Raw genomic sequence first — 143,437 nt, forward strand, 5'->3', positions numbered from 1 at the left:
TCCGTACCCACTGTATTGATCAGAAGTGACATTAAAGACATTTCTCCATCAAAGAAATGCTGTTAATGTTAACTCTCTACCACGGTTTTCACTAAAATATTAAGCAGTACAACTGTTTTCAACTTTGATAATTATAAGAAATCTGCATATTAGAATGATTTCTGAAGGAACATGTGAAAATGAAAACTAAATGACCTTATTTTAAATTGTAATAACATCTCAGGATCCAGAATTTAAATAAAAACATATGTATTGCTAGAAAATGAATCCTCCAAAGTATTATAGCTAATTCAATATCTAAGTTAAATATAAGGTGTAATATTTGTGTTGGCCTTTTCTGAAGACGAAGTGGCTTCTTTTACTGATGTTTGCTTTTAATTGGCCACTGAATAAAGAGAAGCAGGATTATTGAGTGTTGTTTTCTCTTTCTCTGCAGTGGCAGGTTGGCTAACAAAGGCTGGCGTGTCCACTCCAGGGATCAACCTTCATCTGCAGTATTTCCCACCGACTCGAGAGATTAGAAGAACTCTTTGTGCTTTCTTTCTTACTTTGAAGTGTACACTAGCCAGGGGAGTTTGCATAGAGACAGCCAAGCTCTTGCACAAAGCTCCCAATCCTCCAGGTCTTCTGATTGGCCAGAGTGCAATCAGGCCACGCCCCTTTAAATGCCAAGATGCGCTAGCTAGTGGGTTCCTGGGATAGTGTTTTTTAGCAATTCACGTATTATTATTTTTTCACAACTTATTCAGTTTATGTTCACGCATCATTTTCACACTCGCAGCTTTTGTACCAATGTGCTTTCTATAGTTGACATTGTTTACGAGATCTGAATGTCATTTTAATACACATTTATACGACCGAAAAGCATGTTTTATATTGGATTCGGGGTCATTTAATCCACATTTAGCCAGTTATATTTATACATCAGTTACCATTGTGTTTTGCTTTGTAGGCTCAGTGCATTTGGGAAGTGGGAAACGTGTGATTTATTTAAGAGTGAAGTTAAACATGTGAATGGAGGATAGCACTTTCACTGCCTGTTGATTGTACGAACCAAGTAGAATGTGCATCACTATCTGATCGCACGCCTCAGTGTCTCACTCTCTCTGAAGGACTTTGGTTAACTTAACTTATCTTATTTAAACTCAGCATCCGTATTTGTGGGCCATGCAACAGTGACTGAATGGCTATGGCTTGTCTGTTGTGTAGGAGCCTGAGCTGTTGTGGTTGGTGAGGAATATATAACATCTATAGGAACTCTAAGTGAATTCTTCATGTTGCCTTTGATGCTTTTCTTTTTAAGAAACAGTTTTACATTATGCTAATGAGTTATTACCTCTTGCTACAGCAACCACAGTCTGTGTTTGTGACGGGGGAAATCCATGGGCACCAAATAATCAACCGAAATATCTTCCCAGGTTTCTTTGGGCTAGGATCCATTTCTAAATCTAAAACTTTTCACACAATGAGCTCAACATCTAAACCGTGGAGCATTTATCGCTGCTGTGGAAATTGTTTTCTCACAAACACACACACAAAAAAACACACAAACAATAGTTAACTCTTTCCCTGCCAGCATTAGAAGCCCAGGGCCCAAAATTTGGTGCTATACCGCTGTGAATATCTGAAGATGTTTTATGTCAAAAGCCTCTGCTTTTAAAAACAACAACCCCATTTTATTCTAGCGTCATCCATTTTTTTTTATCATCACTTAAATATGGGTATGTTTCATAATGAAAGCAACATTTTGAACAAAACGCTGAGACAATCAAGACTATATCCAGATGAGATTCAGGCCCTGTTTACACGTACATGGTTATTTTGAAAAACGGAGACATTCGTTTACACGCCAACAAAGAATTTGCGTCTTTCTGAAACTGAAAACGAGTCTTTCTAAAAACTCCGGCCAGAGTGGAGATTTAAAACAATCTTCGTTTGCACGTTTGTATGTAAACTGAGACAACGTTACACTACAGTATGCGCCAGAACTCGCACCTACATCTAAACTATTGAACACTGTATAATGCTACATGTTACCACAGGTCATTGTTTTATGAGTGACCAAGTGTGTTGGGTGAAAGCCTTTGTGGAAAACTCAGTTGATTTGAGACATTTATGAAGTGTGGTATTTGGAAGTTTGAGTGCATCTTGAATGTGAAATGAACTGCTGTGCCGAGCTGAAAGCTGGTAAAGAGAATTGTGTGAAGAGTTTTGAAAAAGTGATCTAACTATTGAGAAATGTGTCCTAGCACACACACACAGACAGGCAGAGTATTGCAATGCTTATGTTTACCAGTAGAGGGCAATGGTGCACTTTCGGATCATGAACTGCTTAAATAAAGATTGTGTGTATGACTAAACAAACTTTTTTTTTACTCTTTGCTGCAAAAGGGAAAAACCTCTTGTACTCAAACTTCTTGCGCTGCTACTATACTGCAAATAACACTCAGGGCTCTGCTCACTTTATTACTTCAAACCTTGATTTAACTAAAGTGCTGCAGATAGGTTAGTTGCAAAATTCTTGCAATTTTCACGGCTGGAAAATAAGTATTTGAACGCCCTGCTATTTTGCAAGTTCTCCCACTTAGAAATCATGGAGGGGTCTGAAATTGTCTTTGTAGGTGCATGTCCACTGTGAGAGACATACAGAGCCGAACAGCCCTGTACACTCACTACGCAAGCTGCGTAGGGCCCCGCAATTTACTCAAGGCCCCGCCTCCCCCTCGGGTCAAAGCGCGTCAATCAATGTTAAACACTTATGATACAATTAAGCGGAATTATCCTTCTGGTCATGAAAATAGGGGAAAAAACACCATGAGAGTGAATTGCAGGAACAGCAATCAGGTAAACTTGTGTTCTCTCCTCTCCAAGTTTGATGTCAGCAAATAACAGTAGCCTATAGTTGATGTGCATCTCTTCTGTTGTCTTGCTAAGCTGGACAGGCAAGCTGTGCATCTCTTGGTCTGTCTAGCTAGCTAATGGCATTTTTTTTTTTTTTTTGATAAACGGCAACAGTGTTTGTTTACTGCAGCTCGGAAAAGTTCCGCGTCTTGCATGAACATGCGTTCATATGCGCGTGCACGAAACGAAACGTGTATTTCCCAGCAGAAATATCTGTGTGGATACCAGACCGACAGAACAATATATGGGCATGATGGTCCTCCTCCCTTATCATAAGTGCACATAGGCTACATACTTTTAAAACAAGACAGTGATTATAGTCTTAGTCAATGTTTAGTTAAAACTCTAAACTACTGCACAAATTATGCAAGATGGAAAGCAATGTATTTACAATTTGACATTGATTGACTATTGATTTATAGGCTATATTGAATTTAAAATGTTGATATTAATTAGCTGGACATACTGGTCAATATGGATGCACATCCCTCAGTAAAGAATAACAATAAATCAAATATTGCTTTAACATGCATAATATTAAACACAGTAGCATCCTATGGCAAGACATTTTAGCTTTTATTTATTCACAATTTATGCATTTTTAATGTCAATAAATAAATGTTCACTGTTTACATTGTGAATTCTTGATATAAGGTATGACATTTTTACTAGTAACAATGTCTTTTTGATATCAGGGATTAGATGTTCACTTGTACAAAAGTGAATTCTTGATATCAACAATGTCATCACTCACAGAGATTCTTGATATCTGAATCACTAGTTTGTTAAACATTACAAGAGCCAAGCCATACTATAAATAGTATTTTATATTTGAAAATGTATAAAAGGAAATCTAGGGGAGCCAGTTTGAATGGGTCTGATGCTGCTTATAAATTATTTTATCTATAATTTGCAGGTGCTATGGTTAAGTTTGTAGAGGAGGAGATGCTGGATCATCTGCCAGTACTAGCACAGACCCAGATGATCCACATCCAGCCTCAGCCAGTACTAGCACAGACCCAGATGATCCACATCCAGCCTCAGCCAGTACTAGCACAGACCCAGATGATCCACATCCAGCCTCAGCCAGTACTAGCACAGAACCAGATGATCCACATCCAGCCTCAGCCAGTACTAGCACAGACCCAGATGATCCACATCCAGCCTCAGCCAGTACTAGCACAGACCCAGATGATCCACATCCAGCCTCAGCCAGTACTAGCACAGACCCAGATGATCCACATCCAGCCTCAGCCAGTACTAGCACAGACCCAGATGATCCACATCCAGCCTCAGCCAGTACTAGCACAGACCCAGATGATCCACATCCAGCCTCAGCCAGTACTAGCACAGAACCAGATGATCCACATCCAGCCTCAGCCAGTACTAGCACAGACCCAGATGATCCACATCCAGCCTCAGCCAGTACTAGCACAGACCCAGTACAGCCAGATTCACCAACAGTAAAGCAGTCTTCTTCAGCAAGTACTATTTTAAGATTATATAGAAAATACTCTTTAATAAATATTGTTTGTTTGAACCTCATTCTTTGACTGTTTTGTTCAAAGGAGGGAGGATTGTATTGGGAGCACTAAGGTGCCAGGTGTAACTGCATGGCAATGGCAAATGGTTTAAATGGCTCACGGGTCAGGTAGGAGGGCGCCTTAGCAGAATTTTGCTTAGGGCCCCAGGGAGTTGAGGATCGGCTCTGGAGACATAATCTAAATTAAAAAAATCCAGAAATCACAATGTATGATTTTTTAAAACCATTTATTTGTATGATACAGCTGCAAATAAGTATTTGAACACCTGAGAAAATCAATGTTAATATTTGGTACAGTAGCCTTTGTTTGCAATTCCAGAGGTCAAACATTTCCTGTAGTTTTTCAGCAGGTTTGCACACACTGCAGGAGGGATTTTGGCCCACTCCTCCACACAGATCTTCTCTAGATCAGTCAGATTTCTGGCCTGTCGCTGAGAAACACAGAGTTTGAGCTCCCTCTAAAGATTCTCTATTGGATTTAGGTCTGGAGACTGGCTAGGCCACGCCAGAGCCTTGATATGCTTCTTACAGAGGGTCATTGTCATGTTGGAAGACCCAGCTTCGACCCATCTTCAATGCTCTTACTGAGGGAAGGCAATACATGGCACTTGTCATCCTCTCCTTAATACAGTGCAGTCGCCCTGTCCCGTGTGCAGAAAAACACCCCCAAAGCATGATGGTACCACCCCCCATACTTCATATTAGGGATGGTGTTCTTGGGATGGTACTCATAATCTTCTAATCATTCTTCTTCCTCCAAACACGTTTAGTGGAATTATGACCAAAAAGTTCTATTTTGGTCTCATCTGACCACATGACTTTCTCCCATGACTTCTCTGGATCATCCAAATGGTCACTGGCAAACTTAAGACGGGCCTGGACATGTGCTGGTTTATGCAGGGGAACCTTCCGTGCCATGCATGATTTCAAACCATGACGTCTTATTGTATTACCAACAGGAACCTTGGAAACGGTGGTCCCAGCTCTTTTCAGGCCATTGACCAGCTCCTCCCGTGTACTTCGAGGCTGATTTTTCACCTTTCTTAGGATCATTAGGACCAAACGAGGTGAGCTCTTGCATGGATCCCCAGTCCGAGGGAGATTGACAGTCATGTTTAGCTTCTTGCATTTTCTAATGATTGCTCCAACAGTGGACCTTTTTTCACCAAGCTACTTGGCAATTTCCCCGTAGCCCTTTCCAGCCTTGTGGAGGTATACAATTTTGTCTCAAGTGTCTTTGGACAGCTCTTTGGTCTTGGCCATGTTAGTAGTTGGATTCTTACTGATTGTATGGGGTGGACAGGTGTCTTTATGCAGCTATTGTCCTCAAACAGGTGCATCTAATTTAGGATAATAAATGAAGTGGAGGTGGACATTTTAAAGGCAGACTAACAGATATATTAGGGTAAGAATTCTAGCTGATAGACAGGTGTTCAAATACGTATTTGCAGCTGTATCATACAAATAAATAGTTTAAATAGCATATAATGCGATTTCTGTATTTATTTTTTTAGATTATGTCTCTCACAGTGGACATGCTCCTACGATGACAATTTCAGACCCCTCCATGATTTCTAAGTGGGAGAACTTGCAAAATAGCAGGGCGTTCAAATACTTATTTTCCTCACTGTGTGTGTGTATATATATATATATATATATATATATATATATATATATATATATATATATATAATATATAATATATATATATATATATATATATATATATATATATATATATATATATATATATATGAAGGATCATGTGACACTGAAATAAATAGCACATGCAACAATCGCTGCAATAAAAGTATATATTTACTAAATTAGAAGTAATTGGAAATATATCTTTATGCAAAAAAAGAAATGCGTCCACTTATGACCAAAATCTTTGTTTGTATATGATATAGTTTATATACATTTCCCCAAATTTCTAATTAAAGAGTTAGTTCACCTAAAAATGAAAATCATCCCATGACTTACTCCCCCTCGAGTCATCCTAGGAGTATATGACTTTCTTCTTACAGATGAACACAATCAGTTATATTAAAAATGTCCTGGTTAATTCAAGCTTTATAATGGTAGTGAATGACAGCCCAAAAAAGTGCATCCATCCATTATAAAAGTGCTCCACAAGGCTCCAGTGGTCAATAAAGGCCCTCTGAAGCGAATCGATGTGTTTGTGTAAGAAAAATATCCATATTTAAAACATTATAAAGTTAAATATCTAGCCTTCGGTGGACCATCCTCCCTATTCACCTTGTGCAGAAAGTATATATTATAATGGATGAATGCACTTTTTTGGTCTTGAAATTTTGGGCTGCCATTTACTGCCATTATAAAGACTGAAGGGTATTTTTAATATAACTCTGATTGTGTTCATCTGACAGAAGAATCTCATATGCACATAGGATGACTCGAGGGGGAGTAAATCATGGGCAGTGTTGCCACATTTACTTTGAAAAAGTAATCTGATTACTGATTACTCCTTTAAAAAGTAACTTAGTTATTTTACAGATTACTTGATTTTAAAAGTAACTAAGTAAGATTACAAGCTACTTCATTAGTTACATTCAGCAGTTGCCGACAACACCCCCGCCGCCTCAACATAGAAATGATGACCGTTTTTGCCAACACTCACTTTATTGGCAGTGCATTTTTAACAGTAACGTCAACAATGTATCTGATGACATTTTAAGTTGAAATTAAAAAATATTTCCTGAAGAAATACTCTTCTCGAGACGCAAGAAGAAAGCAAAAATATATTGTTTTATTTTTTACTAAGGAAAATGACTAAAATAGTAACTCAGTGACTTGGATAAATTACTCTAATCTGATTCCTGGTTTGGAAATAGTAACGCGTTAGATTACTCATTCCTGGAAAAAAGTAGTCAGATTAGAGTAACGTGTTACGTGTTACGTGCATCACTGATCATGGGCTAATTTTCATTTTTGGGTAAACTAACCCTTTAATTCCCATAAATTCCTGTTGAATTTCCAGATTGGAATGTATGAGGTTTTTTTTGTTCTGCTGAACACAAAAGAAGATATTTTGAAGAATGTTTGTAACCAAGCAGATAAAGCAACCATTGACTTCCCTATAGTAGGGGGGAAATACTATGGTAGTCAATGGTTGCTTTATCTGCTTTTGTGTCCCTTTAAGTTCCCATGGAAAGTTTCTGAAATTCTTCCAGCCATTAATGCTTTGAATCGGCTGTTCCACCTCATGGCAACGGTGATTGACTGGATTACACTCAACTCATGTGTGAGTTTCCTCCTCTTTGCCGACTTCAGAGGTTTAATGTGATGTGTGTTCTTCTGCCTTTCCAGTCCAGCTAATCTCCTCGTCCAGAACTGTCTGTCGCTGGACGGTCCAGTGAGAAAACACCATTTCAAAGTCTCAGTCAAAAGAACAACAGCTCGACCTCAACCTGATCGTGACTTTATGGCTTTATATTTAGCCACATGATTGGCTGATTAGATTCCATTTTCCAAAAGAGCAAAGCCATCAAATACAATAAATGCCAGAACATATATATCATGACATTAAAAGATGCTAATAAAAAAAAATCATTAATATTGTTAGCGAAGCACTAAAAGACATACCAGTGTAGGAGAGAATATTTGAATTCATCCAGCGATTTTATGTCATGATTGAATGTATATGGTTATTACACAAAAGAAAAGAAAATGGTATATAAAACAACCTTGCTTCTGTATTCCAGTTCCCTTTAGTTATTCATTGCCAAACACGCTGACGTACACTGCCAGTGGACGTTCTCATGAGCTGTGCTTCAAAGCTACATGAGAAGTCATCGTATCATTAGTGCGTCACTTCTCCTTCACTTCTTGCTTTTGTAGTGGGCCGCCACCACCAGGTAGCTGTCGGGCGCGAGGTCTTTGATGTTTGGAGATTTGCCCGAGATGGGCGAGATCTTGCCCTCCACGCGAGAGATCTGGAGCATGCGGCACGGGTCGTGCTTCAGCAGGTAGCTCTCGAACGTCTCCCAGCCTCCGCCCACTCGCACCATCACGTGCTTATTGTGCAGCATCTGGGGAGACACAGAAACAGACTTTAGAGATCAAGATTCTGGAAGTTTGGAAGCCTCGCACAATCAACAATCATGGATATGAGTCCCTTTAAAGGTGCACTATGTAGTATTTTTGCAGTAAAATATCCAAAAACTACTAAGCCAGTGTTATATATTTTGTTCAGTTGAGCTCTTAAAATATCCCAAATGATTCCAACTATTTATAAATTCAGATTTAAAAACAGATTCAGAGATGATCAAACGCAGATCACACACAAGTCCATCAACACTCCTAATGCTTGCACATGTAGCTCGTCCTGGGTCCACATGTCATTCAGTAACATTAGGCAGTTTTGATTCATATGCTGTTTATTGACGATGATCACGTTATTTTTCATATGCATATGATTACATGTGATCACTCGTTTCACTGCGTCTTCCTCGCGTGTGTTTTGAGCAGGAGATTCAGTACTCTCATTCAGAAGATGCGCAATAGCGCCCCCTAGCAACCGACAGTGAAAACACGGAAACTCGGAAAATTCTGTCATTGGCCTGGAAGCGTTTTCTCACAAATAACGGAAATTTCCGTGTTTGGCAGGGAAAGAGTTAACAATCGCTCCAGCGGCCGTGCTCAGCTCCACAACACTCGGTCCTGCTCTGCTTCACACTACAGTAACGTTTATAACCGCATCCATGAACATGATTTCTTCCCGAGTCCTATCCCGATTCTTTCCACTGGCTGTGAGGTGAAGACCACACGTCTCAAGACGCTGTGCTCAAACCTGGTGTCATCAAACTACCTTTGTTTTGAATAGGCGACCTTTTGCGGATGGAAAAGTTGCATATTCCAGCTTTAATATTAGTCATTTCACTCGTCGGCCATCTTGGACTGGGGAGACATCAAATTCTCCAAAACTGGAAAAGCCTCTAGAGGACTCTTGCATTCATTCTAGGGCTGCCACTAACACTTGATAATCGATCTTTTTTTTTTTATTAATCTGATGAAAAAAAAAAAAGTTCAGTGTATATTTTTGTGTTCATTATTTTAAACAATATTACTCCATATCCTACCCAAAAACATTCAACACTCAATCAAATTCATTGTCGATTATTTTCATTGTTATAATAATCGATTATTTGTCGCACCCTTAATTCAGACTTCTCTTTTAGATGAACTACTATCTGGTGAAGCAAGAGTCTGAAGATTACCTGAGCTAATTCAAGTGTTCTCGTTTATAGATAAGCTATTTAATTTTCAAACACACTGGGTTAATGCTCTATTTTTATGTCACAAATAAGTTGGCCCAGTCCGTTAGCTTCTGACGCTAAAGGCCAAAGTGTACTTCACTTTTTACCAGTCCGCGAGGGTCAGCGTACAGTGCACATGGCGTGAATTTCGTCTTTAGAAGAGTACATGCACCGCTGGATTTTTGTAACCGCGAGTCCTTGTTCACACAGGTTGCACATTTGCATTTCCTTTTTTTTTTTTAACTAGAGGCATATCTTAACTTTAAGGTTACTTTTGTCATACACAAAGGTACTGCTTGCACGTGTGCTGTGAAACTGGCGTAAGCATGCCAGAACATGACGGCCTTCACACTTGCAATGCACTGGCCAAGCATTCGCATGTGAAAGATTTGGGCCTAACTTGGCATTCATGAAAGATCATTTGAAGAAAAAAGTCTCACCTCCAGTGGTATAATCACACCCTTTTATTGGCTATCTGCCACCTGCGGTTCTCATTCCCTCTAGAGGTGTGTGAGATGCCGGTTTTATTTTCCTGTGAAGTGTGTTTTCCGCTGTCGACATTCCCCAGAGGTCTACATTTGGGAGTCCACTGCCTTGTCACAACATCTATTATTACCTCAAGTTATCCGATCAATAATTATTAATTTATTCAGGAAATATGCCTTATTTCTAAGGCTGCTCTAATGGACCACCATTAGACCGCTGCTCATCTGATAGCAAAAGCTGACTGAAAACCATCAGATTTGAATGGCTAACTTTTATATTTTTATTTGGTATCAACTGTTTCATGAGCATCTGCCATTGAATTAGGCCTAAAATCCAACCAAGGTCGCTTGTCGTCAGATAGTCTCATGCTATTTTTGATACTGTAAGGGCTGATAGTCACGTTTGGCTACTGGAGACTTTTATAATTTGATTAAATCCTTGATGAAAACCCTCACAAATCTGATTGGAAAATATAGTAAGATATTCAAAGGGACGGTAAGGAAGCTTCCGTAACATTGCTGAATAATGACATTCATCAGCTAATGAAAAAAAGAGACTATGCATTGAAAAAAATCTCTGCTTTCCAAAACAAATACTGACTTTCTGGGGCGGCAGTGGCTCAGTGGTTCAAGTAGGTTGTCTACAAAACGAAAGGTTGGTGGTTCGATCCCCGGTTCCACCTGACCAAGTGTCACTTGGCAAGACACCTAACCCCAGCTACTCCCGACGAGCTGGATGGCGCCTTACATGGCAGACATCGCCGTCGGTGTATGAATGGGTGAATGTGAGGCAAAATGTAAAGCGCTTTGGATGGCCATAGGGTCTGTTAAAACGCTATATAAATGCAGTCCATTTACCATTTATTCTCCTTTCTCATCTTTCAAGGATTGAAAAATGCAGTAGTCAGAGAACTGCGTAAGGCAAAGACAGCTTATTTAATGCAATTGATTGAGGAATCGGACGGAAATAGTGCATCCCTTTGGAAGCACCTTAATAGCCTTACTAGACTGAAGCCTAATCAACAAAAAACAATGTGGTTTCCCACTGAAGCTAAGCAGGGCTGAGCCTGGTCAGTACCTGGATGGGAGACCAACTGGGAAAACCAGGTAGCTGCTGGTGGAGGTGTTAGTGAGGCCAGCAGGGGGTGCTCACCCTGTGGTCTGTGTGGGTCCTAACACCCCAGTATAGTGATGGGGACACTATACTGTCAAAAAGAGCACCGACTTTCAGATGAGACGTTAAACCGAGGTCCTGACTCTCTGTGGTCGTTAAAAATCCCAGAATGTCTTTCGGAAAAAGAGTAGGGGTGTAACCCCGGCATCCTGGCCAAATTTGCCCATTGGCCCCTGTCCATCATGGCCTCCTAATAATCCCCCTCTCCTGATTGGCTTCATCACTCGGTCTCCTCGCCACCAATCAGCTGGTGTGTGGTGGGCGTTCTGGCGCAATATGGCTGCCGTCGCATCATCCAGGTGGATGCTGCACATTGGTGGTGGTTGAGGAGATTCCCCCCTTCCATGTAAAGCGCTTTGAGTGCCTTGAAAAGCGCTATATAAATTGAACGCATTATTATTATTATTATTATTATAAATATTGCAAATGCATTTAATCATTTCTTTATTCAGTCTGTGGAGGAGCTTGCTGAGACTTTTGAACCAGCAACCCTATCACAGATCATATTAAAGAGGTTGGTGAGGATAAAGTTAATACAATTATTTATAAATTAAATAAATCTAAGGCAAAGAATATATTTGGGTTGGACACTGATTTTATTAAAACTTATTGCTCTGCCGTGATTAAACCAATAACTCATCTTGTAAATCTTTCCATCAGAGTAGGCAAATTCCCACAAAGTTGGAAACAAGCCATCATTACATCAATTTACAAAGCGGGCGTAAGGAATCAAGCAAACCATTATAGGCCAATCTCAATACTGCCGGCTTTATCGAAAATTATAGAGAAAATTATTATAGAACAGTTAATAGAACATCTTGAAAGTAATAAACTTATCAATTCTAAGCATTTTGGGTTTAGAGTAGGGTATTCTACAGAAATGGCTAATTGCTACCTTACCGAGAACATTAAGAGTAAGCTGGACAAGGGTTATGTTGTGGGAGCTGTGTTTATTGACCTAAAAAGGCCTTTGACACTGTGGACCACACCATACTCTTGAATAAACTTGCCAGCTTCAACTTCCCTGAACATGCTATTGGTTGGTTTGCATCATATCTGGACCATAGGCAACAACGGGTTAAAATTAACAACGAACATCATTACAACATCATTACAATGCACAATGGCTATTCCACAGGGCTCCATTTTAGTCAGTTTGAACTATTTGCGAATGAATGGAATGTGAGGAATGCTTCAGTACACATAGAACAACCTAAAAAAAAAAGTTAAAACTTTATCAAACAATGGTTTTATAATAACTGCATGTGATCTGAAAGCATACTGAAGAGAAAAACTCAAGAACGGACTTTAAGACCCAGTGGAACAGCTCATCCGCTCCATATAGAGCTATGAGGCCACAACGAATGTGAAGAATGTCGTTAATTTATGTTAATTAATGATCAAATCTAGTCACTTAAAGGGTAAATAAAAAAATTATAATAAGTGACCCTGGAACACAAAACCAGGAATTTAGATTATATAATGTATAAGCTTTCCATTGATGTACAGTTTGTTAGGAGAGGACAATATTTGGTCGAGATACAACAAATTAAAAATCTGGAATCTGAGGGTGAAAAAAAAAACCCTGAAATATTGAGAAAATCACTTTTAAAGTTGTCCAAATTAAGTCCTTAGAAATGCGTGTGACTAATAATAATAGATTTTTTAAATATATATTTACGGTAAGATTTAAAAAAAAAATATCTTCATGGAACATGATCTTAATATCCTAATGATTTATGATATAAAAATATTTTTTTAAATATATTTAAATACTTTTGTCCCATACAATGTATTGTTGGATATTGCCACAAATATACCTGCGAGATGCAGGAGTGGTTTTGTGCTCCAGGGTCACATAAAAACTATAATTTTAGTGTTTCAGGTCATTTTGGATGAAGGTTAAATTTTAATATGAGCCAGAAATGTCTTTGTGAGATTCTTTCTTCTACTTAGTCGAATCTTTGGTGTGAATTTACTATTACAATTTGTTTTTAAAGCGCAGTACATCATTAATACATGCTAATGTCTTCTATTTCACCAACCAATAACAATCAATCTGAGCCGGATTTTCTCAAAGTTTCCCCCCTCAACACACACACCCCCCAACCCCCATCACATAATAACAGTCACAGTCCCAATAAAAAGCATCAATTCTGCTGTGATTCATCCCTCTATCCCAGCGGCCTTGAACACACACAGCTAAAGAAGCTTTCACAAAGGGCGAGAGACGACAAAACGCCACTCTGATAATGCACTGTATCCCTCCCCATGGGATAAAGAGCCGAACAAGACACAGGGTAATGATTTGAACAATAAACAACAACAGAGAAATCTCATAATGTGAGCCGCAGCTCATGTGAACCCTGCAGGGAAATCATATTAAAGATTCATAAAGCTCTTAGCAGGCTGATGGAGGGACGTTCACAGGTCAGCCCCTCCAGATGGGCATCCGTGTGGCCCTCGGGTGCTGGAGCCACAAATATTACCAATCAGACTCTACAAGTCACCACATGACCTACACACACACACACACACACACACACACACACAGTAGTTGAGGTCTGCGATGTTGAAGGTTACCTCAGAAACGTCCCTTAATGGGAACACACACACTCAGTTTCTTTCAGGAGCAGCACAGTTCAACAGGCTAAAAGAGAAACACACACTGGAGCAAATGGTGTATTTAAATGTCTAGTAACTCAAGGCTAAACCATCTGAGGAGTATTTCGACAGGAAAGGTCTTTCTGGAAGACAAACACAAAAGGAACGTGTCCTTGAGACGTATTCACAGGATTCGCTCATTTCACTGGGAAACCAACACGCAGAGGATCGGGGGTTTGTGTTTTTTGGCCTTGGTTGCTCGGCAACATATTTCAAGGCAGTTTCTTTGGAAAATACAGAAAAGGATTTTAATATGTTTAATACAAGAAATAAGATGGATGTGGTTTTTATTTTATTTTACAAAGATCCGATTAGCCTACATTTATCTCTAGTAAACAGGAAAACGCTTTAGAGTTAAAGGGTTAGTTCACTCAAAAATAAAAATTATCCTTTAATCAACTCAAGTCATCTTAGGTGTATATGACACTCTTCTTTCAGCCGAATACAATCATATTAAAAAAGTCCAGCCTCTTCCAGGCTTAGGGGTGTCCCCGACTAAGGATTTATACATTCGAATCAGAATTTTCGAATCTCTCTATGGTCGACCGATAGTCGAATCATCTACGTGTGTAAACCATAGACTGGAAAAAAAAGTAAACGGTAGGCTATAAACGGGTTGGGAAGGGCAGGACACTAGTCAGCAGGACGCTAAGACTATTTTTATTTTAATTTATGCCGACAAAGCACACATGCCGCAGGTTTTAATAAAGTGATCAACAACTCTCATAACATTTAAAGGCCACGATCGAAACAGAACATTACACAAATATATAAAAAAGCATTTTGATAAATAAACCTAAAAAAATACCTGCCTAGAGAGGAAAAGAACACTTTGAGTGCGTTTATATGCACGTTCTTAAGCCGCTTGTGCCTAAAGGGGGTCGCACACCGGACTGAAGCTCAGCGCAGTGTCTCAGGATCTCACACCAGGCAGACGTGAACATTATACGCTCCGCGCGCGAGCTCAATTTTGAATCACTGCACAATGAGTGTATCTTGGGTGAAATCAGTACATTCACGATTTGAGGGAAATATACATTTAATCGCCGCGGACAGGCGTCGAATGCCGCCGTCGGTGTATATGTGGCGCGGCGCATCTGGTGCGACGCTCAGTGCCCTTAAAGGGTGATCGCTCAGCCCCGCGACACGTCATTATAGCACTAATATTGAGCACACCCATATTGCCAAAATGGAATGATCCTCGTTTCATAACACCTGCGAAGATTCGACCGTGAGATCAGTGGTTGAATCCGGTCCTGCATATCGATGCATCGAATCTTCGACTATTAGGGGTCACCCCTTAAAAGGGAGTGAATGGCTGTGTCTGTTTTGAAGCCTAAAAAAGTACATCTATCATCATAAAAGAGCATCTATCCATCATAAAAGAGCATCTATCATCATAAAAGAGCATCTATCATCATAAAAGAGCATCTAACCATCATAAAAGAGCATCTATCATCATAAAAGAGCATCTATCCATCATAAAAGAGCATCTATCATCATAAAAGAGCATCTGTCCATCATAAAAGAGCATCTATCATCATAAAAGAGCATCTATCCATCATAAAAGAGCATCTGTCATCATAAAAGAGCATCTGTCCATCATAAAAGAGCATCTATCATCATAAAAGAGCATCTATCATCATAAAAGAGCATCTATCATCATAAAAGAGCATCTGTCCATCATAAAAGAGCATCTATCATCATAAAAGAGCATCTATCATCATAAAAGAGCATCTGTCATCATAAAAGAGCATCTGTCCATCATAAAAGAGCATCTGACCATCATAAAAGAGCATCTATCATCATAAAAGAGCATCTATCATCATAAAAGAGCATCTGTCATCATAAAAGAGCATCTGTCCATCATAAAAGAGCATCTGTCCATCATAAAAGAGCATCTATCATCATAAAAGAGCATCTGTCCATCATAAAAGAGCATCTATCATCATAAAAGAGCATCTGTCATCATAAAAGAGCATCTATCATCATAAAAGAGCATCTGTCCATCATAAAAGAGCATCTGTCCATCATAAAAGAGCATCTATCATCATAAAAGAGCATCTGTCCATCATAAAAGAGCATCTGTCCATCATAAAAGAGCATCTGTCCATCATAAAAGAGCATCTGTCCATCATAAAAGAGCATCTGTCCATCATAAAAGAGCATCTGTCCATCATAAAAGAGCATCTGTCCATCATAAAAGAGCATCTATCATCATAAAAGAGCATCTATCATCATAAAAGAGCATCTCTCATCATAAAAGAGCATCTGTCCATCATAAAAGAGCATCTATCATCATAAAAGAGCATCTATCATCATAAAAGAGCATCTGTCCATCATAAAAGAGCATCTATCATCATAAAAGAGCATCTGTCCATCATAAAAGAGCATCTGTCCATCATAAAAGAGCATCTGTCCATCATAAAAGAGCATCTGTCCATCATAAAAGAGCATCTGTCCATCATAAAAGAGCATCTATCATCATAAAAGAGCATCTATCATCATAAAAGAGCATCTATCATCATAAAAGAGCATCTCTCATCATAAAAGAGCATCTGTCCATCATAAAAGAGCATCTATCATCATAAAAGAGCATCTATCATCATAAAAGAGCATCTGTCCATCATAAAAGAGCATCTATCATCATAAAAGAGCATCTATCATCATAAAAGAGCATCTCTCATCATAAAAGAGCATCTGTCATCATAAAAGAGCATCTATCATCATAAAAGAGCATCTGTCATCATAAAAGAGCATCTCTCATCATAAAAGAGCATCTGTCATCATAAAAGAGCATCTCTCATCATAAAAGAGCATCTGTCATCATAAAAGAGCATCTGTCATCATAAAAGAGCATCTATCATCATAAAAGAGCATCTGTCATCATAAAAGAGCATCTATCATCATAAAAGAGCATCTATCATCATAAAAGAGCATCTGTCCATCATAAAAGAGCATCTATCATCATAAAAGAGCATCTATCATCATAAAAGAGCATCTCTCATCATAAAAGAGCATCTGTCCATCATAAAAGAGCATCTATCATCATAAAAGAGCATCTATCATCATAAAAGAGCATCTGTCCATCATAAAAGAGCATCTATCATCATAAAAGAGCATCTCTCATCATAAAAGAGCATCTGTCCATCATAAAAGAGCATCTATCATCATAAAAGAGCATCTATCCATCATAAAAGAGCATCTATCCATCATAAAAGAGCATCTATCATCATAAAAGAGCATCTATCATCATAAAAGAGCATCTATCCATCATAAAAGAGCATCTGTCATCATAAAAGAGCATCTATCCATCATAAAAGAGCATCTATCATCATAAAAGAGCATCTATCATCATAAAAGAGCATCTATCCATCATAAAAGAGCATCTGTCATCATAAAAGAGCATCTATCCATCATAAAAGAGCATCTATCATCATAAAAGAGCATCTGTCATCATAAAAGAGCATCTATCATCATAAAAGAGCATCTCTCATCATAAAAGAGCATCTCTCATCATAAAAGAGCATCTGTCCATCATAAAAGAGCATCTATCATCATAAAAGAGCATCTATCATCATAAAAGAGCATCTGTCCATCATAAAAGAGCATCTCTCATCATAAAAGAGCATCTATCATCATAAAAGAGCATCTCTCATCATAAAAGAGCATCTCTCATCATAAAAGAGCATCTCTCATCATAAAAGAGCATCTGTCCATCATAAAAGAGCATCTATCATCATAAAAGAGCATCTATCATCATAAAAGAGCATCTATCATCATAAAAGAGCATCTCTCATCATAAAAGAGCATCTGTCATCATAAAAGAGCATCTATCATCATAAAAGAGCATCTCTCATCATAAAAGAGCATCTGTCATCATAAAAGAGCATCTGTCATCATAAAAGAGCATCTGTCATCATAAAAGAGCATCTGTCATCATAAAAGAGCATCTATCATCATAAAAGAGCATCTCTCATCATAAAAGAGCATCTGTCCATCATAAAAGAGCATCTATCATCATAAAAGAGCATCTGTCCATCATAAAAGAGCATCTATCATCATAAAAGAGCATCTGTCCATCATAAAAGAGCATCTATCATCATAAAAGAGCATCTATCATCATAAAAGAGCATCTGTCCATCATAAAAGAGCATCTATCATCATAAAAGAGCATCTGTCCATCATAAAAGAGCATCTGTCCATCATAAAAGAGCATCTATCCATTATAAAAGAGCATCTGTCCATCATAAAAGAGCATCTGTCCATCATAAAAGAGCATCTATCATCATAAAAGAGCATCTGTCCATCATAAAAGAGCATCTATCCATTATAAAAGAGCATTAAACATTATTTTTTAATATTATCATGAACTGTATAAACATGAATATCAGTGTCTCTTGAATTGTCATGGACACCACAGCCAGTAATTCACAAAACACGTTGTGGTATTTTTAACCTTGTGTAGTTTTCTTCATGGATGAGGGTGTCATGCAACTCGCCTATGTTGACATCTGCCTAATTTGATTTTAAAAGTCTGTTTAATTTTCCCTCCAGACTGTAATAAACATGCGGAGTCTTTTAGTATACCATTTCTTTGTTCTGTGTGCCTAGACCATAGACCGTAAAAAAATCATCATCCGTTTCCGCTTGGCAGATTTGAAGCTTTCAGGCGGCCTGCACGGCGCGGACATCTTGGGACCGAGTCTGCGCAGTAGAGCGCAGCAAGTAGAGCAGGAAGTACAGTCGTGATATCAAAAGCCCGCCCACACTCTCGCAGATGCAGAACAATTAATTATGTTGCTGTGAAATAAACAGTTATGGAAATGTAGAAATTAAAGCTAAAGCTCCAATCTGCTCCCCAAAAAAAAGTCCGTTAGTGCCTCAGTGACAACTTCACTCAGAGAAGACGTCGATCTCAGCTGTCAATCATGACGTCACACCCCCCGTTTTTATAGCATCAGATAACTAACTCAAACTAAACTTATTTTAAAAACGAACACTTGAAATGAAATAATTGTGATGATAACTGCCTTCAGTGACATAAACTAACTTTGAGGAAAAAAATATTTGAAGTGTAATTTTATTATTTAGTTTGCCTCGCGTCCATTAGAAATCACAGAGGGGCGGCTATACTGGGAGCGGTCACCGGGGGGCGATCGAGGCGCGAAAGCTTCAGTAAATGAGAGGGAGACTGCAGGCTTGGTCTAGACGAGACTGACATCACAGGAGCAGTTGTTAAAGTCTGTCTGCAGGGGGCGGCAGTGATGCAGTCTGCTTCAGTTCACAGGGACAGCTCTGACTGATGACGGGATCCTCCACAGGAAACTCAATCAATATCAGCTGCAGTGGTTTAGCTTGATGAGTTTTAAATGAAAGCTGTGCACTCGCATATGGAGCTAGAAATATGACTAAATGATCTGAATTTGAATTGTATAAATCTGAATTATTGACAAGTGTAATCTAAAAAAATTGAATATTATGTTGCATTTTACATCGTTCTGAATTTGAATTTTTTAAAAATGTTGAATATAAAACCTTTGAAATTGAACACATCTGAAATGTTTTTATGTCGAAATTGTTTAGACATGTATTTTCCAACAGCAGATATTTTGTTCTGAATTAATCGATTGGAAATATTCAGTTTTTGAAAATACAGATTCAAGATTTCAGATGAAGAAGAAATTCAGATCATCAAATTCAATATTCTAAAATTCAGATCATCAAATTCAATATTCTAAAATTCAGATCATCAAATTCAATGTTCTAAAATTCAGATCATCAAATTCAATGTTCTAAAATTCAGATCATCAAATTCAATATTCTAAAATTCAGATCATCAAATTCAATATTCTAAAATTCAGATCATCAAATTCAATATTCTAAAATTCAGATCGCAGAAATTCAGATCTTACAGAAAGTAGGCCAGAGGTCATCAGGGAAGAGTAAAGGATGTCAGAAAAATCCAACGGAGCACCATCTGATCATTTCATTTCCTATTTGTAATGGAATAAAGAGAAAAGATCAAAACACCCCTTTATACTTTTTTGTTTATTTTAGATAAATGCACAGAAAAAGAGATTTCGGCTAGATTTCTCATTTTTCGTGCGTGATTTACAAATCGCTGATTAGTGAAGAAAATCTAAGCGTTTGACGTCATCTGTCGTTCTCCAGGGTTGAATCCAAAATCGCCCCCATAAACCCTCACTATTCCCTACTTTAGTCCACTAATACAGTTAACTCGAAGGAGTGAATGAATGTAGATGAATGAGTTTTCTTTTGGGGGTGGGGGGTGAAGTTGTTAACAATAATAATGGGAAATGCTCTAATGATGCGTGACCTATTTTTAACAGTCTATGGACTTGACATTCACAGATCACTGTAGCCCTCAGTTCAAGCAAAAGGCAGAGCTCACAACATGAACCAATCACCTCCGCTTTACAGCACGAGAGAAATCATGAATGAACACACAGGGCTGACTGTAAGGGCTCCACATTATCTTTGTCTGGGACAAATCAAAGAGGGTTTTACTTTCCCGACAGGACAAATAAAACATTAAAATAACCAGATAATAATTTATTTATTATTATATTCAATGTAAACAGCGACTGATAATGGAGTGTATCTCTGGTAACAAAGTCGCGTTGAGGCTGGCGCTGCCTGTCTCTTTGTGAGACATTCGTGGAGAAATCAAAACAAGTGAGCAGCAATCTAAACGATTTCAAATACATTGCAATCGTGAATTGTGTGGCATAATTCATTATTAGGTACTTACATTTTAGACTCAAAAAACTTATTTTGTTCTATTTCAACTATGATTTCACTGACGAATATAGTTCCAAAGGAACAACACTCAGCGCGGTGTTTTGAACTGAATGAATCAGCGTTTTGAATGAATCATTTGAATGAACGACTCAATGACTCACTCATTAAGACGATCACTTGCTGCCACCTATTGGCGGTTTAGTTTCATGTTTAAAAGTATCATTGCATTTTTTTATTTGTATATTCAAACATTTAGAACATCAATCTCATAACATTATTCATTGCTGTTTTATTTTTGCAGTTTAAATTAATTAATTTGATTGGTAAAAGCCCTAGTGTCTTACTAATATAACTGCATTTATTAATCAAATGTAAGAATTGAACATGAAATGCATACATTTAATAAGATTTAAAAAATGGCCTTTATAAAATGACATAACGCCCTGGGGTAAATATCACAATTATGCAGATTTAAGCAGGCCTATGTAAAAGCTGATAGAACACTGATGAGAATATTATTTCAAAATCAATATATGTATACCACCAAAAATCCCCCCAATACACTGTACAGTACATAAAATTTACTCTGTACTCTACCTGATAGGCCGGATTTTGAAACTTGTTTGCAGGTATGTATTTGAGGGTATAGGGGACGATTTCAGATTCAGCCCAGGACTGTTCAACAAAATAGTAGTCTTATGGCAGTAGAAGACTACCGCTTCTTAAACTGTACTGGGCAGGTCCTAGATCAGGCAACTTTTCTGTGCAACTTAATGTGTTTCACAAAAAAAAATGTTTATCTGATATATAAAATATTAATCAGTACCCAACCTTATTTAATTGTGCGGTAAACCCAACCCGATCACACGAAAAATGAGAAATCTAGCCGAAATCTCTTTTTCTGTGCATTTATCTAAAATAAACAAAAAAGTATAAAGGGGTGTTTTGATCTTTTCTCTTTATTCCATTACAAATAGGAAATGAAATGATCAGATGGTGCTCCGTTGGATTTTTCTGACATCCTTTACTCTTCCCTGATGACCTCTGGCCTACTTTCTGTAAGATCTGAATTTCTGCGATCTGAATTTTAGAATATTGAATTTGATGATCTGAATTTTAGAATATTGAATTTGATGATCTGAATTTTAGAATATTGAATTTGATGATCTGAATTTTAGAACATTGAATTTGATGATCTGAATTTTAGAATATTGAATTTGATTATCTGAATTTTAGAACATTGAATTTGATGATCTGAATTTTAGAATATTGAATTTGATTATCTGAATTTTAGAATATTGAATTTGATGATCTGAATTTCTTCTTCATCTGAAATCTTGAATCTGTATTTTCAAAAACTGAATATTTCAGGTCGATTAATTCAGAACAAAATATCTGCTGTTTGAAAATACATGTCTAAACAATTTCGACATAAAAACATTTCAGATGTGTTCAATTTCTAATGCTCTATATTCAACATTTAAAAAAATTCAAATTCAGAACGATGTAAAATGCAACATAATATTCAGTTTTGTTAGATTACACTTGTCAATAATTCAGATTTATACAATTCAAATTCAGATCATTTTGTCATATTTCTAGCTCCATACATCTAAACCTGAAAAAGGAATCGCATTAGTTGTGTAATTATGAGATCTAGACAGCTAGAGGAGAGTTAATCCAATCAAATCACTGAGTTCATGGAGAGAGAGAGAGAGAGAGAGAGAGAGAGAGAGAGAGAGAGAGAGAGAGAGAGAGAGAGAGAGAGAGAGAGAGAGAGAGAGAGAGAGAGAGAGAGAGAGAGAGAGAGACGCTAATAAAATTATTTTACTTGAGACATGGTGTAGTTTAGACTGCAAATCCTGCACCCCTTCAAACTACAGAGAGCTATGTGTCCCCTCAATCAAACAGCCTAACGTTAAAGACTCGGCAGGTTTGTTTGGCTCAAAGACCATCTGTGGCATTATATTCAGCCGTTAAAAAAGGGAAAATGCTTATTTGGCTAAACCTTCAGAAAGGGATTTTGTGTTTAGATGAGGACCTGTATCCCCCATATGAGTCTCCTCATTATGATGATGACATCTTCTCAACCCTACAGTCTGAGGTCATTTCCTTCCAGTCTCTCGGATCAGTTCTGTTAATGGGGGATCTGAACACTAGAACGGCAGAGGAACTGGACTTCATCAGCTCAGATGTCACAGCAGCGCCGAGCGAACCCACAGAGTAACATCAGAACATCATTTTAAACACACTTAAATGTATCTAATATGATCAACAGAGCTGCTTTACCATATAATCATGACCGGAAGAGCGGATCAGTGCGGGCGCCGTCGACTGTGTCCCGTCCCGTCATAATAAAAGTCCCTGTGTTCGCGAGCCGTGTGTTTGTGTAACAATCGCTCCAGCGGCCGTGTTTAGCTCCACCAAGGTTATTATAGTTTTGCTTTTTGAAATTAGTTTATATTTCAGTATCGTTTTCAATTTTGCTACAAATTTCAGTTTAGTTTTAGTTAGTTTTACAAATGGTTTTGCTAGTTTTAGTTTAGTTTTTATTTTGCAAATACATTTCTATTTAGTTTTTATTTATTTAGTTTCAGTTTTAGTAATTATAGTTTAGCAGAGTTACCATAATAAAGTGTAGAGACCAAATCAAGGGTTTTAATTTCAGCAAAGTTTAATGTTTGCACTGATTAGAGTTTAATCTTACTTCCTTAAGTGAAATAACTTGATAAACGAGCATTACTGTTTAAACCCAGGACGGTCTTACAAAACATGCATAAAGTTGGGTCTTCACCTTTGAGCAAAAAAGCTTGAGTCAAACTATGACCTATACAAACAACGATCTGGAGATTAAAAATGAAATAAATTATATTTTGATATTAAAAAAATTATATTTGATATTTTTGACATAGGCTAATACTCAGAGGATCTATCTTAAAGAACAAAATAAATGCAACGTAAAATATAAAAGTAAAAATTATGAATTCCAGACAAACTCATTCATAACAAAGATGAAATATTGTTAAACAATTAAAAGCTTATTTTAATTTCTTCAGTAGTACAATGTAGGCTAGCAGTGTAAGACCACAGCTAAAGTCATCTGAATACAGCCAAAACACACTGTTGTGTGTGTTGTGTGTTGTGTGTGTGTGTGTGTGTGTGTGTTGTGCTATAATTGTAAAGGGGACCAATGTCCTCACTTATCTAGTAAAATATTATAATAACTGACTAGTAAGGACATTTGACTGGTCCACTAGTTAAAAAGGCTTATAAATCGGCCAAAACATGTTTTTATTTAAATCTATGGTTTTGCACGTTCTTGGGATGGGTAGGTTTAGGGATAGGGATTGGGTTAGGGGATATAAAATATCATTAACCTGATATAAAATCATTGGAAGTCCATGCAATGTCCTCACTTATATAGCGAAACAAACGTGTGTGTGTGTGTCCTGGTATTCCCTACTTTGTGGGGAAATGTCTCCACACAGATAATAATATTATTAGTAGTAAATGATTATGATAACACCTTTGAGCCTGTCAATATTATGCAAACATGAAATCTCAAACGGACAGTAGGCTAGTACTTGCTACTAGTTGCTGACTTTTGTGCCTGCGTCTCTCGTCGCGTAAGAAACGGCTTCTAAAACAGTGAGCTTAAGTTAAAAGAAGTTCAACGTGCATCTCATTACCTTGTGTTATTTCCCCTTTCACTGCCACGGACGCATTGATTCTTTGTGAACTGCCGTTTAGGACTAGCGATGTGTTGCCTGTCTGCACGCGTCCGTCACAGGACAGCGGTTAATCTCCTCAGATCACTTCACGCGCAGTAGCGCAATATACAGACACTCCCTCAACCGCCACAGTCAGATTTTCCACCACATTAAAGAGAGCTTATTAATAACGAAAACGAATATTTATTTTTGCTAATTATTATTTTATTTCAGTTAGTTTTTTAGTAAGAGTAGTTAGTTTCGTTTAGTTTTAGTTTTTTATTTATTCAGATTTTTTAATTTTATTTCAGTTTACTAAAATGTTTTTTGACCAATAGTTTTAGTCTTAGTTTCAGTTTTCGTTTACGAAAATAACCTTGAGCTCCACAACACTCGGTCCTGCTCTGCTTCACTACAGTAACATTAATAACCGCATTCATGAACATGATTTCTGCCCGAGTCCTATTTTCCACCGGCTGTGAGGTGAAGACCACATGTCCCAAGATACTGCGCTCACACTTGGTGTCATCAAACTACGCCTTTGTTTAGAATAGGCGCCCCCTAGTGGACGGAAAGTTGCATAGTGCACCTTTAACCAACAAGAAAGGTTTACTAAAACACGGCAGTTACGACAACAAAATTAAACAGGTCCTGCAGCTCTGCAAAAGCCTTTATAGCCTAGGCAGCAGCACAGTAGATTACGCTCTCACAGATTTAGATCAGAATAAAATCAATTATTTCACAGTGATGCCACAGCTATCTAGCCTAGAAATCTGGACGCACCCTAGCGGCGGCAAATCTAATCTGCTGCGAGTGTCGTCTAGCAACTCTCAATACCCTTCTGAGCTGTAAACGCCAAACTCTGGACGGGCCAATCACATCGTGTATAGAGTCGGTGGGCGGGGCCATAATGACGATGGCTGAGTTGCGTTTGCGTGCTTCTAGTAAACACAGAAACTGACGAACGGCATTCTTTTGAATCAGCTTTGACCGCGACTCTGGAAGACTTGGAGTTAAGCTTTTCTCTGAGAAAAGAACGGCACTGAAGTCATTCTTAAAAAGGGAAGATGTGTTCTGAGTTTTGCCGACTGGATACGGCGAATGTTTAATCTATCAATGAGCACCGCTTCACCTTCGTTGCTCTGGTTGGTTGTAGCGCTATCCTATCGCGTGCAGAGGGAGTTTGAAAGACAGCCGTTTATCCGCCCCTCGGATTGAGCTGTCAATGGTGAGTTTCCAGACCAAACATCTCAGTCTGAACAGGGCAGTGAAGCTTCTACCACCTTCAGATCAGAAGGTTAAACTGTATCCACTCCCCCCCAAATATGTATGGAGTAAAGAGAGTCCTGCCCTGTATGAAGCCGTGCTCGACAGCACTCGTGTTCAGAACATGATAGACTCATTTCTATTGACCAAATTTAGTGAAGAGGAGAAAACCACCAATCTAGCAACTGAACAGCTAACTGAAATCTTTTCTACATTGGCCAATTTGGGAATTATGGAACAATTTAGACAATTCCAAAAAAGCCAGACAGCTTCCCATTAATGACCCAAAAATCTGGAATGAAAATTTTGAAAATCTCTATTCACAAAATAAACCGACCCTCACCCAAAAACATCTAACCTCCCAATAACATCACCAGGAGCGCACTATAAGACCAGCTAAACCATTTAGACCAGCCCATAGCATTACATGAACTGACAGACAAGAGGAAATCCCTAAAAAACAGAAAATCCTGCGGCGTAGATGGAATATCAGATGAGATGCTGAAACACAGCAGCTCCAAACTGAACGATGCTATTCTAAAATTAATCAATCTCACTTTAAAATCAGGACACTTTCCTGAGATATGGAAAGAAATTTTTGGTTACTCCAGTTTTTAAACAAGGCGAGAAGTACGACCCAAATCATTACAGTGAGCAGTAACCTGGGAAACCTGTTCAGCTCCATTATTAATGACAGGTTAGTGCAGTTCATTCAAGAACACACGATTTTAAAGACCTGTCAAATTGGATTTATGCCCAATCAGAGAACCTCAAACCACATCTACACACTCCACACACTAATCCAAAAACATGTTCATCAAAAAAACAAGGGAAAATATTCGGCTGCTTCATTGACTTAAAAGAGATACTTCACCGCTTTTTCATATTAATCTCTCGTCTCAGTGCGTGCTCTTAATCGCTCTGATGCGCGGTGATGATCTGATAGCATTTAGCTTAGCCCACTAAGCCCAGTTCATTTACTATGGTACCAAACAGATATCAAGTTAGAAGCTACCAAACACCTCCACGTTTTCCCTATTTAAATACGAATAGTTGAACGATTAAGTATGGTGACATAAAATAAAACGTGGCGCTTTTCTAAGCGGATTAAAAAGGAGAACTATAATGTATGGCGCAATAGCACTTCTGAGAGTACTTTGGCTTGGCGCAGTAAAAAGTCCCGGCTGAAAAATCCTCCCTCATAGTACACTTCTGAGCTGTAAACGCCAAACTCTGGTCAGGCCAATCACATCGTGTATAGAGTTGGTGGGCGGGGCTTAACATAATGACAGCCGAGTTGCGTTTGCGTGCTTCTAGTAAACACAGAAACTGGCGAACGGCGGTCTTTTGAATCAGCTCTGACCGCGACTCTGGAAGACTTGGAGTTAAGCTTTTCTCTGAGAAAAGAACAAAGAACGGCACTGAAGTCATTCTTAAAAAGGGAAGATGTGTTCGGAGTTTAGCCGACCGGATACGGCGAATGTTTAATCTATCAACGAGCTCTGCTTCACCTTCGTTGCTTTGGTTGGTTGTAGCGCTATCCTATCGCGTGCAGATGGAGTTTGAAAGACAACCGTTTATCCGCCCCTCAGATTGAGCTGTCAATGGTGAGTTTCCAGACCAAACATCTTGATGTGGGTCTGGCTTGTCAGGCTAGGTTTCCACCACTGATTAAAAAAATTTACACGATAATACAGTCTCATGACAAAAACTTCTTGCATGCTCTTATCCATCTTTCTCTTCTTGACTAGAACAAAACCATACGGATAGGGGCAGATCTATCGGGTGGCATGGGGTGGTAACTGCCACCCTAAGAATTGCCACCCCATCTGCTGGCTGATTTTAAGTTAGACATTTAAAATCTCTTGATGTTTTTGATAAAGTGTCTTGATTTGGTGATATAGATATTTTTTGTTTTTTTTTCAAGGGTCATCAACTGAGAAATAATATTTTCCTTGAGCTTTTGACATAAGGGATCATCATATTATAAGAATATCCTGTAGGTTTCAGAACTGAAAACTTCCTTGTTGGTCCAAAAACAGCTTTTATTGTAACCAAGCCCAAAGATTGACTCGTTGTGGAATGTGCTATTGGTGAAAGACCGCTTCTGCAGAAGATAATCAACGCCTACTTCGGAGGTCTCCAAACTCAGTCCTGGAGGGCCGCTGTCCTGCAGACTTTAGCTCCAACACCACATAAACACACCTGAGCCAGCTAATCAGTGTCTTATGAGGCCCTTGTAAGACACTGATTAGCTTATTCTGGTGAGTTTGGAGACCTGGGGCCTACTTCATCATCGCATCTTTGGCTCCGCCTACTGGTGTGTTAGTGAGATGATGAGGACAGAAGAGATACAGGATCACTGGACTAAAAATAACATTACCAAAAGGACCCTAATGCTAGGAATGTGCTTATTTATATTCAACAACATGTCTTGTATTCGGGGGATTTCACTGTGGATTCTTTGGTAAATCAGTCACAATTTCGGTGTCTGCAAACAGACTTTTACGATATGGACTCGACAGAAAAGCCACAACATGTGAGTAACTGTGTCCATTCTAACGCCTGATCTGAGACCAGCGATTTCTGATATAACTCATATACAGTCAGATGTTCTTTGTCTGTGTGTCAGTAAAACAATCCAGCGAATACATTTTCAACTTCACATTGTTTTCTCTTAGTAGCATGAAATAATGTACTAAAAGTTTCCGAGAGAGTTCCACATGTAATACCTATTTCATATGCAAAGATCTCAGCCAATCACAGTAGTGGGCGTTTCTCACAAAGCCCAACTTTGTATGTGTTTATGTGTTTGAGTCTACAAACACATAAACTATTATGAGTTTTTAATAGTGCAATAACATTCATTTCTTGATCTGCGCTGTTCACTCTCTTGACTTGATATTTGAAGAGCACGCTTGCGTGTGTGTGTGTCTGTGTGTGTGTGTGTGTGTGCGTGTGTGTGTGTGTGTGCGCGCACGGTTCGCACTTACAGTCTTGTTCAAAATAATAGCAGTACAATGTGACTAACCAGAATAATCAAGGTTTTTAGTATATTTTTTATTGCTACGTGGCAAACAAGTTACCAGTAGGTTCAGTAGATTCTCAGAAAACAAACAAGACCCAGCATTCATGATATGCACGCTCTTAAGGCTGTGCAATTGGGCAATTAGTTGAATTAGTTGAAAGGGGTGTGTTCAAAAAAATAGCAGTGTGGCATTCAATCACTGAGGTCATCAATTTTGTGAAGAAACAGGTGTGAATCAGGTGGCCCCTATTTAAGGATGAAGCCAACACTTGTTGAACATGCATTTGAAAGCTGAGGAAAATGGGTCGATCAAGACATTGTTCAGAAGAACAGCGTACTTTGATTAAAAAGTTGATTAGAGAGGGGAAAACCTATAAAGAGGTGCAAAAAATGATAGGCTGTTCAGCTAAAATGATCTCCAATGCCTTAAAATGGAGAGCAAAACCAGAGAGACGTGGAAGAAAACGGAAGACAACCATCAAAATGGATAGAAGAATAACCAGAATGGCAAAGGCTCAGCCAATGATCACCTCCAGGATGATCAAAGACAGTCTGGAGTTACCTGTAAGTACTGTGACAGTTAGAAGACGTCTGTGTGAAGCTAATCTATTTTCAAGAATCCCCCGCAAAGTCCCTCTGTTAAAAAAAAGGCATGTGCAGAAGAGGTTACAATTTGCCAAAGAACACATCAACTGGCCTAAAGACAAATGGAGGAACATTTTGTGGACTGATGAGAGTAAAATTGTTCTGTTTGGGTCCAAGGGCCACAGGCAGTTTGTGAGACGACCCCCAAACTCTGAATTCAAGCCACAGTACACAGTGAAGACAGTGAAGCATGGAGGTGCAAGCATCATGATATGGGCATGTTTCTCCTACTATGGTGTTGGGCCTATTTATCGCATACCAGGGATCATGGATCAGTTTGCATATGTTAAAATACTTGAAGAGGTCATGTTGCCCTATGCTGAAGAGGACATGCCCTTGAAACGGTTGTTTCAACAAGACAATGACCCCAAACACACTAGTAAACGGGCAAAGTCTTGGTTCCAAACCAACAAAATTAATGTTATGGAGTGGCCAGCCCAATCTCCAGACCTTAATCCAATTGAGAACTTGTGGGGTGATATCAAAAATGCTGTTTCTGAAGCAAAACCAAGAAATGTGAATGAATTGTGGAATGTTGTTAAAGAATCATGGAGTGGAATAACAGCTGAGAGGTGCCACAAGTTGGTTGACTCCATGCCACACAGATGTCAAGCAGTTTTAAAAAACTGTGGTCATACAACTAAATATTAGTTTAGTGATTCACAGGATTGCAAAAAAAAAATGTTTGTACAAAATAGTTTTGAGTTTGTACAGTCAAAGGTAGACACTGCTATTTTTTTGAACACACCCCTTTCAACTAATTGCCCAATTGCACAGCCTTAAGAGCGTGCATATCATGAATGCTGGGTCTTGTTTGTTTTCTGACAATCTACTGAACCTACTGGTAACTTGTTTGCCATGTAGCAATAAAAAATATACTAAAAACCTTGATTATTCTGGTTAGTCACATTGTACTGCTATTATTTTGAACAAGACTGTATCTCCACCAATCGGGCATGCCAAGTAAATAAAATATTTATATATATATATATTCCAATCAATCGTGGGTGGATGAGAAATAAATTATACCGGTTGCTGCTGTCAAAAAACCCCTCCCTCGTGTGAACTGAACTGACAGGGGAGCTGAAGCTCATTAAATCTTCTCCAATCCTAGCCGTGGGCGTTTACTTTCAAGTCTCCAGTGACACGCCCATCAAAACCCAGCGTTCAGGAGAGAGACTCAAAACCAGTGTAGAAAATAGCCTATTACTTATTAGTTATGATGTTTTAAATGTAAAAACCACACGAACGTCATTAGTTGACCTCAGACAACAGTATAGAAGAATTTAAAAAGCCAGTTCATGACACCTTTAAATTAGGGTAGGAAAAATGCTTTCTACTTATATATTATAAATATTTTTGATGTAAATCAATTATACTAACATTATTAGTGCACCACAGGAAACATTATAAAACAATACAACAATGCAGTAATGACCCCTGTAATCAAGTGCATTTTTATTCATTCTGTCTGTCTTTGCCTCCATTGGTCTGAACTGACACATAGCCAGTCAATTATATTCTATTTCCATCTAAACTAAAACATCAGCATCATTTTATTAAAGTTTAAGCAGCCGAGTAGGTGTTTCTAAGAGTTGGCCACAATTCCCGTCTTCATCTCCTGTTCATCGAGTGAGAGCGCTCATTAAACACGGTGTTAATGAGCCATGATCGATGGGACTGATGTCATCACTCACACACACACACCTCTGGTGAGAGCAGTTATCAGTGTATCACTGCACAGCGAGGATAACTCGCATCTAAAGCATCTTTTAGACGTGTGTTGCCAAGTAACAGGTTCCCATGGTGACCAGGCCCACCTCACTAATCAGTGTTTGAGAGTTAGTGGAGTCTGTGCTGTTACGGGACACCCCGCTGCCGTGTGTGTGTGTGTGTGTGTGTGTGCCAGACTAAGTGATCACACAGCAGTGGATAATAAAATTTAATCTCTGTTCCAAAACCTAGTGAGCTGCCTATCTATGAATCATTTTAAGGCATCATATCTGCTTAAGGGGCCATAAGAGGGCATACGCAGCAGACGGGGCCATTCACACAGAACGCAATGGAAAAACTCAGTTTAATAAAAAAAGTTTAACTTGAGCGTCAGATTTTTAGATCGGCGTGTCATGCACGAGACGCTGCAGAAGATGCAAGACACGAGCCAGCGCTCAAACGCACCCGTCTAGTGTGAGTCTAAAACAAATGGAAAAGCAGCACAGTGCAGTTATTCGGCAGTATGTCATGTCTCAGAAAACATCTGAAGCTTAGCGAAAAAAGTGACCCAAGATGGTGAAAGACTATAAAGTGCGTAACTAAATTTCACCCATATTACAAATGACAGTGAGTGTAATACCATATCACACCAGCGGTTTATTTTCAGATCTGGGGAGATTTATATCCGAGAGAAAATCCCTATATACATCAAGGAACCTTTTACCTTTCCTGAAAACACACCGTTTCCTGCAGCAGACAGATGGAAAACAGATCATGGAGTCATTTGTTTCCTACGCTTTACGCTGCACGGTGCCTTTTACACAGATATTTTAATAAGGTATTATGTACATTAACAGTTTTATGGATTTTAAATGGCCACATAAATGTAGTTCAAAAAATGTTCTTCTAAATATTATATACACTAATCCAAGCTATTGGTGTTTCCTATAGAAGTACGTACTGTAGTAACACTTACTATCCAAAACCTTCCAAAAACCTCAAAAGCTTACAATGACTTCAGTCAATACTCGAGAGAACCAACAAATTCATATTTTGCAAAGTTGTGAATTTCACTTATGCGCAAAATTGGAATTTCTCATTAAACATTAAAGTCAAGTCAACTTTATTTACATAGCTTTAACAATGACGATTGTTTCAAAGCTGCTTCACAGCGTTAAACAGGACAATATTGCAACTGAATTTGATTCGGCTGTTCAGACGTTCCGGAGATTAAGTGATGTTAATTTATCATAGCGACAATGTTGGCAGATCAGTATTATAGTTTATACAATTAAATAAGACCTAATAAATTAATTTGATTTAGATATTTAGTTGAACAACTTACATCAAAATTTTAGTGTCCCCACAATAAATTTTGCCAGGGTGTGAAGAAATATAGAGCTGAGTATCGTCAGCATAACAATGAAAACTAACGCCATGCTTCCTAATGATATCTCCCAGTGGTAGCATATACAGGGTGAAGAGCAGCGGTCCTAACGCTGAGCCTTGCGGTACCCAGAGGTGGAAAGTAACGAATTACATTTACTCGCGTTACTGTAATTGAGTAGTTTTTCTGTGTACTTCTACTTTTTTAAGTAGTTTTAAAAATCTGTAATTTTACTTTTACTTAAGTACATTTTGATTAAAGTATTGTACTTCGCAACATTTTAAACCACATTCGTTACTGAGTAAAAATAAATCATTAATGCAAAAAGGGGAGGAAAAAAAACGCGATCCGGAAATGACTAATATTGAATAGAGGGCGCGGGGCGCGGGAGAGAACATGCGCGCAAATATCAGATGGAGACGAACAAGACAGACGTCAGTGACGCAGACCCAGGTGAAAGCAAAACGCCGTCGTGAACCCCTGGCTAGTATGGAAATACTTTGGATATAGAAAAAAATAATGTGGTGTTGTCCTGGAGGATATCAAATTTGCACAAAATGTGGAATGATTCAGTGACTTGAAATCAAGTCAGTAACTTTTTAGCCAAAAATTTAAATCAGTGTGACTTTATTTGACAATAAATCAAATCGCGACATGGTCTGTGAACATTAAAGCACAAAACATTGCTATATGAATATATGATCTGCTTGTTCTCTCTCTGTGAATAAGCTGCTCCGTCTACTACATATGGACTCTATTATTCTCAAACGTTTTTACGAATTAATGATACAAATAAGTTGTTAATCTAATTCATAATAATTTATTGAATTTAGTTTATTTGACATGTTTTATTGAAATTTTAATAAACAAAATAAACAAATGGTTAAGTTTGTTATAATAAAGCATTTGTTCAACCAAATAAAAAAAGACCAATCTTCTTCATTCATTTAACATCATTTTAACTAATGATAATAACCATCATTTAATAATAGGTACAGTTTATTTATTAAATAATTGTTTAATTGCGTGATGTTTTCTGAGATAGTTGTCAAATCGTGAAAATCTCATCCTATCACAACCCTACAGGGGAGAGTTTACAACCCCCACTGTTAAAAAAGTAACTAAGTAACTTTTACTCTGAGTACATTTTAAATGAGCTACTTTTTACTTTTACTTGAGTAAATTTTTAGACCAGTAATTTTACTTGTACTTAAGTAAAATTTCATTGAAGTAACAGTACTTTTATTTGAGTAGAATATTTTGTTACTCTTTCCACCTCTGGCGGTACCCCATACTGAACTTGTGATCGGTGTGACATCTCTTCATTTACTGCTACAAACTGATAACGGTCAGATAAGTATGATTTAAACCATGCCAAAGCAGTTCCACTAATGCAAACATCATTTTCAAAGCTATTCAGAAGAATATTGTGGTCGATAGTATCGAATGCAGCGCTAAGATCGAGTAACACTAATAGAGAGACACAACCACGATCGGATGATAAGAGTAAATCATTCGTAACTCATAAATAAAGCAGCGCTTCCATCCAGTGAGCCGAAGAAGTGCTGATAAACTGGCACTAAATATCACTAAATGGATATAATAATTTTGTATATAATAAATTACTAGAATCCAGAGCTGGATCAAATATGAGTAAAAATATTTGAGTAAATGAATAAATAAAATAGATCAAAATAATTATATATTATTGAATTTACTGGAAATACAGTAATATTTAATTTTTGTTAGAAATAGAAATGCACTAGCCTGACAAGCCAGACCCACATGAAGATGTTTGGTCTGGAAACTCACCATTGACAGCTCAATCCGAAGGGCGGATAAACGGTTGTCTTTCAAACTCCATCTGCACGCGATAGGATAGCGCTACAACCAACCAGAGCAACGAAGGTGAAGCAGAGCTCGCTGACTGATTAAACATTCGCCGTATCCAGTCGGAAAAACTCAGAACACATCTTCCCTTTTTAAGAATGACTTCAGTGCCGTTCTTTGTTCTTTTCTCAGAGAAAAGCTTAACTCCAAGTCTTGCAGAGTCACGGTCAAAGCTAATTCGAAAGACCGCCGTTCGCCAGTTTCTGTGTTTACTAGAAGCACGCAAACGCAACTCAGCCATCGTCATTATGGCCCCGCCCACCGACTCTATACACGATGTGATTGGCCCGGCAAGAGTTTGGCGTTTACAGCTCAGAAGTGTATTGAGAGTTGCTAGACGACACGGCAGACGGCAGATTAGATTTGCTGCCTCTAGGGTGCGTCTGGATTTCTAGGCTAGAAATGCATATGACAGTAAAGCACTAATTTTGAGCTACTGTATGCCGTAAAGTAGATAAATGAACTGCTCACTAATATCATTCCAAATGTTTGACTCTCCTGTTGTGAAACAAAAGATCATTTAAGAAATGTCTTTTTTTTAATAGAAGTCAAAGGTAACCATAATGGTTTGGTCACCAACATTCATCAAAATATCTTATTTTGTGTTTCACAGAAGAGAGAAAGACAATTGAAATGAGGGAGAGTACATGACATTTTAGGGTGATCTATCCAGTAACATTTGTAAAGAGTTCACACCTAATTTATGTAAGACAGCTCTAATTGAATTAGCATTTACTTCAATTAAAATTCATTATAACGATCAAAACGTTTAGTGTGATCATGGATCATGGTCACATGCAGGTAAAACCACAGTCCTGGATATGGTTTCTAAAATATATACAAATTATAATAAACTATATAATTAAAAAAAGTGTAAACACATGTAAAAACTACAAAAACAACCTCTATGAAAGAGATTTTTACTTCCAAATATTTCATATAAGTAATAACGGCAACCTTTTTAATATATTTATGCCAAAACATCATGCCATGTTCATAGCTGCAGGGTAAATTAGGCTATAGTATGCTGGGCTGACAATTGACCTAGTCATGGTTGACTTTTCAGCTAGTTTACATGTAGACAGAGGCATAAATCGTTGGGGGGTAAGGACCCATCCCATCTGAGGGTTGTCCCTCCTAATAATCAGTAAAAACCACATTGTGTATTGTAAATAATTTAATGATATATACTTAATGCTGCAGTGCGAAATCAAATGGCCAGCAGATCAGGCTGGGTTTACCCGGTCTAACGAAACAGCATTCTGACCACACAACAATGTTTGCTATAGTTCATGATTTGAAAACGAATACATTTTTACATTTGCATCACATAATCCGCTCCATATATATGTATTCCCTGGCATAGTAAACTTGCTCCGTAGCAGCAATGCAGAGCCTTCAGGTACGGGTGACGTACAACAGTGACATCTAACTTTTTTCGCTCAATTTAACAGCAGTGAATGCAACACATATCACTTTGCAACCATTTTGTACTCACAGAGACTTTATATTCATGATACTGATCTCTTTAATTAACCCACATCTCCAATGGAGAAAAAATATATCTCTGACATGCGTCCTGTACATGTGTAACTGGACAAGTGCAGCAAAATGTTCATGGAGCAATGTACAGTCTTGTTCAAAATAATAGCAGTACAATGTGACTAACCAGAATAATCAAGGTTTTTAGTATATTTTTTATTGCTACGTGGCAAACAAGTTACCAGTAGGTTCAGTAGATTCTCAGAAAACAAATGAGACCCAGCATTCATGATATGCACGCTCTTAAGGCTGTGCAATTGGGCAATTAGTTGAATTAGTTGAAAGAGGTGTGTTCAAAAAAATAGCAGTGTGGCATTCAATCACTGAGGTCATCAATTTTGTGAAGAAACAGGTGTGAATCAGGTGGCCCCTATTTAAGGATGAAGCCAACACTTGTTGAACATGCATTTGAAAGCTGAGGAAAATGGGTCGTTCAAGACATTGTTCAGAAGAACAGCGCACTTTTATTAAAAAGTTGATTAGAGAGGGGAAAACCTATAAAGAGGTGCAAAAAATGATAGGCTGTTCAGCTAAAATGACCTCCAATGCCTTAAAATGGAGAGCAAAACCAGAGAGACGTGGAAGAAAACGGAAGACAACCATCAAAATGGATAGAAGAATAACCAGAATGGCAAAGGCTCAGCCAATGATCACCTCCAGGATGATCAAAGACAGTCTGGAGTTACCTGTAAGTACTGTGACAGTTAGAAGACGTCTGTGTGAAGCTAATCTATTTTCAAGAATCCCCCGCAAAGTCCCTCTGTTAAAAAAAAGGCATGTGCAGAAGAGGTTACAATTTGCCAAAGAACACATCAACTGGCCTAAAGAGAAATGGAGGAACATTTTGTGGACTGATGAGAGTAAAATTGTTCTTTTTGGGTCCAAGGGTTTGTGAGACGACCCCCAAACTCTGAATTCAAGCCACAGTACACAGTGAAGACAGTGAAGCATGGAGGTGCAAGCATCATGATATGGGCATGTTTCTCCTACTATGGTGTTGGGCCTATTTATCGCATACCAGGGATCATGGATCAGTTTGCATATGTTAAAATACTTGAAGAGGTCATGTTGCCCTATGCTGAAGAGGACATGCCCTTGAAACGGTTGTTTCAACAAGACAATGACCCAAAACACACTAGTAAACGGGCAAAGTCTTGGTTCCAAACCAACAAAATTAATGTTATGGAGTGGCCAGCCCAATCTCCAGACCTTAATCCAATTGAGAACTTGTGGGGTGATATCAAAAATGCTGTTTCTGAAGCAAAACCAAGAAATGTGAATGAATTGTGGAATGTTGTTAAAGAATCATGGAGTGGAATAACAGCTGAGAGGTGCCACAAGTTGGTTGACTCCATGCCACACAGATGTCAAGCAGTTTTAAAAAACTGTGGTCATACAACTAAATATTAGTTTAGTGATTCACAGGATTGCTAAATCCCAGAAAAAAAAATGTTTGTACAAAATAGTTTTGAGTTTGTACAGTCAAAGGTAGACACTGCTATTTTTTTGAACACACCCCTTTCAACTAATTGCCCAATTGCACAGCCTTAAGAGCGTGCATATCATGAATGCTGGGTCTTGTTTGTTTTCTGAGAATCTACTGAACCTACTGGTAACTTGTTTGCCACGTAGCAATAAAAAAAATATGAAAAACCTTGATTATTCTGGTTAGTCACATTGTACTGCTATTATTTTGAACAAGACTGTATTTCAGGCTTTGGAGAAATGTAGGCAGAGTCACATGTTATTTCCAATGAGAATGGCTGTAAATATGGCATCTACCCTGAATGAGGTCTGCTGCGATTTCTACTTACTCTGATGAAAAGCATTTTCTCTCCAACACGGTAACGGCCCTGTGATTGCCGCTCTATGCAGAACTTATTCGGGCACTTACAAGGTGGATCTTCAGAAATGTGCTTCACCTGGAACACACATCACATGCAAAAGGACAGAAACTTTACATTCGCACTGCAGAGGAAATAAAAACTGTTGTCGGAGTTAAAGTTAAAGTGGTGCCGATAACATCAAATGTTACTCACAGCATCATCCAGCAGCTTGCCGGTACTTTTTTTGCTGGAGTTGGTCTTGTTGAATGGAGAGATCGATAAAGAGATGGACGGAGAACCGGATGGAGATTGGGAATTGGAAGCGGGAGGCACAGGTGAGAGTGGAGGTTCAGGTGTCTTCTCTAACTGTTCGATCTCTTTCTCCAGCTTTATAAGTCCAGGTGGCTCGACCTTATACCTGTCACAAAAGTGAACATTCACACTTTATAGTTTGATTACATGTAAAACAAAAGTGCATTACACTTTATATTAAGGCCGCGTGTCCACCAAAGCCTTTTTATCCAGCTGAAAACACTGTGGCCATTGTAAGTCTACTAGACCGAAAGTGCACATGAAGTGTGCCATTTGGGACAGGGACAAAGTTGTATATTCAACTCTTGGCGACCGGTAAATGGTATTCCAAATGGTGCTCATGGTATTCCAAAAACAAGGTGCTTCCATTGGAAACGATTGGAAAAATACGCTGGCCGTGTGAAAAAACGCGTTGGTGGACACACGGTGTCATTAGGTGACATAAGGTGTCATTAGCCACCGCATTTCCATTACATATTACAGAAAACTTTTACGATATTTCCTAAATGTAGATAAAAAACTATTGTGAAATGACAGAGTTTACATTAATCACTGTTATGCGACTAATAATATGCCACAGATGTTGGTAGGTTTAGGTTTAAATTGTCCTCAATTTCAATTTGTGCAATTTGATGGGTAATGGAAACATGGCTATTGTTCCAGCATAATTATATAAGTACCAAAGTCGGTTAACTACATGTTCTAACTATAGGATTAGGGTTTGTTTGAGGGTCATTTGCATGCAGTTATGCATAATTTACTGTTATTACTATAGTAAGCACACGTAACATATGTAACAAGGACATATGGAGGATTATAAAAGTGCATCTCTCCATTAATGATCCACTTCAGAAAGCCTTTATTAACCCCTGGAGCTGTGTGGATTACTTTTATAATGGATGGATGCACTTTTTTGGTCTTCAAATTTTGCGCTGCCATTCACTGGCATTATAAAGCTTGGAAGAGTCAGGACATTTTTTTACATAACTCCGATAGTATTCGTCTGAAAGAAGAACGTCATATTCACCTAGGATGGCTTGAGGGTGAGTATATCATGGGCTAATTTAAAGAGGTGATGAATTGAGAAATCAACTTTCCCTTGAGCTTCCCTTTTGATATATAAAAGCTCATGGTAATATAAGATTATCCTGTACATTTCAGAGCTGAAAACAATCAAAGAAAAGCTTTTATAGACACCAGGCCCAGAAAATGATCGTGTGCTTCATTCTTACGTCATCGCGCGACAAAATACGCCTCTACAGCACGTCTAATCCAGTAGCCCCGCCCACCCACTCATCTAATCCAGTAGCCACCCCCCCTCTCATCTTATCCAGTAGCCCCGCCCACCCACTCATCTAATCCAGTAGCCACCCCCCCTCTCATCTAATCCAGTAGCCCTGCCCACCGACTCATCTAATTCAGTAGCCCCGCCCACCGACTCATCTAATCCAGTAGCCACCCCCCCCTCATCTAATCCAGTAGCCCCGCCCACCGACTCATCTAATCCAGTAGCCCCGCCCACCGACTCATCTAATCCAGTAGCCACCCCCCTCTCATCTAATCCAGTAGCCCCGCCCACCGACTCATCTAATCCAGTAGCCCTGCCCACCGACTCATCTAATTCAGTAGCCCCGCCCACCGACTCATCTAATCCAGTAGCCACCCCCCCTCTCATCTAATCCAGTAGCCCTGCCCACCGACTCATCTAATCGAGTAGCCCCGCCCACCGACTCATCTAATCAAGTAGCCCCGCCCACCGACTCATCTAATCCAGTAGCCCCGCCCACCGACTCATCTAATCCAGTAGCCACCCCCCCTCTCATCTAATCCAGTAGCCCCGCCCACCGACTCATCTAATCCAGTAGCCCCGCCCACCGACTCATCTAATCCAGTAGCCCCGCCCACCGACTCATCTAATTCAGTAGCCCCGCCCACTGACTCATCTAATACAGTAGCCCCGCCCACCGACTCATCTAATCCAGTAGCCACCCCCCCTCTCATCTAATCCAGTAGCCCCACCCACCGACTCATCTAATCCAGTAGCCCCGCCCACCGACTCATCTAATCCAGTAGCCCCGTCCACCAACTCATCTAATCCAGTAGCCCCACCCACCGACTCATCTAATCCAGTAGCCCCACCCACCGACTCATCTAATCCAGTAGCCCTGCCCACCGACTCATCTAATCCAGTAGCCCCACCCACCGACTCATCTAATCCAGTAGCCCCACCCACCGACTCATCTAATCCAGTAGCCCCGCCCACCAACTCATCTAATCCAGTAGCCCCGCCCACCGACTCATCTAATCCAGTAGCCCTGCCCACCGACTCATCTAATTCAGTAGCCCGCCCACCGACTCATGGAGCTGATTGGCTAGCCAGCAGCAATAAACATGCTGAAGAAGATAGCAAAATATTGTGGAAGAACACATTCGCTGCATAAGCTTCCTTCAGATCATAATATTAGGAATGTGTGACACTTCATTTATTTTTAATGAAGTTCCAGCTCACGTGGGGAAAACCGTTTGTGTGTTCACTTCATTTCTGCTGAATCGTTCGTAAATAAGTCACAGGTTGAAGCTGGATTTGCAGACATAGAGATTAAAACACAATGCTGTGCTTCTATATTGGATCCGACAGGAATGGTGCAACAAACTTATGTGAGTAAAACGTCTTTTTTATATGTAATAGTAATCCCGGGGCTGTGTGTTTTCCAGACGGGATACCAAAACAAAAGCCTGTTGGCAGGCCGGTGAATCTCAAATAGTGAAATAATCGTCCTTTCTTGATCTGGGTGCGCACCCGAGTGTGTGTGTGTTGTTCACGGTTATATCCGCCAATCGGGCGGGCCAAGTAATACAAAAATGTGATCGAGAGAATAATTCCGGTTGCCGCTTTCAAAACAACCCCTCCCTCATGTAAAGTGAGCTGACAGGGGAGCTGAAGCTCAATCCTAGCCGTGGGTGTTTACTTTCAATTTGTGTGGAACTAACCATAGGAATAGGAGTTTATTGAGACAAATAGTTAATAGTGAATATGTTCCCCATACTAAAGTGAGTGATGACAGAAATGTACCTGGATGCTATTCTCCCCAGCTCCAGCAGGCACAGACAAACCTCTCTCGGCTCTTTGTGTAAAACTAGAAGAACACAAAAATAAAAACATGAGACACAGAACAACCTCTTGTACTGACAATCAAATTTATCAATATGGTTGAATGATGAAACCACACAATGACACGGTGACGATGAAACAGTCATTTATTACACACTCATAACGGCTAATGTTTGCTCAGCAAGTGATCGAACAACACGCCATGCTTTTGATGAGGAATCGTGGATCACACAAACTGCATTTCCCATGATTCAGTGGGGTTGAGTGATGGCAACACAACACAACATGCATTGAAAGCTGTAATCTCCACACCAAACCTCAGAACATCCCACCTGAACATAACGCATCCATTGCCATTCCCCATTTCTGAAGGGGAAAGGAAGAAAAAAATGAATTAAGTATTTTTCCCTTTCTTTTTAAACGATATGTTTGAATAACCCATGATTTAGCACATCATGCACCACACTTGCTAATATGCTAATTTGATGATTAGCCAGTTTTGGGTATACAGATCAGATTTACAGCAACGCACACTCACACACCTGGTTTGCATTTTAAATCCTAAGGGCATCCAAGTACTACATCTTTCTGAATATTCGATTGAAAGTAAGGTTAGGGCAGCCTTTCTGACTTGAGTCTGACTAGTCATGTAGGCCTACACACAAACATCACACACACATTGGCATGCACTGTTACTCTTGTGTGTAACTCAGTGGGTAGACTTTCTGCATCCAGAAAACTCAGCGCTTCTGTACTCACTAGATCCTGCCTTTCTCTCTCGTTCTTTTTGTAGTTTCAGCAGAGTTGCTTTTCTCTCCAGCTGTCTTCGACATGTGAAAGCAATGCATAAAGAAGCTCCTCTTACACTCGACCTGAAGCCTTCAGCGTCTGGATCTGACACTTGACAGAGATGTCTAGTCACGTCTCAAGGCTGTTTACAGCCACAGCAATAGAAGAGGACACACTCTCTTCATTCACACACAGTTTGTGCCTAGAATACCACCATTTTGAGAAATGCAGTGAGAGGAGAAAGAAAATGTGACCAGCCTGAGACACACTTATCTTCTGTATCTGATCCTTACCAATTTCAGTCAGACAATAAGTTTGATTATATTTCTCCACAGATATTTATGTACAGCAAAGCAACCCAATCATCATCCAAAAACATTAGTAGTATTGTGATGTAAAGTTCCAGAATGTCTTTTTCCCCCAACTATTTCTTTAATTATGCACTCTAAAAACTCCAATTAATAAAATGTTGGAAGAGCAAAAAAATATATGTTGAACTAATTTTCTTACTTGTGCTTAGTTAAGAAGACATATTATATTAAGTCTGCTGAAACATATTTGAAAAACATTAAATCAATTGATATTTTCAAATTCAGTTAACATTTAGAATTGCAAATGTTGACTGGACTAAAAAACGCGAATCCAGTCAATAGGCTAACACAATATTTTACACACAATATTTTACTATGGTAAATAGATTGTTGTTTGTGCTGTTGAAATGGGCTGTTAGAAACATTTGATAATAGCCTATATCAGAACAATATTTGTGAAATTAGATGTATTTTCGATGTTTTGTTTTTGATGGTAGCCTATCTGCATTAGGCTATAATGAGATGGATCCTACAATATACATATATAATTCATGGACATATGTAGTTAATTGTGGCATTTAATCTGCCTAATTTTAATGAATACGTACAAGCTTGTTTGACTACGCGGAAGGATCTGTATTGCTCGTTTGATTTCGCGGAAGAATATCTGAGGTACTTGAGGACCTTACTAGGGATTGAGATCAAAGGACTTCACGCGTTTACCAGAGCAGAGAGAGGCAGCAGCAATTTACAAATAATTTGTTAATTTGTTAAGTGTTAATGATTATATTGCAGACAAATATGTCGAACATATTAGGCTTGTGTGGATATTTAACGTTAGAAGTGAAGTAAGTAAAGTAAATTAGAAGTAAATATATCCAAGGGAAATAGGGATTATTTAGGCCTAAGTGATGTCTACGTCAAGTTCACTCCTCATCGAATAAATGATTTACATTACGTTAATGTGGTCTTTAACCATGTTTAAGTAATAATACATATATTGTTTTAAAACTATAATATTATAATGTATTTTAGATTTAATCTCAGCGTTTTGTGTGCTATTGTGTCAGACAAACTTTCTCTCATTAGCTATAACGTTAGGCCAAGGTGCTGTGGTGATTTTTATACAAGGAAATGTAACTTAGGCTACTGAAACATGTCAAACGTGTCACTTAATGTTACCAAATAATGTACGCTATTTAGGGTTACGTGGTTGTATTGAACGTGATTTTTCGTGTTCCAACTTGTGAAATTGTCCCGTAAAGTTATAAGAACAACATAACCACGAATACTATGAAAATGGCGCTCATTTAATCGTCCTCACAAGTGGGACGAATTCTAAACAGTGTAAGAGAAAGAAAGCTTGCCATGTAGGCCTACGTTGCAATATAGGTTTAAAAAAATGTTTTACTCTAGTTTCCAACTTTAGTTTAGTCACACATGCAAGTAAATTCTTAATATTGATAAAATGTATAAAGAATATAATTTGCTTTTTTATTTATTTTTATTAATTGTTCTCATTCTTTCTCCAACAGGGTGTGACCAAGATATCCATTGATGGTTTGTCGTCGCAAAGTTTCTCATCCTAGCCAGCCAGTTCTTCTTAAAGGGATAGTTCACCAAAAAATGAAAATTTTGTCATTTACCCCCATGTTGTTCCAAACCTCTATGAGTTTCTTTGTTCTGCTGAACACAAAATAAGATATTCGTAAGAATGTTTGTAACCAAGCAGATGGAGCAACCATTCACTACCATAGTGGGGGGGGGGGGGGATACTATAGTAATGGTTGCTCCATCTGCTTTGTTACAAACATTCTTCCGAATATCTTCTTTTGTGTTCAGCAGAACAAAGAACATTATACAGGATTTTAACAACATGAGGGCGAGTAAATGATGACAGAATTTTCATTTTTGGTGAACTATCCCTTTACCAGCTGAAACACTGGCAAGAAGCAAGAATGCTCCACTGTATCTACTTTGACTGTTTGTGTATTTTCAAAACTAAAGGTGCATTAAAGACATTATAGAAAAGTGACAAGGGCTTTGGTCATTTTTTTTATTATATAAAGAAATTTGAAATGAATTCTTATGAAAATGTATTGTTTGTATGACAAATGTTATAAATGCAGATGATAAAATGTTTTCATTTGTTTTTATCCTCGCTATAACATGTAACTAGTTCACCTGCAATTTCTAGTAACAATTAAAACCATTTAAAAATGAAACCCCTAATTAAAACGTTTTCGTTGAATTAATTATTAAAACAGGTTGAGTAAACATACATTTTAAAGTTGAAGTCAAGTTTGAGCCAACTAAAAATTATTAATTCAATTAACTTTAAAAATAATTGAGCAAACGTACATTTTAATGTTGAAGTCAAGTTTGAGCCAATTAAAAAATATTAATTCAGGTAACAATTTCTAGAACAAAATTGAGTGAACGTAAAAATTCTGTGGAACTAGTTACTAAATAATAATTAGTTGAAAGCACTAGAAATTTTTTACAGTGTGGGTGCTTTTTGCCCAATTGAATTTTAGAACATTTTAGTGTGCTTTCACATCTCTAGTTTGGTTCATTTGGTCCGAACCAAGGGCAAACAATTATACATTGTTGCATTTTTCAGCTTTTTTTGGTTCCTTTTCACACTACACTGATGGCTTTTGTCTGAACCTGTTGAAACTAACCAAAATGCAGACACGCGACAACATCCACATCACTCATTGGCCATGGCGTATTTCCTAAACTGCTTTTCGATTGGTCAGAATTTACGTGTGGGAAAAATCTAACAGAAGAGGAAAAGCTATGGAGAGACGACTGCTTTTGTTCCTGGCCATAATCTACTACATTGTGTGTATTTACCACAGTATGCAAACAATACATTTCTATAATGAAGCGCGGATGCGACTTGGAAACAACGCTCTAATGCACTGCAGACGGCGAGCGTGCATCGCTCGTCACTTCAGCCGGAGGCATGCATTAATTATTCTTAACTCTGACATGCTCATCTTCCGAGATTATTGCCAATGATCTATCAGGTAAAGTCATGCACATAATGTCAGCGCAGCTGACTACGGCAGCTGGTTTAGTCCAAAAATGATCAGTATTTTTGCTGTTGGTTCTGTTCGAGGTCGGATCTTGTTCTCACCACAAACGAACTGCTCCAGAGTCTGTTTGAAAGCGTACTGAGACCAACTCTTCAGGGAGATGAAGAGTGTAACCCTAACCCAGCTCTTCAAGGAGATGAAGAGTGTAACCCTAACCCAGCTCTTCAAGGAGATGAAGAGTGTAACCCTAACCCAGCTCTTCAAGGAGATGAAGAGTGTAACCCTAACCCAGCTCTTCAAGGAGATGAAGAGTGTAACCCTAACCCAGCTCTTCAAGGAGATGAAGAGTGTAACCCTAACACAGCTCTTCAAGGTGATGAAGAGTGTAACACTAACCCAGCTCTTCAAGGTGATGAAGAGTGTAACACTAACCCAGCTCTTCAAGGAGATGAAGAGTGTAACCCTAACCCAGCTCTTCAAGGAGATGAAGAGTGTAACCCTAACCCAGCTCTTCAAGGTGATGAAGAGTGTAACCCTAACCCAGCTCTTCAAGGTGATGAAGAGTGTAACACTAACCCAGCTCTTCAAGGAGATGAAGAGTGTAACACTAACCCAGCTCTTCAAGGAGATGAAGAGTGTAACACTAACCCAGCTCTTCAAGGAGATGAAGAGTGTAACCCTAACCCAGCTCTTCAAGGAGATGAAGAGTGTAACACTAACCCAGCTCTTCAAGGAGATGAAGAGTGTAACCCTAACCCAGCTCTTCAAGGAGATGAAGAGTGTAACCCTAACCCAGCTCTTCAAGGAGATGAAGAGTGTAACACTAACACAGCTCTTCAAGGAGATGAAGAGTGTAACCCTAACCCAGCTCTTCAAGGAGATGAAGAGTGTAACCCTAACCCAGCTCTTCAAGGAGATGAAGAGTGTAACACTAACCCAGCTCTTCAAGGAGATGAAGAGTGTAACCCTAACCCAGCTCTTCAAGGAGATGAAGAGTGTAACCCTAACCCAGCTCTTCAAGGAGATGAAGAGTCTAACCCTAACCCAGCTCTTCAAGGAGATGAAGAGTGTAACACTAACCCAGCTCTTCAAGGAGATGAAGAGTGTAACCCTAACCCAGCTCTTCAAGGAGATGAAGAGTGTAACACTAACCCAGCTCTTCAGGAAGATGAAGAGTGTAACCCTAACCCAGCTCTTCAAGGAGATGAAGAGTGTAACACTAACCCAGCTCTTCAAGGAGATGAAGAGTGTAACACTAACCCAGCTCTTCAAGCAGGTCTTGGTCCGCTTGTTTGGTCCGCTTTTGGTGCGCACCTGACCAAACGAACCGCAACAAAGAGGGAAACAAACTCTAGATTCAACCCAACTAAATGAGGCAGGTGTGAAAGCACCCTTAGAAACCCACTTTTTGCACTCAATTATTTAATTTGGCTATGAACAATGTCCAATGTTCACACGTGCAGTTTGGTTTGCTTGGTTTGTTTGGTCCGGACCAAAAATTAAATAAATAATATATATATATATATATATATATATATATATATATATATATATATATATATATATATATATATATATATATATATTAGGGATGGCTCGATACCACAATTTTGGCTTCGGTACGGTACCACAATCTAATACCGAAGTACCGATATTAAATCGATACCACAAGGTCTGATATTAGCGCGGGTATATTGCAAGCGAATGAGAACAATTATGCAAGTTTTGAGTTTATAAAGTGGGAAATTACCACAAATGTTTATTAGTAAATTAATCAGCAAAGCTTATCACATCAAATCAGTCATTTGAAAACTTTCTTGTGGGAAATAATTTCAGCAAAAATCTCTCAAAATTAGCAAATTGCTTCTGGCTTCAAAAGACATCGCACTACACTAAAGCAATCTGCATAATCCGATTCAACATTTCACGCTCGTTTCATTTGATCATCATTTGAACATGCAAGCGATGTTATAGAATTTCGTAATTACAGTTAACTTACAGGAGATATGAGCTCATACGACACACACACACACACACACGCCTGTCACTTAGTCACGCTCGCACATTACACATTAAGTTTCCTTAAACAGTCAAATACACAGAATTATGTACAAATGTCCGTCTTTAGTGAGTATTCACATAAACACAGGCGGTTGTGTCTAACGCGAATGTAAATAGTGCAATAGTAGGCTAAGCGAGCAAATATAATGAGATCTAAATGTCATTGGTTGAAACGACCGCTGGAGATTGTGATATTCGATCTTATGTTAGGCTATGTGAGTGCGTTGATCAGTGAAAAAAGAAAATAAATGTCTAAATGAGATGGTTTGAATGATTCACTGACCTGTCGATCTCTTCAGAAGTCTTAAAGTCAGGATAGTGATAGATGCTTCTTGGCTGATGGTTCTTCATCAGTTTTATAAGCAAAGTCATTACAAATGTCACTTCTACTCCTCTCTTTATTAATTCGTTTTGGACATCTTGAGTGAGTTTCAACTGCTTTATCCATTTTGTCCGTCTATGTTGTTGTCACATTTGCCGGTTGTTTCGGGCCAGTTTGGGTAGAGCGCTGCCATCTAGTGGTGAACTTCGGAAAAGCAGCATATACCGAAATGTGCCAAATCATGATATCATACCGTTTTAAATAAAATATATACCGGTATTTTTCCAGTACCGGTATACCGCGCATCCCTAATATATATATATATATATATATATATATATATATATATATATATATATATATATATATATATATATTAGGGATGCACGATATTATCGGCACGACATCGGAATCGGCCGATAAACGCTTAAAATATAAAAATCGGCATCGGCCGATATGAAAACATTATGCCGATATGCCTTGCCGATATGATAACGTGTTGATATGCGCCTGCAATAACTCACGTGTGCAAGGAGTGTTACAGCGATGAGACCATGTCAGCACTGCGGTCATTCTTCAAGTGAAAACAAGAAAATACATTGCATGTACAGTGATTTATATTGACTGTTTTTAAAAGCTGCCTTGAAATTCTGAATGCACGTACAGAAGGACGTGACCGTCAGCAGCAGATTTGCCACGTTTTCACAACAAAACTAGCCCAAAACAAGCCCAATCGCGTCTCCCCACTCTCTAGCACGTGCGGCAGCCTCCACAGCAGCAGAAGCTCCTCCAGGTCCTAGTGCCCTCCAGCTAGACCGCTATATATTTATACATGTAGTGGGGGCGCTGTTGTTACAGTAATACAATGAAAAGTAGAATACACAAATAAATTGAAGTTACTTCTTGTTCTGAATAAACAAATCAGTAATGATGTCATAAATCACAAGCATGACACTTGTAAATTAAATACTTTTATATACAGTGTATTAATCTGTAATAAAATTTTACGAAATGGATGATGAAAAATAATCCAAGGAGCTCTACAATAATTGTAGAATTAAAAGACAGCATCAATGGATGTCATGCCACCCCCACTTCATGTGCACAAACGTTAAATCCAAAAATACAATATTTAGGTTACAGCTGCATCTGGGGTGAAAAATTACTGACTATATTATTGTTATTTTCAGAGCTTTTAATATACTCGTATCATAAAAAGAACTTTATTAACATTTATTTATCTTCAACAAGAATCCTTTTAGTAAGGATACCACAGAAATCTGAAACCAGAATGAAAAAAAATAGTTTTTGCTCAAAATGGTGTTGTTTCCAAACAAAGGGAAAAAATAAACATATATCGACATCGGTATCGGCTAAAATGAGCTGAAAAATATCGGATATCGGCAAAAATCCAATATCGTGCATCCCTAATATATATATTAAAAAAGCGATTTATATATCAGAGCGATTTACCTTATCGAACATGGAAGTGTACATACAAAACTGCAGTGCGTCACCGTAATGTCACGGAGATGTGAGGATGATAATCAAAACCAAACAAAAGTTATAGTTCTTGGTATCTGGGGCACCAGCTGTAAAGACTCCGCCCTCTTTTGGAAAAGGGTGGCGGTGAGCAGCAGCTCATTTGCATTTAAAGGTACATGCATGATGGACTTTTACAATATGATATAATCAATGATGTATGGGGTATTTTGAGTTGAAACCACACACACACACACACACACACACACACACACACACACACACACACACACACACACACACACACACACACACGTTAGATTTTTGTAAATTGTGGGGACTTTCCATAGGCGTAATGGATTTTATACTGTACAAGCTATAGTCTAACCAAACATTTGGTCCCCTCAATGTAATATAAACAAGTACACAATCTCACGCACACGCACGCACGCACGCACGCACGCACACACACACACACACACACACACACACACACACACACACACACACATTCTGGAGTTCTTTGTAAACCCCATTCTTTGTAAAAAGGGGCATAACAGGGCTCTTTAAAGCTGCTGTACGTAACTTTTTTGTGTTCAAGATTTACAAAAATTATATACTGAGAATGTACAACATGAATCCATTTTCCAAACTGTGTTTTTTTCTTACCCTGAATCATTATGGAACACTTGTAATAAGTGTTTATATTGGGACTATTTCAGGCCAGTCTGGTAGGAGCCGCTGCGGAGGTGCACGGTCCTTGCGTGACTAAACAGAGAGAAGTAGATCCGGCTGCGATGTTCTTCCTCAAGACGCATGCAGTTCTATTTATTAACCGCTAGAGCACAAAAAGTTACGGACTGCAGCTTTGAATGCACAGAATCAATTAATATTTTCACTTTTATTACAAAATTATAAACTGACCACTTTATGTGAGGACATTTTGCTGAAAATCACACCTCCACATGAACGCTAGTCCACCTTCTTAACAGGCTTAACTGTATAAAAATGCTTTGAAATGATTAAAGGGGGCCTATTATGCTTGTTTAACCTTTCTTATGGTGTGTAATATAGCTGTTTGTGCATGTAAACAATCTGCAATATTACAAAGTACAAAGTCTACACCAAAGGGAGTGAATCTCTCCAGCAGAAAATCCCTCAATGCTTCGTATAGCCTTTCCATTATGTTCATTGTGTAGCGACATTTTCATGTAACACATTTTGGTTTGGTTTAGGCATTACATTTGGACACACCCTCTAAGCGGAAGACCAATCACAACAGACTGGGCCAACTGACCAATCAGAGCAGACGGTGCTCAGAGCGTTCAGACAGAGGATGAAAAAATGAATAATAGGAGCTTTTTAACAATTCAATGCAAAAATATAAAACCTGTTGTGTTTTTGTCAGATTACTGGAGCAGGTGCAACATGCTCTCTCACTGCATTAACTCTAGATATACAGAGATGCAGTTTTTGTAATAAATCAGACTTCAAGTCTTTACACAGAGAAAGGGCAGATTTCAGAAGGACAGATTATTCACACATCAATCTTTGTTGCTGTGACAGAGATGGATTTGTGTAAAAGACTCACCAAGCCCATCTGACTCAAACAGACAGGTGTCACCTACGCCCACCTATCGACACCATGACAGGAAGTTGGCTGTGTTGTCCCTGGCGAAAAACGAACCAGACGCAGCGTTGGCTCGGCAAGGAATCCTGCGACTGGGGATCGGCTGAAAGAGAGAAATGTGCTCTATTTGTAACCCAGTGCCATTGTAGACAAACATTTGCATTCAAAATCTCTCACATTCAAGAGGAATGGCCTTGAAGAGAAGGCTGGCCAAATTCGAAACACCCCAACCATTCTGAGGCCAGAAACATAACCAAAATGAACATCGTTCCAAAGCCATAAGACTTGAGCTTTCATGTTTACCAAATTTGATGAATGAGCTTAATGTATGCGTGTTGATCAATGCTTATATGTGAATAAAAGCCTAAATCTGTTCATCATATGAAGTCTCTTCAGAAGACTTGGATTAAATGTGGATTCCTTTAACAATGTCCTTTTCGAAGCATAGAAGTTTTGGTTGCATGGATTTTCAATTGGCAAAAATAATGAATCATCATTAAAAATATCTTTATTTGTGTTTCAAGGCAAAGCAGCAAAACCAAAGTCTTATGGGTTTGAATTCAAATAAGGGTGAGTAAATGATAGCAAAATTCATTTTTGGGTGAACTAGCAAATGCAAGTATGCAAATGCAGCTTGGCCAGCATATATCGGTCAACCGCTCACAGGTTTGTTTGCATACTTGTGTAAAGAACTCATCTAAATATTCAAAAGCATAGTTAGCTGCCTTGCTCTCTAGAGAGTCAACATGGCAGCTGCCTCCTAAGCCACTCATTCAAATGGATCTTCTGAGTGAGAGAGTGATTTAAAAAACTCATGGATGACACACTTCTTGTGAAGCATGGGATTGAGCTCACAGTAGTTTCCAATAGAGTTATTCAATAGAGCATGTTATTAAGCTAACAACTCATTACTTTAAAAATCATAATAATAATAAAAAAAACATTACTAACAATGGACAGTTTGCTATAACTGGCAAGTGGTTATGCTAAGAAGGTCTCGAAGCAGAGCTCCAGTATTTAGTATTAAAATACCCATCCATCTATCCATCAACCAATCAATCTATCCACCAACCCCTCCATCCATCTGTCTTCCAAACTTTTGGTCAAAAGTATTTCTTCAAAATGCTAAGAAGGTCTCACTGGTCTCAAAGCAGAGCTCCAGTATTTAGTATTAAAATACCCATCCATCCATCCATCCATCCGTCCGTCTATCCGTCCATCCATCCATCCATGCACCAATTCATCCATCCATCTATCTACCACCCATCTCTTCCATTCTTCCAAACTGTCTGTCCTGCTTTGCACTTGTAGGGTCTTTTTGGTCAAAACTATTTCTTCAAAATTCTAAGGAAGCAGATCACTAGGTCTCGAAGCAGAGCTCCAGTCACATTGAAGTACAGAAAACAAGTACTCTTTATCTGTTAAGATAAAGAGATGACATTTTTACTCAGGAACAAGAAGGTTCCTGAGTAAAAATCAGGGAATAGTTCTTAAAAGGGATGTTATGAACGTGTTTTAGAAAGAAATGAAGGAGAGAGGTGTTCTAATTGAGATGGTACATGTATGTAGGCTGTAAACTGAAGAATGTTTTATTTTTATATCTTTACAACTGTTTTAACTATCCTTGTTTTAAATTTTTAATTCGTCCACATGGTATTCTTTTTTCTAATGCATATGTTACCACTATTTTAATTAATTTCTATGTAAAGCACTTTGAATTGCCATTGGGTGTGAAATGTGCAATACAAATAAACTTGCCTTGTCTTGATAAGACAAAACCACATGTTTTATGTATAGGGTAAAAGGGGATTTTTTTCTTCTTTTTTTTAATCTGGCTATGTTACTGGCTACCGATTTAGAGATGTTTTAGAAACCCCCTTACCCATCTCTCCCAGACATCACCCACTCACCATGGCCAGTTTGTGATCTGTCGTTTTTGTCTGTTTCTCTCTTACTCTCTGACTCACTTCCCCCCGCAGGGGTCCAGACTGCAGGCTTCTGTTATCACATATGCTTTCACAAACACAATCCCCCCTTTCTCTAATCAATAATCAATACGAATGAGAGTGACAGTGATAGATACATGCATGCTTAAGGAGATGGTGGAGGTCAAATAACACGTATGAATCTCAACGGGAGATTTATCCCGTGTATGGTTTCATACAGCACACTGAGACAGGTTAGGTGAGGTCATGCTGGAAGAATGTAGTAGTTGCTGAAATGGATTGTTTTCTCTCGCTTTTCCAGAACATTCTCAAGCTTCCTCTATGACTAGTTATTAAAGTATTAGTTCCTCATGTATAGTAATCTTTGATCACTGCAATGATGAGAAGAACTACAATGAAAACAAAACCAGCTATTATAATCTATAGCACCTTTCTAGAAGTGCTAGAACGACTTCAGATATTTTGTAAGTTGACATTAAAGTTGAGTTAACTAGTCGCTGATGTCATTAATGAACAAATAAGCCTGAACCTCGAAAGGAGACTCAGATCATTTTCTATAAATCCTTGTTTGTGTTCATCTGAAGAAAGAAGAGAAAGAAGAAAATTCACTCATCATTTACTCACCGTCATTCCATCCATGATGTGTATGATTTAATACACATCATGGATGGAATGACGGTGAGTAAATGATGAGTGAATTTTCTTCTTTTTGCAGGAGCATACCTTTAATACACACATAAAATCTCTCTCTCTCTCTCTCTCTCTCTCTCTCTCTCTCTCTCTCTCTCTCTCTCTCTCTCTCTCTCTCTCTCTCTCTCTCTCTCTCTCTCTCTCTCTCGTAGATGTGTTTGATCTGTGTAATCAATGAACTGCTGCAACTCTCTCACTCTTTCTATCCCTGAGGAGTCACAGCCTCACATATTCCACACATCTGTGCTGTTTTCACACATACACATATAGCGATCTGCCAACCCGGCATGCAGCAGGGCTTTGACACCTTTACACACATTTAAAAACAGTGTAGCAATGGCACACATTTTCACACTCATATTCATCTTAACTTAAACTTATCTTATTAACTTATTAATAAGTTAATAAGATAAATTTACTAATTTACATAACTACAATTGTAATAATAGTTATATTTAACCTGATATTTAAGTCAAACACTTTCTCTTATGATTCAATGTTTTGACTGAAACGAAGAAAAATAAATTATTGACTGAAATTAAACTTGAAATTCAATCTCGTTATTGTGAGACCAACTGATTAGGTTTCCCAGAAGCAAACTCTGTGACAGAAACCTGAAACATGAATATGAAACAAAACAACCTCCTAAGTGGAGTATGCCAGTCAATGTAGCCATTTTACATACAGCAGACATGCTTACAAACACAGTTTGAAATAATATACTTAAAAATATACATCATGGTCTAATTCATTGGAAAATCATCGAACCTGCCATGGATATTTAAACACTTCTTTTTTGTTGGCAATATTGTGTGCATACTGTACTGTGTGGGTTTATATATCATGATTGCTTTGATATGCCAATGAAGAAAACTACAGGCCATGATTTCTACGGCGTCTCTTGGGCTGTTATCCTTCGGGAGTCTATTAGTAGAACTGGAGCGAGTCATAACTAACAGAAAGCCCCATTCTGAGTCTCTGTAAGAGGTGGTTTTTGGCCAAGACAAGCAGAAATATTTTCTTAATTTACCATCGAAAAAATCTCCTGATCTTAATGGTTTTCCCATCTGGAGGAGTTTTTGAACACTTAACAAGTCACTGCTTTCATTAGACTGCTCTGTTAAAATGAAAAAGCTCAGTGATTTTCCAAAGTTCATCGTCCCACAATGCCGAGGTTTGGCAGAAAATGGCAAGCAGCCCTGACTCCAGACAAAAGTCTTTGTATGAGAAATAAACTGCAAAAATGCATTCAATACAAGCACCTGAAACTGATAAATGGCAGTATTGTTTTAAGTGTATTTTTTAAGTGTTTTAGTTTGAAAACACTGTAGCCATGCTGAATTAATTTGTTAAGGCTAAGGACATACATGCAACATTGCTAGAGGAAATGCAGAAAACAAGCTTCAACCTTCAACTCAGTAACTCATACACCCAGGGAAGCATGTAACCCTACTGTAACACCCAATGATGATTGGGGAGGCCCAAACTCCCTTAGCCTCATTGACTTATGTTTGCTTATCCCCACAGCTCTAGCAGGGAGGAAAGAGAGTGCCACCTTTACCTTCCATCTTCATACTCCTTACAAACCTTTAGGAAACATGACCACACTATCACCTCCAAGTCCAAACTGGAGGGGCAACAGATGAATAGTGGGAATATTTGTCTTCTTAATCTGTACAAGGCTATAAATGCTTTATTTAATAATTGTTTCCCTCATTGTCACCTCCAGGTTCAAACTGGAGAGGCGACAAATGAGGCAGTGGGACACCAGTAGTGGTATTGCCCAGTCTACCAAACCTGTACCAGCCCTAAATACAGCTTACTCCAGACATACTGCGTACTCAATCTTATTCCAGTTTACTGCTGTGTTTCACAGAAACCTGGCTAAAACCCTGATGATTACATTACTTTAAATCAATCCACCCCCGAAGATTATTGTTATAAACACGAGCCACGCCTGAAAGGTAAAGGGGGAGAGGTTGCAGAAATTTATAATAATATCTTCAGTATTATTCAGAAGTCTAATTTAAAATATAATTCCTTTGAAGTACTGGTGCTTTATGTAATGTTATGTAGTGAAACTGATAAATCCCATTTGACATTTGTGTTGGCTACTTTATACAGGCCACAAGGGCACCATACAGATTGTATCAAAAAATTAGCTGGTTTTGTATCAGAGTTAGTATTGGCTGCAGATAAAGTACAAATTGTTGGTGATTTTAAAATCCATGTAGACAATGAAAAAGACACAATGGGATTGGCATTTAGAGACATTGTAAACTCTATTGGAGTTAGACAACATCTAATACTGTCACATGGAGATCTCAGATCATTACCTAGTATCATGTCTACTTAATTTAGCTAAGGCAGCAAAGCCATCCCCTAGCTTCAAATATGGCAGGACTATCACTGCTGCAACTAAAGATTGCGGTGTAAATAATCTTGTGTAAATAAAGTGTCCTCTCCTCAGCATCCCAGATAGCCTAGAGCAGGGATCTCCAATCGCTATCCTGCAGAGTTTAGCTCCAACCCCAATTAAACACACATGAACACGCTTATCAGTGTCTTACTAGGGCCTTGTTGTAACAGTAATTAACTGGTATAGGTGTGCTTATTTGGGGTTGGAGCTAAACTCTGCAGGACAGCAGCCCTCCAGGACCGAGATTGGAGATCCCTGGCCTAGAGGAACTCGATGTTGCAACAGAAACTATTGACTCTATCCAGCACTTTAGACACAGGTCCTCCCGGCACTTAAAGAAGATTAAAGAAAAAAGTCCAACGCCGTGGTACAACGAGCACATCCGGGACTTTAAAACAGCAGCCAGAAAAATGGAGCGCAGCTGGAAGAACACAAAACTTAAGGTTTTTCGTATTTTAGGGAAAGAAAGCATGATCGCATGCAGCAAGGCCGTAAATACTGCTAGTTCTACTGTTTGTTTTGAAGAAAACAAACACAATCATAGGTATTTATTCGATACAGTGGCTAAATTAACCAAAAATAAGTCTCCAAACAGCACAGCAGTAATGACTTTATGAACTTCTTTACATGCAAGATTGATAATATTAGGATAACCATGCAGCGGTCTACTACAGTATCACATCAGACAGTGCATTGTAGTGTCACTGAAGAACAATTACACTCATTCACGACTATAAGAATTGGCTCAACTCATTAAATCATCAAAATCAACAACATGTATGCTCGACCCTATACCGACTAGGTTATTAAAAGAGATGCTTCCAGAGGTCATAGATCCTCTTCTTAATATCATTAATTCCTCTGACATTAGGATATGTGCCGAAAACATTTAAGGCTATTATTAAACCACTTAAAAAAAAAAAAAAAGCAACTAGATCTTACAGAATTAGTAAATTACAGGCCAATCTCAAATCTACCTTTCTGTCAAAAAAATTCTAGAAAAGGCAATGTCTTTACAACTATCCTCCTTTTTCGAAAGATGTGGTATCTGTGAGGATTTCCAGTCAGGATTTAGACCGTATCATAGCATAAATCCATAACTGAGGATGCTCTCATCAGAGTTACAAATGATTTACTCTTATCATCTGATCGTGGTTGTATCTCTCTATTAGTGTTACTCGATCTTAGTGCGGCATTCGATACTATCGACCACAACATTCTACAACAGTATTTCCTGCAACTTAATATAATTACATTTTTAAAAAAAAATTAATTATTGGACAAAAAAACTCCACAAGTAGTAACCTAGAATACCGTCTAACACTTGATGACTGCTCTGTCAAGCCCTCGTCATCAGTGAGGAACCAGGGTGTGCTCTTTGATACCAATCTTTCATTTGAAAGCCACGTTTCTAGCATCTGTAAAACCGCATTCTACCATCTTAAACATATATCTAAATTACGGCACATGCTCTCAATGCAAAATCCTGAACAGTTAGTACATGCGTTCATGAGCTCAAGGCTAGATTATTGTAATGCTCTACTGGGTGGTTGCCCTGCTCGCTTAATAAACAAACTCCAGCTGGTCCAAAACGCAGCAGCTCGAGTTCTTACTAGAACCAGGAAGTATGATCATATTAGTCCAGTTCTGTCAACACTGCACTGGCTCCCTATTAAACCTATTAAAATTTTTATTTGAATTAAATTAAAATCTTGCTTATTACTTACAAAGCACTAAATGGTTAAGCTCCACAGTACTTGAGCGAGCTCTTAACACATTATACTCCATCACGTCTATAGCAGACTCAAAACTCTGGCCAGTTGATAATACCTAGAATATCAAAATCAACTGCAGGCAGTCGATCCTTTTTCTATTGAGCACCTTAACTCTGGAACAGTCTTCCTAGTATTGTTTGGAAAGCAGACACACTCAGTCAGTTTAAATCTAGACTAAAAACACATCTCTTTACTGTGCCATACACATAGAACATTATCCAGATCTTTTCCAGATTCGGGGGAAAATCTGTCACCCCTGACAGAGATTTGTAAACTGTAGGTCTGACCCCTGAGGGGTGCCAGCTCATATAAACCATTTTTAAAGCTATAGGCTCCCTTCACTAGGTGACTGTATGCTCTTAAGTGACGTCTCTTTGTATCAGAACCGAGGTTCCCCCACTACCAAACAGACTATATCGCATTGAGTTTCGGATTCGATCTTTCGCCTAAGAGGCACATAATATCGTTTTTTCTCTAGGTGTCAGAGCCCATTCAGGGTGTGGCTGCTTCAACGGTATTGTCAAGAGGTGTGCCTTGCAGGATGTTTGTGTTAGGGCAGGCTGGTGCTGGGGCACACATTCATTAGGTTTTATAGTGTAGATGTAACCCCAGGATCACAAGTACTTTTGGGCTGATTCAATCAGACACCATGGTTTGAGTCCCACTCAGAGCGGGGCGGTTAGGACCAGTAAAATTTGGTGCCGTGACTCGGGTAGGAGTGAGTTTAGAGGGTCAGTGTAATAGATATAGACCAGTAAGGGCTGCGCATGTAAACCTCATTCAACTGATCTCAAACGCTCTAGCGACTGATGCTAGAGTCTGCTGTGTTTTTAGACTCCTAGTTAAAGGTGCCCCAGAATGAAAAATTTAATTAACCTTGCCATAGTGAAAAAATAAGAGTTCAGTACATGGACATCACATACTGTGAGTCTCAAACACCATTGCCTCCTACTTCTTATGTAAATCTCGTGCATGAAAAACACCACGGAAAAATAAGTGATTCTCAACATAACACCACCTGTGACACAAGCGTTAGGGATCATTATATGTACACCCCCAACATTTGCATCTGTCCGAACATGTTCATTGTCAAGCTGAACTCACGGGAGCGAATCATCAGGACTGCAGGTAAACAAGCGACACGCGAGGATAGCAAAAAAAATGGCAGCTGTCATGTTCAGGCTGTTCAGGAGACGTGAGGACTTTTCTACTCTTCCCGCAGATAAAAATGTCAACAGTCATGGTTGATGTTTATAATCCGATACCACAACAATTTAATTCAAGATCATTCGTTTGCTCGGCCCATTTCAAGCAAGCTTCGCTCAGTGTCTTAAACTGAAGAAAGGGGCAACTATATTCCAGCAAGCAGTAAGTAGCGATTTATCCACTTATTGACTGTTTAAACAATTTCTGATTAAATTGAAAGTTTCTTAGAGAGACCGCATTGTCTAGATGACGCAAGATGCTAGTACAGTAACAACAGGATACTCCAAGTACCATTCAAAACTTAATAGTGTGTCTAAAGACAAAGGGTAATATTATTTTGTATTAGAAAATACAATCGTAGATACGTTGCTTACATATCGTTCACTCGATCAGTCTAGCAAACGTCACCTTTTCCACCATATAAGTTAAAACGACAGTCATTTGACAAGGCTATTCATTCTGTAAAAATATATATTTATATTTTTGAGAACTTAAGTATAATGTTTTTGCATGCTTGTATTTCAGAGTACATCACAGTCACTGCGTAGCCTACATTGTGACTAACGTTATATAAACATGCAATATCGTTGACAAAAAAGACTATTCTAAAATCATTGGTTTTGGTTTTGTCTGAGTGAAAGAAGAGCATTCGTGCGGTTGACAGATTTCAGTAATTTAAATCCCCCAAACAGAGCTTATCTGTGAAAAGAACCTGTATACTATGCAGTGTTTTACCTAAACATGTACAATCTGGCAACCGAGCAATCGAGCTCTCTCTCTCACGCGGATGATCTGAAAACACCAATAAACAAGTAAGCTGCATTTCAGCAATCTCCTTTTGAGATGTTCTGCTTAAAGTGTCATTCAGTCGGCCTGTGTTCTGTCAGGACGGTCAGGACTCACGAGCCGCTTCACTGAACTGCTGTGAGCTGCTGAAATAAGCCAATCAGAGCAGAGCTCAACATTAATATTCATGACTCTTCCAAATAAGGTAAAAGCAGAGCATTACATCCCAGGGACAATTTTTATAAATAAGCTACATACCCTCTATGTACACTGTAAAAAATGATTTTATGGCAAAGTAAATAAAACAGAAAAAATTATGCATATTTTGCTTAGAATAATCTTGTAAAAGTGAAAACTGTAGAGTTTAAAGTAAAATTTAAACATGCACTCAATTTTTACTTATAAATATTAGACATCCAACAGACAAGTAAATTTCACTTGTGACTTTCTGGCATATTTACACAAATTAATAAAGTACATGAAGCTATTTAAAAAAAAATCAAGTAAAATGTACGTCTTCTTGAAGCAAGGAAGCTGCTTATGAGCGGAAAGAACCGCGACCGCTGAGGGCTTCTCTGATCTGCACTGCACGCAAGTCTCGTCCATGGTCTCGACAGGTAAGCAATAAACAGCATTATATAGTCAATTTTTAGATTTATATTTATTCAGTAAATGTAATTCATGCAATGGTTGTGTTGTCATCACCTAATTCTGTATATTTCAACAGTTTGAGTGTTTTTAATGATGAGTTAACTCCCTAGAACGTTAGCAGTTTAACGTTAGCTTTTGTTAAGTTTGACAAATTAGTAACATTACAATATGGACACGACTGAGTAAACCGAGAGAACAAATCCTTAATTCGTGGTCAGGGTATATTTCTCATGTTGTGCATCACATGCTAGCATTATTGTGAGGAAATGGCGACGAGAACCTCGTATTACATTAATGCAAGAAGTTTTAATGTGTCTTATCTGATTTGGTACGTTAGACAGTTATGGTGACGTTTTTTTGAGTTATTTTGATCATTTGTTTAAACATGCTTTGCGTTTTGACATTCTGGTCGACAGACTAAACAGCAAATAAATGTAAAACTCACAGATGCTCTCCATGGGCTTGTTTTTATGTTAGAGATGTTTAAGCAGTTTCAAAATTATTTTCATCATCAAATTAGTGAAAGTAATGATGTGAATACACATATTAAAATATTTGCTATTTACTGATTATTGTTTTTTTGTGTCTCTTTTCTTAATTTCAGAATATTTAGCATGTGCATTCAGTCCTTTGTGCATTTGATGCAAACCGGTTGCAAGGGACAGAAGTGAGAGACCAACTTATGTTGTCCTGAAGTCCACTCCGTGGTACAGTTGATTTGGTGGCTTGGTTAAAGGTATAGTTCACCCAAAAAAGAAAATGTGATGTTTATCTGATTACATAGGGCATCAAAGATATAGCTGACTTTGTTTCTTCAGTTGAACACAAAATAATATTTTTAGCTCCAACCGTTGCAGTCTGTCAGTCATATAATGCATGTGAATGGAAACAAACGATTGTGACGACGTTCTAGAGATGCGATGATGTTCTAATACACAAAACAATCGGTTTGTGTGAGAAACCCAACGATATTTATATCATTTATTATGTCGAATGTGACGTCCTTCAGCGCACGGTCACTTGAGGTCAATGTACACAATCTAGCGTAGAGATATGCGTGAGAGATCACTTCCGGTGCCCCGTGTCTTAGGACATGTTAGTGTCGCCACGAGCCGCAGGGTTTAATATGGATTTGTCTGTGCATGTTTTTTTGCTCTCATAGATATTGTTTCCATTCACACATATTATATGACTGACAAACTGCAGCAGTTGGGGTTAAAAATCTTAATTTGTGTTCTCCTGAAGAAACAAAGTCACCTATATCTTGGATCCCCTGGGGAAAGCAGATAAACATCAAATTTATATTTTTGGGTGAACTCTCCCTTTATTGGCTTTAATTGTAACACTAGTCTGTTAATGTTTTGATACTAATAAGTAACTTGACTGACTTTACATGTTTCCATCCAAAAGCAATTATTTGTCTTGTTTTTTTTTTTTTTTTTTTTTTTTTTTTTTTTTTTTGGAGAACTGTACTGTACCCTTGAGAAAACCTGTACCCTGTGACATCCAGAATGTTGTGTGTAACCTTTACATTTACACTTAAATTTCGTATGTTGTATTACAACATCTGAGTTGATAATGAGGGTTTAAATCTAAAATTGTTAAAAAATGTTTTGAAAAAATGTCTGAAATTGTATTTCATGTTTTGTTTCAGTGTTTAGTTTGAAATGCTTTCAAAATGTTCTGATCGAGATTAAGATGCTATCTTAAACATTTAAACCTGAGTGAAGCATTAGCTACATGTTTCTGTATGTGCTTATTTTTTATTTCTTGTCAATAAATTACCCTTAACGGCACAGTCACAGTATTATTTTGTCACATTAAAAAAGCAAAATTTAATTTAATTTAAAATAACCAGCACTGCATAAAACAAGTAAAATGCATTAAAAAGAGTCAATAGATTTACTTAATTATATTAACTACATCAAATTTGTAAGTAAAAATTACTCAATAAAATTGAACAGGCCAAGTTATATGTACTTGTGCCCTTTGTAAATTTTACTCAGCTTAGTTAAAGGTAGGGTAGGATTGACTGATCTAAAACACTTTTGTCCAAATGTGTTTAAACTTTCTTTATATGTCAATACATAATTAAAATGTAAGTACTCTGAAAAGGAGAGTATAAAAACCAAGTGACTCTAGACTTTTTAATCTGCAATAAACACCGCTCATTATTTTTGTTCGGGACGAAACAAATGATTGGCTTGGGCGACTGTCACTCTCTCTCGCTACCATGGCGACCACCGCTTTTGCTACAGGACCCGCCCACATGCACACGTTCAAGAGGCAAGAAACCGAGGCAAAATAATGGCAGAGAAAGAGCATTCAAAATTCACAGTGCAGGGTTTTACAGTCAGCGAAGGCAAACAATGCAAAATAAGGAAGACAGTACGAGAAAAGGCAATGCACAGAAAGTCTTTGGATAAATAAAGAAATCAAACGCGAGTAAATATCTGCGTGGCTTTTCAACGATGGTGAGAACTGAAGGACCTGAAAAACGACTCATTGCTGGCTGTATTTCTGCTGGACAGGTCATCTTTCATTTTGATTATACATTTTTTTGGTTAATGTTTCCATGAAGCATCTATCACTAGCACATGAAGCTGCCTAATATAGCATAACATTACTTAGCATAAAGTTACAATATTATACACTTAGCCATTAGTAGAGATGATAAATACTCAATATGCTTAGCTCAAGTTGATCGCTGTTGTGTTGAATTGCGCAAAATTAACTTTAGATAACAAAATGCATGTGTAAAAGCTAGTACACCACATCCAGGAACTTTTTTTAGAGCTAAGTTAGCTTTAGCTGCTGCTAATCAACAATGCTTTCATCATGGAAACTCTTACATGCAGAACACAGTATATGTTATGAATCTTACCTGAAATTCATCTTCATCACAGTATAACTGATGTTATTGAAAAAACATGATGTTACCCGTTTTCTTTGCCTTATAAATATAACTAGCTCATTACCAAATCAAACAAAACTATATTTTAAACTTTACCGTTCTAGCTTGATAGTGAGTACTAAAAGACATCTTATTTGTTTATATTCATACTGATAAAGTTCGATTTTATTATTACATGTGATTGTGACATGTTGTCACTACATGCACACCGCTCTCTGAGGTAAATAATGCGTCTTCCAGCTGATTGGTCGGTGAGGCACGGTCATGTATTTTGGGGGCGTGGCTTTGGAAAGAGCCCAGAAGGGAGAAGGTGGAGTGAATGGAAATAATGAGCTGTCTTTAAAACAGTCGTGAGAGGTCTACAGTCACTCAATTTTTATACTTTCTTTTTCAGGGTACTTACATTTTAATTATGTATTGATATATAAAGAACGTTTAAACAAATTTGGAAAAAAAGTTTTTTAACCAATTCCTACCTTTAAGTAAATTTACTTAATTTCCTTAGGTGTTAAATTTACTTGAAAAAAAATTGTGCAAAAACTTGAGTAAAAATTGAGTAAATTCTACTTATTGTTTTTTTCAGTGTAGATATCAGAAATATAATTTAACATTTTGTTTCAAATCATTCTAGGGCATCTTTAAAGCGCCCACCTCCCATGCTGGAGACCATGGTTCAATTCCCGCTTGGAGTGGGTCAGTAGTGCCGAATACACTCACTTTACAATGTTTTCACACAGTGAAACTTTAAGCCTCAAACCATTGTAGCTTAGGAGTTAGGTTTCTTTAAGTGTCTTGGAGACATGGCCACAGGTCTTCAGGATTTAGTCTGTCTCCGTTTTTCTGTTTCTTCATGTAATCTCAGGCCGACTCGATGATAGTGAGATCAGATCTCCGCATGGAGCATACAGGCTGCTGTTAGACTCCTTGTGCATACAAATCTCACTGGATTATTACGGTTAAAGGAATGTTTGTAAATTGGAAAAAGGTGCAACACTTTTGAAGAAATCCAACTTTAGTATTAAAAAACCTGTGACGTTTCAGCCATTGTTAAGGAATCATCAGACATCCAGGAATGTCTAGAAAAGTAAAAGCACTGCAGCCATAAAATTTAAATAGCTGGCTTAAAGTGTAAAATCTATTAAGTTCATCCTTAAACAATGGCATTAATGTGTTTTCATGTGATTCAGACACTGAATGCTCCATAGCATCAACACAGTGTTACCTAATTTTATAAGATAAATAAAAATAAATGAGTACCTTTCCTGGAGAACTCACATCTGAGTCACTTTGCCTGAACTTCTCCTGCAGAGTCTCAGCCAGCTGACACAACAGGAAACCGTTATCTAACCTGTCCATGAAGCTCTCGGCGGTGATTTCCACACCTGATGCAAAATATGACAGAAAGAAATTAATGTCTCAAAAAAAAATAAAAAATAAAAAATGGTCATATATATACATATACATATACATATATATACATATACATATACATATATATATGTATAATATCGATAATACGATTTATCACGATAATGAATATGCACGATATTGTTATCGTGGGCACTTTAAAATATCGTAAATAATAATTTATTAACAATTCATATTTTTTTTAAAATGCACTCAAGAATACTTTGCCCATCAACAGTATAAATGCTCAACACCGCTGTATTCTGCGTCAAATGGACATGCTCAGATGTAAACAAGCCCTACATGTGTTTGCACATGACTGAACATGTGAAGGAGACGCGCTGATGAAGTGCCGTTCAGTGACAGCAGAGGGCGCTGATGAACGGCAGAATGCAGCGCTTACCCCGGAAACCCCGCAAACAAAAACATCCGCGCTAGTGAAGGCGTTTTTAAAACATCCATTCGTTTTTGTAATCTCAATGTTCATCACAGCACCTAATACTTAATACTTAAAGACTTAATAGGCTATTTATTTTCAAGCTTAAACATTTTTATGTTTTAATCTGGACAACATGCCCTAATAATTAGAACTATTATTTGTTATTGTTCAGTAAAACTTTGAGACATACGACTTCATTAGTTAACATGTTAATTTATTATTACCAAACTGACAATGAAAAATACTTATAAAGAATTAATTATTCTAAGCAATGTTAATTTCTTAGTTACTGTTTAATAACATTAAAATAACATTTTTAATGGACCTAAGATAAAACTAACAATGATCAGTATTTCTTAACTAACATTCCCAAACACATTATATTTTCTGTACCAAATGTAGCTATTGCTCAATCTTAATTAATGCATTAAATAATGAGACCTTGTAATTTGTTACCTGTTGATCTTTATAGTCTAATTCTTTTGGAATTTAATATGTTTGAAAATTTTACTTTTACAGCTCTGAAAAAAATCAAGAGACCACTTTACATTGATTTCTCTTAATTGTTTTTCAAGAGCTGTCTATATTTTTGGTGCATTATTGTATTTAAACATTCAGTTATTACTAAAATAGTTCTTAAAGCTGTTATACTATGGCAACACTTTTTTTTTGCAACTGATTTCAATATCGTGATAATATCGTATATCGTGATAAAACGTCAGCAATTAATCGCAACATGAAAAATTGATATCGACACATGCCTAATATATATATATATATATATATATATATATATATATATATATATATATATATATATATATTTTTTTTTTTTTTTTTTTTTTTTTTTATTGTACATGGTTATCTTAACTTTGATTGGTGGATTACTAAATTACTGCATAATGGTCAGTAATCTGTATTCTCAAATCAAGGTAAGGCATTAATTCATCACATTCATTCAATATCATTATACTATGACATAACTATAAATTGAGTAAAATGTGAAATACTTTAAATAAAGTATAGATAAGATGATCCATAAAAAAAAGGTTACATAAACTAATTTCAGTAACACTTCACTCAAAGTCTTTATATACAATGCTATATAAAAGTATTTAATTATACCTTGAAATGCATCTTATAATGCATTGTATGGTCTCATGACCACAGTTATAATACATTATAATACATGTCTATTCATTGAACACACTTTTAGAAAGTAAAATGGATTAAAACACATGACAAACCACCAAATTCAGAATCTGCAAATATTATAATGCATTTTAACATTGGTTACAATTATTATACAATTAAAAAATATATAATGTATTGTAATATACTTTATAAATATCTTTATAATGCATTATGCATTAAGGTTTTACGTAAAGGGTTACCCTAATCTATAAGTAACATTTCAAATGTTATTAATTTAATTTTGGAAAATCATTATCATTACTCGTTATATCATACTCATAATATATAACATTACTATTGTTATGAGTATGATGACGTGCCGAGGTATTCATATTGTAAAATTAATTGTGTTATTTATGACAGAATATACGTACATTTCGTTGTATTTCATTTTCGTAATTCCATCTTAATTCTTACTTAAACTGAAATTTAAACTAAAAAACTGCATGAAGATAAACTCAAATCCAGGGATTTTAAAGGCATTCTCGATTCATTCTCTTAAAGACGCACAACAGTCTCAACTCCAGACACTTGTTTCTGCTATGATTGACAAATAAACACATTTAAGTCCCCAAATCAGACAAGTGTTTTGGAAGGAAACAGCTGATTTATTTTGCAATAGTAATCCAGATGAAACACACACACACACACACACACACACACACACACACACACACACACACACACACACACACACAGACTCAATTCTACAGAGATCAACATGTGGCGGCTGCATTTTACTGACTTCCAGACTATCATTCTTTCTACATGATGTCACTGTGAAACAGGAGGTGGTGGCAGGGGGTTGGGGTATCTGCGGAAAGAACATATTTTCTCATCTACTCCATTTTCTTTTTCATAAAGAGGGGGCGTCAGTGGTCGAGGGGGTTTAGATGTTTTAATGAGTTCCAAATGTGGTAATTGAGCCCAGTGGAGAAGAGACGGAGGGCTTGTGAAACTCTTTCTGATCGTACCTCCCTTATTCCATCTCAAACAATATCTTATACTCACTCAATCTCCAAAGTACCACAATATTTACACCACCTATCCCCATATTTTGAACCCAATATCTAAACGATTGGCGGGAACCGACTGAACATAGCACTTTGAATTTACTCAGTGTCCTGGCAATATTAAAACAAACTATTTTTCCAAAAGTATTGGGACACCCCTCCAAATCATTGAGTTCAAGTGATCCAATCACTTCCATTGCCAATCCAGACATGTAATCCAAAATGCAGGCAAAGGGTCAAAAATAGGCAGGCAGTCCAAACAAATAAAACACACAAGGCTGGGAACAAGGCAAACGGGTAATCCAAAGAAATCCAAAAAACCAAGAGACAATAACCAGAGAAAATCGCTCAGAGATGCAGTAATAACACACAAAAAAACCTTGTAATAAATGACAGGGTGAACAAGCAAGATATAGGCAGAGGTAAATGAGACGCAGGTGTAAACAGTGAGTGTTAATGAGTCCGGGCAAAGGATTATGGGTGATGTAGTCTATGATGGAATGACAGTCCGGGCTTGAGTACTTTCTGATGGTGATCAGCTACACTCACTGGTGAACCATTATAGGCATGCCGACGCTTCTACACACATTAGTGAAAGAATGGGTCTCTCTCAGGAGCTCAGTGAACTCAAGCGTGGTGCCGTGATAGGTTACACCTGTGCAATAAGTCCATTCCTGACATTTCCTCACTAACAAATATTCCACGCTCAACTGTTAGTGGGATTATAACAAGTGGAAGATATTGGGAACAACAGCAACTCAGCCATGAGGTGGTAGGCCACGTAAAAATCACACAGCGGGGTCAGCGCATGCTGAGGGTCACAGTGCGCAGAAGTCACCAACTTTCTGCAGAGTCAATAGCTCCAGACCTAAAGACTTCATGTGGCCTTCAGATGAGCTCAAGAACAGCATAGAGAGCTTCATGGAATGGGTTTCCATGGCCGAGCAGCTCATCCAAGCCTTACATCACCAAGAGCATGTAGAAGTATTCCTGACGTCTTTCTCTAGCCACAAACACACTGGACTATGTCTCACTCCTCGCTGCACACTCGGGCCGTTTACACAACACTGAAACACTAAAGAATGTGTGAAAATGGTGACGGCTTGCCCATGCCATTTCGTGTTTGTTTAGTCTATACTCATGTTCGTTTGGTGCGAGTGCTCTGTAAAATAAGGAATTTGTGTGCCTGTACATATTCTTTTTTTAAAAAGTGACATGGCCAACTACTGGCCTGGCATGCATAAAGCCACGGTCACACAAGATATTGAGCATGCAAAATTTCTTTGAACACTGTTATACTATGACATCGTGCTTTGCGGTAGCTTTTTTCAGGTTTATGAACTCAACATTATATATATATATATATATATATATATATATATATATATATATATATATATATATATATATATATATATATATATATATATATATATAGTGGCACAAAAAAAAGATCAAATTGTGTTCCTGTAGCACAGATCAGTTTCAGAGATCTGAGCAGTTATTTGTCTAAAAAAAATAACACAGTGACAGGCGTAAGCCTCTAAAGAGTGTGGCAGATCTGGAGAGGGATCCAGTGGTTGGTGTGTGGTTGTATATGAAGCCCCTGTGCGGCCCACTGCGGCTCCTGGCTTCCTTTTGCTCCAGGCAGACCAAAGACAAAGCCCTGGTTTCAGCTGGCTGTTCATGGCCTGAGAGCTGCCAGAAATTCCACAGACATCCCCCTCTATCCACACACACACACACACACACACACAGAAAAGACGCCAGGACCATGACACACTACCATTCTTTTCGGTGCAGAACCTCCTGGTTCAAATGGTGAGTGATATTCAGGATCTCATTAATGCTGGGAAATGTTGGAAACGATGACACATGCAATCATTCCTGTTTATGCACATAAATAGTAAATAGAAATTTATGTAAATATGTGTCTGCCTATATTTCGGAAAAACTTTAATAACGTACATATACATACATTTTTCTGCAGTTCAACTGAAATGAACACTAGAGGCATTAACATATCAACATTGTTTATTCATTTTCACACAAATTATGATTACTGAGGCAAATTATCGATAAAGTTAAGTTACCTTTATTTCTATAGTGCTTTATACAATACATTTTTCAATGCAGCTTTACAGTGATAACAGGAAAATTAGGCTTTCTGGCTGTTGTTCAGCTGAATACGTAAGATCAATTATTAAATTGGTTAATTTATTCTATAAAGAATTTCTGCAAAAAAAATTATGTCATCGTCCATCGTAAACCCAGCCCGATCTGCCGGAGATTTGGTTTGCCCTGCAGCTCTACGTCACCCGGACCGTTGGTCTGATTGGTTGAAGGACTATCCAATTGAACTATGCTCGTTGATCACGCCTCTTGTGCAGTAACTATACAGAGCACACTCTCCAGACTAATGTTCAATCTTCAAAGATTTAGCTGGGTCTGGTGATAGCACAGTGTGCAGAAGTCGCCAACTTTCTGCTAGCTACAGACTTCAGTGGCCTTTAGATAAGCTCAAGATCAGTGTGTAGAGCGTTCCAGTGAAAGGAACTCTTAATAGAGTGCCGAAGTTATGACGTCACTTTGTAGGCCAAAACGCGGAAGTGAGTTAGCATTTTAGCACTTCCGGTTCCCTCGCTCTAAAGTCTATGGGTTTTTTGAACGGGTTTTTGCTAAATCGCCTGAAATAAGGTCTGTGGTTAACAAAGCCTCTAAATATTTTCACGTTTTGATCTATGACATAAAACACACTAGTTCTACCCTGCTTGAGATTTTTTAAAACTTTATTGTGTCTTAAAAACGGCGGTTGCTAACAAGTTGCTAAAAGGGACTACATCCTTTGGCCGGGACTTTAGACGTCATCGTGACAAACGGGAAATCTCACCAGCCCGCGTTTCATTCACTCTTGAATTCTGTAAGTAAATGTTTAATAAAGAAAAAAAAACTAGCCAGCCTCACGTTCTTAGAAGTTTACCTTTCAGTTAATATACATAGTTATATATTTATATATTATATATTTACTATTTCAAATAGTAGTGTTTCTCAATATTGTTGTACACAGAAATCTGTGATATTAAGGTAACCGATTACCAGTTCTTCATTTCTGTGGAGAGACTGTAGTGTTTTGTTTTGTCCCGAGATGGAAGCACAAGTCGTCGAATGAAAGCTGCGCTGTTCTACATGTCCAGATATATAGTGGTTCTCTCCTTGATATATGATCAATCGTCAAAGGAAAATGACATACGATTGTAAATTGATACGGCTAAGTTATAGCTTACGTCGTTAGTGCCTCTGAGGTGATAAAAGCACGTTTTTTTCTGGCGAATTAGCAAATGGTATGCAAACATACAATCAAACATAATACAGTGAAAGATAATCTTTAAAGTCTATTTGGGGCACGATGATCAGGCATAATAGCCTAATATTAATCACAAAGAAAATTATATTAAGGTTTATATAAACTAACAAAATAATATACGAATAAATAAAACATTAACAAATGAGAAAACTAATCTCAGAGAGGCACGCATAAACTCAATTAGTTTCTAATATTTTTGGAAAAAACGAATGGGCAATATTTCTCATGAAGAAGTGGATAAGTGTTCATATACAGCGCAGATCATAATGAGCGAACGTGTTTTTTAAATAAAGTTTGAGGACGCGTGATGATGACGTAGATCCGCGACTGTGTGCTGTAGTCCGTTTATAGCCTACCGTTAGCATTTTATATCTGACGGCTTTATTTAGGCTTCAGACGGTATATACATTTTGGATTCACTTGAAAAGATTATCTTGATAGACAAAACGTGTAAGGGTCATAACTCTTTGTTGAACACAGATCTTATTTTTTGCGATTGTCCAAAAGTCTATGGGGAAAATGCATAGGCTTTTGATCGAGGGAACCCATGTGCCGCTAACTTCCGGGTTTGCCTACAAAGTGACGTCATGACTTCGGCACTCTATGCTTCAGCATATCAAGACATTTTGGACAATTTCATGCTCCCAACATTGTGGGAACCCTTTGGGGACGGCCCCTTCTTGTTCCAACATGACTGCGCTCCAGTGCACAAAGCGTCGCTCCATAAAGACATGGATGAGTGAGTTTGGTGTGGAGGAACCAAGGGGGTAATCTAGCGCTCGGAAAGCACCGATGTGTATCGCCACTGGCACAGCAGATTTTGTATGATTTGTTTTCGATGTAAACATCATGATGTCAATGACCATTGCGAAATCTTGCCTCACGTCAAGTTAAAATAAGTTTAACTTTGAAAAACATGTTTTGAGACCCAAAGCTCTTGTCCGTTTTGTTCATGTTTTCAAAAGCACAAACATGTTCATTCATTTAGCTCACAGCTGTTTTTATTTAGCCACTGTTGAACATTACCTGTCCAGCCAGTAGGTTAGACTGTCAGTCAGCAGGCTTCAATAAACCATTATTGATTCAAAGAGCAGATAAAGGCAATAACAAAGAGGTGTTCGGCAAAACTGGGCATGACTTTTTAGAAACTGAGCTATTCTGAACAATGCTAGATAACTGAAACGTCACATTGATTAGATACCTGTGGTTTAGGCATTCTTTACCTACATCATTATTTTATTAGCTCCCAGTCTCTAAGAAAGCCCCACTTTAGCACACCCAACAAAGAAATCCTGGAGACGAAGCTGGTCACGACACTCCACAGAACAGCTGGAAGTCTCGCATAGGGCCGGACATTTACTGAATAACATTTAAATCAAATCATGATATGGACTTGTGTCTGTGAATATTAAGCCACAAAAAGACTAAATATGAGTCCTGCATGTTCTGTAGCATCTGTCGCCTCACTATACGAGGACATGAAAGCATGAACTTCAGCTCCAGAGTCACTTCATCAGCATTTTACTTTTTAATTTGAGAAAAACTATCGTCATATCATAAACTCAAAGAAACTCAAAGGTCTTCATCACGCCAACCCATCAAAATCACATTTTGGTTTAACTTGAAATTGTGAAAGAAATATATTGCAGTTGTACAGTAGAATTTTGCTACGTCTCAATGTAATAATCAGGGGCGAGGCTACATAAGGGCCAGGGTGGCACTGGCCCACTCAGATTGACGGCTGGCCCACCCAATCAGAACAGACAAAAAAAAAAAAAAAAAAAAAAAAAAATTTGGGATAGCAGAAAGAAAATGCCTATGTGACAACACAAATCACTTAAACACGTACAAAAAGTTTCATTAAAAAATAGGGCTGTCAAATATGTTAATAACGCGTTAACGCAAATTCATTTTAACAGCACTAAATTTATTAACGCAGCGCGCATTTTCTGTTTGATCCGTGGCATAGCCCGTAGTTGGAAAAAGTGAGAGCAGTCAGACGCAAAGGATGCAGCACCAAACATTAATAGGGAAAGAAAAGGGTTGACATTAATATTCTAAACCAAAAGTGCAGTTATTGCCTACATAAGCTACCACATAAGCTACCACATTTTTTGTTTAACTTTTATTGGACTTCAGAAAGAAAAGTGCGTTTTTTTTCACAGAGCGCATTCTCTGCAGTCTGAGCGCGATGCAGTGCAGCTCACTCTCACTCATGTCTGAGGTAAATCATTATCACCGATTACAGTACACCTGTTTTATTGAACTAAATACATTACAATCGGCTAAAACGAATGCACAGGTTACTTTCCTGAACAAGCGCGCTCCCGAGTCCATGTTCTTCACACTGTCCACGTAAATCGGAGCCCAGTTCGGTGCGCACACGCAAAATACCGGCAGTTCAATAGGGAGTGCGCGTCTCTTAAAGGGGCCGCACTATATTCCTACTCGTTGAATATGGACCTCCTCCGGGTGTGGTGTGGTGCTGGTGCGCTCACTGGTACACATTACCAATTTTTCATACGAACTGTGCCCTGCTCTGAATTAAACTGCCAGTGTAAAAACTCCCTTTATATTCTTAAAATGAGAGAAATCACTACTTACACTTAATTTTTAAATTTAGGCTTAAGAGACATGAACAATTTCTTAGATGAACATCTATGACCTTTGATACGTCTAATCTTCATGCTGTATTGATTATTATTGAATAAGTATGGTTTCACTAATAATAAATGTACATTTGCATAAAGCATGCATTTTTTGTCCATACTCATGTTGATTAGAGTATTAAAAACTTAATTTTAGATTTACAATTGCTAAAAATGTGTGATTAAATTGCGATTAAATATTTTAATCGATTGACAGCCCTATTAAAAAATAATTACGGTAGAGCGAAAACATTTTCATATAACTGCCTTATTGCAACAGCCAATCAATAAGCTTAGTAGTAATGTTTAGCCAATGACGTATTGTTGAGGGGATGGGAAGATGAGTTTACGTCTGCTAGTGAAATAAACTTTTAACACGGGCCACAGTGCATAACACGAGACGAAATTCTCACAGGTTAAGCTGCAAATACATGTTTGATAACAGTTATACTGAGTTGCATAAGTGACAAGAACTGGTTATTCCATTTTAAAATTAACCCAATTACTGAACACTGATGTCTGGTTAGTGGTCATATAGCAGCACAATATCTATATTTGTCTTCCTTGCAATAGGCTTTGTAGCTGCTTGTTATAAATTAATTTTGTATATATGAATTATATGAATTTGTTGGCAAAAAATAAATCATATATAGCTTATATTTACTGTCAAGTGATTTTGTCCCATATTGTTAAATTTGTGTAATTTGAGAGTAGTCATTGAGGTCCACCCTATTCCACCAAGGTCCACTCAGTTAAACATTTCTGGCCTCGCCACTGGTAATAATAACACTAATAAAATTAATAATACATTATTAAAACGGTCTTTTTTGTAAATAAAAGTTTTGTTCATTTAATAGTATTCAAATATAATTTAATTAAAAATTATATGCCTTCATTTGATTGCCAGAAAAAATTAAATATGCATCACATAATCATACAAAAAAAAAGAAAAAAAGAAAATTGGAGGAATTGTAATTTTATTTTTAAATTAATACATTTATGTTTTTATGAATTAAAATTATTAGACATGCTTTTTGATTACTACAATTAAATGCATCCATTAAAATGAACTCGAAACAATTTAAACAGAAAAAATAAAAGAGAAAAAGGGAATTTTGGAAAAAATAAACCAGATTTCTCCTTTTTAAGTTATATACGGATGGCGGTCTGGCGGGCGTTTTAAAATATGGCCTTTATTAACCCCGGAGCTGTGTGGAGCAGTTATATGATGGATCGATGCACTGTTTTTGGTCTTTAAATTTTGGGCTGCCATTCACAGCCATTATAAAGCTTGGAAGAGCCAGGACATCTTTAATATGACTCTGATTGTGTTTGTCAAAAAGAAGAAAGTCATACACACCTAGGATGACTTGAGGGTGTGTAAATCATGGGATAATTTTAATTTTAAAGTAATGTACTCCTTTAATTTGTTTAGCAAATAGATATTTCACTTATCAAACACTGTACACACACACAGTGTCGGTTTTTGATTTGGAGAATTTGAATGAGTACGAGTACAGGAGAGCAGTAATCTGGTCCAATACTGATACTGGGATCGGTGCGTCCCTACAGTGGGTATATTCATTTCAAATATCATTAACCTCTCAACGCCACTGACCACTCACATTTAATTTCCCAACTGCTGTGATTCATAAAACAACCAACTTAATAATATGTTGCCACATTCACATTAAACTCACAGTAAACTCTATATGCTATTTAGTGCCAGTAAAATGCTAAGTCACTTGAAAAGTAAAGCAAAAAATACCCAGAGCAATGCATTTCAGGGTTTTTCAGAAATGTAGGATAAATACAGCTATTTATTTGCTATCCTAACTGTATAATTATGGTTGGTTGCATTATTTTTATTTATAGCATTATATGGTTAGTTGCATTGTCCGAGTTTTCCCTGTTGTCCATGACTCAGAACAGACCATTGTTCATATTTGTTTGTGACTCAATGAATACTCGCTGATTTGAAAGATATGGAAAGCACTAGGACCAGTTTATAAATGACTTACCCAGCATAGCGGAGAGCCAGAGCGCCAGGTCTTCCTTCATGGGCAGTAAACTGGCCTCATGTCTGCTGGCCAGCCACTGGCTGTACTGCTGCAGATCTGTGAGTCCCGGGCCAGCCGGCTGCTGCTTACCGCTCAGAGGACTACACATGCTGCAAAAAATAGACAGAAACCACATCCACATCAGGACATCTCAAGAACATTCATCCAGTCAGTTGGCTCTGATAAAATCCCTCAAATGAATTATTTCCCTTTCCCACAGAGCACAAATGTCTTCTGTCTCTTCTAAAGTGCCACTGATCATTCAAGCCCTTTCTGTTGTTTCAGTAGACTCTTATCCTCCATACTGATCCTCTCATCACAGTCCAGCTCCAGGCTCTCTTTTCTTTGCCCTGTGATATCATGTGCACTTGCTTTTCTCTCTTTTTTTAAAGACAGAACAGTCACACACTGTGTGGATCCTCTCCAGCCCTGCCCTAGTGATTCTCTTCACACAAATAAACATGCTTTTCCCAATGAAACCTCAGAATATGCGGCCATTTCACATTCAGATAATCTAACTAGAGTACATTTCCTGAAGAAAATATGTCAGATGTGAGTGTTAACTGTCCGTTGTTAAGCTTGCCACCATGTTGGAGATGTCCGGACAGTATTCTCTGACCCATTGCTAAGGTGTTCCTACTGGATTTTAGGACATATCTAGAATGTTCAAGGTTGTTGTCAGTGTAAAGCCCAACATATACTTCAGCCGGCGGCGTCTACGTCTACGGCGTCCACGTGACGTAATATGCATCACCAGGAGGATCAGTGGATGTCTACACACCCCGTCCACCGTCCGAGTGCTTGAAAACAAATCCAAGGCCTTGGTATACTTAATTGTCTGCATCCAGACACGTCTTGCTTGTAGTTACGTAACACGGCCGAAGTATACTTTGCGAGACGGAGAGAAGCGCTGAAAATTAAGTATACCCAGGCCTTAACCGGCCCTATTCGGCCCACTCTGAGCGGGATTCGACAGGGGTCTCCAGTGTGGGAGGTGGACGCACTAACAAGGATGCTAAAGACGACAGCCGTTCATATCAGTCACTAACGCCTGTTGAGGCAAACGGAGTGAGGTTTACACACATAGCTCATAATGTCCTACAGCCATTACACTTACCCCTCAAGCCTCACTCCCATATGGGTCACGGTACCAGTCCTACTTGCCTCATATTTCTGCCTTTTTTCTCTTTTGGTGCTTTCCTAAGTTAACACGCACAGCTCTTACTGGCCTACATCCGTTACACTTACCCCCACTAAACCTCACTCCCATCTGTGCCTTTATTAGACCCGCTCCAAGTGGGATTTGAACCAGGGTCTCCGGCGTGGACGCACTACAAGGACACTAAACCAGCGCACCTCTTTTTTTGGGTTATTAATTAATTATGTGCACTCTAAAAAATGCTGGGTTAAAAACAACCCATGTTAGGTTGAAACTGGACAAATCCAGCAATTGGGTTGTTTTAACCCAGCAGTCGGGTTAATGTATACTTAAAAGAACCCAATAGCTAAGTTTTTCCATTTTCAACCCAACTTGGGTTATTTTTAACCCAGTATTTTTTAGAGTGCACATAATTAATTAATAACCCAAATTAATTAACTAAAATGTAATAATGAATTGTAAAAAATAAAAATATAATTGGTGTGGTAGTGTTGAGGATTATGAATCATGAGGTTTTGTTCAATTTATAACAATTAAGTGATAGCAAATGTGTCTTGTCAAGCTGTTTTGTTAACAGAGGCATTTCCCTGTTTGTCTAAGGGAGTTGTATTTCCCTGTAACAACCTGCGGCTATTTGCAGAAGAATGTGTACCAATCCAGTTTAATATCTATGTGTGATCTACACAAACCCGGATGAAGGGAGTGCGTTCTTTCTTAATTCTAGTGAATCCTGCCAAACAGACGAGTTCATCTGGATCTCTCAGCAAAGCTTGTTTCTTCATTTCACAGTTGTTTGAAGTTGTTTTGTTGTTGAATGCATTAAATGCATTGGCCTGGTTTTAACACAGAAATGTGCCGATGATGTGTGATGCCACCAGGATTGTGAGGGATTTCCCCTTACCCATAATTCAATGCAACACATGTGGATTCCAGAGGCTCAAGAGAAAAGTTATGAGTTCTGAGAAGTGTGAATATATTCAGTGATGCTGAACGGGACCTCTTCGCTCCCACTGAGCAACTTGGGAAGGAGAACTTGTGTCCAACAATCGTCACATTGTCGTGGTGTGTTCTGAATAGCTGGCAGTCGAGCGAACTGAAAGTCAATCTGTATATTTTTCTTGTTTCACAAGTACAGCAGAATTCACTTGACCTGCTCCATCAGATAAAGCCAAATCTCCTCTTTCCTTTTCCTTCTGAATGAGCGCCTGTGCTGGAAAAGGTTGAGCGAAAACCAAACCAGAGAGAAAAAGGTTTTACTGGCTCTCCAAAGAATAAAAAGAGGACACACTGTCCCATATGGACAAAAGCAAGATCCCTTTTGAGGCATGAACAGTAGTCTGGATTTAATATTGATTGTCATCAGTGATCATCAGCGCTGGAATGAGAGAATCTGAGATATGAGACCTTATTAGTAGGGCTGAACGATATATCGTTATCGTATCTCTAGATATGAACTTTCAAGATATTACTATCGAAAAAAGCAACGATATAGATTTCCGCTCTCCGTGCTCGCCCTGCAAACAACTCTGGCAGTCACAACAAACATCAGTTTTACGAGTGCCCTTAAATGCACCGCTAAAAACAGTGCACACACACTACCAGGACGTGAGAGGGGGGGCGAGGTTTCCATGGTGACGCATCATTGCTTGTCACGTGACACACCGCAGCAGCAACAGCGCTGAATGAATGATGATCTGCTTTTATGTCATTTTTCCTTTTTTAATCAGAATATTCACAAATGTTTAGTGTATTCCGATTCTCAAACACATGCAAGTGGAAGTATATTGTTGTGTAAACACCTTTATAACGATGGCATTAGTTGAGCTATGGGCACCGCCGTGTTAGTTTGTGCCGCAGACGCAGTTCAGAGAATCGGATCTGTTGGATTCACAACCTCTATGTTTACAACACGAGAACTCATACACTTCTCCCGAAATACTTAAAAGTAAGCGGCTGGTGAACTGGGTATAGAATAGAGTAAACATTGAAGTAACTTACGTGTATCTGATATTAGACATCAGTGTGTATTTTACAAACTCTAAATGTATTGTTTTTTCAGTACTTATGTGAGAAATGCTTGGTTTTCACCGAACACGTAGTCATATCGTATTGTATCGAAAAAAGAAAAAAAAACGTTTTGCCAATTTAATTGGGTTTACAGTGTACATCAGTGTTCATTTTTAGTGGTTAACCCTTTTTCACTGACAAAAATAATATGATAACTAAATAAAAGACAAAAACGATGACGAATATCTACTGTCATTTTCTTCAACAAATAAAAACTAGACGAAAATGTTAGGGAGGGACAATTAGGGAAGCGTTCAGTCAGAACTGATGTCCTGCGTAACAGATGCGCTCATTCTGCAGATCTAATGGCAGGAAAACACAGAGCTGTTGAGCTTCTTCAGGCTCACGCTGCAGATCCACTCGTCCGTGCAACACTTCTGTCACGCCGTGCTCCACTTTATTCCTATGGGTGACGTCAAGCGACTTTAACGCGCCCGCACAGCATTCCGGGAAGGCAGCGCTGCATTTGAACCGATTTGAACGCACAAATGATGGGAAGCTTCACAACATCGCTTCAGTCGTGTCGCAAAAGTGGATCTCCATGGTCACGCGCTTCAGCTGCAAATGCAATAGTAAGATATTTCAAAATAAGAGTCCCGGTGTATTTCGAGCTTGTTTATAATTAAAAGTCACGCATTATATATATGTTTTTGGTTACAAAATAAACTCTATTTAATTTAATTCCAATTTAAATCAAAGTCAGGAAGAAAGACTAAGAACAGTATTTGACACATTATTCAAAGCAGCACTTGGTAACGTTTGCTCTCAGGGTCCCCCTACAGTTGGGAAAAAATAATGTCCTCAACTACTGTCGTAAGCTCAGTCATCCAGGGGATGTCATCGCGCGTGCATTAGTTGACATGACAACCCTGATAGCCCTGAACTAGTGATGCGTGGGTCGTCTCATAACCCGCGTACCCCGTATGTCTATTTAATGGTCGCGGGTGCGGGGCGGGTTGTAAAAATATATACAGTGGTGCGGGGCGGGCCAAATAACTTCATAAAAGCGTCCCCGCGGGTTGGTGCAGCACTAACAGTTAACCTGAACACTGCAGGAGGAGTTCACATGCAGGCGTTCTTCTGGCCGCGCGTGTGAAATGTCTTCATCAGGTACAGTCAGTGGCTTATGTTTCAGCAGGTCATATGAATATAATTTCATGGGTTTTATTTTTTTCAAACGCCTAATAATCGGGGTGCTCACGTTTACAAGCCAGCGTCATTATAGTAGTCTATTGGTTAGCGTTTTACAGAATCTATATGATCCTTCAGTTCAGTGTTTGAGTGGTAGCTCACCGTAACAAGCAGGACAGCATCGGTCGGGCACGCCTCCTTCAGCTCACGCCAACGAGCAAACGCTGGTCACATGTTGATCCTCGTCCTGCCTTTAATCCCATCACTTTTTCGTTTCCTCTTATTGCTTTCCTCCAACAAAACCTTTTCTTTTTTTATTTGTCTGTGCTGCTTCGGACATGACTATTATCCGACGAACAAAGTTGGGCTCGCACGTCCGAATGTAAGGAAGTGTGTGTGTTGGTGGAAGTGACGTATATGCCGTAAAGCAGTCGAATTTTGTAGTTCTTTTTGTTCTCGGGTTACTACCCGAAACCCGAAGTTTAAAAGTACGATTAAAAACGATACAGACCCCATCAGGCTATGGCAGACGTGTCATTCAACCTATTGTAAGTCGATGTATTATCACAAGAGTCTTAAAAAATATATTATGAAGGTTGAAAAGTTACCTAGTGCTGATTTCAATAAACTATTAGGGTTATAAAAGTTAACTAAAACCATTAAAATATGTATTAAGTGAAATTAAATAACTTATTTGACGCTTAAAGGTGCACTATGTAGTATTTTTGCAGTAAAATATCCCAAAACCACTAGGCCGGTGTTATATATTTTGTTCAGTTGAGTACTTACAATATCCCAGATGTTTACAACTATTTGTAAATTGTGAGAAAATTGCTATTTTAACTAAAGACCGGGACGTTTCAGCATAGCGTCTGAGGGAGTCGCCTGTCAATCGCCTCATATCTGCGCTACCCTCGGTTTCGGGTTTTACTTGGCAGGAGCGCTTTACTCTTAGCAGTGTGAACAAGTGAACGCACAGAGTAACGTCATAACATCATTTTAAACACACTTAAATGTATCTAATATTATATACAGAGCTGCTTTACCTTATAATCATAACCGGAAGAGCGGAAGAGCGGTTCAGTGCAGGCGCCCGGCGACTGTGTCCCGTCCCGTCATAATAAAAGTCCCGGTGTAAAATTGTGTAAAAATCACTCCAGCGGCCGTGCTCAGCTCCACAACACTCGGTCCTGCTCTGCTTCACACTACAGTAACGTTAATAACCGCATCCATGAACATGATTTCTGCCCGAGTCCTTTTTTCCACCGGCTGTGAGGTGAAGACCACATGTCCCAAGATACTGCGCTCACACTTGGTGTCATCAAACTACACCTTTGTTTAGAATAGACGCCCTCCAGTGGACGGAAAGTTGCATAGTACACCTTTAAGCTTAACCTGATATACTAACTAAAATAGTAATACAAAGTTATAAAAACTATAGATATTTTTTTAAACAAAACAAAAAATTGAGCTCTCTTTCGTTTATTTTTGTGCTTGAATGGTCAGAAAGGAACATAATTATGTCAAAATATCAGTTTTGACACGTATTCAAGTAATTCAAGTTATGTAATGCTTAAATGCTCAATTAATGCTTTAGTCTCATTAGATTGTATTTGACTAAACCTAGACTAAAAGTATGAAAAAAATGCCATTCTAGTCAAAAGACTTTGACTAAAACTAAATCAAAATGAACACTATTAATGGTATAGCATTATGGCATCAGGTTTTGTATGAACAAGTACAACACAGATTTTCTTCATAAAAGTGACTCTTAATAAAACAGACAAGCATTCACTAAAATCTCTTTTCTCCAAGACTGCTCATCATTTGCTGACATTAGATGTTCAGACAACTGCATGATCACAGCCTCGAAACACATGGTCTTCGAACAGAAGCTCACACAGTTCACAGATGGACATTTGCAGTACATTCACCACCACACACATAAACACACACACACTAAGCCCATATGGCTGAAACCAAAGGTCAATGTACAGTGGGACAGACAAACCTTTAGCTGGGACTATTATATTGAACAACATCATATTCTTTCAGGCAATATTTTTCTAGCAAACAAAGTTGACAGTGGAGCGATGTAAAGCGATGCAATATGTGCCTCTCATATATGTTGTAAGAATCCATCCATAAACCATACACTGACCTCGACTAATGCAGGAATATAAGTGACAATACTCCTGCTCGCATATCTGATTCTGTTGCAGTTATTTGAGCTTCAGCGCTGGGTCGGGTTCATCAAGCACAGAACACACATTGTATTCCTTAAAGGACTATGAAGGGTAAATTTCTCTCACACACACACACACGTTTGTTTTTGTGACATATGGGGACATTTCATAGGCGTAATGGTTTTTATACTGTACAAACCGTATTTTCTATCCCCTTACACAGCCCCTAAACCTACCCATCACATGAAACATTCTGCATTTTTACTTTCTAAATAAAACTCATCCTGTATGATTTATAAGCATTTTGAAAAGTGGAGACATGGGTAATGTCCTCATATTTTACCCTCTCCTGTAATACCTGTCATACCCATGTCATTATACACATGTGTGTCCTCATATCTCACAAAAACATGCCCACAGCCACACACACACACACACACACACACACACACACACACACACACACACACAAGCCAACTGAATTTTCTCCTTTTGCATGCAAGTTCAGTTTAAAGTGTATTTCCTTCCTCAGTTCTTTTGGTTATCAGTTGTCTTCACAAACCCAATACTGCTTGATGTATCAGATTGGCTTTGATTATGTTTAAAGGCATTTACACACTTTCACTGTTCGTTTTAAATGCACAATAACACATTTAACTAAGGCAGCTCATGCTGTGAGAGAAAAACTCATACCTTCTGCATAATAACAAAACACTGAAGAGAAAAACTGTTATTTTCTGTTCTGGACTCTGCATGCTTGCCATTTTATGACTGTAGTAATATTTCAAAGCTGCTGGTGATTTCATGAGCTATTTTTAACACTTCAAGACAAACCACAAAAACAGACTATATTGTAGACAGACCTAAACTTGCATTCCTCCTAAAAGTGTAATGCATGTTGAAGGAACTTTTTCCTCATGATTTCGTTTTATTTTTATAAAGAATAAAATATTTTACAGTTCTATCTATCTATCTATCTATCTATCTATCTATCTATCTATCTATCTATCTATCTATCTATCTATCTATCTATCTATCTATCTATCTATCTATCTATCGAGAGTTCCATGCACTCACCCTGCAGATTGCACTGCCTGCAGTCAGTCGGTTCTTCAGCAGTAGACGCTCGTTGGCGATGAATTCATGCTTTCCTCAAGCACAGGTCCTCGGAGTGTTCTTACCATGACACTGAGCCTCAGAGCCGACTGTCATTGCGAGCCTGGGTTCAAAGTGCGCTCGCTCATCTCACCGCACCGCCTCCCCGAAAGACGCGACGCCACAACGCGACGCGTTTTGATAAGCGCGACGCGACTGTGAAGTATGAGCTGCGTTAGAGAGCATAAACGAGCCACAACGATGAGGGAAAAACCTTAGCTGACCGGGAAAATACAAATATAATACAAAAACTGGAAGGAAAAAACACTAAACAAAAATTAAAACCACATCTTTTTACCCAGGTATTTAATTATAAACTGAGCGTATAATGATGTGCTTGGCAATCCTTGTCATATATTTTGGATAAATAATTTTGTGTTTATGTTGGTTCATCATGTTTCGTAGGCTATTTTATCCTGTATGTTGCATTTTACCTTTTTAAATATCTTATGTTTGATGTAGCCTATGTTTTTAACATTGTTTTTATGTAAAGCACTTGTAAAAAAATAAAAGCCATGTGTATATGTTGTGATATTGTATTGTTCCGGTCAGTAGGTGTGTGTGGGCAGGGTCAGTTTAGGGGGATAGAAATTACGGTTTGTAAGGTATTAGGTATAAAAACCAGTGTGTGTGTGTGTGCGTGCGTGCGTGCGTGCGTGTGTTCAATTAATCGCATCCAAAAAAAAAAAAATGGGGGGAAGGCAGACTGCAAGCATGTGTGTGTGTAGGCATGCATGCCATATATTTAAGAAATATCCTGTTTTATATAATTATGTGGAAACCCAAACAACATTTTTGGATTCAATTAATCGATTGCTCAGCATTAAAGCAAGTTGTGTAGCCTATTTTAAATGGTGTATTACTATATATGAATAATACAACATTTAAAATTTAACAGATTACAAAACTTGCTTTCGCACAAAAAACATTCTTTTGTAAAATGGGAATCTATTTATGCGTTACAACATACGATCAAAGTTCTGCTATAGATCGTTTTAAGTAATAATACAAAAAAATAACAATAAGCCACTCTTTTATTTTGAAAAACTGTCACGGATGTTCAGTCCCGCGAAAAAAGTGACGTCGGGCGCGTCCTCCACCAATAGCAAGTGAAGAACGGCGGCGCTCGCGGGCTGAATGAGAGGAGGTGAAGTTCCGCGCGTGTTAGCTTGTTTATGTACAGTAAACGCTGGACGACAAGTGAAGGAGGGGGTTTGATGGAGGCTATCCTGTCTCAACTGAAGAGCATCCTGGAGCTGCTGACCGTCTCTCAGACGGAGCGCGTGCGGGAATGGGACCGTCACACCGTCCAGCGCGCGTTCCAGTGGGCCGAGTACTGCGAGCAGCTCCACTCCCGCTTCCAGTCAAACCACACGGTGCGACTCGCCCTGGAGACCGGCCTGAGCGACGCCAACCAGCGGCTGCGGGACGCTCTCCCGGACTACTCTCCGGTCGCGTTCTCGGACCTGGCTCAGTGCCAACACACACTGCTCGCGCATTTACTCGGAAACCCGTACACACCGAACTCCGTCATGCAAGTGCTTCTCCCAGATCCCAAAACCGCGGCGCAGGAGTTCCAGTTTGACCAAAGCAGCCTCATCAGGTGCAGATCTGCGTTTAATCTGCTGTGCTGCACGCTGGGCAGGACGGGTCGCCATGGGTTACCGGCCGAAGCGGAAGTGCGAGGGAAACTCCTGAACTCTACACTAGCTCGCTCTAACAGCGACGAGTACGCGAGAGCAGTGCTGGACTCCATCCTTCGGGACAGCGCGGGAAAAATGGAACGCCTTTATGACATCATAGCAGCCGCGCTGCTGTCCGGTGAGGACGAATCGAACGCCACTTCCCGCGTCATCCTCACCTGGCTTCGTCATCACGACGGGAGTTTGAGCGGCCTGTGCAGATCGCTGCGTCCCGGGCTGTGCGCGCGCCTCTCCCGCCAGTCCCCGGAGTTTAAACGGGCTTATCTGGGTGTTTTGAAACAGTGGGCGTCCTGCTTGGAGTATGACGTCTTGGAGAGTGTTTGGGTGCCCACGTCAGATGGGCCAGTGACGTTCAATGCACTGGCTGATCGATTCAGAGATTTAATAAATTCGGAAGCACCGCTAAAAGAGGACACCGAGAGCGAGCTCAACGCGCTCAAACGGGAGGACGGGGACTTTAGTGTGCAGGGCATCAGTGTTTGGACTGATCTGATCATTCAGCTCGACGCGGGAAGTTAATTCAGTATTAGCTGTTTCATATTTGGTGTTAATTAAACTAATGGTAATGTGTTTTAGTATAGAAGTAGAACTGTGAGCCCCCACCCCCATACGTCTGTCTTATAATTATGAATAGCCTGTAATTGGCATGTTTTTATGTTTTTAATTTAATTTTTTTTGTTATTAAGAGCCAGCCTATTTTTTTATATCCACCCTTTTCATGTGTTGCTTTTCTTCTTCCTAGTAGACTATTAGGATATTTTGTAAGAATTTAAGTTATTATTTTATATATTACATACATTTTATATATATATATATATATATATATATATATATATATATATATATATATATATATATTAATGTAATTATATATAAATATTAATTACATTAATTAATTATTAATGTAATGGATATTAATTCATAATAGATATAACATCAAGTTTAGACATTGATGTTAAAACGACTAAATCACTATATATATATATTGAAATGTCTACACTTGATGTTATATCTGTTATGAATATCCAGCGAAAGAAAGACTGTACCTCATGCTGCCCTCCTGAAGCCTCAACTCCCGGCCGACAGGGGGCGACAGCGCTCTACTCCAACACCCTGTGCTTTATGTTCTTGGTGCTGTTTAATTTACAGCTGAATAAATAAAGCTCTTGAACGGTATGTTCACCAGTGTAGCTGTCATATTTGACGTTTATGAATTCTTAATAAGTGAAGTTCTGCCTCATGACATTCTTCATATGGACACAGAAACAGTTCCTCGCAGTTTAAGGTGAGCGGATTTATGAAATGGAAACCGAGGATATTATCAATTTTAGTAGTCAAAATATCACGAAAATCTCGTGTTATTATTTATTAATATAAAAAAATACATTTTTGATAGATTGCTCCCTATGTTATTATTAACTTTAAGTATTATGATTTGGTTTGATTATTAGGGGTTTTGGTGTTAATACGATTCATCGCACCTGCAATAAATAAATGCATTTACGCAATAAAAACGGTAGTACCCAAATAGCAAGCAGTTCAAAATAATATAACAAAATTGTGAAATTGCAAAAATAAAACATTAATATATGATAAATAAAACTATTCAGACTTAGTGTAAGCGTTTTGAACTGCAAGAGGCATTACACTCTGCATGAGTTTAATACAGAAGTCTGTCTGACAGGGGCTAGATATTTTACTTTATACGTAATAAATATAGATATTTTTTCTCACACAAACCTATCGACTCACTTCAGAAGGCCTTTATTAACCACTGGAGCTGTGTTGAGCCCTTTTATAATGGACGGATGCACTATTTTAGTCTTCAAATTTTGGGCTGCCATTATAACGTTGCGAAGAGCCGGGACATTTTTTTATACATCTCATAATGTCAAAAACACCTAGGATGAATTAAGAGTGAGTAAATCATGGGCTAATGTTTATATTTGGGTGTACTATACCTTTAAGATGTGTGGAAATTACTCCGTTCAACTTTGAGCCATTTAAAATTGTTCAAAACAATCCTTCACCTGTTGAGGCCCTGTCATAAAGCACATACAAACAGTTTTACAAAAAGTTGTTTTGGTCTATAGGGCGAATTTTGCCCTTCATAACAACTGTGAACTTATTTTATAACTAAATTGTTTAAATTATATAAAGCCTTGAAGTTCTGCATAATTAATAGCGTGGCCACTTCGAGTGACAGGTGGCCGTTTGTCTGCTGTCTGTTAGTTATCGCGTCACCTAAGCTCCGCCCACATCCCGCCGTTTTGCCCATAGAGTGCCGAAGTTCTGACGTCACTTTGTAGGCCAAAACGCGGAAGTGAATTAGCATTTTAGCACTTCCGGTTCCCTCGCTCAAAAGTCTATGGGTTTTTTGAATGGGTTTTTGCCAAATCGCCTGAAATAAGGTCTGTGGTTAACAAAGCCTCTAAATATTTTCACGTTTTGATCTATGACATAAAACACACTAGTTCTACCCTGCTTGAGATTTTTTTAAACTTTATTGTGTCTTAAAAATGGCGGTTGCTAACAAGTTGCTAAAAGGGACTACATGCTTTGGCCGGGACTTTAGACGTCATCGTGACAAACAGGAAATCTCACCAGCCAGCGTTTCATTCACTCTTGAATTCTGTAAGTAAATGTTTAATAAAGAAAAAAAAACTAGCCAGCCTCACGTTCTTAGAAGTTTACCTTTCAGTTAATATACATAGTTATATATTTAGTCCTTTCAAATAGTGGTGTTTCCAAATATTGTTATACACAGAAATCTGTGATATTAAGGTAACCGATAACCAGTTCTTCATTTCTGTGGAGAGACTGTAGTGTTTTGTTTTGTCCCGAGATGGAAGCACAAGTCGTCGAATGAAAGCTGCGCTGTTCTACATGTCCAGATATATAGTGGTTTTCTCCTCGATATATGATCAATCGTCTAAAAAAAGGACATACGATTGTAAATTGATACGGCTAAGTTATAGCTTACGTCGTGAGTGCTTCTGAGGTGGTAAAAGCACTTTTTTTCTGCCGAATTAGCAAATGGTATGCAAACATACAATCAAACAAAATACAGTGAAAGATTCTTCAAAAGATTCTTTAAAGTCTATTTGGGGCACGATGATCAGGCATAATAGCCTAATCTTAATCACAAAGACAATAATATTAAGCTTTATATAAACTAACAAAATAATATACGAATAAATAAAACATTAACAAATGAGAAAACTAATCTCAGAGAGGCATGCATAAACCCAATTAGTTTCTAACATTTTTGGAAAAAACGAATGGGCAATATTTCTCATGAAGAAGTGGATAAGTGTTCATATACAGCGCAGATCATAATGAGCGAACGTGTTTTTTTAAATAAATTTTGAGGAAGCTTGATGATGACGTAGAGCCGCGACTGTGTGCTGTAGTCCGTTTATAGCCTACCGTTAGCATTTTATATCTGACGGCTTTATTTAGGCTTCAGACGGTATACATTTTGGATTCACTTGTAAAGATTATCTTGATAGACAAAACGTGTAAGGGTCATAACTCTTTGTTGAACACAGATCTTATTTTTTGCGATTGTCCAAAAGTCTATGGGGAAAATGCATAGGCTTTTGATCGAGGGAACCCATGCGCCGCTAATTTCCGGGTTGGCCTGTGACGTCATGACTTCGGCACTCTATTATCAGTTGTCTGTAAATTACGAAGAGTGACCCGTTTTCAAGATGGCGCCTAGCTCCTCTCTACTTTAAAACGGCTCTTCAGAAACCTATGGGTGATGTCACGGACACTACGTCCATATTTTTTACTGTCTATGTTTCAGGGCTTGACATTAAGCATGTTCATGTGCTTGGCTTTCGGGAAAAAATTGCTTGTCCGGAATAAAGTTCGATCATTTTTTTAAATTTTGTGTGTGTGTGTGTGTTGTAACTATAATTTATTCCGAAGCAAAATTCTCCCCAGTGTTGAATCAGCTTTGACATATTTAAATCTGCATATTTGTGAATTTTTTGTTTACATTTTTTTATTGAATAATTTCAAATTTGTGATATTTTTACCTTTTATAAAGGGCATTTTTCCCCTAATCTTATTAAATATAGGCTATGCTTCAGGTATAATTTTATATTGTAAAATTTGATCAATACATTAAAGTAAATTAAGACACTATAATTTACACTGAAAAATTACAACTGCATTAAATAATGTTTTGAGATTTGTAGTTTTGAATAGACACATAAGAAATGTTGGAAAGTATGTTTAAACATGAAACTAAACCTCCAGTAGATGGCGGCAGGTGGCCGTCTTAATGAGTCAGCCATTGAGTCGTTCATTCAAACGATTCATTCGAACGCTGAATCGATCAGTAACACACTTGTTGCTATGAGACGCGTAACCCCCACCCCTCATTTACACTGAATGCGTGTGCGGTGCATTACGGCTGCGACAAGGTTTTATTCCGTCCTCCACGCGGTGCTAACTCACACCGGGAGCATATCAGAAGTGGAGCGACTGGATGTGTGAGACCACGATTTGCCTGTCCGACGTCCATTTCTTGTCTCCTACCAAGGCTATATTGCCAATATACATGCAATACGTTTGGGAGTCTGCATAGGGTGTTTATTTTGAAATTGACAGGGATTTTTGACTTTTATTTTGTATTTCCGGTGCGACTTGGGCGTCCGTCAAAAATAGACTAGGGACCTATATTTAGCGAAGGGGTGCGGAGAGCCGCTTCTGGGAAGCTTCTAAAACGCACCGCGTCGCGGCCGGTGTAAACACAAGCATTGAGTAGAATGGGCGCAATCAGCTCCAGTAGCCGCACACGTGTTCAGTGTAAATGAGGGGTTACGGTTCTGCTGTGTGTGAACAATTTTCGCTGCTGAAATCGAAACAAAAGCACTCAATATTGCATCTAAAATGTAAGTGACTTTAAGTGAATGTAAATTAATTGTTTATGAAACTATTATAAAGCAGTGTCCTTTTCAGTCATGATGGTATTCAGGAAACGTCTTAAACGCTCTAGTGTTGTAATTTCTTCTCGAGAGGCTGCACGAGTGTCAACAGCGCGACCTTGTTATCGTCAGTTCATATTATTATCCACCACTATCGATCGCCACTTACACTAAATTAATGCACAATCATTCGTGCAGTTTTGGTGATTCGCTAGTTATTTTTTGTTTTCAGGCTCTTGTCCGTCGGGCAAGTAAAATTCTTTTTCACTTGTCCCTTCAAAAAATCCACTTGTCCCGGACAAGCATTAATGTCCAGCCCTGTGTTTTGAACGAGCTGTAAAACGGGGACAGGAACACCACAAACTGAGAAACAGGGACATTTGGTCACCTCATCATAGGAACCCTAAACATTTCAGGATGAAAAAATAAATCAGCTAAAAATGCCTTTTGGAAGAAAAATATAAAAATCATTGATTGGTCAAAAATTCTGAAACCCCTGAAACAATACACACGAGCTGAGAGTAGACTCTGTTTTCATCACTGTATAATTAATAAATACACATCTCTCCTTCATTAAAGAGAAATGCTGCTGGGCTGCACTGAATAGGCTGTGTGACAGATGGTGGCATCACTGTCACCTTGGCAACCGTTGGCATTAAGCACAGGATTCCATTCGAAATAGAAGGAAGAGGCCAGGCAGCGAACGCGTGCGCTTTTTAAATTGGTCCCCAGGGACGGGCGACGCGTGCTCCATGGGCTGGGTTTCATGTGTCTGTCACATTAAGGAGGAGGAGAGAAAGAGATCTGGAATCTAAATTGACCCAGGTCACACTTTCAATGATTTATGAGCTCACTTGAGATTGTTGAAACCCACAATCAAACCTCATGACTTCATCTGAAACCTCAACGCCGGCATGCTGTTTGTTAATGCTTTCAAGTAGAAAAGTGGCAGCTTCATTTCAAAGGGCCCTGCACTCGTAATAAATATAGAATCAGTCAATCAATTTATTAATCTCTAAATTGATTTTGCATCCAGTGATGAGCAGGCTCATTATGAAAAACTGAATCCTGCTACATTTTAAACAGTTATAGTTTTAAGATACGCGTTTTAGGGTTGTTTTGGGTCCTTGTTTGGTTGGGATATGCTTAAATAAGTCTGTATTATTTAAGGATGTGTTGATTACCTTTAGAATATACTCTTAAAATACACATTAGTTATGACATATATATAATGACGTTTATATATTATAATCTTATAACGTTTATAAGATTATAATTTTTCATGCATAGATTTTTTATTACCATTGTGTGTGCCATTGCATCTTGTAAGGAAGCTTAAAAAACGAGTTGTCTAAATCCGGTCGACTGATTTTTATGTGCTGTCATGAAAATCAAAAGGATGTGATGTTTACACTGTAAAAAAGAAATCCATTAAAACAGTTAATGTAATCATACGCTGATTCATAACAGTTCGAAGCTTTGTTTTGAAATCGGCCCATCACTATATAAGTCGTTATTTTGTTTTGGTTTTGCGCACAAAAACTATTCTCATCGCTTCATTAAATGATTGTAGAGCCGCTGTAGTGAGATGGGCTTTGTAACGACGTCTTTAGTGCCTTTATGGGTCTTGAGAGAGGAAATGACATTGGTGTCAATGAAGGCCTTTCTGAGCCATCGGATTTACACACTAATATCTTCATCTGCGTCTGAAGATGAACGGAGGTCTGACGGGTGTCGAACGACATTAGGGTGAGGAATTATTGACAGAATTTTCATTTTTGGGTGAACTAACCCTTTAAGCTTAAACTATTTTTTTTTTTAAATTAATGAGCAAAAAACAAAAAGTGTTACAATTATTCCTGCTCTATCCTGCATTCAACCAGGATATAAATTGCAGACAGATAGTTTCTCTCTTTTCTGACTCTAGAAGAGCACATGCTCTAGAGATGCTGTGGTTTCTTTGACAGCAGACAAATAGTCCTTCATTTTTTTCTCTCATCCCTGTCTCCTTGGAAACAAAGAAAATGTGTTTTCTCAGCTCAAATATGCACAGAGAAAGCAGCAGGCCAATGCTGAGAGAACACAAGCGTTTCCACAGTGAATAATCAGAGGCCAGATTTCCTCCATAACGCAGCGATTCATTATGGGGAAACAAAACTTTGATGTCAATATCATGCATTGATACAGATATTTTCCTGTCTCTCACTTCTGGAGGGACATTATGCAGGAATGTGGGAATGTCTTTGAAGTGATGTAAATGCTTCTCTCGTACGCACAGGGTTGTTTTATTCCTTCCAATAATTGTGCTCATGCACATCTTAATCATTTTAATTCTGCATGGACACAATCATATGTGTTTTATTTAAAGAATCCGACACATTTTTGATGAGCTGCTGTGTTGAAACTTTGCATGGGCAAATATTCCATGAACCATGTCCCTTGTTGTTCAGGTTGTATTAAGGGGAAGGACATGCTCATTTCTGAGAGCATTTGTTTGGACAAAGATCTGTGATGATGTCCTCAATATTGGTGAAAATGAATGATCTTTGAGGATTTGTTTCAGTGGACTCTGAGAGTTGATTGGCTGGTCTACGGTCATGTGATCTGTCTTTGGATTTACAGTAGTTCTGAGAGCCACATGGATGTGATAGTATTGATTCAAGCACTACAGTGTAACACAATCGGCACATTCAAATGCATTAAATGGCTTTTAAATAACCAAAATGGTATCAAGGAAACTACTTATTTACTAGAACATACAGAATAAAGTAAAACACATGTTTTCCATGTATGAACACACACCTTGATTATCCGTAGTCCCTGTAGACCTGGTGAGCTGGTGTGAGTGTGTGTTGGGGGCGGGGTGGTGACAGCACCAATGAGGACATGGTTTGTTAAACATGTGATGAAAAGCACAGCTCGGAGAGACTGCAGACAGATGAAGGATACTTCTGGAGAAAGAAGCAGATGAATACTGAAGGACAAATGCAGATATTCCTTGTCACTGTTTCGAATTGTTATAATGTGTATAGAATTACTTATATTACTTGCAATTTCTACCTAGAGGCTCAAATTAATTCTTGTACTACAATGTAGTCTAATCTATTAAACATTACTAAAACATCTTCATTTCTCTTTTACATGGAAAATACACAAACTGTAAAATAAAAATGTTCCTTCATCCGCCTAACAGATTTTGTTGAAGTGAAAACGTGGATGGCATAGAGTTACTCAAAGTTTTCAGACAATCTGTCTTTGGTTTAATTAGCACTTTCGGTTTGATATATCTGCAGATCACTTGTTCACACCTCCATCACTCATGTGCTCTCAGTTCTGCAAAAAAGAAAGAAAGAAAGAAAGAAAGAAAGAAAGAAAGAAAGAAAGAAAGAAAGAAAGAAAGAAAGAAAGAAAGAAAGGGGAAATCTCGAAGTGTAAAGGAAACAAAAGATGGTGGAACAGATTGAGAAACTTAAGGGAAGATTTAATGAAGGGGAAGCAGAATAGGAAAGGGAAGGGAACAAGAAAAAGAAAGGTAAGAGAAGATAAGGAGAAAACAACATGGAAAGTCAAACAAGAATGGGATTGGGATAAAGAAGCACAATAATGAAAGAGAAAGGGAACTAAAAAGGAAAATGGAAGCAAAAAGAAGGTGAAAGGAAGGGGGAGCAGAATGGTGAAAGAGAAGGGGAAGAGGAAAGGGAAAGGGAAAGCTAAACATGAAAGGAAGTGGGGACAAGAAAGGGAAAGGGGAAGGTAACGAGGAAATGGAATAGAAAATCAAACAAGAATGGGAATAAAAAGGGGAATGGTGAAAGATAAGGGGAAACAGAACGTAGTGGACAGGGAACCAGAAAGGAAGGAACAAGGGAATGTAGCAAGGTATGTTGTTATGGGAAGACGGAGGCGGAAACCAGCGAAAGTTCAAAGACTTTAATATCACAAAATTAACAAATACCAAAACTAAATTAAAAGTGGCAGCCCCTCACGGAAGACTGCCACGCACACAGAACAATGGCCTTGTCCTGCTTGTAAGGTGAAAAGGGTAAAATGAAAAAGAGGAGGGGGATGGGTATTCTCCAGGTATTAAGGTTTTATTACAGGTGTAAACAGGGTCTAAAATGTTTTGAGCTTGTCCACTTTTGACCACTTCCAGAGGTAAGCATTCGACTGGAGCTGATGCTCTCTGTATGTTTTTCCGTCATCTTTGGACATGTTCATATAAAAAATTGCGTGAGCTTATTTATTTATGGCCTTAATTCTAAGTGGTATGTGTGGAGAAAAATATCACCTGTCCAATACAGTCCCAACAGTGAAGCATGGTGGTGGCAGCATCATGCTGTGGGGGTGTTTTTCAGCTACAGGGACAGGTTGACTGGTTGCATTCGAGGGAAAGATAAATGCGGCCAAGAACAGGGATATCCTGGAAGAAAACCTTCTCCAGAGTGTTCAAGACCTTAGAGTAGGTTGAAGGTTCACCTTCCAACAAGACAATGACCCTAACACACAGCTAAAATAATGAAGGAGTGGCTTCACAACAACTCTGTGACCGTTCTTGAATGGCCCAGCCAGAGCCCTGACTTAAACCCAATTGAGCATCTCCGGAGAGACCTGAAAATGGCTGTCCACCGACGTTTACCATCTAACCTGACAGAACTGGAGAGGATCTGCAGGAGGAATGGCAGAGGATCCCCAAATCCAGGAGTGAAAAACTTGTTGCCTCTTTCCCAAAAACACTCGTGGCTGTATTAGATCAGAAGGGTGCTTCTACTAAATACTGAGCAAAGGTCTGAATATTAGGACCATGTGATATTTCAGTTCTTCTTTTTTTTAATAAATCAGCAAAAATATCAACAATTCTGTGTTTTTCTGTCAATATGGGGTGCTGTGTGTACATTAATGAGAAGAAACAAAATAACTTAAATGATTTTAGCAAATGGCTGCAATATAACAAAGAGTGAACAATTTAAGGGGGTCTGAATACTTTCTGTACCCACTGTATGTAAATTTGCATGATCTTTTAGATCTTTTCATGATCTTTAGGATTTAGTCCATTAGTTTGGAAGATCTGATGAAAATACATTTGCCTGTCCATAGACCCTCCCTTCAAAAGAACTCAGGACATAAGTTGTTGAAAGTGGACAAAAGAGAAGGATTACAACACCAGGTGTAAACAGTGCCTAGATGTGATGTGGTTTTGCTTGTGCCTGAATGTCTGACTCAAACTCATGTGAAAACACAGAGCCGAATGTGTGAAAGTGTGAAGATGTGTCATAGACCTTGTTTCATTCCTGTGCTTCAACGTGTCTTTTTCTTACACATACGCAATGCATTGTGTCTTGTTATTATTATCTCTCCTCACAGCATTTCAGAACAGCTCTCAATCGTTTGTGATATTGCCTTGCGTTGCCTCAGTTTTATCAGCAGATTCTCGACAGCTCTGCTGATAGATAACTATATTAATAGATCTCCACATGGACCAGACTGTGTGTTCAGAGCAGCTGCTGTAAGTGAGAACATTTGAGGTACACATTCAATGGGTAAGGAATCCAAGAAGGGGTTTAGGTTCTGCAAAGGAAATTACCATGGTTGTATATTTGGGCTGAATGATCTGTGTAGGCCCACTGCACTGCAGAGTTTAGCTCAAACACTAATCAAAGTCTCCTTCCTATAATTTTCCAGTAACTCTGAAGACCTTAATATGCTTGGGGTTGGCGCTTAAAGGGTTAGTTCACCCAAAAATGAAACTTAGATGTTTATCTGCTTACCCCCAGTGCATCCAACATGTAGGTGTGTCTGTTTCTTCATTAGAAGCCAAATGAAGATTTTAAACTCGTTTTTCAACCGTTGCTGTGTGCCAGTCATATAATGGTGTGAATAGGTAACAAGTCTATGAGAGGAAAACATACAAACAAAAATACATGCTTTGGCAACGTGCACAAAAACCCTGCTGCTCCTGACGACACATTGGTTTGTTAAGACACGAACCGATCGGTTTCTGTGTTAGGTGAGGTCCAATTGCGGCGCGATCATAGACATACATTATATAGATCCTCATTCAACCGATCCGCGCAGGCACTAATTAGGAATCTATATATACATATATATATATATATATATGATCGCGCTGGTTTTTGACCTCACCTAACGGAAGTCACAGCTGATGGGAAAACTTGATGAGACTCGTCGGGATATGAGGTATATAAATACAAAATACTGTTGTGTTTCTCACAGAAACCGATCGGTTCGTGTCTTAACAAATCAATGTGTTGTCAGGAGCAGCAGGGTTCACGTTGCTTAAGGTCTTTTTTTTCTTTGTTTCATTTTGTTAAATTTTCATTTTTGGGTAAACTAAGCCTTAAGCCTTTGGCAGTCCAGGGTCAGATTTGAGGAAACCTGGTGCAGTACTGGCTTCAACTTCAAATAGGCCTGGTTGTTGCATATTCCTTGAAGTTTTGTCAAGATTCCTGTGGATTTCAACTTGCCCCAACACATTTACCTTGAAGTTTCTATTAATTTTAAAGACCTTGATTAGTTCATGTGTGTTTATTTAGGATTTAAACTAAACTCTACAGTGTCTGGCCTTCCAGAAGCAGAATTAGATACCTGTTGTACATTAAAAGCCAAGTAGACACTGAGTTTTGGGAGTAGTGAACATTTAAAACGTCTAAATTATACTTTGGTGTCTATGAAATACAACTCACAGGCTCAAAACAGTTGACATAGTGGTAACATCCATTTGGATATTCTTTATGTGTGAGGATTTAAAAATATTTCAATGATTTTTGCCAATACAATAAAGCTTTATCAAAAAACAACACTGGACCCCATTGACAAAACTGTTGATTCTTCATAATGCCTGTTGTTTTTCACAGAGTAAATGCATGCAGGTTTGGTGGGTGAACTATTCAGTCTTTAGCATCCTTGTTATCGCGCTCACTTCCCATACCGATCGACACGATACTCTGATAAACATAAAAACACATAACACACACAAATATCGGGTGAAATTGTCAGATGTTAGATTGAACCTTTCAGTATTCAAGAAAATATTTTTATAATCAAGCTCTCATCTAAAAGGAAGACGGCAGGTCTGGTGGCAGCACTTTTAGCATAGCTTAGCATAGATCATTGAATCTGATTAGACCGTTAGCATCTCGCTCAAAAATGACCAAAGACTTTTAATATTTTTCCTATTTAAAACTTGACTCTTCTGTAGTTACATTGTGTACTGAGACTGACAGAAAATGAAAAGTTTTGTTTTTTTAGACCGATATGACTAGGAACTATTTTCTCATTCCTGCGTAACAATCAGGGAATTCTGCTGCTGTACCATGGGTGCCGTAGATATTACGCATCGTCTGAAAATAGGCAAACTTCCGTCAACATTACCAACGTGACAATCTGTTCGCACAGAGAGCGTGCCTTGTGATCATGGAGACATTTGTGAGAGATGATTCATAAGATATTTACTTTGATGCAGATCCTGAACCATATCTATTTGAACCGGAATACAGAAGATTAGGTTGTCACGTTGGTTATGTTGACGGAAGTTAGCCTTTTCATTTTAATTATCCGTCGGTCTCAGTACACGATGTAACTACAGAAGAGTCAAGTTTTAAATAGGAAAAATATCGAAAGACTTTGGTCATTTTTGAGCGAGATGCTAACAGTCTAATCAGATTCAATGACCTATGCTAAGCTATGCTAAAAGTGCTGCCGCCAGAACCGAAGATCGGCTAAATGGATTCAAAAAAGGGAAAACTCAACTGTTTAACTCTAGGGGAGTTGGAAAATTAGCCTATTTTCAAAAATAGTGCCATGTTCCTTTAAACTTGTCACATTGGACCACCTTTTCCACTTAGTATACATTTACGACCTGATTTTAAAAGGCTTAATGTTGCTTATTTTTGAACAGCCTTTGCGTCTAAAGCATTATCATGGTTAAAGCAGCCTCAAAATTATATATAGGTGTTAGATCATGGTGTAGGTGTTTTAACAAAACTGTAGACATCAGTTGTGAGGCTTTACATATATTTTTTTAAGAAAAACATCAATCCTAGATGCTAAGCATGGATACAAGCAACGCACAATTACACCATCATTATTTCTGTGGACATTTCGATTCAGTCCCTAGCCTTTTCATCTCTTCAAGTTATTTTTTTCTCTCCCTCGTCTCATCTAAATAACATTTTAATCAAATGCTGTGTAGAGTGTAGAGGAGAGAGAGAGAGAGAGAGAGAGAGAGAGAGAGAGAGAGAGAGCTGCAGGATTCATTAAAATCTAAGCCCCGTCTCTCTCTCAGACTCATGCACAGAGCCCATCTGCTGAGGGTCAGCTCTGAATAGTAGAGTTGGTCCCCGGGGACGTGTTGGCCCTTCTCAGCGTGTGCTTAAGCAGATTTGGCTCCTGCTCTTTCACTCTCTGTCTGTCTCGAGAGGTCCTGTCTTTCTCCAGAAGTCTCCCTCTCCCCTTAATCTCTGTCAGAGTGAGAGGCCTTGAGTCACACCTGAGTCCCACACCACTGGAAGAATATAACAAAGGCGATCTCTTTAATACCTCAGTAGTTTCTCCCAGACCGCAGTGAGATCAAATGAAGGGCACATAGAGAGCTTTCTGATTCCTGTTCTCCTAATGCCCCGTTCACACTACAAGAGACAAAATCCCATTCATCTCAGCGACTGTTGGGGCATGTCCAGCAACACAACAAAGTTGAGATATGTTTAACTTTATGCAAATTAAGAGCGACTTTTGGGAGCAACAACCAATTCACGAGTTCACACTTACATATAATTTACAGAGAGTAAATTTAAATGCATATTTGGCGTGCTGTCCGGGGGGGAGGGCTTCGAGCTCGGACTTTGGCCCGAACCCAGAGTACCCCTGTATGTGGTATAGAATTAAAAGATCAAAATGTGGAGACGGGGTGGTGGAGGAATACTGATAAACTGTCTATAAAATCGAGGTAAGATGGCTGTTTAAATATACACCTCTTTTGTTGATTAGCTGAGTACCTGTGCCAATTATTTGATCGTGCTCCTCCCGAACCTTGTTTAATAAAACATCATTAGGAGTGAAGTAAGTGGAGCACTTGATCCGTCGCTCTTCAATGCCGAGGCAAGATGAAGGAGCAGCTCATTTTAGCGGTCAGCAACTGTCCTGTAATTTATTATATGTCTCTGTGTACATACGGATGTGTTTGCCGTGCTGACGCTGAGCCTGAGTGGTTTCGTGAGCCCAGACATTTGCCCTTTTACTGTCAAAAAATAGCTGCGATCACTCACTGTTTCTCGTTCATCTTTAATATTCGGCATTTTATGGACTGATTCCATTTATATTTAGACTCTTGCTAAATGTTTGTTTGTAGCAGTTTGTCTTCACTCATTTTGTGTGTTTAAAATTAATTAGCCATATGATAATAATAATAATAATAATAATAATAATACATTATTATGATAATGCATAATCATACATAATGATACATAGTAATACTAACGATACTAATACATCATACATATGAGCCTTTAATTGCCATAATACTAGCCTAATCAGCCCTCAAGCGCACACATAAAGTTCGCCACAGCGGACCGCAAAACGTAGCGATTATAAATGTGTCATGAAAAAACAACAACAAGGAGACTGTCTGAATGTTTTAATAATTTGTTCGTAAGGTTTTCAGCTGCCGAGCAGTGGACACTGTAAAAAAATATTGTTGGTTTAACTTAAAAAAGGAAGTAGCCTGGTTGCCTTAAAATTTAACGTTTATTGAAATTAACATTTTGAGTTAATACAATGAAGGAAATCGGTTTAATAAATAGAAACTCAAAATATTATTGTATCTGAACCACATAAAAAATTTGATAAATCATACAAATTAGGCATGTTTCACTGCATCATCATAAAATAAAACACACAATTACCCAAAATGCTTACAAAATCTTTTAATAATATTTGAATAAAGGTTGCCGATTCTCAAAAATGTTCACTGTATTAACTCAAATATTTAATTTCAATGAACTCAAAATGTTAAGGCAACCAGGTAACTTATTTTTTTTAAATATTTTTTACAGTGTGTATGCACGTAACTGTAAAAAATGTTTTTGGTTTAACTTAAAAAAGTAAGCAATCTGGATGCCTTAAAATTTTGAGTTTATTGAAATTAAAATTTTGAGTTGATACAATGAAAGAAAGTTGTTTAATAAAGAGAAACTCAAAATATTATTGTATCTGAAGCACATAAAATGTGATAAATCATGAAAATAGCACAATTTGGCATGTTTCACTGCATCATCAGAAATAAAACACACAATTACCCAATATACTTACAAAATCTTTTAATAATATTTTAATAAAGGTTGTCGATTCTCAAAAAATATTCATTGTATTAACTCAAACTTTTAATTTCAATGAACTCAAACTTTTAAAGCAACCAGGTAACTTTTTTCTAAATATTTTTTACAGTGTACGGACCACATGAGCTACTTATTTGAAAAAGTAACTTATAGTTACTTGAAAAGGTAATCTGATTACATAACTCAAGTTACCCCCAACACTACACATATAATAAGACTAGTCATCTTAAAATAAGCAAGTAGTTATATTTTTCAGATTTTGATCTCATGGTGACTCCGTTACGTTAACTGCGCATTTCTATCTCTCTCCAGGATGGCGTACGGCTGCTATAATCCACTGCTGGTCTCTACAGAGCAAATCTGGCAACCTGAGCCAATGCAGAAATGCTTTTCTAGGGAGAAAAATTACTGTCAGTTCCCACAGCATCAGCAGGATCGAACTATTTTAAGATGGTGTGAAGACCAGAGTGGTGGAAGGGGGAGGGGATGATTCTCAAACACAGGAAAGTGTTGATAAGTGATGAAATATTCATTTGATTTTGTGCCGTACTACCAGACACCAGGCTATTTTGGACCCCTAACCCGTCGGGTTTCAAACACAGAGACGTCAGCCAGCGTTTGTGTCATTTGAGAGAATGAACTGCTATTCCCTGTGCATGGGGAGAGTAATCTAAAACCTAATTACATGAATAAATGCCTCAGGGCATCAATAGTTCATGAACATGACAGAGACAAACAACTGGCCGACACACGCGTAAGAAACGTAACAGGCCTCTTTTTCCCCAGGAACCTCCTTTGTAATGCAGCACAACCTATATTGATCCGATTCTTGAAACTTGATTTATTTAATTTTATTAAGAAAGAAAATCACTACTGTGATAATATACAGTTTAGTGTGTAGTTGTTAACACATTTATGTATTGTTGCTATAGGATGCTTTGGTTGGTTACTAAAGCATTGATTGGTGGTTGCTAGGGTATTCTGAATGTTTTTAAACCAATTTTAATGCTGTTGCTGTTTTGCGGGTCTGTTATTGGTCTAGGTTTTGGGGGTCTGGTATTGGTCTAGGTTTTGGGGGGTCTGGTACTGGTCTAGGTTTTGGAGGTCTGGTATTGGTCCAGATTTTGGGGGGTCTGGTACTGGTCTAGGTTTTGGGGGTCTGGTACTGGTCTAGATTTTGGGGTCTGGTATTGGTCCAGATTTTGGGGGGGTCTGGTACTGATCTAGATTTTAACGGTCTGGTATTGGTCTAGGTTTTGGGGGTCTGCGAATAAATATTTGCACTTTTTTATTGACATAAATGACAGACATCATTAGTGGCTGCTGTCACTTTAAGATCTGCCGCTGTCGAACATGACATTAACTCTTAACATTCATTTAAGATGTTATTTAACTAATTTAAGCCTGCTCTTATAACGTTACTTGACACAACAGGGATTTTGGCATAATTCTGTGTGTTATTGTTTGTTCAAGCACCAAAGAACGCGTCTTTCTGTCTATCCTTGTGTGTTTGTGTGTGTGTGTGCGTGCCTCATAGGACATTCACAGACACGTGTTCTCTTTTGACTTGTCGCGCTTAAATGGTTTAAAACATTTGCATGAATAAGAGCGTGATGATATAATGTAACTCTAGACCAATGGTGACAGAAAAACAGATGCTGTGGTAATGGCATTAAATATTCCTAATGCATTAAACTGAAAAAAATAATTGCATGCACTGACGCGCTAACACTAATTTAGGGTTATGGAGGGGGTGTTCCAATAACTCAAAGTATTAATACTAAGATTGATGCTTGCCTTGGCAAAGAAAATAAGTGAGAAAAATAAAGATTTAAAAGAGAAGAGCCCAGTGTGAGTCACCATCGACTCTGGTGTCAGACGGGAGAGAACATCAGAAGACTTCAGCAAACCTTACTGCTGCCTCTCATGTCAGAAGCCATCGGATGAAACGCCCCTTCGCAATAGCTGAGTGTTTAGGGAGAGTTAAGTCGGGGAGGGAGGGGTTCACAGAAATAATTGTGTTTGGATCCTGGTGTCCCATGAGCCCTGCAGAGGTTTGGTCATTACACACCCATTCTGGAGGCTGATTAGAGCCCGGCGGCCTCTAGGGATGCTGGGATACCCTTCAACACCTGCTGCCCCGAGCACAGCACTGGATCAAACTCGTTTATTACACACACACACACACACAGAGACATACGCACACACACTGCCCCTAAACCTAAACACCACAGGAAACATTCTGCATTTTTACTTTCTAAAAAAACTCATCCTGTATGATTTATAAGCCTTTTGAAAAGTGGAGACATGGGTAATGTCCTCATATTTCACCCTCTCCTGTAATACCTGTGTCATACCCATGTCATTATACACATGTGTGTCCTGATATTTCACAAAAACAAGCACACACACACACACACACGCACACGCACACGCACACACTACTCTTTGTTTGGTCAAAAACAGAGTAGCGAATCCAAAACTGTAGTTTATGCTACTCCAATTGGTGTACACCATCACAAATATCTGCATTCGGTGTGTTTTAAGATGAGGTGTAGCACGAGGGTGGATTTGTCACAGAGGCAATTGGCGTGACGCGTGTCACGGTGAGCTGTGGGAAAACATGCTCCGGTCGGCTGGTGACAGCAATGTGTGTCCTGTCACATTAACACATGCCACAGAGGAAGCCAGCCCAGGTCATTAAAGTGAGACGCCCATCTTTAATCTTCACGACTGCTAACCGCTGTCCCGTCAGAAGAGCAGGGTTGGACGGTAAAGGGGTCATTTAAAGATATTTTACCAGTATGCTGACTGATTAACAAATGAAATGAATTCTGCATGTTCCAGTTGAAAGACCACCTCATTGTTTTTCGGTAAAAACCATGAAACGGATTGAGATATGATTTAGAGGGTCTTTTATTGTTCTGGGTTTTGTGGTGTCTGGTCTAGATTTTAGTTTTTGGGAGTCTGGATTTGATCTAGGTTTAGGGGGTCTAGATTTTAGTTTTTGGGAGTCTGGAATTGATCTAGGTTTAGGGGGTCTAGATTTTGGGGGTCTGGTCCTGGTATAGATTTTGAGGGTCTGGTATTGGTTTAGATGTTGTGGGGTCTGGTCCTGGTCTAGATTTTGAGGGTCTGGTGTTGGTTTAGATGTTGTGGGGTCTGGTCCTGGTCTAGATTTTGAGGGTCTGGTGTTGGTTTAGATGTTGTGGGGTCTGGTATTGGTTTAGATGTTGTGGGGTCTGGTGTTGGTTTAGATGTTGTGGGGTCTGGTGTTGGATTAGATGTTGTGGGGTCTGGTATTGGTTTAGATGTTGTGGGGTCTAGTATTGGTTTAGATGTTGTGGGGTCTGGTATTGGTCTAGATTTTGAGAGTCTGGTACTGGTTTAGATGTTGTGGGGTCTGGTGTTGGTTTAGATGTTGTGGGGTCTGGTGTTGGTTTAGATGTTGTGGGGTCTGGTATTGGTTTAGATGTTGTGGGGTCTGGTGTTGGTTTAGATGTTGTGGGGTCTGGTATTGGTCTAGATTTTGAGGGTCTGGTGTTGGTTTAGATGTTGTGGGGTCAGGTGTTGGTTTAGATGTTGTGGGGTCTGGTATTGGTCTAGATTTTGAGGGTCTGGTACTGGTTTAGATGTTGTGGGGTCTGGTGTTGGTTTAGATGTTGTGGGGTCTGGTTTTGGTTTAGATGTTGTGGGGTCTGGTATTGGTTTAGATGTTGTGGGGTCTGGTGTTGGTTTAGATGTTGCGGGGTCTGGTGTAGGTTTAGATGTTGTGGGGTCTGGTGTTGGTTTAGATGTTGTGGGGTCTGGTTTTGGTTTAGATGTTGTGGGGTCTGGTGTTGGTTTAGATGTTGTGGGGTCTGGTGTTGGTTTAGATGTTGTGGGGTCTGGTATTGGTTTAGAGGTTGTGGGCTCTGGTGTTGGTTTAGATGTTTTGGGGTCTGGTGTTGGTTTAGATGTTGTGGGGTCTGATGTTGGTTTAGATGTTGTGGGGTCTGGTGTTGGTTTAGATGTTGTGGGGTCTGGTGTTGGTTTAGATGTTGTGGGGTCTGGTGTTGGTTTAGATGTTGTGGGGTCTGGTGTTGGTTTAGATGTTGTGGGGTCTGGTGTTGGTTTAGATGTGGTGGTGTCTGGTGTTGGATTAGATGTTGTGGGGTCTGGTGTTGGTTTAGATGTTGTGGGGTCTGGTGTTGGTTTAGATGTTGTGGGGTCTGGTGTTGGTTTAGATGTTGTGGGGTCTGGTGTTGGTTTAGATGTTGCAGGGTCTGGTGTTGGTTTAGATGTTGTGGGGTCTGGTGTTGGTTTAGATGTTGTGGTGTCTGGTGTTGGATTAGATGTTGTGGGGTCTGGTGTTGGTTTAGATGTTGTGGGGTCTGGTGTTGGTTTAGATGTTGTGGTGTCTGGTGTTGGATTAGATGTTGTGGGGTCTGGTGTTGGTTTAGATGTTGTGGGGTCTGGTGTTGGTTTAGATGTTGTGGGGTCTGGTGTTGGTTTAGATGTTGTGGGGTCTGGTGTTGGTTTAGATGTTGTGGGGTCTGGTGTTGGTTTAGATGTTGTGGGGTCTAGTATTGGTTTAGATGTTGTGGGGTCTGGTGTTGGTTTAGATGTTGTGGGGTCTGGTGTTTGTTTAGATGTTGTGGGGTCTGGTGTTGGTCTAGATTTTGAAGGTCTGGTATTGGTCTAGATTTTGAAGGTCTGGCACTGGTTTAGATGTTGTGGGGTCTGGTATTGGTCTGGGTCTTTAATTCTGTTCTATCGCTCATGTCAGTAAATGAGCAGCACAGTCAGCAGTCTGTCGTATGGCTGTTGTTAAGTGATATTGATTAGTCATTTGGTTCCATCTAATTGCTGGCAGTAATTTGTCCTTTGTTGGTCATTCACCTACATCAGATCTGGTGTAGTAAGTCACATCTATCGACCCTGACTACATATACGTTTACACTCTACAGAAATGCTTGACTGATTTTTGGATGGCTATTAAATAGATTTTGAGGACATATGTTGCATGAAGCATAATGGCATATCACTTTCATAACCCTATGCATAATGGCATAACCCTAAAATAAGGGAATATTGGTATAAGTTTAAAAACATGACTTTTTACGGAAATAACACTCTATGTAATGTACTGAGAAGTATTTATTTATTGAGTTGCCCAACTAAAGCACAACTTATGTAATTTATTAAAATATTTTTGTAATTGCACATTTATGATGAACTTGCAATTTGGAGTATTTGAAATGTATTTACTTTTTTTTTTTTTTAAATAACTCTGGTTTGAAATTATAATTATATAAGTCATTTTATCCTTAAATACTTTAAAGTTAGGGCAATTTTACAGTTTTGAGTTCATACATTTGAAGGAGATTGGTGTAATAAATACAAATAAAATTATCTGAACCACATTCAAATCATGAAAATATATTTTTTACAGTGCAATACTAATTTACGCAATTATATATTGTTTATTTAAAAGAATCATAAGTGCAGTTTTGTGCCTCACCTTGTATTATTTATTTGTGTTAAACTGTTGAAGATGTAATTATTGCTACACTGTAAACAAATATATTTTTTAAATAAGTTACCTGGTTGCCTTAAAATTTTGAGTTCATTGAAATGAAAAGATTGAGTTAATACAATGACATTTTTTGAGAATCGGCAACCTTTATTCAGATATTATTAAAAGATTTTGTAAGCATATTGGGTAACTGTGTTTATTATTTATTACATTTTTATGTGGTTCAGATACAATAATATTTTGAGTTTCTATTTATTAAACCAATTTCCTTCATTGTATCAACTCAAATTTTTAATTCAATAAACTAAACATTTTAAGGCAACCAGGTTACTTCACTAAATAATGATATATTAATAAAAGGAGCGGCTCACTGAACTTTATCAAGCTAAGCTGTATAAAAGAGAAACTTACTTTGTCACAGAAGCAAAAACGTCTGTAAGATCGAAGAGAGACACAACAAATCAATGCCCAGGATGATTTTAATGACAATATCATGCAAAAATAATCATCATACTCTATAAAGAACATCAACTCTTATCTTTTCAAAACCAGAAAATTGCCTCTAAATTTTGGTCCACCAGTCACAAAAATCAAAAGAAAGACATAAGAATGTCTTCATTTGAATAATTGTATATAAAAATCACACTTAGTGAGCAGTTCATACAGTTTAACACTTTTTGACATCAACAAATCGCTCCGTTTGACACAACAATATAATATAACAATCACTTGTGCACTTCAGTCTCAGGCAAGAGGCCATGAAAAGAGCTTTAGGTTTGTGATTTAGTCATCACAAAATACACAGATCTAGAAAACATTTAGCTGAGTTTAGGAACAACGTAAAGCATGGCTCAGATTCCAACCTCTGAAAATGTCCACGTGTCTAATCAGAACAAACGTAATCTGACTGATGTTTGGAGAAGACTTCCGCAACCGTTCCAGTGACTCTGTAAACTAGACACAGTTCAGATCTGTTGAGTGGTTCAGATGGTGAACATAACACGATTGCTGATGTTATTTAGGAGATTATTGCAGTACATGTTCTTAATTGGTGTTTTTTTTTATTCATTATTATTGTTATTATTTTTGATCAAGGAACAGTTTCAGACTTTGACACATTACTGCTGGTTAACGAAACACAACACACTGGTCTGTGTCATGAATGGAGCATCAGAGTGAATCTCACAACACGTGTGCCATTCTTCAGAGAAAACCTCGCCTTACGACTATAAGAGTTTTATTCTTTATTGACACCGCCCAGGTTACTTATTTCTGTTACAAATAATATCAATAATAAGACTATGATTAGTATAGTATAATGCTTTATTAATTAATTCATTAATTTAATGAGAATTTGGAAGAAATGTGCTTAATTCATGAAGACCCATCATCTGGTCTTCAGCTGTCCTTCCTCCGCGATGTCATCGGGACACTGCCGCTGGGAGAAATCTGAAACATGGAGTGGACCACAGTGTGCTGCGGAGCTAACAGAGACTTCCACCATCAGCTGTTTTCTGTTCACCATCAGCTCTGTTTCTGTTCACCATCAGCTCTGTTTTCTGTTCTGTTCTGTTTTTTTTTTTTTTTTTTTTTTTTTGTGTTGGTTGATTGTTTGTAGTATTCTATATTTTTACTTGTTATTCATTTTTTGTTGTTATCCCCCCCCCCCCTTTGTTGCACTTTGAGATTCTTCGGAATGAAAAGTGCATTATAAATAAAATCTATTATTATTATTATTATTATTAATTATTGTAAATGTCAAAAATAAATCAATAAAAACAGGTCCTAAAAACATGCTTGATTTTCTTAATGCAAAATAAAATATTTTATTAAAGGGTTATTAGTTCACCCAGAAAATAACAATCTGTCCTTAAATACTCAGCGTCATGTCGTTCCACAAATGAAGATGTTTTTGATGAAATCTGAGCCAGTTCTGTCCCTCCATTAACAGCTACACAACTGACACTTAGACACTTCAATAAGTTCATGAAGAGATCATAAAATGAATCCATATGAATTGAGCAGTTTAGTAAAACATTTCTGAAGAGACTTGATCACTTTGTGTGATGATCAGATTTAATTTAGGCTTTTATTCACATATAAACAAACTCACACATCAGTTAAGGTAAACGGAAGCTCAAACATGCTTGCTTGATGCGTGAGGACCAATGGGGTCTATTATTGTGTGTTTGAGCTTCTGCGAGAACCAATGGGGTTCATTATTGTGTGTTTGAGCTTCTGCGAGAACCAATGGGGTCCATTATTGTGTGTTTGAGCTTCTGTGAGAACCAATGGGGTCCATTATTGTGTGTTTGAGCTTCTGTGAGAACCAATGGGGTCCATTATTGTGTGTTTGAGCTTCTGTGAGAACCAATGGGGTTCATTATTGTGTGTTTGGGCTTCTGCGAGAACCAATGGGGTTCATTATTGTGTGTTTGGGCTTCTGCGAGAACCAATGGGGTTCATTATTGTGTGTTTGGGTTTCTGCGAGAACCAATGGGGTTCATTATTGTGTGTTTGGGTTTCTGTGAGGACCAATGGGGTTCATTATTGTGTGTTTGAGCTTCTGCGAGAACCAATGGGATTCATTATTGTGTGTTTGAGCTTCTGCGAGAACCAATGGGGTTCATTATTGTGTGTTTGAGCTTCTGCGAGAACCAATGGGGTCCATTATTGTGTGTTTGAGCTTCTGTGAGAACCAATGGGGTCCATTATTGTGTGTTTGAGCTTCTGTGAGAACCAATGGGGTCCATTATTGTGTGTTTGAGCTTCTGTGAGAACCAATGGGGTTCATTATTGTGTGTTTGGGCTTCTGCGAGAACCAATGGGGTTCATTATTGTGTGTTTGGGCTTCTGCGAGAACCAATGGGGTTCATTATTGTGTGTTTGGGTTTCTGCGAGAACCAATGGGGTTCATTATTGTGTGTTTGGGTTTCTGTGAGGACCAATGGGGTTCATTATTGTGTGTTTGAGCTTCTGCGAGAACCAATGGGGTTCATTATTGTGTGTTTGAGCTTCTGCGAGAACCAATGGGGTTCATTATTGTGTGTTTGAGCTTCTGTGAGAACCAATGGGGTCCATTATTGTGTGTTTGAGCTTCTGCGAGAACCAATGGGGTTCATTATTGTGTGTTTGGGCTTCTGCGAGAACCAATGGGGTTCATTATTGTGTGTTTGGGCTTCTGCGAGAACCAATGGGGTTCATTATTGTGTGTTTGGGTTTCTGTGAGGACCAATGGGGTTCATTATTGTGTGTTTGAGCTTCTGCGAGAACCAATGGGGTTCATTATTGTGTGTTTGGGTTTCTGTGAGGACCAATGGGGTTCATTATTGTGTGTTTGAGCTTCTGCGAGAACCAATGGGGTTCATTATTGTGTGTTTGAGCTTCTGTGAGAACCAATGGGGTTCATTATTGTGTGTTTGGGCTTCTGCGAGGACCAATGGGGTTCATTATTGTGTGTTTGAGCTTCTGCGAGAACCAATGGGGTTCATTATTGTGTGTTTGAGCTTCTGCGAGAACCAATGGGGTTCATTATTGTGTGTTTGAGCTTCTGCGAGAACCAATGGGGTTCCTTTCACACTTCAAGTGGTTACAGTTGATCTTTAGTTTATATTCACTGATCAATGTTAAAATGTGAATAAAAGCCTAAATTAAACCTGTTCATCATATAAAGCGAACAAATCTATTCAGAAAAGTTGTACTAAACTGCTCAATTCAGTTAGTTTTATGATCTCTTTATTAACTTTTTGAAGCATCAAAGTAGTAATTGCGTAGTTGTCTATGGAGGGACAGAAATCTCTCAGATTTTATTTAAGATATCTTCATAAGTGTTTCAAAGATGAACAAAAGTCTTATTTGGAATGACATGATTGATAACCATTTATTGTTTTTTGGGTGAACTAACTGAAATATGTGAAATAGGACCTAAACATGTTCCTGGCAGGTTTTGTGAGATTCACTCAAGAACACATTACATCAGCTTTGCATGGCGACATTTAAATACACTAGATGATCACCAGACCCTTATTCAGGATTCAATCATACAAGGCTCTCAGTGGCATCACAATATACATCCCAAACGAACAGCCTCACTCGTATGACAGTTTCTATGATAAATATGGCCCAATAAACAGTAAGCACAGATATCACTGACTCAGCTTCACAACAGTCTCACAGAAACAGTAAATCCATGTCAAAACACATACTTAAGATAGAAATCACTTAATTTTTTTTTCTTTTCAAATAACATGTCAGTGCATTCAAAGTATCTTAGAAAATGTCTGGTTTGTCATTATATGGTGGTTATAATGGAACATCTTAAATGAAGACCAGCTTAATACCACTTAAAATACAGGACCGTATTGCCAAGCACACACTTGAATGGATTGTTGATGTGAGTAGCTGAACAAAATTTATACAAGATTGCACTTTAAAAAGTTCTCAAGTGTACTTTAAGACGTTTCAAACATTTAAAGGTTTTTCAGTATATTTCACACTTATTTTAATACACATCTGTATTCAGATATAGCAGTTATATTTAGCAAATTTGTGCTATTTTAGATTCTTTCTGCAGCGGTTTTATAATGTCTATTTTGCTCTACCTTCTAGGTTTATGTCCCGATTAAAGGGACTAGTTTATAGTGTGTAATACAGTACATGTACATAATGATAAACAGCATTCTTTGTAGGTTTAAATTATATAATATAGTTAAATAACCCAAATTTTTGCATATTTTCTGTAAGGTCAATGGCAAGAGCTCTGTAAACCAGAGTGAAACACTAGTTTCTTTTGAACTAAACTACGTGTTAATCTAAACTGCTCTACTCAAAATTGGTCCTGACCAATTAAACTCAACTACTCATCTACTAAAGTTACAGTAGAAGACAAAAACTAAAGCAAAACTAGTCTAAACCTGTAAAAACAGCCAAGACCTGTGCTTTGATTACAGTCTGTGCTATTAAATATTGTCAGTTGATTAAATGTTGTAAACCACAGTAATAGTTCAACATATCTGTACTTTTAAAAGAAACATTTACATAGTCTTTAAACTGATTTAGCCATATATATTCTTTATATAATCCTAAATATGACTTTTTATATATATATAATTATTTGTATATTCTTATTAATATCTCTCATATTTGTTATATATTCATTTGAGACTCTTTTTAAAAGACACCTCTGACTCCTACAGATATGCTTTGTTGAGTACAGTGTCTATAATCTTAATTTCTTTTTTACTATGTTTTGTTTTGACTCATAGGGAATGAAATGTCTACGAGTACCCGTCTCCTCTATACGTCTGCTCAGCGTCCTCCTGGATGTATTCCTCTGTTTTCTCCCAGCCTTTCGCCCATCCCCCGTTCAGCTGTGTTGTGGCCCCGTATGTTTTGGCGGGGCCCCCGAGACCGGCCTGGCCTCCGAAAGGAGCGCTGCTCAGTGTGATGTCACCGGTCTCCTCCGCCAACTCGTCTTCATCGATGAAGCCACACTTCTCCTCGCTGGTCTCCTCGGGATCTGCCCACGGCTGCTTCTCGCCGGACGCAAAAATCCCATAGAACACCACGCCACCGTAATGCACCAGTGAGGCGATCAGGAACACGTTCTGCCATTCTTCACGAGTCTGGTGGACAAACAAGAGAACATTTAGGGCCAGATTTACTAACAGTTTTCTCCAGCGCAAACCCTCTTTTGGTGTTAAAAAACTACTGTAAGGATTTATTAAAGGGGTGATGAATTGAGAAATCAACTTTCCCTTGAGCTTTTGATATATAAAAGGTCATAGTAATATAAGAATATCCTGTAAGTTTCAGAGCTTAAAACTTCCTTGTCAGTCAAAGAAAAGCTTTTATAGACACCAGGCCCAGCAAACAATCATGTGCTTCATCTTTACATCATCGCGCGACGAAACCGATCTCATCTAATCCAGTAGCCCCGCCCCACCGATTTATCTAATCCAGTAGCCCCGCCAACCGACTCATCTAATCCAGTAGCCCCGCCCACCGACTCATCTAATCCATTAGCCCTGCCCACCGACTCATCTAATCCAGTAGCCCCGCCCACCGACTCATCTAATCCAGTAGCCCCGCCCACCGACTCATCTAATCCATTAGCCCCGCCCACCGACTCATCTAATCCAGTAGCCCCGTCCACCGACTCATCTAATCCAGTAGCCCCGCCAACCGACTCATCTAATCCAGTAGCCCCGCCCACCGACTCATCTAATCCATTAGCCCTGCCCACCGACTCATCTAATCCAGTAGCCCCACCCACCGACTCATCTAATCCAGTAGCCCCGCCCACCGACTCATCTAATCCATTAGCCCCGCCTACCGACTCATCTAATCAAGTAGCCCCGTCCACCGACTCATCTAATCCAGTAGCCCCTCCCACCGACTCATCTAATCCATTAGCCCTGCCCACCGACTCATCTAATCCAGTAGCCCCGCCCACCGACTCATCTAATCCAGTAGCCCCGCCCACCGACTCATCTAATCCATTAGCCCTGCCCACCGACTCATCTAATCCAGTAGCCCCGCCCACCGACTCATCTAATCCAGTAGCCCCGTCCACCGACTCATCTAATCCAGTAGCCCCGCCCACCGACTCATCTAATCCATTAGCCCTGCCCACCGACTCATCTAATCCAGTAGCCCCGCCCACCGACTCATCTAATCCATTAGCCCTGCCCACCCACTCATCTAATCCATTAGCCCCGTCCACCGACTCATCTAATCCAGTAGCCCCGCCCACCGACTCATCTAATCCAGTAGCCCCGTCCACCAACTCATCTAATACAGTAGCCCCGCCCACCGACTCATCTAATCCAGTAGCCCCGCCCACCGACTCATCTAATCCAGTAGCCCCACCCACCGACTCATCTAATCCAGTAGCCCCGTCCACCAACTCATCTAATCCAGTAGCCCCGCCCACCGACTCATCTAATCCAGTAGCCCCACCCACCGACTCATCTAATCCAGTAGCCCCTAGCCCGCCCACCAACTCATCTAATCCAGTAGCCCCGCCCACCGACTCATCTAATCCAGTAGCCCCGCCCACCGACTCATCTAATTCAGTAGCCCCGCCCACCGACTAATCTAATCCAGTAGCCCCGCCCACCGACTCATCTAATTCAGTAGCTTTGCCCACCCACTCATCTTATTCAGTAGCCCCGCCCACCGACTCATCTAATTCGGTAGCCCCGCCCACCGACTCATGGAGCTGATTGGCTAGCCAGCAACAATAAACATGTGGAGCAAGATAGCGAGATATTGTGGAAGAACACATTCGCTGCATAAGCTTCCTTCAGATCATAATATTAGGAATGTGTGACACGTGAAAACCGTTTGTGTGTTCACTTCATTTCACTGCTGAATCGTTCGTCTCAAGAGTCTCAAGAGCTGGATTTGCAGACACAATGCTGTGCTTCTATATTGGATCAGACAGGAATGGTGCAACAAACTTATGTGAGTAAAATATCTTTTTTATATGTAGGCCTATTAGTAGTCCCGGGGCTATATGTTAAATATGCACTAAAACGTACGCCCGTCGGCAGAAATTCTTTCTTGATCTGGGCGCGCACGTGTGTGTGTGTGTGTTTGCTCTTATATCGACTGATCTTGTGGGCCATCTAATACACAAATAATATTCCAATAAATTGAAGGTGGATGAGAAATAAATCATTGTGTTTGCTTGATAATAGGGGTTGAACGACTTCCATTTTTTTAACGACAACATTTATGTGATGAAAGTCGAGTCGGCGTCGACTAGTCGCTGATGACGTCATTAATGAACAAAAAAGCCTGAGCCTTGAGCTGAGACGCGAACACAGGACAGCTATGGCATATGACACAGCACTGCCCAAGGTTATTGGTCCTACATAACAGCTTTTGTATCAGTTCTTTTGTCTTATGGTCGTTATATTTCTCACAGATTTCTGCTCGTTCTGAATAAGAAACAGATAAGTAGCAATATACATTACACATTAAACATTACATGTATATGAATGCATTAGTGAGCGATTGTGTGTGAATTAATTCTACCTGTCAGCGTCTCTCTAATGATAGTGAAGCTGTGAGTTTTAGTTATCAAGAAATATATGCTAGAACTTTTCAGTTTCTAAGCTATTTTATTGATAAATCACAGAACAGGGTTGATACATTTCTGCGCTACTGAATGGTTTTGTGTGATCGGCTATGTGTGTGTGCGTTGCAATGCAGCAAGCATTAGTTTAGCGCGACGTTCATAAAGCTTGCATTCTCCTGATCAATTTTGAGCATCCAGATGGTATAATCAAACATGTCTTGTGGAGAGCCTTTGGAGTATGCATTTATTTGTCATTTGTCACTGTTTAAAACAGAGCCTGCGTGTCAGGAAACTGTTTATCCTGTTGCGCCCTCTATAGGCCAGCGACTAGTCGACGTCAAGCTTAAAGTCGTCATGACAGAGCTTTAAGGTTGACTAGTCGGTGCAACCCCTACTTGATAAAGACTTTTACGAGCCCTGTGGTCGAGAGAATCATTGCAGTTGCCACTTTAATAATCTCTCCCTCATGTGAACTGAACTGACAGCGGAGCTGAAGCTCATTAAATATGCAAATCTTCTCCAATCCTAGCCGTGGGCGTTTACGTCCAAGCCTCCAGTGCGTCACACCCATCAAAACCCAGCGTTCAGGAGAGAGACTCAAAACCAGTGTAGAAAATAGCCTATTACTTATTAGTTATGATGTAATGATGATGATGATGATGTAAAAAACACACAATCGTCATTAGTTGACCTCAGACAACAGTATAAAAAAAGAAAAGAAAGCCAGTTCATGACACCTTTAAAGTCACACAGTGAAACATTAGGGCTGGAAAGGCGTGGACTGGGTTATTTTTGCAGCTGACAATATTGCATATGCCTTTGTAGGAGTTTTATTTTTAGACAAAATTATTTAGGGGATTATTGTGTTTAATTATTGTCATCTGTCTCTTTAAATGCAAATGAGCTGCTTTCAGAAGTGGGTTGAGCCTGTTCAGCGCATGCTTACTATAGCAACAACAGAACTGGAGAACCTCGCACAGCCAGTAGAATTCTCAAAGACGGATCAATACCAACTATTTATCCAACTTCATATTCAAAACATGTTACTGCGCATTGGGCCCTTTCATACACCTGGTGCAATGTGAGACCAGACAAAAAGGGTTTTCTGCTGGTTTCAGCCCGGCACTTTAATAATTTCACGTCTAGCACCATGTTGTTTAAATAGCAAATCTGTTTGCCAATGGGCGTCTGGTCTGAAAAACAGGTGTGTTAGGCGCATTGTTGGTGTGTTGCTATTTTGAGGAACTGAAAACGACTGGCCATTGACCAACACAAACCTGCTCTAAAGTCAATAGCGCAGTATTTTTTGTGTTATTTAAAGGCTGTGTTAGTAATGTGAGCCTATAGGTGGATGCACAACCCACAAAAATAAAAGGATTCCTCTCTGGAATAGCTCGCAAAATCCCACCATGTAAAGAGTGAATCTAGCTTTTAAAAGGAAAGGGAGATGAGACTTTTGGTTCATGCACCTGTCATGCCAATGGATTTTTCCATCGTTAAACTAGAAAAAGTGTATTCGGACGTGCCCTAAGTGCACCTGAGCCATGAGCTTCAGACCATGAGCTCAGATCATTAAAATAGGTACATTATAATTTGTGAATGTATGCAAAATGCCGTTGTGAATGTGCTTGTTATCATGCTGGTGGCTAATGTGGCTAAAGTTACCATTGTCTCTGATGAGCTCCCAACTTTTGTGCAAATCCTGCATTTACTAACCCTTGTTTGCAAAATCAAAGCAGTCTATTGTACACTGATCCACACAAACATTCACCAGTTTAGCTCATTTCTTGGGCACAGTTATAATGTTTAAATAGATGACACATTTAATGACTAGCCGCTCTAGCTAGGGTATAAAAATATGCTAATAGGGCAAACACAACAACAAACAGAATAAATAAATGAAGAAAATGAGGATAATTTCAATATGTCTCACCTTATTTTTGGTCATAGCTCCTACAATGAGAGGGCACACCATTCCAGAAAGTGTACCCACTCCATTAGAAATACCCATCAGTATGCTGGCATACCTTGGTGCAATGTCCAAGTGGTTGACATTAAAACCTGAAAGACATTCAAAAAATATTGGGACATTTATTTTATATATTTTCTAAATGATCAAAATGGGATTTCAAAACTTGCACTGAAGTCTATAATGTGTGCCAACAGAATTGTGAAGCTTCTCACCTGATATAGCAAATCCGCTAAAACCGACGGCTAGCACCAGAAATGAGATGGCCACACCTTTACTGTGAGAGAAACCGACCACTAACAGCAGCGTGGCCTCCATGCCAAACCCTACAGTCAAATGGATGGATCAAAGGTCTTACCAACGAATATTTTCAATTAATTTCCTTAAAAGATACAAATGATGTAATCAATACGGTCACTCTTACCTCCGCAATTCATGATCTTCCTGACGGTGGTGGTGGTTAAGATGTTTCTGCTGCGCAGGAAGTCAGCCAGTTGACCACCAATTGGCACTATGATGGTCATAACCAGGTGGGGTAGAGCAGAGAGCATCCCGACCTGACAACAGAAACCATCAGTGCTCGGGACGTCACCTCACAAGGACAGTTCATCAAAATTAGGAAAACTAATTCTACTTTGTGAGAATTTTCAATGGTGATTTTTATGGACCCCTCCGCTAAACCTTTAAAACTCATTTGCACCTCCCTTGTGAAAAAGAGGTGCATTTAATTGTATTAAATATGCACTTATAGTATACTTCAAATTAATATTCTTAATTTAAAGAATTACACTTATTTTGATGTGTCTGATAACATATTAAAGCTAATTTAAATACTTGATTCTCGTTTTAACTGCAGTATACTATTTGATTTAGATTGAATTAGATTAAGTTAATATAGTGCATCCAGAAGGTATTTACATCACAGCACTTCATTTTTTACACAATTTTTATTTTACACCACTATTCCAAAATGGATTAAATTCATTTTTTTCTTAATACTACAAACAATTCCCCATAATGACAACATGAAAGAAGGTTGTTTACAAATCTTTGCAAATTAAGTCAGGGAGGTGACCAAGAACCCGATAGTCGCTCTGACAGAGCTCAAGCAGAGAGAGAGAGAGAGAGAGGAGAACCTTCCAGAAGAACAACCATCTCTGCAGATCTCCACTTATCAGGCCTGTATGGGAGAGTGGCCAGACAGAAGCCACTCCTCAGTAAAGGAACATGACAGCCCGTCTGGAGTTTGCCAAAAGGCACCTGAAGGACTCTCAGACCAAGAGAGACAAAATTATCTGGTCTTATGAAACAACTTGTCTTATTGAACTCTTTGGCCTGAATGGCAAGCGTCATGTCTGGAGGAAACCAGACACCGCTCATCACCTGGCCAATACCATCTCTACAGTGAAGCATGGGGGTGGCAGCATCATGATGTGGGGATGTTTTTCAGCAGCAGGAACTGTGAGAGTAGTCAGGATCGACAACTCTGTGAATGTCCTTGAGTGGCCCAGTCAGAGCCCAGACTTAAACCCGACTGAACACCTCTGGCTGAGCTTTGACGCTCCCTATTTAACCAGATGGAGCTTGAGAGGTCCTTAAAAGACAAATGGGAGAAACTGCCCAAAAATAGGTGTGATAAGCATCATACTGTAATTGGTGCCAAAGGTGCTTAAACAAAGTATTGAGCAAAGGCTGTAAATGCTTATGTACATGTGATTTTTTGCAATTTTTAATACATTTGCAAAGATTTCAAACCAAATTCTTTTACATTGTCATTATGGGGAATTGTTTGAAGAATTGAGGAAAACAATAATGAATAAGGCTGTAACATAACAAAATGTGGAAGCAGTGAAGCGCTGTGAATACTTTCTGGATGCACTGTAGTACAGCTCAGATATTATGCTTATTTTCTCCTAGTTTTCCACAAAAGGAACACAAGTCATATGGGTTTAGATTTGGGGCATTTGGGGGAAGGGTGTACTACATCAGTGGGAGTGAACAATGTCTGGCTGAAATAACCAAATGTGTGGCTCAAATTTATAACTAAAATTAAAATCCTCAGCAAGCCATGACTGATAAAACCCCAAAACAATGTGCCAATCTCCCATGCTGCAGATATGAGGCCGTTTGAGCAGCAGAATCAAAGCAGAACTTCAATTACACATGTCAGTCTTGCAGGATTTATATCACTCTCTCAGCTCAGGAGCTGAAGATCAATAACAATGTCAGGTTTCATTTATGTATGCCACTATGAACACACATTTCTGAATGCCCAACATCTCAAATACAATCCAATGCGGCGACTCCATGAATGAGGGGTCAAACACAACAGACAGTAATGATTCAAACTGAGGCCTGACCAGAAAGATTGCATCTAAGACCAATTCATACAGCAAATACACAAGCTCATGTGTGTAAGCCTTACAAGCTGTCAAATACAGAGACTTGATTAATGCAAGAACATTTTCTTCCTGAATTCTCTCACCTTACTGATTTCAAAGCCAAACACTTCCTCAAAGTACGCTGGCTGACTGATGAGCAGCAGGTAGAAGGTCCAGCTCCGGCAGAAGTTGGCCACAATGATTGCATAGACCGGCATGGAGGTGAAGAACTTCCTCCAGGGCGTCTTGAATTTCTGTAGGAAAAAGAAACATGTTAATAAATCTGAAGAAGACCTGTAGCAATCAAAGAAGTCTGACAAGTATGATTATGAAACTCCACCTTTCTGTCTCTCTACTGATGGAGATTCAGGAGTTGCATTAATTCTGATGACGTAAACTAAACGAGAAGAAATGTGGGAAGAGCTTGAGTTTGTTGTTTGGATCATGAGAGGCATCGACTCTCACCTGAGCTTACGCTACTCCCAAGCCCCATTTCCACCTAAATGACCTGGAACAATTTGTCCCAGGAACTTTTTTTTCTTTAGAAAATTGTGTCTCACAAACGTTGTGTAACGCCCGGCCCAACGTTTCTGATTGGTGCTGCGATTTTGATGGATTAGAAATGGGCTTGAATGGGTTCTTTGCCAAACTACTTGCAGAGCAAATCTAAATTTGCCGGAAGTTGTCTGGGTTTTCCCAGACTAACCCTAAAGTCCCTAGTTCCTGGGAAAAGTTCCCACGGTGGAAACGTGGCTATACATCTTACGTCATATGTAAAGGTGGCTATACATCTTACGTCATATATAACCAGCAGCCATATCACCCTGTAGCCCAAGACTGGTTTCCCACTGAAGCTAAGCAGGACTGAGCCTGGTCAGTACCTGGATGGGAGACCAACTGGGAAAACTAGGTAGCTGCTGGTAGAGGTGTTAGTGAGGCCAGCAGAGGGCGCTCACCCTGTGGTCTGTGTGGGTCCTAACACCCCAGTGTAGTGATGGGGACACTATACTGACAAAGAGCACCGTCCTTCGGATAAAACGTTAAACCGAGGTCCTGACTCTCTGTGGTCGTTAAAAATCCCAGGATGTCTTTCGATAAAGAGTAGGGTGTAACCCCGGCATCCTGGCCAAAATTTGCCCATTGGCCTCTGTCCATCATGGTCTCCTAATAATCCCCATATCCTGATTGGCTTCATCACTCGGTCTCCTCTCCACCAATCAGCTGGTGTGTGGTGAGCGTTCTGGCGCAATATGGCTGCCGTCGCATCATCCAGGTGGGTGCTGCACATTGGTTGTGGTTGAGGAGTTTCCCCCCTTCAATGTAAAGCACTTTGAGTGCCTAGAAAAGCGCTATATAAATCGAACGCATTATTATTATTAATATTATTATTAGTATATGTCGGATAAGAGGTCATTCTTCCGCCGGAACTAGACTCACATACGGCTGTAACTAGAAGCCATGATTGTAGTTTATAAAGTTATAAATATTAATTATATATATATATATATATATATTTTTTTTTTAATGCATGGCTTCAATTCAGAGTGCCCTTATTAAAACTTTAGTATTTAAGATTGACAAATATCTTACTAAATATTTTTTGCTAAATTTGCTAAATATCTGCACACATATTATGGTATGTTTATGCTTTAGTACAGTCAGAAAATTACATACAGCACATTAAACCCCCTGGAGCTGTATGTATTACATTTATGATGGATGGGTGTGCTCTTTTGGGCTTCAAAATCGATATTAAAAGCTGAACAGTGAATTTGTTTGAGGAATACGCGCAAATAAGCTTTAAAATATCTTAAACGTGCTACAACTGACCATGAGACACTTTAAATACGTGCAACCATCTTAGCTTAGTTTTTAAAAGGGTATCATGGAAATAATATAGGCCTACTTATGTGTGAACTGAATTTAGTATAGTCAGAAAATGATATACAGCACATTTAACCCCCTGGAGCGGTGTGTATTACATTTATGATGGATGGGTGTGCTTTTTGGGCTTCACAATCTAAAGTACCATTCACTGCCTTTATAAAGCTTGGAAGAGCATGGATACACTCTGAAAAACTGAAAAACTTTTAAAAACGGGTTTCAAAGTGTCAGCTTTTAAAAACGATAGTCATCTTCCCTGTGTAAACCACAAAATGTGAATTTGTGAAATAGGTGAGGTCATGCACATGCGTGTTACATGTCTATAGGCGCATAGTGTTTCTTTACAAAATGACATCGCCATCTACTGGCCTGGCAGCAGAATACAGCTCAGCCGATTTCACTGAACCGTATGAATGGAGATCAATTTGTCGTCTGTACGCAAAAAACCAAAGGCTTTTTCATTTTTTGTGCATAGTTGTCGAGTTTGTCTTCATTATTTCCTTTGTTTATTTTCTGCCATAGTCATGGTTTCCAGCATGTTTACCATTGGTTGTCATGGTTACTTATTGTTCCATTGATTTCACACACCTGTTCCTCTTTTTAATTCTTGGTTAGTTGTGTATATACTATATGTCCTCAGATTCTCTCACTTATCGTCTGGTGTTGTGTGTGCTTATGCACACTGTTTTATTAAGTCTTCATGTAGAATTATACTTGATATTATACTTATATTAACCCTCAGAGCCCGACGGCATCGTCCGCGACGTCACACGGGACCTCCGATAAATATTTATATTATTTAATGAAAGTTTTATCGATTTTCTTACCGTTTTTCCCAGCAGAAAGCTAACGAGCTAGCCATCACGGGGGTGTCTTTGGTGTCTTTGTAGCCTTTACAGAAGGTTTTCTATCCAGCCTGGAACATGTGCATCTTTTCGGAGTTGTTCAGCAATAAATCAAAACGCTTACATCCAAGATTTATCCGCTTGATGTCCATAATTTATAAATGTTCCGTCATTTTTGCCGCTAGCTCGATGCTAGCTGCCATTTTGGATATCTCATGACGCTTTGCGTGAGGCTTTGACCAATGACAGGCTGATCCGTCAGCCACGTTGGTGTGCGTCATTACGCATGAACCCCAGCTCTGTTATTGTGGTATCCTATGGTAGAAGGCAATGTGTGAATTGCAAACAGACAAGGCAGGTCAAACAGGCCACCCCCTGGAAATGCAAAGCCTGTGATGTGGCCCTCTGTTTGATTCCTGATAGGAACTGTTTTGAGGCTTGGCACCTGTAAATATCCAAAATAGGCCAAAAACGCCTGGACTTTTTTTGGAAAAATGTAAATAGTTTTTGTTCTGTATAAGTTCTTATGTTTATTCCTGAGTTCCAGGACTCCAAAGACTTGAACAAACTGTTTTCCAGAGGAAATATGCTTAGCTTTTATTTATTTGTGTGTGTTTTCAATAAATATTTGAGTGATTCAATTTCCGTTTTATGTTTTCATTTGTCTTTATGGTCCCATAACTTTTTTTACATTCAGGTGACATCAATGCAACACAAATATACTGACAGTGCAACTTGTCTTGAAAAAAAAGAGGTGTGTCAATTGTCTGTGCACAACAGGGTTGATGTTTTACAAGCTTTTTAGTAAATTAAACCAGGCGAAAAATTAATTGTAAAAATACCCTTAGGTCTTAAAGGGTTAAAACTTAATTATACTATTAGATCCCCTACACCTTGCCAACAGCACTGTAATATTAAAGCCAAAAGACACAGACTAATACCCAACTTTGATTTCATGGGATCTTCATTTACATTTACATTTATGCATTTGGCAGACGCTTTTATCCAAAGCGACTTACACTGCATTCAAGGTACACATTTTTACATTATTATTATTTTATTATTATTATTATCTTCAGATTTCTCTGGTGAAACCACACAAGCAAACATACCTCACTCGCCCCAAGTAGATTGGCACTTTCTCCAATACTCTCCTCTATGTAAGTCCTCTCTTCATCTGTGATGGTGGGATGATCTGCTGGGCTCTCGTATGAAACCAGAATCCAAAACATGTACCAGACAATCCCAAAGCACCCTGTAGCCCAGTGGAGAGACAATAATGGAGAACAGGAATACACACAAAAATAAACCTTATATTAGATTATGAACCTACCATAAATATAGAAGACAGAAGACCAGCCTGAGTACTGCACTAATATTCCAGCCAATGGCATGGCGATCACTGCCCCTGCGTATGAACCTGAAACACAGCGTTTGTAAAAGTTTTATTTTTGGTATTCTGTGTTGTGTGGGATTTTAAAAAGGCAAATTGTATTTACCACAAAAAGAGGTGGTTGCTAGGCGACTTCTCTCAAGGGGTGGAGCCCACTTGCTCCAAATTCCATGGCATGCTGGGTAGGTCACGCCCTGGACACACAGAATATTATATAGAGTTATATATGTGAACATAAAAAGATACCTATAGATGAAATAAATACATATGTAATTGAAAGATTATATTTTCATTACTTTGCTTAACAAATCTGCAGTGATACGATGATGACAATACGGTCCAAAATCTTGGAACAATGTTACCAGCACACTGTTGAATTCGTGCCATGAAGAATGAAGGTACTACTTACCAGTCAAAGAACTCCTTACCAGTCAAAGATCGTATACGGCCTTAGATTACTGATGTCAACATTCGCTTACACTTTATTTCGATAGTCCACTTTAAACATTCTACTAACTGTAAGTCATTTTGCAACTACATGTCCACTAACTCTCATTAGAGTATTACTAGACTGTCAGTAGACTGGTAGATTATGGTTAGGTGTTAGGGTTTGGGTTAGCAGAATAAGTTGAATTGCAGTTGCCAAGTTACTTATAGTCAGTAGAATATCTGTTTGGGGACCAACAAAACAAAGTTTTAGTAAATATTAATCAGACAGTCTAAAAAATACTCTAATGACAGTAAGTTGACATGTAGTTGCAAAGTTACTTATAGTTAGTAGAATGTCTAAAGTGGACTATCAAAATAAAGTGTTACCCAACATTCAATGCACGTTACATACATAACATTCAAACTTCATCTGGACAAACTCAGTATCATCAGACAGATTAAAATCTCCAGCTTCGATATTTGAACACGGTTTATGATAAAACTGGGTTGCAGTGTCATTCATTTCTTAATTTATGCAAGGATTGCATTATAATCGATCCGTTATGAACAATATTTTGAATGGAATACCACACACATGTTCATTCTCTCTCGTCTGCACTGGCTCAGTTGTGTTCACACAGATCGCAAAGAGCAGCTTTCAGTTTAGTTCTTAGTTCAAAAGTGCTCATATTTGGAGAAATATTGACATATCACATGTTTGCAAAATATTTTGTCATACAGAATTCTATTTATTTCTCACAGAATTATTCCATCTAAAAGAGCTAAAACATGCACAGAGCTCTCTCTGGGTCTCCTCTTAATGATATGCATCAGATAGCAGTCATCAGGTTCATTTGCTCACTGAGCTGCCAATAATATGACATGCTGAACACCGCCCTCCACGTGACGCGATTCTCCTGTGTGGACACTTCCTCATTCTGGCTCTGTGAAGAACGAGTCTGCTCTACATTTCTACGCATGAACTAAGAAGCTAATAAACACACGATAACTATGGAATAAGGTTTTTGTGTGATTGTTCATGTGATTTCGGTTATTTTATATCAATGATGTATGTTTACATTATGACTGCTAACAGGTGTAGCGATTAGCTCCATATAAAATGATAAATATAACATGTTTAACATCACCATATGAATGAAATCCCCATTATATCGTGACAGGAAACTATACAAACACTTGAGGGTGGTCTAAAGAGAGATAAAGAATGAAGGTGTAATTTTAATGTTTTAAATTGGGTTATGTAGCTTGATGCTAACTGAATTTGATGCACCTGTTGGACCAGGAGCGTTGTCTATTTTGTTACAATAATTCACATAATGTGCTTTTAGTTTATTTATTTATTTATTTTAAAAAGGACTTTAGATAATTGTGGAGTACTAAATGAAATACTGCGCTGTTAATGGGTAATTTAGACAGGCATACATGTTTTAATAGATTTGAATAATGGCTGTTAAAAAACAAAAAGATTCCTAACAAAAGAATAATAAGGATTACGTCTCAGACATTCAAAAGTGTGAAACGATCGTCGGGTGAGCACGTTGTAGCGTTAATTGAGCTGTTCTCCTTGCCAGACATTAGACAAAAGACTGCAAACGTGTCTTCAGGCCAACAAACTTATTTGATAAAGGAATCTAAAGAAAATCCATTATAAAATGTTAGTTATAATTAGAAAATGTATAGTTTTAGACATAACAGCCTCAGATTTTAAGTAAAGAATGACCACACTTTTGCCTTCAATTTAGTTACGATTTAGTCGTTACGGCCGTTTCACACCGCAAACGTGAGCGGCGCGTGAGCAGTGCGTATTTTTTTCGGCGCCCATGTTAATCAATGAGTGCATTCACACCGGGAGCAGGAGCAGCGCGTGAGCGTCAAGCAGGAGCGGCGCGTGAGCAGCAGTGAAGCGGGGGTTTCGGCGGCGAGCCTATTTTTGCTGCGCTGCTGACGCTCCTGACGCTCAATTAAAGTGAAACACACTTTTAAATGACAAAATAAATGTGATTTCACACAAAAGTGCCTAAAATGCACACAGGAAGCACGTGTAGTGTATTTGAACAATAACTGGAGTATGTCAGAAAAGAAAACGAAGAATAAAAATATCTGTGGAAGATTTTAGCAATTTAAACTTGTTTTAATTATTCAGTTTGGGTGAAAGTATGGTTATGATTATAAAAAATAAAGTCAACTAGCCAGAAAATATAACAAACTTTCGTTTAGTTTAGTATTTAATACTCAGACAGGTAAAGGCTCTCGGTCTGCAGTCACGGTGTAAAGCGAAAGCACACTTTTGATGGACAAAATAAATATAATATCACAAACAAAGCGATCAAAATGCACACAAGAAGCACATGTGGTGTGTTTTAACAATAACTGGAGTATGTAATTAAAGACAACGAAAAATAAAAATCATTTGTAGAAGATTTACCCATTTAAACTTGTTTTAATTATTTAGTTTGGGTGAAAGTATTATAAAAAGTAAAGTAAACTGGCCAGAAAATATAATAATATATTTTAGTTTAGTATTTAATACTCTACAGGTATAGGCTCTAGCATTGTGGGAGCCGCTGCTGTGACGCTGTACAAACGCTTCCAGTGTGAATACTCTCGCGCGTCTGCAGCTGCAGTCACGCTGTAGTTACGCTGAAGTGCTGCTCACGCGCTGCTCACGCTTGCGGTGTGAAACAGGCGTTATACTACATTCACATAATATTTTTATACATGAAGAAAAATATTTAAAATATTGACATTTTTTATTATTATGTTTTAGCCTATATATCTCTATATTAATAACTGTCTGAGTAATTCTGAGTATTCAGCTGTAAACTCTCAAGTGTTGGCTTTCTAAATATATATGTGTTTTGTGTATATTCAGAATACCGTACGAGCAGCTGTCTGAATATAATACTATACTATGAGCATGTCTAAAGGCTCCATTTGCCAAATCGGGGGATGACAGGCAACAGGTTAAAAAAGTAAGTGTTTGTGCTGATTTAAAATTTTAAGTTTAGGCAACTCAAATATCCAAGTTGTACAATTTCTAATTACAAGTTGACAAAACATAACATTTTAAGGCAGCACAAACACACACTCTTTAAACTTTAACATTTTTTTTTTTTTACGGTGAAGCAAGGTGTACCTAATAAAGTAATTTCCATTATGTAACAAAATATATTTCAAATCTTACTCTAGAAGAAAAGTTCTTTAAAAAGTACCTTACAAGGGGTCATAAAAACAGACAGATCTAACCCTTAACAAATAAACAGTAATGCATACAATCGCAGTTCAAATAAGGATTAATGATCCATGCACTCGCGCAAACGCAAGCAGATCCGATCTGCTTCAGCACAAACACACTAATGCCGCCCATTAAATCTTCATTAGAGCTAATTGTCACAGAATCAGTCGCTGATGGACACAAATTGCTGCAGCCAGCGAAAGAGAGCACATCCACAGAACTAATGTCAATACACACAACACAAGCTAGTGTGGTTACAATAACCTCAAATGGGCTTTATTCCATGTACAGTCAACACTCAGCACATACTGAACAATAGCAGATGACCGGCACACACACAAAGCCAGAGGCCAGCTGCTAATACTCTTTCAGTTCTGTTTGAGTAACAGATGATGTCATAAGTCAGTATACTCTCCTTTTCAAGCGTTTCGTTTTTCATAATCTGTTTATTCTCTTCAAATCTGCTTTCAGTGTGTGAAAGTCAATGGCTGCCGTCAACTGGTCGGTTACCGACATACTTCAAAATATCTTCTTTTGTGTTCAACAGAAGAAAGAAACTGATGATGGAAGAAATGAATGATAAATGAGGCTTGATCTTTTTGAGCCGGACCTTTACATAGATAGTTGGAATTGATTTTTTTCATAATCATTGAAACTTAGCTCAAAAATCTTCAAATTGAAAGTTTAAAAGAAAAAAAATAATTATTATTCAGCTTAAATGGCTTTATTTCGCATACAAAAGAGATTTTCTGAAGATCTATTTTTGTCCATTAAAGTCAATGCACTGTAAAAAATTATTAGGAATACAATTTTGAGTTCATTGAAATTAAAATTTTGAGTTAATACAATGAACATTTTTTGAGATTCGACAACCTTTATTAAAATATTATTAAAAGATTTTGTAAGCATATTGGGTAATAATGTGTGTTTTATTTCTGATGACGCAGTGAAACATGCCAAATTGTGCTATTTTCATGATTTATCACATTTTTTATGTGGTTCAGATACAAAAATATTTTGAGTTTATTTAAATTTTGAGTATTTATTAAACTAATTTCCTTCATTGTATCAACTCAAATTTTTAATTTCAATAAACTCAATATTTTAAGGCAACCAGGTTACTTACTTTTTTAAGTTAAACAAACAAAAACCACCACAATTTGTTTTACAGTGTGGGGTCTAAAATAATTCTTAAAATATCATCTTTTGTGTTTCAACCTTTATGTCTAAGGAAATGTTCATTCAAAATACATTCATGTTTGTAATGTATTGATACAGTCAAACCAAAATGCATTCAGACTCCTTCAACGTTTTCTCACTGTTTACAGTTTAGAACATGGCTAAAAAATATGACAGGAGCTACTAATAGAGTTAAACACGTTTTTTGTTGAACTGAGAGATGAGTCGAAATGATTGTCTTTGCTATTTGACCCCATGATAGCCCAACATCTGGTTGCTCTATTGGGGCTGAACCTGTGATGTTTAGTGTAAATGCTCGGGATGAAACGTGTTAAATGATTAATCAGTGACTTAAGCATTGTATGGATTAATAGAGAAAGAGGCTTACTTCCACGAGGCCCTGCAGTATCCGCACAAACATGACACAGCCGTAGTGCACACGTGCAGCGGAGGGGATGAACATATTGAGTGTTGACGTCAGCAGGATAGCAGCACCAAACACCCTGGAGATCAACATATGCAGAAGAAAAAAACACTTGATGTATACTTTCTAATGGTTTGAAATCATCATGCAAACTTCCACCAACTGAACGTAAATGCAGGAACTGAGCAGGAGATAAATATGGCATTAGTTCAGATCAGTGACCGTACAGACAGCCGGACCCTAAGGCATCCGTGTCTAGAACAGAAATCAGTCTCAGATGCTCAACGCAGGAAAACACATGATTTATTAATCGCGTGTGGAATCTCATTTACATCGAGAGCAGCCGTTTAATGTGTGGAATCAAATCCATGCTAGTCAGATGGAAATCTCACACTTCTCAAAGCCGAGATGTAAGGACAATTCAATCAAAAAACAGCATTTAATAATAATAATAATAATGCGTTCGATTTATATAGCGCTTTTAACAGATGCTCATTTAACAGATGCTCAGGCAGACTTCTTCCTTTATACAGGTTACATCTCAAATGGCAATTTTGTGCACTTACATCATTTTCAGCATTTAAAAAAATGCAATTGTTATCATTTGTTTTTATGGAATATTCTTTAACCAAAGATTCATTTATATTATCCATAAATGTAAAGTGCAAAGCCCATGCATACACACACACAAATATACGTATATACACACACACATAACCCATAAATGCACACACACACAAACACGTAATTGGCGACAAGCCGTTGAATTAGTAGAAGAATAACACACACCGCCAGCCGCATCACCACCTCGGGTGTGTATTATTTCTCCTGCTCAGCCTAATAAACCAGTCGCTGTGATGTCTGTCATTAATGTTAATCAAAGAACAAAGGGAACAGAGAAAATCATTCATCTATATTTCATTTATTAATTATGCAGTGCGGACCGTACATTTCTGTATACTGATTATATATGAAATTGACGGGTAAATATGACATTTATTATAATAGGTTTATGTGAAGATTGTTGAATGTAAGTTCACTTGAATTAAAAGTTGGTATTTTGAAGGCCTAATTATGGGTTGAAGTATGGAAGCTTATGTGTAGCAATATTCAATTTGCAATGCAAATTGCAAATTATATGGCTCTAAAAACGACTGGTCTAACAGAACAGTCACTGACAGACGCACATGATCATTTCTGTGTTCTTGCTCCTCTTCATCTGGCACTAAACGCCTCACTCTAATAGCTCTGATTTCCAACTCCTAGCCCCGCCTTGATGTAGTGATTGACAGGGCGGGGCGGAGACTTGATGCAGTGATTGACAGGGCGGGGCGGAGACTTGATGCGGTGATTGACAGGGTGGGGCGGAGACTTAATGCGGTGATTGACAGGGCGGGGCGGAGACTTGATGCGGTGATTGACAGGGCGGGGCGGAGACTTGATGCTGTGATTGACAGGGTGGGGCGGAGACTTGATGCGGTGATTGACAGGGCGGGGCGGAGACTTGATGCAGTGATTGACAGGGCAGGGCGGAGACTTGATGCGGTGATTGACAGGGGAGGGCGAAGACTTGATGAGGTGATTGACAGGGCGGAGATTTGATGCGGTGATTGACAGGACGGGACGGAGACTTGATGCGGTGAATGACAGGGCGGGGCGGAGACTTGATGCGGTGATTGACAGGACGGGGCGGAGACTTGATGCGGTGATTGACAGGGTGGGGCGAAGACTTGATGCGGTGATTGACAGGACGGGGCGGAGACTTGATGTGGTGATTGACAGGGCGGGGCGGAGACTTGATGCGGTGATTGACAGGACGGGGCGGAGACTTGATGCGGTGATTGACAGGGCGGGGCGGAGACTTGATGCGGTGATTGACAGGGTGGGGCGAAGACTTGATGCGGTGATTGACAGGACGGGGCGGAGACATGATGCGGTGATTGACAGGGGGGGGCGGAGACTTAATGCGGTGATTGACAGGGCGGGGGCGGAGACTTGATGTGGTGATTGACAGGGCGGGGCGGAGACTTAATGCGGTGATTGACAGGGTGGGGCGGAGACTTAATGCGGTGATTGACAGGACGGGGCGGAGACTTGATGCGGTGATTGACAGGACGGGGCGGAGACTTAATGCGGTGATTGACAGGACGGGGTGGAGACTTGATGTGGTGATTGACAGGACGGGGCGGAGACTTGATGCGGTGATTGACAGGACGGGGCGGAGACTTAATGCGGTGATTGACAGGGCGGGGCGGAGACTTAATGCGGTGATTGACAGGGCGGGAGCGGAGACTTGATGTGGTGATTGACAGGGCGGGGCGGAGACTTAATGCGGTGATTGACAGGACGGGGCGGAGACTTAATGCGGTGATTGACAGGACGGGGTGGAGACTTGATGCGGTGATTGACAGGACGGGGCGGAGACTTGATGCGGTGATTGACAGGACGGGGTGGAGACTTGATGCGGTGATTGACAGGACGGGGCAGAGACTTGATGCAGTGATTGACAGGACGGGGCGGAGACTTAATGCAGTGATTGACAGGACGGGGCGGAGACTTAATGCGGTGATTGACAGGGCGGGGCGGAGACTTAATGCGGTGATTGACAGGACAGGGTGGAGACTTGATGCGGTGATTGACAGGACGGGGCGGAGACTTGATGCGGTGATTGACAGGACGGGGTGGAGACTTAATGCGGTGATTGACAGGACGGGGTGGAGACTTGATGCGGTGATTGACAGGACGGGGTGGAGTCTTGATGTGGTGATTGACAGGACGGGGCGGAGACTTGATGTGGTGATTGACAGGACGGGGCGGAGACTTAATGCAGTGATTGACAGGACGGGGCGGAGAGTTAATGCGGTGATTGACAGGGCGGGGCGGAGACTTAATGCGGTGATTGACAGGACGGGGTGGAGACTTGATGCGGTGATTGACAGGACGGGGCGGAGACTTGATGCGGTGATTGACAGGGCGGGGCGGAGACTTGATGCGGTGATTGACAGGACGGGGCGGAGACTTAATGCGGTGATTGACAGGACGGGCGGAGACTTGATGCGGTGATTGACAGGGCGGGGCGGAGACTTGATGCGGTGATTGACAGGGTGGGGCGGAGACTTGATGCGGTGATTGACAGGGTGGGGCGGAGACTTGATGCGGTGATTGACAGGGTGGGGCGGAGACCCAGACTGTCAATCAGAAAATGCAATCTGAACGGCTCGGATTGCATTTTCAATTCCACATTGAATTCTGCTACATTCATTGCGGGACATATAATGAAAATGCAATCGCAAGTATTTTAACTGAGAGTGTAAATGCAATTAAGATAAATAACGTTTAAATGATAATTTGGCTACAATTTTTGCTTGAACATCTAATAATTTATGTAATACATTTTACTTTTAATTTTGCAACTTATAAAGCATTCAAATATGTTTGAATTATATGTTAAAACCAGTGTAGGAAATAGCAAATGTAAAGTATATTATTCAATTTTAATTATCATTTTGCTGCAAATGTTGCACACATTTTTGAATTGCGTTTTTTTTTTCAGTTTTGCATTTTATTTCCATATGGAAAATGTAAATGTTGAAATACATTGTCACTTTGTATATTGCACTGCAAATTGAATATTGCTACACATAAGCTTCCATATTGGAGAGCACTGAAACTCTATTGTAATCGTTACATTTTCCAAGGATTGGCATTCACCTCTAAAACACCGACTACAAACGTCAGCCCCGATCCGCCTGATGGGGGTGCTACAGCAGTCAAAAGTATTAAATGACTCATCGGAAAAAAAAACTAAATGGATTTGCTCATCATTCTGGAGAAATGTTCGGGTATTTTGGATTTTTTGAAAACCCTACTTTTGTGAAGTAGTCCTAGGCTTCTGGCCTGACCGGAACCAAACCAGTGCAGCAAGATTATATGGAGTCTTATAGCCAATAGCTATCAAACAAATTGAAATTTCAGTTCACGGTCCCTAAGGGCCCACAAAACATCGGAAGTAGGATGAGCCACTTTTACTAAATTGGCTATAACTCGCGAAAGGAATGAAATTTCTTCACCATACTCAGCACGTCTATGTAAAAAAATTATTCTGTGGTTGCATGAAAAAGGATATAACTATAACCCAAAGAAAAAACAACAACCGTTAGTCCAATTGACTTGAACATTGACATGCAGTGTCTTTGTCCAAGGTGTCATGTCTGTTTTTAAGGACATTGGCGTATCTTAGAAAACATGGCTGCCATTGGCCAATTAATTTTGAGCATCTATTAGACAAGGGCTGAGTCCGAAATCGCCCCCTAAACCCTCAATCATGATTTAGTCCACTATACAGTTCACTTGAAGGAGTGAATGAAAACGAGTGAGTGAATTCAGACAGCTGCTATGTGTGCATCGTTATCACGGTACAATGTGGGATTGAATGAATGAACTCACTACAAATGGCTGTCCCCTCAAATAATGCCCTGTTTGAGGGTATAGGGGCGATTTCGATGGAAACTAAATTCGGTATGGATCATCGGCACGATGCCCTGAAGGAGCTTAAGGAGTTACGAGCCAGAGCTTTTTACAGGAGTCACCTCTTTAGACTCCTGAATCCTTGCCGAGTCCAACGATACCAAACATGCCAAGTTTCGCCTTTTGGTTTTTGCAGCGCTGTGATTTAGCACTTTAAAAACTTTTGCGCATAACTAACGGTTTGTTAGTCCGGTCGAGACGAAACCACCACAGGTAATTCATAGGTGGATAACTAAACACTAATGCCCAAATGTCTATATTTGGATAAAATAAATCCAATCAATGTTGCCCATGGGTCCTTTTTATGCTCTCATAATTATAAGTGATATAACTTCAAAACAAAATTAGATATTTACACAAAATTCAATACAAATATGTCTGGACACACTGACCGGGGAAGACGTGAGGCTTTAATTGTCAATAAAAATAAAAATAAAATATTTTATACATTTTACTTTAGTAAATAACCTGTATTTGCTGTAAATGGTATTTCATGTTTTCTAAATAAAACATAATACCTTTTTATGCATGTGCTTAAAGGCTTAAACACTTGAACCCTGATAATTGCTGCTCGCAGCTATATTTAATATTAAAATTGAGATTAAACCATAAGTCTCAGGTTTATCTGTGGCAATAGCAAACATTGTATGGGTCACAATTATACATTTTCTTTTATGCCATAAATCATTAGGATATTAAGATCATGTTCTATGAAGATATTTTGTAAATGTCCTACCGTAAATATTTCCGAAATGTATTATTCATAGTAATATGCATTTCTGAGGACTTGATTTGGACAACTTTATAGGAGATTTTCTCAATATTTAGATTTTTTTGCACGCTCAGATTCCAGATTTTCAAATAGTTTTATCTCGACCAAATATTGTCCTTAACCCAACATAACATCAATGTAAAGCTTATTCATTCAATAAATTAGAATTATGACTGGTTTTGAGGTCCAGGGTCACATATTTTAATTATACTGTAATGTTGAATGCCTATTAATGTTTACAGAAATCAGTTTATACTCTCTCTAAGTAGTTTCTACATTCATTTGGAGAGTTTATTACAATATAAAAATATTGTCTGATGTTTAAAAAAAGTGTGATTAATTGGATATTTTTTTTAATCGATTAACCCCAATAATGTGTGTGTTTGTGTGTGTATATATATATATATATATATATATATATATATATATATATATATATATATATATATATATATATATATATATATATATGTGTGTGTGTGTGTTTTTCAGTATATATACATATTCAGTATATATACACACACTAGTGTGTATTTACACGTTAGTGCTGTTAATCGATAAAAAAGAGCAATTAATAATCCAATTAATCACACTTTTTTTTAACATCAGACAATATTTTTATATTGTAATTAACTCTCCAAATGAATGTAGAAACTACTTAGAGACAGTATAAACTCATTTATGTGCTGTAAACATTTTTGTTGGTTTTTGTTGGTTTAACTTAAAAAGGTAATTAACCTGGTTGCCTTAAAATTTTGAGTTTACTGAAATTAAAAATTTGAGTTGATACAATGAAGGAAATTTGTTTAATAAATAGAAACTAAAAATATTATCTGAACCACATAAAAAATGTGATAAATCATGAAAATAGCACTATTTGGCATGTTTCACTGCGTCAACAGAAATAAAACACACACAATTACCCAATGTGCTTACAAAATATTTTAATAAAATCTCAAATCTCAAAAAATGTTCATTGTATTAACTCAAAATTTAAAGGCAACCAGGTAACTTTTTTGCTAAATAATTTTTTACAGTGTGTAAATATTAATGATAGGCATTCATATATTGTAGTTTGTACATGTCGCCTATCTAAAGAGTCCAATCTGAGTGTATTTCAGTCAAAGGGAGTTTTGAATCGCAGTGAACAGAAGACGCGCGTGCGTGTGTGTGTGTGTGTGTGTGTGTGTGTGTGTGTGTGTGTGTGTGTGTGTGTGTGTGTGTGTGTTAATGAGGTCTCCAGAGGAAAGCGTGTCTGCTCGTCTGCATTCAGGGCTCATGGCAACCAAATAAAGCGCATGTCCATCACACAGTCGCCTAATATGAACACAAATAGGCTATATGTGTCAAATATATCTCGTTTTGGCTATGTATACATATCGGTGAAATAGGCTTGAAAGTAAAAGCAGCCTCCAGTATCCGGATAAATAAAATGCGTGTGTTGAATCACCCAGTGTTCGAACTATACCGTGGCCTTTGGGGGAGCCCACTTTTATATGCGCATATACAATAAAAGGTTCTGCGTGCCTCAAAAGAGGACTTGTATTCCTTTACACACAGACGCGCGTGTCAATTTATCGCTTAATGCCATTGCGGAGAGAGACTCTATTATTTCCGGTGAAATCACAAAACAAAATGCACACAAACGTGTCCCTGCTCTTAATATACAATCATTGAAGAATATCTTTGATTTTAATAAAGGGAAAAAACACGAATTGATAGGTCAAAAAGCCACCTACAAATAGTCTATAAACAAAGTAGGCTATAAACTGTCTTTGAGTTCACAATGAACAATGGTTAAAGTTACTCGTCAGGCTACAGAAGAATACCATAATTCCTCCGTTCAACTAGGCATAAGACATCGATAGTCACACACACCTATATCAACCCAGCCACAACACAACATGCCTTAACACAGAATCGACCACAGAGGACTGGGGTCAGCTTCCTTTGCTATTCGTCCAGAAATCCAAGATCAAGAAGTGGATATTCGTTTATGTTTTTTTCTACGAATCTTTGCGTCGACGTACTGAACAGTTCAGTAGCCTACATGTCAACGCAAAGATTCGTAGAAAAAACTAACATGAGTGGAATTTGCACCGCAGCGCCACCACACCTTCATGGTCATGACAAGAAAAGCATGTATAGTTATTTTTATTGAAGTGAATTAGATTTAAATCGCCGTCATGCAGGAATTAATTATATATATATATTTTTTAGCAATTTTACATATAATAATCCACGATGATTACATTACACAAAACTGAAATTGCACCTCAAAATAACACAGTGTCAATATTTTTTGAGACCCCCCAAAATTTCACAAATCACGTTTTATGATAATATCTTAATGATAATGTCTTATTTAGGGGAGCCGAGCTCCCCCGTAGTTCGCACCCTGGAATTACCTGTTGGCAGCCAGTCGTGAGGATATATATCCTCCAGGGATCTGTGTCACGATGTAGCCCCAGAAAAACGAGCCGTGGATCATTCCCACCGTCTCCGGGTCCCAGTTAAACTTCGCTTTCTTATGAAAAATAGATATACTATAAGTTAATCATTGTATAAACATATATGAAACACTGGCGAAAGCTTTGAAGGAAACATTTATTTCCCTCATTTGGAGGAGCGGTGCCGTGTGGTGAGTGTGAGGCCCCTGAGGGCGCAGCGGGCTCTGAGGGGTCCCCTGGCCCTCCTCCTCCTCCTCACCTCTTTGATGATGATCTTGCCGTCTCGGTGAATGGTGCTGTTGTTGACCATGCCGACGATCGCGACCCCGAGGTTACAGCGGATCCCGAACGAGATGCAGAAGCCGAGGCCGCTCATGATGGCGATGATGTAGCGGCGCGGGAGCCCGAAGCACGTGCAGTCGCACAGGGGGGCCTTCTTCTCCTTCATCTGCGTGGGACGCCCGTCTTCCGTCAGCTCGATAACCTCACCCGTCTTCTGCTTCTTCTCCATCACCCTGTCACCATACAGCAGTGCTCTTTTTATATATTAAAACATCTTTATCTTTATCATTATCCTTTTTCTTTTTTTTCTGGAGCGGTAATTTATAAAATCAAAGCGAGGGAAACGAACTGTTAGGATATACAACAACATTCGAATATTCGATCTCCACAAAATCCTCCTTGAGCACTAAAGTTCGAAACCCGAATCGATTCCCGGGAAAAGAACGTTTGGACCGTTCGTCGAACGTTATTCTAAAATAGGCTACACCGTTTTTGTTCATTAAATCAAGTTATCATTCCTCCAGTTTGTGGATGTGATGTTATAATTTTTCTTTATTTTATTTTATGGTGTTTAATAATTAAATCCATCGAGCATTCCACAGGAATCACGGTTCTATTGTTAGGCTAAATCTCTGATCACGACTTGGCAAACGGAGTTATTTTTGCTCCGCATTGCAGCATCTTTAGGCTATCTCCTACATGCGTATAGAAATACATATATAACCTACATAAATGTGACGTGACATATAAAATATATATATATTTTTTCTTTTCTTCCGTTGACACATTTTTTTGGCTGCTTTAACAGTTAAATACACGGAATAAACATTAAAACGAACGAAATACCAGAAATATGCTATCGTTAAATAATGTGGTGATTCAGATTGACCGATGTGTGTCGGATAGGCTACAGAAGATTTTTTTTTTTTTTTTTTTTTTTTGTGTCTGTGATGAAAACCATCAATGATCCGTTCCTAGCGTTATAATCTCCGGGCTGAAATGTAATATAGGCTAAAATACACACGCTGCGTACAGAAAATTAAATAAAAATAAAAATCACATATTTCATATAGCCTTATATGCCTAATAAAGATTTTGGACGATTTTGACAAAATAAAACGGAAACAGCTGTGATTATTCTGAAATTTGATAGTGAGCTATACTAAAATTGTTTGTGCGTTTTATCGTTTAAAAATACGGGAAAAAATATAATAACGAAATATTAATGACAATAATAATAATTGAATTAAAGGGACTCGAGCTGGTCGTGTCACGACATTCCTGTCATGAATTATTGATGACCAGGAGCTGTGGGCACAGGGACGATCCTCAGAGGAATCCTCTCATCTCCAGATCTACACGATCTGAAACACACACGGCTTTATCCCAACGAATAAATCACTAACTACATGTTTTAATCCTTATGATTCATGCGTATTCATATTTACAGGAGAGAAACGGGCTCTGTGGTTTTCAGTAGACACGTAAAGTGTGCTTTAGCATCGAGAAAAGAGCCTACACTAATAATCGTGTAAACATTATTACGCGTTTTTCAGTTTTTAATTGTCTGAATGGAAAGGGCTGGTACCTGTGCATGTGTCCCAGGGTTTTCCCGGCCAGGTTCCTCAATCTCTCCTTACCGGGAGCCAAAACTCGTTCCTTCATCGTATCCATCTCCAAAGATAATATTCCACTCGATATGAATAAAACAATTTAATCTGAGAGATTCTTCAGCATATTCCTTGAGTGTGAAAACCTGAGCTGTATTTTTATTTTTATTTTTTACCCAGAAAGAAACGGGTTTTATTCCTTGTAGACGCACGAGAAAACACAATCAGATCAAACCTGGTTCCACAGTCACTGGGATGTCTTTTGAAACTCCCTTTCCGACTTCTGTATTTCCTCGCTTTTCCATTTTGTCGATATATATATATTTGTTTAATTACAAAAGAGAATATTCCATCAAAATTCCCGTTTTGAAAAGCCAAGATGACAATCTGGAGCGGTGGGAGCCAGCACTGGGCGCGGGAGCGCGGTCGGTACCGTGGACAGTGAAAGCGCGCGTCCGTCCAGCTGTTCCGCGAGTGAGCGGCGCGCTCCACACCTGCGCGCTCCCCTCATGCGCTCATCAACTGCTAAAAAGAAATATTGACTAATAGCAATTAGCAAACATCTTTATGAGTCGTGTTATTTGATGCACTGAGTGGTTTTATCAGGCGTACACACATGCGGATATTATCATGAGCTCCTGCAGGGGGACGAGACAATATAACTGAGTCAGTTTTCCCCCATTCATTGAGGACTATCCATGATAGTTCATACCAAATTCTTTTGTTTTACTTATTTATGAAAACAGGGTAGGGCATGGGGGAAAAGATCACGAGTAATGACCACAAGAGGGCGCTCGCGGACAGGTCGGTGAATGATAAATGCGTCTTTGACCGGGTTTATTCAATTGTTCATGATATAGATATGCAACTCATACAAAAATGCTTTTTTCCCCAGTTACTTAGGCCTAATTTTGTGGGGCATAAAATTTGTAAGTGATGTAGCTTACGCTTAAAACATGTAATTAATAAAAAATGTCACAAAAAAAACTGAAACTGAAAAATAGGCTACTCTAATTGATTATTTTCTTTCTCAAATTAAATGTATGCTTTGATTCAAACCTTAAATTGTGATTTTTTTAAATTCTAAAACATTTCTTTTCGCAAAGACAACAATATTCATACAAAGTAAAAAAGATGATTTAGTATTTCATCATTCCTAGTCAGTTTTCTTTGGACAAAAGTTACTGCAGGTCAATGCATTTTTATTATTATTATTATTATTATTATTATTATTATTATTATTATTATTATTATTATTATTACACCACAAACAAAAGCTAAATTAGAGATAATGTGGGAGTAGAATTTTCACTTGAGATAAATTTAAAACATTTTATTGGTCAGTGTTCATTTACTTCAAATTTACGTCTGTGAAATATTCATCCGATACACATCGGAATCAATAATAAATTATACTTCATATATTCTGCAACACATATTTTTCAGATTTGAATTCGTAAAGCGAGCAGGATATATTAAAGTGTGTTAAAATTCGGCATGCATGTATTGCTATATGTATTATGATACTATGTATTATGCTATGATATGGGGCCATTGTTTTGTCTAGGCACATCTGTAATGTTCCCCCGAGATGCCCTGGCTTAATCTGAACCTGTGAGCGCGCGCATGCACGTGTCGTGAGCACTAAAGCCTGTCAATCATCATTAGAGCGCCACCCTCAGGCGATTACAATATAGTTTACAAGATATTTATCATACACATTTGATGTATTTTTAAAATATGCGTAATCTGATAAGTAATACAATTAGATAGATAGATAGATAGATAGATAGATAGATAGATAGATAGATAGATAGATAGATAGATAGATAGATAGATAGATAGATAGATAGATAGATAGATAGATAGATAGATAGAAGACTGGAATCTCTGAGAAAAAAGAGAGAGAAAGAAATGTTGGCATACTCCGATCAGGCATAACATTATGACATTAGTGAACACTTTGTCCTCAGAGTTGATGTGTTAAGCAGGAGAAATGGGCAAGCGTGGGATTTGAGCGAGTTTGACAAGGGCCAAATTGTGACGGCTAGACGACTGGGTCCAGGGGCGTAGCACCAAATTTTGGGCCCTGGGTACAAACCATCTTGCTGGGCCCCCGTACCATGTATGTGTATGTATAGAAAACGGACTTCCCTGCCTTGGGCCCTGGTTACTCAGTACCCTTTATCCCCCCAGTCCCACGCCCCTGACTGGGTCAGAGCATCTCCAAAACTGCAGCTCTTGTGGGCTGTTCCCGGTCTGCAGTGGTCAGTCTCTATCAAAAGTGCTCCAAGGAAGGAACAGTGGAGAACCGGCCACAGGGTCATGGGCGGCCAAGGCTCATTGATGCACGTGGGGAGCGAAGGCTGGCCCGTGTCCGATCCAGTTAATGCTGGTTCTGATAGAAAGCTGTCAGAATACACAGAGCATCAGTTTGTTGTGTATGGGGCGGCATTGCCGCTGACCAGTCAGGGTGACCTCTGACCCCTGACCCCGCTGAAAGCACCAACAGTGGCCCGTGAGCATCAGAACTGGACCACGGAGCAATGGAAGAATGTGGCCTGGTCTGAGGAATCACGTTTTCAGTTACATCGCGTGGATGGCCGGGTGTGTGTGGGTCACTTGCCTGGGGAACACATGGCCCCAGGATGCTCTATGGGAAGAAGGCGAGCCAGCGGAGGCAGTGTAATGCTTTGGGCAATGTTCTGCTGGGAAACCTTGGGTCCTCCATTCATGTGGATGTTACTTTGACATGCTCCACCTACCTAAGACCATGTTCAGCCTTTCATGGAAACGGTGTTCTCTGGTGGCTGTGGCTCTTCCAGCAGATAATGCTCCTGACACAAAGCAGAAATGCTTCAGGAATGGTTTGAGGAGCACAACAACGAGTTTGAGGTGTTGAGTTGGCCTCCAAATTCCCCAGATCTCAATCAGATCGAGCATCTGTGGGTGTTGTGAAAACAAACAAGTCCGAGGGTTATAGATAATGCGTGAGATAAGCAAGACCGTGCACCAGGAATCTTATTGAAATGTAAAAAAAAAAAAAATATATTGAAATGTCTTACTTTTGCAGGCTGCTTTAGATGAGGGAGATAAAATACGCTTTCTTACAACAACAGTCTAAAACAAATGACCTTATAAACACCGGTACGGAAACGTTGTCATAATTTATAAACATTAGTTCGTAAGTATTCACTTGTCATAAATGTGCGATAATCATTAGGCGCCAGTCTTTATGATGCGCAACAGCGCCGCCTTTTGACAATGAAACGCGCAGCGCGCATCAGAAATGCTGGCGGTAAACCACAGCTCCCTCCCTCGCGTCTGTCAGCTCATACACTCGACGCCTGTATGCTCACATCTGTACCTCGGTCTTCGCTGCAAGGTCTCTTGAGAAGGCAGAGAGGAGGCATAGTCTGGGAGCTTGTCTCTCTGGGCCAGAGCAGCTCCTGACATTTTGATAATCACCTGTGTGGAAACAGTCTGTGTAACTTACATTTCATTTGCTTTGCCAAATATCACAAACAATGACAGGAAATCTTATGACTAAAAATGCAACTTAGTCCAAATATATCAATAATATGTAGGCTACTTGGAACACAAATACAATAGATATGGGTATCCCAATATACTTTAAAACTATCTGTTTGCCTTATAGGCCTAGCTAAAATAACCATTATAATATCATGCACTATAGACATAATTAAAGCAAAAGGCCTAAGCTGTGTCTGTAAGCCTCCTCTCATTTACCCCGTTTCCACCAGAATGAACGGGTGCTAGAGCCAGTGCTGGTGTCAGTTCGTAGTTTGGTTCGACTGACGAGCCTTGGTGAAACACTCAATCTCAGTCAATGTCAATCTTGAGTACCTATAGAGTAGTATTGCATCCTTCATATCTCCGAAAAATCTTTAGTTTTATTATATTTATAAAAGAAATATAAGCTGTGTCATGGAGTGTCCTCAATCAGAAGTAAACGTAGGACACACAGGCAGGAAGTATCACGTTGCTATGCCAACAAGTTCAGCCTCGTTGCGCTCTCACGCCAGTTATATGAATGAAAATTATTTATAACTTGAAAATGACTATGAAATGTTTCTTGTCTATCAGTTTGAGGTAATAGAGCTTAAAAAAAACCAACAAAAAAAGCTTGAACTACTTATTTTAAACACCACACCTACACTCGCATGTATATCTGGCGGTGGTGCTGTTTTTTCATATAATATAAAAAAAAAATATGACAGTTGTTAACGGAGACGCAAATAATTGTGGGTTATCTCCAGCCGTGAAGGATACTCCTCGTGCACACTCCGAATTCCTGTGAAAGAAGGACGCATTCGAAGGTCGCGTTTGGAGAGTCCTACTCACTTTTTTGAAATGAGATGGCCTTATGACGTATGCACCCTTCGAATGTGACCTCCGGAAGACGCAGCCTTCTGAAATGAGACACAGCTGTAGGCTGAGGCGCCTGGAGGCGTATCGTGTGGGCAGAGCTAAAGAATGACGCGCGCGTAAAGCGGTGACGTCCTCAAGCGTGGAGAAACCCTTGCTATCGATCGGATTCAGCTAAGTGATCCAGGATGAAATAAATTGAACAGGAGAAACAGCAACAGCAGGACGTCCGTCTCTGTGGTATGTGCTGTATTTAGTGGCCTGTCAACATTTGTGTGTGTTTACTCGCAGTTTATGAGGACATGATTCGGTTTATGGACTATTGTATGCGACTAAACCTTAGCAGTAGCGAGCAAAACGGTTTTGCACGTCAGACTAGTGTAACGTTATACAGAGAACAGCAATGGAGTCCGTTAGCGCATTTGAATGACGAAGCACGCGATCGTGACGTTTACTGATGTTTACTCACGCGACGATAAGCAACAGCACAGACATTTGAAGCAGTTTTACTCACCGGCTGCTTCCAAAGCAGGACCGACCCTTTATCGCTGGGACCGCTCCGTCAAAAACACACTTCTTTGGTATGATTTGGTGAAGTCCTGTGACAGCAGTGAGCGCGGAAATCCGCGATGTTGTGAAGCTTCCCGTCATTTCTGCGTTCAAATCGGTTCAAATGCAGCGCTGCCTTCCCGGAATGCTGTGCTGAAGCGTTGAAGTCGCTCGACGTCACCCATAGGAATAAAGTGGAGCGCAGCGTCATAAGGGTTGACGGACGACTGGATCTGCAGCTGAGCGAGTGTTTATGGGTGTGTATTTCCTCTCTCGCTCTAGTCATGCGCCCGCGCCCTACCGGGAGAAGAACCCGTACGGCCCATACAAGGACCTTCCGCTCTGTAGACGTCAAGCCGAGCCATACTCGAAAAAAACTCTCCGAAACTTGTGAGAAACCGGAAGGAGTATTTTTGACACAAAAATACTCCATCAAACGTCCAACATTAGTTTTTGAAACTTTGTCTATGTTTAGGATGGGAATCCAAGTCTTTAACAGTGTAAAAAGCTCAGTATGCATGAAACAGCATTTCACCCCCCCTTTAAAACCGGATTGGCTTTCCACAGGCTAGAGAGCCAACACAGAGCCAGGCCTTATGTCACTGTACACGTCTCATCTTTCTCTGCAACGAGGAGGCAGCGGGAAACACAACACTAAAACACGCCTGGCTTGTTCGAGATGCATCGGCGCTGTGCGGACCGATCCGTGTATGATATCAAAATACTGCATGAGCGATTCAAAAGCATAAGGAGCCGTTTGCTCTCGCTGTAGCGTTAATTTGATGTCATTCGGCGATCGGTCTGCACAGCGCCGATGCATCTCGAACAAACCGTCCATCAACAATAGCGAATGTTGCCTTACTATTGATGCTCATGGCTTTACGATCCTACATCGGCATCAAAACATCGCGAATCCAACACATTCGTGCAGCACTCCATCATTTGTATAGACTACAATTGAGCAGCTGTTAGCTCGATTAGCTGCTATTTAAAAAATGGCGGTCACAAGTTTGTGTTCATCCTGTTGGTCACGGTAACTCCGCCCCCCAGCCGCTGACACAAACGGTTCTTACTTCTAGACCGGCCATGATTTGGTGCTATTTAAAAAACACTTTTCCTAGTTCGGATCTGGTGCTTTGGTTGTGGGAAGACAAATAACTGATTTGAAACTAGGCTCTGAACCAGCACCAGCACTGGCTTGGCAGAAAAAGGGTAATTGTGAGAGTCATTATACTGAGGCCTACGCTACTAGAGCTCGGCCAGGCTCTATTGGAGCCTCCTTGGCTACTGACCTCTCATTATGAGAGTTGTTGTATTGAGGCCTCCACTCTGCAGAGCTTCATGGGCCAATAGACTGAGATTTGTAGCTTTTTTGAGCTTTCTCTGTACTGCCCTTGGTTAGAGCATTGCT

The 143,437-nt window shown here is 38.9% G+C and overlaps 4 protein-coding genes across 5 annotated transcripts in view; 2 read left to right on the top strand and 2 right to left on the bottom strand.

The window, feature by feature from the left end:
- svip (small VCP interacting protein) overlaps positions 1-1,581 on the top strand; it is an 11,284-nt gene extending 9,703 nt beyond the window's left edge. For both annotated transcript variants that reach the window (XM_067436772.1, XM_067436773.1), the window contains one exon: positions 437-1,581. In XM_067436772.1, the coding sequence (XP_067292873.1) occupies positions 437-702 (266 nt within the window). In that variant the 3' untranslated portion in view covers positions 703-1,581. The remainder of the gene's footprint in view (positions 1-436) is intronic.
- A 6,008-nt stretch (positions 1,582-7,589) lies between these two features.
- On the bottom strand, positions 7,590-84,018 carry LOC137065100 (growth arrest-specific protein 2). The gene is given in 8 exon segments (XM_067436666.1): positions 7,590-8,496; positions 37,807-37,914; positions 38,032-38,236; positions 41,204-41,267; positions 50,843-50,984; positions 64,526-64,650; positions 75,355-75,503; positions 83,014-84,018. Coding segments are annotated over 7 exon segments (1,002 nt in total). The 5' UTR covers position 75,503; positions 83,014-84,018; the 3' UTR covers positions 7,590-8,286.
- A 110-nt stretch (positions 84,019-84,128) lies between these two features.
- Positions 84,129-85,529, top strand: fancf (FA complementation group F). Its single transcript, XM_067436665.1, has one exon. The coding sequence runs from the start codon at positions 84,267-84,269 to the stop codon at positions 85,311-85,313; it is 1,047 nt and encodes a 348-aa protein (XP_067292766.1). The 5' UTR covers positions 84,129-84,266; the 3' UTR covers positions 85,314-85,529.
- A 21,736-nt stretch (positions 85,530-107,265) lies between these two features.
- Positions 107,266-137,653, bottom strand: slc17a6a (solute carrier family 17 member 6a). Its single transcript, XM_067436131.1, has 12 exons — positions 137,067-137,653; positions 135,456-135,711; positions 135,155-135,273; positions 127,412-127,526; positions 122,266-122,353; positions 122,100-122,186; positions 121,879-122,021; positions 118,142-118,291; positions 116,081-116,213; positions 115,872-115,982; positions 115,621-115,748; positions 107,266-111,225 (listed from the first exon to the last, which is right to left on the bottom strand). The coding sequence occupies exons 1-12, from the start codon at positions 137,150-137,152 to the stop codon at positions 110,878-110,880; spliced, it is 1,764 nt and encodes a 587-aa protein (XP_067292232.1). The 5' UTR covers positions 137,153-137,653; the 3' UTR covers positions 107,266-110,877.
- Positions 137,654-143,437: the final 5,784 nt, after the last annotated feature.

The sequence above is a fragment of the Pseudorasbora parva genome, chromosome 25, assembly GCF_024679245.1.
Source record: "Pseudorasbora parva isolate DD20220531a chromosome 25, ASM2467924v1, whole genome shotgun sequence".
Classification (NCBI taxonomy): domain Eukaryota; kingdom Metazoa; phylum Chordata; class Actinopteri; order Cypriniformes; family Gobionidae; genus Pseudorasbora; species Pseudorasbora parva.

What these genes read in the sequence shown, in the direction of transcription:
- slc17a6a (XM_067436131.1), bottom strand. Translation starts at nt 137,152, where the DNA reads ATGGATACGATGAAGGAACGAGTTTTGGCTCCCGGTAAGGAGAGATTG. An exon ending in TTGGCTTTGAAATCAGTAAG is followed by an intron (nt 116,214 to 118,141) that starts GTGAGAGAATTC and finishes TTCTGTTGTCAG; the next exon opens with GTCGGGATGCTCTCTGCTCT. An exon ending in GAGCTATGACCAAAAATAAG is followed by an intron (nt 111,226 to 115,620) that starts GTGAGACATATT and finishes TTTGTCCACCAG; the next exon opens with ACTCGTGAAGAATGGCAGAA.
- fancf (XM_067436665.1), top strand. Translation starts at nt 84,267, where the DNA reads ATGTACAGTAAACGCTGGACGACAAGTGAAGGAGGGGGTTTGATGGAG.